Source organism: Hakea prostrata, chromosome 9, assembly GCF_041222555.1.
Source record: "Hakea prostrata isolate BN-2017 chromosome 9, UWA_Hpros_2, whole genome shotgun sequence".
Lineage (NCBI taxonomy): Eukaryota > Viridiplantae > Streptophyta > Magnoliopsida > Proteales > Proteaceae > Hakea > Hakea prostrata.
This window is the reverse complement of record NC_142608.1, coordinates 11,018,935-11,150,743: the sequence shown is the minus strand read 5'-3', so window position 1 is coordinate 11,150,743 and position 131,809 is coordinate 11,018,935. Positions and strand designations below refer to the sequence as shown.

General features: G+C 38.7%; 3 protein-coding genes across 3 annotated transcripts; 1 reads left to right on the top strand and 2 right to left on the bottom strand.

The window, feature by feature from the left end:
• Window positions 1-3,464: 3,464 nt before the first annotated feature.
• On the top strand, window positions 3,465-4,866 carry LOC149004631 (stem-specific protein TSJT1-like). The gene is made up of 4 exons (XM_089168679.1): window positions 3,465-3,816; window positions 3,902-4,142; window positions 4,252-4,372; window positions 4,477-4,866. Exons 1-4 carry the CDS (start codon window positions 3,602-3,604, stop codon window positions 4,659-4,661), a joined length of 762 nt encoding a protein of 253 aa, XP_089024805.1. The 5' UTR covers window positions 3,465-3,601; the 3' UTR covers window positions 4,662-4,866.
• Window positions 4,867-10,478: 5,612 nt separating this feature from the next.
• On the bottom strand, window positions 10,479-31,728 carry LOC149004630 (trafficking protein particle complex subunit-like protein). The gene is made up of 12 exons (XM_089168003.1): window positions 31,241-31,728; window positions 31,064-31,148; window positions 29,793-29,923; window positions 29,576-29,678; window positions 29,163-29,177; window positions 24,477-24,622; window positions 23,946-24,132; window positions 17,627-17,701; window positions 11,963-12,079; window positions 11,737-11,781; window positions 11,445-11,543; window positions 10,479-11,338 (listed from the first exon to the last, which is right to left on the bottom strand). The coding sequence occupies exons 1-12, from the start codon at window positions 31,525-31,527 to the stop codon at window positions 11,318-11,320; spliced, it is 1,311 nt and encodes a 436-aa protein (XP_089024129.1). The 5' UTR covers window positions 31,528-31,728; the 3' UTR covers window positions 10,479-11,317.
• Window positions 31,729-45,688: 13,960 nt separating this feature from the next.
• On the bottom strand, window positions 45,689-118,418 carry SFR6 (sensitive to freezing 6). Its single transcript, XM_089168727.1, has 17 exons — window positions 117,386-118,418; window positions 116,823-116,891; window positions 116,397-116,485; window positions 104,120-104,232; window positions 90,945-91,046; window positions 83,921-84,011; window positions 77,942-78,538; window positions 76,865-77,486; window positions 76,701-76,780; window positions 74,122-74,204; window positions 64,640-64,876; window positions 62,758-62,935; window positions 52,910-53,394; window positions 52,496-52,672; window positions 51,627-52,004; window positions 47,001-47,176; window positions 45,689-46,567 (listed from the first exon to the last, which is right to left on the bottom strand). The coding sequence occupies exons 1-16, from the start codon at window positions 117,625-117,627 to the stop codon at window positions 47,030-47,032; spliced, it is 3,690 nt and encodes a 1,229-aa protein (XP_089024853.1). The 5' UTR covers window positions 117,628-118,418; the 3' UTR covers window positions 45,689-46,567; window positions 47,001-47,029.
• Between the last annotated feature and the right edge of the window lie 13,391 nt (window positions 118,419-131,809).

The following is a 131,809-nucleotide window of genomic DNA, read 5'->3' as shown; positions in this document are numbered from 1 at the left end:
TCACTTGATACAATCAAATTGGATACGAAATTTTTGGCCAAATAGAAAATATTCAGGTGAATTGGAATAAAAAAGAAGAAGCACAACTCAATAGGGTTAGCTATTGAGCTTCTATGGCTTCTCCTTCGCCAACTTCCTTCCCCAACTTCTTCAATTTTATGCACCTCTGGCCCCAACCTCCCCTTTAAGATTTGGCTTTGGGGTGATCTAGATGGGAAAGTTTCAACCCTGCGGCCTCAATCTCAATTCAATTCCAAACCGGAATGGTGTCTCATCTGTTCCAGGGGCTTCTACAGCTTTGACATAAGCTTGTCTAAGTATATGCATCATATCCAACCGTTAAGACTCAAAATTTGATGAACCTGAACCCTCTCCTGCTGCCTTTGGAGGCAGCCCTTCCCCATTCATCACCAACTCCCAGTGTCTCCCTATTGAGGTCCATGTTGGACTGATGACAAAGATATTGATGATCTTTTGTTTTTTCTGCTTGTTCCCTGTCCTCCTCTAATTGGAAATGAGCCCTTGCAAAATGTTGCCCATGGATAGCATGATTCTCACCATTCAGCTTGGATTTTTGGGTAATATATCCTTGCCTTGCTTTGTGTAATTTTGTTTTTTCCTTTCCATTTCTTGGTTCGACTTGAATTTTTTTATATGGTTTATAGTTGTTGTGCCCAAATCTGACCCCTTCGCATGAAACGTGGTTGATCCCACTAGTTGGCTATAGAACCTGTTCAGAAAGAGAGAGTGAGTGTGGGCCAGCTCTCAAGTTGCTCAACCACCTCCAAAGCTTGAGTTAGATTTAGGATCAACACCGCCCCAAGCCTGGGACTTGGAAAACTAAGAAGATGATGAACAGTAAATGCTCAAGGAATAAAATGCACATTACCAGATACTCTGGTAGATGAGGGGTATTTTTGTGGAACCTAGCGCTTCGTGGTGTTTGGATCATCCAATGTGTTGTAGATCTCCTCTGGGGAGCACACATAGCATTTAGGGATGTCTCCATCATGACAGGCATAGGCCTGACACTAACCAGGCAATTAATGCTGATATTGACAAGACTTTATATGCTCTCCTGACAAACAACTTGGAACGACACCCCAGACAGATTGAGTTAGGTCAACGTGTCTCTTGACATACATGGAATGTCAAAGCTTCAAGTGGGTGAGTGCAAGCCGCATTACAAATCCTGGGATTGGAGGCCGGGTTCTCAATCTCATCCAATCTCCTGCCATGAGGATGGGTACATCTCGAGACGTCCATGCCAAAAGTCTCCTAGCAATGGAGCAACCCGGCCTAGGGGCCTCATCACGAAAGGGGTTGATGAACTAGAATTGACAACCATGAGCCTGGCCTAGACCTTGGTCTACTTAGGGTTCAAGACTTTGCCAAAATTTGCATAACACGAGCCCCCCATTCTACCAAGTGGTCATCTCATGGTCGAGTCAGTGGAATGCTTCATTGAGTCTTTGAATTTGGCCATGAATGGCAAATAAATGTCTTGACCAAAAGGTCTGTATGAGCTAGAATCTTACTTAGGCATAAGCATTGTGGTTTCCCATCAGAGGTGGTCAATTTACTTGGATAAAAAAGTTCAAAAAAAGTAATCAAACCTACTCATAGAAGTAGTTATCAGTACCTACCTTTAAATCTTGTTAATAATTCATTCCTAAAATTTAGCTATTACTTTTAATGTATTTTTTTCAGGGGAATTTACTTTATAGAATGGTCATAAGATGAAAATGAATGGACAATTTTACTCTAAGAAACAAATAAAATTATGCAATTTTAAATAATTATATGTAAAGCCTTTTTATACAGAGAAATATGATAATTTAGTTCAATGAATAATTTGCGGCGAACTAAAATAAGTACTTTTATATAATAATATGATAATATCATATGCTAATATAATTTAATATTTTAATATCATTAATAAGTTAACGAACCACTAGGGTGTCAAATTGCAGTCCGAACAGTAAAACCGAACCGTCGCTGGTCTGTTATAGCTCGAACCGTCTCAGATCGAACCTTAATGGGCTATGTTTGGATTGAGGGATGGCGAACCCGCACCAACCCGAACCCAAATTGCAACACATTATAAACCGTTTTAATACCCGTTTTATAGTTTTACATTAAATATTGTTTGAATCATCATATTACCACTAGGTAGTTGGTATAAACTATCAAAAAAATCGAGGATGAATTCAAAGATCAAATAGTCTTCTACTACTTGTAAAAGACAATTATAAGGATTAAATATGAATGCTCAATTGAATGTACCAAGTTTGTTTAAATTAAGTAAATATTTATTTAATCTAGAAGTATGCCATTGCATATCAAGTTAAATTAATTAATGTGGAATGATTTTTTATTTTTTTAATGGGAATTAATCAATAACAATTTTGCTTTTCATAGAATTTTGGCTCTTGTTACAACATGCTCAACTATTTCTTTTTGTTCTTTTTCTTGCATATCATAAATTGTTAGCCCAAACCGTTAGTCATCCCGAGTATAGATTGCTAGCCTAAACCGTTAGTTAGCCGAATCCAAACTGCACCACATTTAGGCTCTTTTCGGTAACAATTCTCATTCTCTATTATGCCTATTTAAAATAAATAAGTACAAGAATCATTATTGGTCAAGAATGAAAATGGTTTGGTGAATTTACGAAAATAAATATAAAATGGAAAATAAGTTGGGCAAGATAAAAATTATTAAAAATGAAGTAAACAAGTGAGAAAAGAAGGAAAAGTAGGTGTATAAAAGAAGTGTATGACTATTTTACCCTCATCTTACTTATAGAATTTTAAGAAACTTACACAAAGAAGATAATGAAATTCATCATAACCATAATGGACAAAAAGTTCAAGGATTTTGGAGGTTTTTCTATTATTTTAAATAAAATAAATTCGAATAGATGCCAAACAATTTAAAATAATGAAAATTTCTCATAATTGACAATGATAATTGATACCAAAAAGGGCCTTAAACCGGCCGAAAACTATTATTTTGCTAATGTGCCGTATTTGGGTTAGTTGTATTTAAGTCCGAAACCATTAAGCCCAACCCAAAACTGCTCCAAACAGCACCGTTGACATCCTTACAAACCACACATGGTTGATCCGAACCAACCCAAACCATTTGCCATTTGGGCTTTACCCCTCCAGTCAAATACAACAACCCATTTAAATTCGATTTGGACATTCGTTTCATTTTTAATAGTTATAAATTATAATTACAAATCGATACCCATCCGGAAGCGTCAAGGTCGCTGACCCGGACTCAATTCTAACGGCTGACCTGCTACCTTTTTAAAATCTTATCCATTTACCTTGCACGAAGATCTAAGTTTTTGGATAATATCTGACATGTCACTGCGTCACCAACTTTTTTTAATTTCTGGCAAAAGCTAAAATCTACTCACCTTATCCATCTATAAATACATTAGACATATCTCCTCCTCCTTCATCTCATCGATCCTTGTTTTGTTTTCCTTAAATTTCAGAGTTACTGTTTCCAGTTTTAGTTTAGTTTCATAGACTTCAATTCGATTGTTCCAATTCAAGCCCTACCTAGAAATCAAAGATATTCAAAGATGTTGGCGATCTTCAACAAGGCGGTTGCACATCCACCAGAGGAGCTGAACTGCCCTGTTTCATCTAAGAGGGCTAAAAGATCCAATTTGCCCCAGGAAATTCTCAACGATTTCATCTCTTCACATCCAGATAATGCCTTCTCCATGTCCTTCAACAACGATGCGGTTCTAGCTTACGTTCGTCCTGACCGAATCTACTCGCTCACTAACCAAAGGTGTTAATTCATTCATTAATTTTGTTTGATTTCTTTCTTCGAGTTCGCATTTGAAAAAGAAAAGCTTATTGAATCAAAATTGCAGGTTGTTCTGCGGATATGATGAGATATATTGTGTGTTTCTTGGGAGCTTGAACAACCTTTGCAGTCTGATCAAGCAGTATGGATTGTCTAAGAATGCTAACGAGGCGATGCTTGTGATTGAGGCCTACCGAACTCTCCGAGACAGGGGACCTTACCCTGCTGATCAAGTCGTCAAGGAACTCGATGGAAGTTTTGGTTTTGTCGTGTTTGATCGCAAGGAAGGCACTGTGTTTGCTGCTCTGGTGTGTTCAATCTTCTTCCAATCTCTCTCACTCTCTCTAAATCTGAATCTTATAAAGTAAATAACATGACAGAGAACATACCTGTTTAATTGTTTGTGTTTCTGAGCAGAGCTCGGATGGAAGAGTAAAGTTGCACTGGGGCATTGCAGAAGATGATTCGGTTGTGGTTTCTGACGATCTGGAGGTCATCAAAACAAGCTGCGGCAAATCCTTCGCACCTTTTCCGACTGGTATGTTAGAGAACACATCAGAAATTTGAGGGATTTTGGTTCCGATTTCCTTTTAACCTAATAATTAATGGGTTTTTGCCTTTTTGGGTTCGTGGTTGTTCCAGGTTGCATGTTTCACAGTGGAGGAGGGTTGACGAGCTTCGAGCATCCGATGAACAAGCTGAAGGCAATGCCGAGGGTAGACAGTGAAGGTGCCATGTGTGGGGCCATCTTTAAGGTTGATGCTTTTTCCAGGAACACTTGCATGCCTCGTGTTGGCAGTGCAGCCAATTGGGCTGCCTGGAACTAACATTACTTAGCTTAGCAGCCGCTGCCCACCACCACCAATAAAACTTGTACATCACTTATCTGTTTGGTTTTTTGTTCCCCACACCCTTAACCCCCATTAATGGCTTATCTAGTGAATAGGTGTTGAAAATTAGAATGTTAGTCGTAGGGTTTGTGTATTGTTTGAAACATGAATAGAACAGAAATGCTTGTGCTTCTTTCCTCTCTGTGTGGTCTCAAGTCTCAATTAGAACAGATTACCCAAAATAAAAGAAAAAAAGAAAAGTCTCCATTAGAACACCAATAGCTTTTGCTTCCATGGGTGCTTCTATTACCTTTGAAATGGGAGGAGATGGGATGGTTGGCTCTATCTACCCCTTGGACTATGGTTTATTTTTGAACTATTTGTGTTTACTAGTGAAGGATTATAGCCACATTTTTTTACTACCGTTACTCTAATTCCCTTGAAGAGATGCCAAAGACAATCAAATGAGACTATGTCAGGCAGGGGCGGACCCACTAAGGGGCCGGGGCCGGGGGCCATGGCCCGTCCGGATTTTTAAATTTTTTTATTATTTGTTTAAGTTTTTTATTTTTTATATTAATTTTTTTTCATTTTTTCAGCTATTTCTCTTCTCACATGTGAAATATCACTATTTCCCCTCCTCCCTTAATTTGAAAATAATTTTTAAATGTAAAATAATGGGTATAAATGTCATTTCTATTTAAAAAATAAATCTTCAATCCTTATTTATTCTCCTATCTCTTCTCTCTCACATCTTTTCTTCCTATTTATTCTCCTTCTATAAACGTGGGCTAAGGTAAATTTTTCAAAAAAAATTATTATTTAGTATTCAAAATGCCATTTCTAATGGAAACCAACTCCTCAATTTCAATTAGTTCTCTCTGCTCTTCTCTCTCACATCTTTTCTTCCTATATATTCTCTTTCTATAAACGTGTGTTAAGGAAAATTTTTGAAAAAAAAGATATTATTAAATATTCAAAATGTCATTCTTAATGGAAATTAACTCCTCAATCTCTATTTATTCTCTCATTCTTTTCTTTTCTTCTTATTTATTCTATAAGTGCAGATTAAGGAAATTTTGGGATTTTTTTTTTTTTTTGGTACTGGTGCTTTTTTTAATACTGGAAATGTAATGCCATCCGCAAGGGTCGAACCCAAGACCTCCCAATGAGAAGTATGGATCTTTACCACTCAACCAACCCTCATTCGTAAACATCTTCTGCACAATTAGGTTCTCTCTCTCTCTTTCAATTTATTTATATTTTCTCTTTTATTTATTTTTATGTTATTTTTTATTTGATTTTATATTCTTTGTTTTTGTATTTCTTTTGCAATTTTTATTATTTGATTTTATATTGTAAATAAAATGTCTATAATTGTAATTTAACTAACTAACCATTGGTTTGCATCTCTTATTAATTTTTTTTTATTTTTGCAAATTTTTTAGGGTTAAAGTCACGTGTATTTTTTATTTTAATTGATGCTTTAATTTACCTATATCTTGTTGAAAAAAATATCATTATTAATAATTTATCTATTTTTGTCAAATATATGTGGGCCCCACAAAATATATGTAGGTGTGCTTCCCCAATTTGAACTTTTATTATTTGGCCCCTCCCCACTATTGAATTCTGGTTCCGCCCCTGATGTCAGGGTTTGCTCTTTCTTTATAGGTATTTATGCCATTCATGCAAATATTGTTACTTAAAGATATATTAACAAACAAGCAAACCCGGCTGTCCCCTTCCCCAACAAAAAAGAAAGAAAAGGAAAACTCCAATAAAAGAAAGTAAAAGAATCAAAATTTAAAATGATAAAAAATTCAAGAACATGACCAGACTTTTGGAGTTGGCGAATTTTCATTTTAATGCTGTTTCCATTTTTATAGATCTTAACATCGTAAATCATCACTGTTAAAAAAATTGAAGTGTAATAAATATTGAATTGTTTTGATGTCGAAGAAAACCATTAACGATTAGAGCGATTTTCACAGCAATCACACGCACCAAATTAAGTTTTGATGGGAAAACATGAATATATATATATATATATATAATATATATATATATATATATATATATATATATATATATATATATATATATATATATATATATATATATATATATATATATATATATATATATATATATATATATATATATATATATAAGGGAAGGTGGTAGTTGAAGGATTAGTCATGGGAATGACTTAAGATCAACCTCCTATCAAAGGGAATAGAAGGCACTAGAAGGAATAAAAGAGAGAATAGATCAATTTCGTTTGGTAAAGAGGTAAATTTTTACCAAACGAAACTAGACAATTCATACGACAGAGAATAAATCAAACAATGCATATGGTATGTATGCATTTGGCACAGCAGCAAGGTTAGGGTTAGGTGGGATTTCACAATCTCACCCCTTAAAAAGCATAGCTGGGCTTCCAACAAGATGGGGAAACTTCTTCAGGGGTGTGATTCTTCCACCGAATCTTTACCAAGGGGATGGAAGGTACAACGAAAAACAGATCTAATAGGTACAGAACACTAGACTCTTGGCTGACTTCTTAAACGGCTGAGAGGAACTCAAACAAGCAAATGGTAAGAATGCAAGAGATGCACAGGTAACAAATCGAATGAAGGTAGGAACAAAGGCTACGAATAACGAACCTGAAGAAATTTTTTCTAGGCTTCCCAAAGGGTTCTAGGGTTTCAAAGGTCTTTCCCAAGAACAACACACATCACACAAGTAGAAATTATTCAAGGATAAGGAGGCAACAATCCAAACTTCACATGAGATTTAGGCTCAGGATGCAGATGATGATGAGGACGATGAGGATACTAAGGATGAGGATGAGGATGAGGATGAGGTTCAAGCTCAAGATGATGATGATGATGATCAGGAGTTTTAGGAAGATGAGGAGGAAACTATTCCAGCTTGACATTTTGAGGTTGGAGGTATATCACATTCAACTTCCGAGGCATCGGGTGTGGTTTCTCAGTTGTCAGCGATAACTTCCACACAAGAGATGATAGAGACACACCTATACATTATAGAAGATTGACTGACACTACTAGAGGAGGAATCTCGAGCTATGAGAGATCAGCTCGATTCTCATAAACAATTACCTAAATAGATAGTTTCTAAGAATTTTCCTTTTATGTCATCACAAATGTAGTTACTTTCAGCTATGTAAACCTAAGTGATTAGTCAAATTTCAATTTGTATCACTTGTATTATTGTACATTATGCTTTTATTTCTGTTGCATTAGTAATTGTTCAATGTTTGGCTTATGACTCATACTTGATCTAGGCCGGATCTTTGCATTGTAGTATGTTGTTGTCCTTTGTTGATATTCTATATTTCAATATAACAAAATTTCTCTGACTACATGTATGAACTCCAAATTTGCTTTAGACCCTCTTCATTCATTACTGGATCGAATTCTTCTGATCATTTTAATAGTGAGTTGAGTGGTGATTGACTATTTCAAAATGAATTAGTCTGCCAGTTGAGTCCACTCTTTGATTCGGCTACTACCTTCACTGGGGCCAAAGCTTCAAATCCATACGTTAGCTTAAAAGGTGTCTCTCCTATTGGAGTCTGAGCAGTAGTTTTGTATACCCAAAGCACATATGACAATTCTTCTACCCATTGAGCATTTGCCTTATCCAGCCGTCTCGCAATCCCTTAAAGAAGAGTTATTTATTTATTTATTTATTATTATTATTTTATTTCAATCTATTTGTTACTGTGGATAAGCAAAAGAGGAATTTCTATACTTTATGTGGTAATGTGTGCAAAACTCTTTAAATCTTTCGTTATCGAACTGCTTACCATGATTTGTGAGTAGAATTTTAGGCAAACCAAATCTAAATCGGACCTTATTTTAGAAGAATTTCTCTATCTGATTATTAGTTATGGTCACTAAAGCCTCAGCTTCTATCCACTTGGTAAAATAATCAATCACTGCCACAACGAATTTTCTTCCTCCTGAAGCTATGGGGAATGGACCAAAGATATCCATTCTCCACATAGCAAAAGGTATTGGGCTGAGAATAGAAATCAGTTAATTGTCAGGTTGCCTCTGTATTGAAGTGTGGATCTAACACTGATGACATTTCTTTACATAATTCATCGCGTCATGCTGCATTCGTGACCAATTGAATCCTTGTCTTAAGATCTTATAAGTTCAAGCTCTCGCACCTATATGACTTCCACAAATCCCTTCGTAAACTTCTGTTGAAGTGTATTGAGCGTTTGAGGATCCCAAACACTTTAGCAATGGACCAGTAATGGTACTTTTGTAGAGTAGTCCATTTTTCAAAACAAATTTTGTTGATCTTCTCTTTAAGGTTCAAGCCTTTTCCTTATCTTCAGGTAGGACATCATCTCTGAGATAATCCATTATTGGATTCATCCAGGATGGCTCATTATCAATTTCCATTATTTCCTATTCCGAATAAGCCAGTGAGCTCAAGTCTTCGATGTACATTGCTTGTGGAAGAGAGGAGAATTTTGCTAAAGCCATTTTAGCTAGGGAATTTGCCATTGTGTTATGCTTCCTTGGTATCCTCGGTATTTGGACTATGGTTGATTTTTGAACCTTTGGTGTTTACTAATGAAGGATGACTACTACCTTTACCCTAATTCTCTTGGGCTCTTTGAGGACTTACTGTAGAAATATTCAGTGGTTTGGCAATTTATCACCTCTACTTTTAAGCATGGAAGGAAATTTCGGCGAATTTCGCCCCCTGGCGAAATGAAACATGGGGGCGAAACGAACTTTACCGATTTCTCGCCAAAATGGCCATTTTACCACTGGACTAGCGATTTTTCGAGCTATTTCCGACGATAACACATGGCACCACCACCGTCACAACACCACCGTCCATGGGTTTCAGAAGAGCAAACGTCCTCGCTGATACTCTGGTTTTTGGAAGCACAAACTCGGCTTGCAGAGTTTTAGGCGAGGGAGGAGGGAGATGAACAGTGCATTTACATTTGAGCCATTGCATTTGAGCCACGTGTGTGGCTCATGTAAACCCATGAAATTATTAAAAGAAGAAAAAAAATGACTTAACGTATTCATCGGTTCATCCCTTACATGACTTGACTAAAATGGAGTCATGATTTGACTCATTTCTATTAAGTATTATATTTTTATTTTTTTAAAAACTTCATGACAGCTGATAGCCTGACACAAAGTCACAAACGTTTGAAAAGATAATGTTTGAAAATCAAAAAATGATTATATTATATATATTTTAAAACCTTGCCTTTTCATTTGATTATATTATATGTATTTTAAACTGCATGAAGCGAATTGCGGTTTTGAATTCTCGGTGAGATCTCGCCGAGATTTTGCCGGTTCGCCGGGTTCGTCAGGTAGCGAACCGGCGACTTCCGGCGAAATGTCGTTCCATGCTTTTAAGTACATTAGGTCATCAATATTCTCCAAAGCAAACATCAACTCAAACAGTTTGAAGATGTCAAATCTTCATTTCAACGTCAACCCAAATCTTCCTTGAACCAGGTGGATGTCAATATTAATCTGGGTAACTAAAATTACTGTGTTTTATTATGATATTCTTTTGAGAATGATGGTCTGTAGATCTTGATTGTGTGAGCAGATATCCTCCTAAATTGTTGACTTTTAATTTAGATGATTAAAAGAAATAATTTTAAAAAATGTATTTATTTTGCTGGTGAGTTTAAGAAAATGTGTACCACTAGAAACATTCTCAATAGTCTTTCCTTCAACTCTGCCCACCCCCCCCCCCCCCCAAAAAAAAAAAAAAAAGTCTCCCCTTTAAGATTTGGCTTCAGGGAAATCCGAATGGGAAAATCTCAACCCTGCTGCCCAAGCTTATTCAATTCCAAAACCAGAATGGTGTCTCATCTGTTCCAGGGGTTTCTACAGCTTTGACATAAGCTTTCCTAGCATAAGCACCACATCCACCGTTACAACCAACAATTTGAAGGCAGTCCTTCCCTATCCATCGCCAACTCCCCGTCTCCCTTGAAGCCCATGTTGGAATGTTGACGAAGATATTGATCAATTTATTCTGGCTGGTTCCCTATTGGAAATGGGCCCTTGGCCTTGCAAGGCCCATGAATAGCATGATTTTCTCACCTTTTAGCTAGGATGAATTTGGGTAGTTATGTCCTTGCCTTGCTTTGTGTAACTTTGTGTTTCCCTTCCAGTTTCTTGGGGTACCTAGAATTCTTCTTTTGTATGGTGGTGAAATATTTATTCACACATGGGAATAAAAATTCCTAAAAGAGATTTCCAAGGTCAACCATCAAATTGAATTATTTAACAAATAAAATAGAATGAAACCTGAGATTACAACAAATAATGCTGCAGCAAGGTTCTGAAGGAGTAAGGGATCATCAGTAGGAAGATCCAAGAGTCTGGGGCAAATGCTCTCCAGCTTCAAGAGAGACGTGGTCACTGGTCATCAAGTCAGATCTCCATTGTGCAATTGTGTTACCTGAATGATCAAATGGATCTTCCTGAACAAAATATTGTGGGCTTTTGATATGTTTGGTATGATAAATAGGACCAATCCCAAGCTCCAAGAATGAGCATAGATAATCAGCTTTTGCAGACTGGTACTCCATGAATGTTTCAAACCCCATGAACAAATCAATCTACATCAACAAATACCTGCAACAAAATTCCCTTAGCAAAGGACATGTCATAAAACAACAAGAGAACAAGGCTTAAACACTATACTTTCTGTAGGTACACATTCAATGCTAGTTTAACTAACCTCCAAATCTAGCATGGGGTTGTATGTTTTCTTCTCTCTGGTGTCATACACAGTAATTCCAGTAATTTTCTGAACCCCACATCTAGTAGCGATCAGGTTCTGCAGAAGCAGAGGGAATGAATAACTTCATAAAGAGGAAACCATCAAACTAGGAGGGGAAAAGAAACAACAACAATTCTGTTGAAGAGGTTATGTAACGATCCAACTGCTTCAAGGTTCAAGCATAAAAAAGAACAGATCGAACTTCCAAGATCACTAACTTAGCAAGTCAACATCAAGGTATTATTCTCACCAGTTTGAAATCCGTCGAGCCAAGTGCCTCTACCTGTGGCAAAACCTGCACCAGGATGCCAGGATGTATCGTCAATGTCTTTTAAGTTCTAGATACTGCAAGTTGATGCAGTTCAAAATTATAAATACTATAAAAAGTTAGGTAGGAGTGGCAACCAAAAACATTCAAATTCACATTGATTACACAAAAACATAGACTGAGAGTTACTTCCATGCAAATGCCTTACCAGTTTCTGAACACCATCAACAAAAATAGCTCTCTCTTCAGATGGCTCATCTTGTGATAGCCAAACTTCGAAGGGCCCCCTATTCCTCTCAGTTTGGTTCTTGAGGTCCAAATGTAACTGCCAAAAACAAGTTCACTCAGCAATCAAGGTATCCAAGTCATTTGGAGAGAAAATAATAATAATAATAATAATAATAATAATAATAAAGACAACCCTCAAGGGGGCAACTGAGTGGACGAGTTATTACCAAAGCAATCTTATCACCAGGTTCTAAGTTCTAACCATCTAATCCATGGTTAACATACGTAGTTACCTTGTGATAGGAACATCAGAAAGAGTATCAGCAACCAAACTGGAGTATGTCAAATTTGATCTCTGATCTTCTATTTGAAAAAGGAGCAGAAAAGCCTCTTAAGTCTTAACCAATGACACTTTTAACCCAACGAAGCTAAATGAAAAACATAAACAACCAACTCCTCCGCACACCACCCCAAACAAACCCCCCCCCCCCCCCCAAAAAAAAAAATTGTCAAGAAAGTGAAAAAAAATCAAAGTAATATAATGGATCCAAAACTTAATTGTTGGAAATCAATAAAACTATAAGTTAGATGTGGAGTATGTGGCTGCTCGCGTATATTTCTATATACATGCCCAAGAGACCTCTTCCCTATATCCTAGTTTTGCAATTTAAACTACTCAGTGCTATATCATGTCACTTTGAAAAATGTATTCTTGGACTAAAAGAATTACTTTTTTTTTTGGGTTGGATGAATGGATAATATAATAAAATCAAACTGTGAACGAACATACAAGGAAGAAACCGGGGGGGGGGGGGGCACAGCTCAGGGGGCTAACAAAACAGAGTGGTCCAGGCCCCAGGTAACAACAATAATCTGTTCTTTGGGGGTATCTACAAGGGGTTTGGGGAAGGGGAAGTACGACATCCCTGGAGATGGTCCTCCAATTCCCGCTCTTCTAATCAAATTTGGATGGTGGTTAGAATACTTGCTAATAGGGCTATTGGTAATATGTGGAATATTGCCCTGTGCAAAAATATACAAGTCTGTAAGGGTATAGTTGGCACTTTACTTTAAATGTATTTGCTGGAGATAGATCAATAGTTGTCTCTAGAATTCTTTCACAAATATTTTCTTACTGAAAAATATGTCAGTATGAGAGTTGTGAAGTTGAGGAAGGAGCTTAGACAAAGGAAGCTGGGGAAACTGGAGAAGGTGATGTAACCATGGATAGGGGTAAAACTGTAATTTCCTAGAATATGGCCGCCCAGGAAATTCCAGCAAAGGATAAAGGGGTTTTTTAAGGTTATCCCAACAATCCAAGCCTGATTTACAGATCTGAATTCTATTGAACCTTGAAACTGAGATCTGAAATTTGAATTTTAGGGCAAACTAGGGTTTTGGCTGGAGTTGGGAGAGGGCTAGGCTTGCTGGTTTTACAGATCAGAACTGTCTTCTACTGTTGTTCCTTCAACTAGAATGAAATCCAACTGAGAGAACTTAATAAAATTCAGATTTCTGGAATTCTGAAATTTCTACAAAGACTCAAGGAAGAAGATGAAGTGCAGGTATTTAAACTTAGGGGAATAGGACTGTTTTTGAAGAAACTAAGAGTAGGAATTGGTTCTAGAGGCCTCTGCGATTCTAATGGGGAAAGAATGGGTTAAAATAAAGCAGGGAATAGGGGAATCCTAACGGGGTTGGGATGTGGAAGCCATGGGAAGAAGGAAGAAGGGGAAGGGTCTCTAGGGTTTGAGGGAGGGACTGGGGTTGCAGGAGATTGAAGGGGAAGGGGCAGGTGAGTTGCAATGGGGTTGGGGGTGGTGGCCTAGGTGAGACAAGGGGGAAGGGGATGGGGAAGGTTGCGCAAGGCAGGGAAGGTGAAGGAGGGGCTTGCGTGGGTAGGAGGGAGGTAGGGGAATGGCTGTGACTTACTTGGGACTGCTGGAAGGTTGAAGAATGCTACTGGACTTAATGATTGAGCTTCAAAACTTGAATGCAAGCTTTGCTTGAATGCTAGGATTATCTTAGGAGCTCTCACAATGACAACCAAAGGGTCTCCCTCTTAGGAACCCTGCCAACACTAAGGCAATTAAACACTCAAATTGTTAATTCATCAAATATGAAAATAACCTACATGAAACGGCTATTTATAGCCACAAAATAAGACTCTAACTCAAACTGGGATCTCCTAACTGATAGGGTCTCATTAAATATAGAACTGGACTCTTTATCAACATTTAAGAAAAAGAATTAAATTATTATGAGATTTCAACCTTTAGATTGGAATCTCACTAACATACTTTAAGCACATGCTAATTAGATAACTTAGGACTAAAGCAAACAACTCAACTCAACTCAACTCAAAATAAAATACCCAAGACATTTACCTAACCAGACTCATAACTGACTTAACAAAATTCTGAAATAAATTTTAAATTAAATTCAGGAGTAAATTAAGGGCTAAAATTCCCAAAATACCCCTCCTATAAGGTTCGGCCACTTTATGGAGGCTTCTTAGATCCTTCCTGGGGGTCCCACTTAGAGTTTTGGCCGGGGGGTTTTTTGTATTCATATTAGAGGTATAAAGAAAGGATTTATTGTTAAAAAAGGGAGACAGAGACTTGCCAACAAACTTCCTCTGCCCATAGTCCATTTTTTCTTGGTAAACATGTTGTCCTATCCTTGAGACTTGTATCTTCATATTGTTTTTGTAAGAAAAAAAGATCATGCACTAATCCTATGGTAAAGTTTATCCTGTAAGATTCTATCTTATAAGTTATACCTCTATTCCCAAGAATATAGCTGAAGCCATGACTAATCCAAAATGGAGAGAATCCACATGAAAGGGACTAGTCTTGAGAAGAACTGTATCTAGAAGGTTAATAATCTTCGATTTCATGTTAGCTGTAGATGGTTATTCATAATCAAACACTATTCTGATGGCCATATTTTAAGATGTAAGGTTTGGTTGGTGGCTGAAAGATTCAGTCAGGAGTATGGAGTATCAAGAAAATTTTGCACCATTGGCTGAACTTAATTGGATTTCATTTATCCTTGGCAATGGATTGAACCAAACTAGTCGGACATAAATAATGATTTCTTTCATGATGACTTGCAAGAGGAAGTGTCTACGCAAATTTCGCCTAGGTTCAACTTCTCATAGATGAAGTGAAGGTATGCAAACTGAAAAGGGAAATTTCCAGCGCCAAACCCTGAATTACCCCCTAAGATTAATGGCACCCTCTAAGTTATTCAAATTATCAATCAGACCCCCTATAGGGTGAACATATATCAAAGACACCCCCTGCCGTTAAGAAAGTTAAATATTTCAACCTTGAACAAAAAATCGTAGGCTCAGCTTGTTTCTTCATCTCCCTTTACCGTCTCCCGTCGGTGACTCCTTCCTCTCCTAATCATAAATCCTCATGAAGTCTATGAGATATGGTTCATGGATAGTTCTATTAAACTAAGGATGCGGGGGTAATATTCAAAATGGATAAATAAAAACCCAGATGTGGCATTAATAGGGGGGTCTGACTGATAAATAGGGTAACTCAGGGGTGGCATTAATATTAAGGGGGTAATAGGGGGGTCTGACTGATAAATAGGGTAACTCAGGGGTGGCATTAATATTAAGGGGGTAACCAAGGGGGTGCATCTGAAAGCTTCTAACTGAAAAAGAGAAGCTCTCCATGGCCTAAAACATTTTCTGAAGGCTTGATTGAGATTTTAGACAAGCCGATAATTCAAAGCCAAGCTGGCCTTGTTAGAAGGCAGGCCTTGGGGCAACAGTGAGTTGCTCCATTGCAACCTCATGTACTATTTTCTTGAGTTGAGAAATATAACCACTCCACAAACCGGAGTGTTTTTTTTTTTTTTTTTTTTTTTTTTTTTTTTTTTTTTTTTTTTTTGGGGGGGGGGATATGGCTGTAAACATTATGAGTTTATGACCATACCAGATCCGCAGGAGGGGGGGGGCTTGAGGAGCCCCTTAATCCTAAACTGGTAGAGTGTTTGGTGCTTGGGGTGGAACAAGAAATGATTAAAAGGAAACAAAGAGAGTGAAAAGTTAACTTGACAGTATGAGATTATACATCTTATAGCAAGGTAGTTTGAAGAATTTCTAGGTAATCAAAGTGCCAAGATCAAAGAAGGGAGTTCACATCTGTCAGAGGAAGTATGCTTAGACTTCTTGAAAGAGACCATAGACAGAGAACTCAATGAGATCTCTGTAGTATCTCATTTAGGGGGATTCTGGGACAAGACAGCATAACAAGTTTGTATATCAGACATCTCAGTACTATCTCGGTGAGATCTCACTATATCTTGGTTAATGTAATCTTAGGCTTCCCACTCAAACTTGATTTTGTCTTTAACCAAAACAAAATGCACAATTCAGCAAGATCTTGGTCCAACTCTTTGGACAACCAAGTTGGGTTAACCCTGTAGAGTGTCTCATCGACCAAAATCCAAATCTTGGTGATGAAAGTGGCCATTTACTAATTGATGCAGGGAAGTATATAAGACTGGTTGAAAAGCCAAATTGTTAAGAGTAGCAATCCAGGTTACAGTTTGAGTAATACCCAGATTGACCATATTATGTTGTATAGGTGTTTAAAATAGAACCAAGAAAGAGGTTGTTGTATAATAAATATAATCCCTCGAAGTTCATGCCCTACTACTGTAGAGTGGGCAAGGTCTATAAAAGGCAGGAGATCTAAATCAGGTTACTGTATGTTCTTGGAGGAGTAAAAAGCAACACTGCGTTGCTAGATCAGGTGGACAGACAGAGTTTCGGGCAATAGCACATGGGCTTTGCAAACTTTTACAGATGAAGAAGTTGGTTCATGAACTGGGTTTTGATATTGATGGCTCCATAAAGTATTGCAACAATGGCGCTGCTATTAGCATAGCTCATAATCCTAAGCATAATGATCTTACAGAGCACACTGAGGTTGACAAGCACTTCATAGAAGACAAATCGACTCTGGGAGTATTTGCACACCCTAGTGAAGACAAGAGATCAGTTGGCAGATGTGCTGATAACAGAAAAAGCTTCCCCATTGTTTGGCACTCCATTAAGCAAGCTAGGCATGTCTTAACCACTTATGTAGTTTCTCCACCCACAAACTGTGGGTATGCATGTGTTGTAATCTGTTTAGTTACTTTATGTTTTCCCCTCCTATCCATAGAATAGTTAACAAAGGCTAGTTGCTTTACCATTATTCTCTTTGCTCCTTCATATTTAACACAATAGGTAGTTTCTAATTACCTAAGGCTGTGATCTCATTGTAATCTATAGAGAGAGTAGAGAGAGAGGGAGAGAGAAACCGCACAACGCTGTTCCTCTCTCAGCAGTCTCTCCTTATAAAATTCAAATTCTTCTTTTCTCTAATTTATTATTCATTTCCTTCTCACAGCATGCATTATATCTATTCACCCACCTTGATGGAGCATGGCAGATGTTTGTAGTAGGCATATTTTTGGACTGTCAAATTAAATGGTAAGCACATTTTGGCATTTTTGCCAAAAAGTGCTAGAAATTATGAATATAATTAATTATAGACATCATTGGGAAACTTCTGTTAGTTGCAATACATACTTCAAGCAGATCAACAAATTCAAGTTATAGTAAGATAATCACCAAAAAGGGTTTCTCCAATACTGTCAATGATGGAATATCCAAAACATGCAATTCGATATCTTGTCGTGCAATGGGCTGCAAGATAAACATACTCAGTCAACTTAATAGTTCAGATTTTTAGAACGGCACAGAATAGAACTCAATCAAAATATATGTATATACTGATAATGACAACTGTAGATGAATTCAGGAAAATAAATAATCTGCAGAGGTAGAATTCCAGTTGCAAGTTGAAACAACATAAACATATTTAAAAAAGAGGGGGGGGGGGGGGGGAGGGTTGCAGATTTTAAGAAACCAAAGGAGTGAACAAAGACAAAACTGTTAAAGAAAATTGGAGGAGATACAACTGATATTATCTTCTTCTGCCATTTTCCCCCTCCAATTAAATGAACATTAGTGCACAATGTTTCATGATACTGCAAGAAGGGGGTTGGAGATTTTAAGAAGCCAAAGGAGTGAAGAAAGACAAACTGTTAAAGAAAATTGGAGGAAAAAACAACTGATATTATCTTCTTCTGCCATCCCCCCCCCCCCCCAAAAGGAATAAATAAATAAATAAAAATTAAATGAACAGTAGTGAATAATGTTTCATGATACTGCTGCACCAATATGCCTCCACTCCCTTTAATTGTTTTCTCCACACACCCTAGTTAGTATGCACATTCTATGAAGCAAGGGCTGAAAAGTAGTAGTGATGTAACCAGGGTCGGCACACAAGGACTAGCTCGAATTTTGAGCCCAAAACAGACACCAAACCACGTGACGACCTGAGCTGGCTGAATGCCCTACAGGGTATATTGGTCATTTTACACCCCTTGCCGTTTCATTGGTCCAATTAGTTTCCCTGTGTTGACAGGAGTTAAGATCTACTTTTAATTTTAAACTTGGCTATGCCTTGGTCTAGTTATTAAAGAGTTCTTGTCCATGTGGAAGTCCCAGTTGGAATCAATTTTAGAGTAGGATTCCTTATGAATAATTGCTTTTTCATTTTAATTATTCTTGAGGTCTTTAGAATACCCTCTCTAAGTTGTTAATTAGTTGCTGAGTTGTAAATGAAATCCCAGTCCAAATTGGATCCCCTAGTGAGTCCAAGTTTGTTTCTTAATTAGTGTCCAAGTGTCAACCCCTCAAGTGTAAGGCAATTTAAAGCCCCCACCTCTTTGTAGACAAATCAATGCAGCATCAATAAAGTTTGGAGACTTGGGAGTCCTGGGAACATGGTTATCAAAGCGTCCGCCTAGGCGGCAAAGCGGTTTTTGCACCGCTTAACTAACGGGCTGATTTCTTGCCGCTTTTTTGCTTTGCCATACTGCTTTGCCGCCTTTTGCGCCATATAGCCGCCTAGATGCTAAAGCAACCGCTTTTTTTACATTTTGTAAGTTGTGCATATTATTTTTTCTTTTTTTTTAATCATAATTTATTCTACAATGCCGTATATAAATTTAAATATGTGAGCCATTTCGGAATCGAGGCCCAATTTGCAAATGAACTCCGATGCCCAAAGTGCATGTCAGCAACAGAATGTGAAGCATAAGCCATATTCAACATTGATAATCAATAAATCATTAAATAAACAATGACTTGGAAATCGGAATAATGAGATCTATTAATTTATCATGTTGGCACTGTTTGGTTAGAAAAAGGGAAAATTTGACACATCAATTCTGATTCCAATTCGAATATTATTCATATATATTTAACAAAAAAGTCATGTTAAAAATAATTTGTGAAATAATTTCAGTAAACTATATATGAATAATATTGTTATTCATAATTGTGATTCTTGAATGTTTTTTATTTTTATTTTTGTGAATGTGATTGTTGAATGTTTGTTTAGTACTTTAGTTTATTATAAAAAATATTTGTATTAAAAAGTAGTTTAAAATTAGTTATATTAAAAATACCGACTAAACCGCTTTGGTCGCTTTATTGCCGCCTAAACGCCGCTTAGTCGCCTAATCGCCAAGACAGAACCCCAATCGCTTTGGTCGCTTTGCCGCTTTAATAACCATGCCGGGAAAGCTAAGTCAGGTGGCTAAAACCTGTTTGAATCTGGTGCCTACAACCAATCTTTCGGCTTCTTGGTCAATGTACGTTCTTCTACCTGTGACCTTTAAATGCCGAAAATATGGGCTTTGATTCAAGTATGGCCTTTTAAGCTAGGTTTTGATCTTTAGAAAGAACAAGAAAACAGAATGCAGTAAAACAACAGAGAAAAAGGCGAATATAAAACGCGATTTGTAGGAGAGTTGCAATAAGCCCACGACCTGGGTTGAGGGTTTGATAAATTCTGCAGTTACTCTTCTTCTTCTTTACCTCCTACTGGCCTGAAGCAGCCTTGAAGCTTCACCAACAGCACCTCAACTTCCCTCCTAACAAGTACAACCCCAAGAGCCCTTTCCAACCCAATCCCCCCCCCCCCCAAAAAAAAAAATCGTGAGCCCCCTCCCCCTCTTCTTTCCCTTGCAGCAGCAGCACCCCACCCTTCCCCTTCTCTCTCACCCACAAGCCTCCTTCACTCCAACCCAAATTCCAGCATCCCTCCCCCACCGCAGACCTTCCCCAATCCCTCCCCCTCCTCTTTCCTTGTCTCTAGCTAGCGGCAGCCAAGAAACACAAGAGCAGAATTTCTAGAAAGAAAAGAAAGCAAGAATTTCAAGAAAGGCAAGAGAAGAGAGAAAGAAATTCAAGAATCAACAAAAAACCTTAGGACCATCCCTAATCTTCATTCCATTCATCCCTAAACCTTCCTAAGATCCAACTGCAAGTCCCAAGAGCTGCTTCCCTTTGCCTTAAGACCCTTTGCCCTTCCCTTTCCTTGCCGCAAAACCCTAGCTACCCCATCGCCAAGCCTAGTTAGATCCCATTCCCCTATACTACCTTCTCAAGTACACCTGTCCAATATTGGATAATGTTAGGTGGTTAAAACCCTAAATTTCCCAATTCCATTCCACACAATCCTCAAACTACTACTGTACGTCATAATAATTGACACAGGCTTCCCATGCATTGATTATTTGATTGCTGGTTCACAAGGAGTGGATCCTCGAGTGCAGCCAACCTTAGGCTTTGATATCAAAATCCCTAAACCCTCGAACCTGGGTTACATCAAGTAGACAAGCAAAGGTTACCTACACTCACATGGGTTACTAATACCTTTGTAACAAACTAAGTGTTTTTACACCAGAAATGTTCCTGGTGGAGGTTCAGTAACTCATCTGCAGCCACTGAGTGACGTAGAATCAGAATGGGGAGTCTTCCCTACAAGATCAAACTGGATGTAATTCAGATTGTTGAGGCCTAAAAGTGGTAGAAGATGGCTTTTGAAGATGTGAATGGTGGTGGGTCATGGAACTAAATTTAAAATCCACAAGTAACATAGACAAAATGTCAATTCAACTTTTAAAATCTCATGTTCCAACCCAACTCAATATGTTTGACATGTTTTAGTCACATTTTGCTAGTTTCAACATGAAAACCTATGTAAGTGTCAAGTGTCTCCATCCAAAATCCAAATTGAGGAAACCAGGCTGAAGACTAGGAGACTCACCGTATAAGTGTCACTTACACCTACAGACACTTATTTATGCCAAATACCTTTTATGCAAACATTTCTAATATGATATTATTCATAAATCAGCAAATCCTGCTTACCCCCCCCCCCCCCCTGCCCTCTCCAAAAAAAAACTCTTAAAAATATCTAAAATGGTAAAAACTCAAGAACAAAAACCAGACTTTTAGAAGTAGCAGGAATTTTCAATTTTCTAATGCTGCTTTTTCTTTTAAATAAAATTTCATAAATCTTAATATGGGTAAATCACTGCTAAAAAAACCAAAAACATATTAACAATTAGAGCGATTTCATTGCAATCAGACACTAAATTAAGTTTTGAGGGAAACACAACTCCTTCATATAAGTATATATGCATCTTTGATTTGTTGGAAAGCTTACAACTTCTTCAATACTAAATCAGATTTAAGCAATCTTGGATTCCTAAAATGATATTTGGGATAAATAATTGCATACTGTGGTTTTCAGCCAACGCCCAAGAACAATATACACCATATACACTATCAAACTGGGGTCAAAGTTTTGAGTTTTGTGTGTGCGCATGCAAATAGGTGATGTATCGAGTTTGAAAGTTTAAAAAAGTAGGTAGCGTGGAAAAATTAAGAGAAACAAAAACCATTTCTAGACCTCAAAAAGTACTTCAACAAGTAGGCTGGAAAAATTCTCTGGTTTTGACCAGATTTGACCATATTTCGGTTTTCAGGCTGGCCAAAACTGAGTTAATGATGTGAAGATGGTAATTTAGTAATGGGTAAATACATAAGAGATAGACTTGGCAGCCCAAAACCCTTCTAGTTGCTCACCTTAAGAATCCACCAAGGCAAACTGATGTAACCAGGGTTGGGCCCAAAAACCAGACCTTAAAGTCACATAAAGCCAGCTGAATACCCCAGGGGATTTTGGTAATTTTATCCTGCCCTTTTAGGGCTGCATATGGGTCTAGTTTTACTTCCCTTGATCTCAGGGTCAGGGATTTAATTTTGCATTTTTATTTTCATTAGTCAATTTTGAGTTATTTAAGAGTTTCAGTTGAGTTGGAGTTGGTTAGTTGTGATAAGCTTTGTTAGTAGGTTGTGATAGGATTCCTTATCCAAAGGGATCTTACCTTAGAGTTGTTTTCTGTCTTGTAGTCAGTTATTTGAGTCCTTATTCAGTAAGTCTTGTTAACTAATAGCCCAAGTAATAAGGTTGTAGGATCCCCATTAGTTAGGGAATCCTAGGTTCAGTCAATTATGTTTTTGAAGGTTATAAATAGCCTAGTCGATCAATGTAATTTTCAGCTAGTTGATGAATAAAATTATGATTTGAGAATTGGCTTTGAGAGAGTCGTGGGATCCCTTGGAGTGACCTGCGGGTGGGTATTTGTTATTATTTTCTGCAATTCTAGTTCTTCATCTTCAAGAATTCAAGCATCCAATCTCAGCAATCAAGTCTACAGCAGTCTTCAAGCTTTCAACAGCAGCCTTCACCCCTTCTCAGCAACCTCAAGTAGGTACAGATTTTCCCCCACCCATTCCCTCACCCATCCAACCTTCCCCAACCCCCTGTCCCTGCTGCCACATCAATTCAGCAGGCCCCACACCCCCACAGGCCTTAGAAGCCCTTCACCTTGCTGTTTCAGACCCTTAAGCACCCTCCCCACTTTCCTGCGTCTCTACCAACCCCTTTCCCAAACCTGTCCAGTCCCTACAAGTTCCCCTAGAGCCTCCCCACCCCATTTGGATCTCTGTTTAACAGAAAATAGGAAACCAGAAACCTTTTTTGAAGTTCCTGCACTTAGTAGAAGACTACTAGGTTCTGAAACCCTATACTCTACCACCATTGAAACCCAATTTGTGCTGGTTCTTATCTAAGAAGATGCTGAAGATCTAACCCAGACCCTGGGTTACATTACAAACGAAGAAGTTCACCTCGGTACAGCTGGGACCCACAGCTACAATGTCCCAACGAGAGCTTCATTTTCTGAAATGTTATCATACCTCACCAGCAATCAAAAACCTTACTTAGAAGAGGCTCTAATACATGCCTTTGTCCCTTGGCATTCCTCAAAAATTGGTTAGATTAACGAACTTGGAATACTAAGATGCTAAGAATACCAAATTAACACTTGAGACTGGACTAAGAAAATATCCGCATAAAATAAACTCAGCAGGGCCAGTGTGTGCTTCCGACCATGTGGAACAATTCTATCTGCTGCTCTTGCGGATACTCTTCCAACTCTATATCTAAGACCTTTCCCCTAACACAACCTTCTCCCACTGTGATAGCTGAATTCCTGGTAACCCCCTGAGGATTTGATCACAAACCAATGGAAGAGGTCTATTTTTCTCTCAGGTCCTGCCCAGCTTACCTGAAAGGTCTGGGCATGGTTTGATGTTTGTCTTGGACCAACATGTAGACCAGATTCTGGAAAAGAACCCAGTGAGCTAATTCCTCCCTGCTCCACTGAGGTCCTAAATTACCAAATGGATTGACAGATATACATTGGGTTTGGACAGGGGCATTACTGGATGTAAGAAGTCATTCCCAGGACTTTGAAATGGTGAAATACTAGCTCACAAAACTGTAATTTAAAAGTCATTTAAATTTAAGGATAGAAATGAAATGCAACTCTGCAATTATAGTAGCTCAAAGGCACTAATTTGTAAGGGAAAATCTTTGGAAACCAAAAAATTTACCTGTAAACCATGACAGAAACTTCAAGAGAAATTTTTAATCAGCTTTCTCAAGGAATGAAAATCTTACACTTCCAAGGATCTGTTGTGTCTGCAGGCGACCAGGTTCACCCAAATTTGTGCGCCATGTTATTTGAAGTTTACCAAGGACGTTGCTTCCATCAACTCTCATATGTGAAGAGGACAGTCTTAACTGATAGAGATAATTATGAATTCCTCCTCCAGCTCTAATGAGAATTGGCGGATTAAATATCTCTCTGTCAATTAGCATGAGTAGAAGACATTAAGATAATAAGACCCCAAACTAAAAAACAAGAATCTAGAAGTAATAAATGTGCATACAGATTAATATCAGGACTGGTCATGGTTTCTTTAAGCAACAAGTTTATGTCCAGATTTTCATATTCTGTTGGGGGTGATGAGCCTTTACCCAATTAAAAGGTTTAACTATCTTGGAAGGTCTATAAAGTTTCATCCCTTCGCACAGGATGAAAAATCAGCAATAGATCCAAATGAAACCAACAAGGAAAAGACATTTAAACCCAATTTTAGCCACCTTTCACTTATAATATAAAAGTTTATAGCAGATTATGTGTACTACCTAGTTCGACAACTAATTTCCGAACTGTGCTCATCGGCTTTCAATACTGTGATGTTCCAATGCTGAGCTGGCTCAAACTCAACTTGGTCCATAAACAGATTTGACTTTGTATGATTTTCAATGCAGGCCTCCAAAAATGTGCTTTCCTGTGAGATAAAAAGGATCCAGCAATGATAATGAAGATGAACATTTAAGAGTCTTAGGATTAATATATGACCGTCAAACTTGACTCACAGAAATATGATGCATCATTCAGCAATAAATGTAAAGTCTGCAGGAACAAATTTTTGAAGTAAATATAGAAATTTTATAATCATTTGTGCCAAAAGTAAACGAATTGGACACTGCAATCTTGTATCAACAATTGAAGAAAAATGCTCCCCCATGGACATCTCAGCATACTCAAGCAGTCCAGCAGTTGAAGCAGCTTGCGCAGACTCTTCCTCCCCTACAGATCCCCTCCTCAGGCAATCGAATTCTCCAAACAGATGCTAGCTCTCAGTATTGGTCAGCAGCTCTCCTTGAAGATCTCAATGGCACAAGAAAGATTTGTGGTTACAAAAGCGGCTCTTTCACTCCAGCAGAACAAAACTATCACAGTACTTTCAAAGAAATCTTGGCAGTCAAACGTGGCATTGAAAAGTTTCAATTTCATCTCGTTGGCTACCATTTTCAGATTGAAATGGACATGTCTTCCTTTCCAAAAATGATACAATTGAAGCCCAAGATACTCCCAGACCCTCAGCTTCTCAGATGGGCACAGTGGTTTAGTAGATGGTCCTTCACAGTCAAACACATCAAAGGCAAACAGAATGTATTGGCAGACTTCCTCTCCAGGCCTCTTCATTCCTTACCCCTTTCACAAGCCATCCTTCCTCTTTGCTTTCCCATCAACCCTCCTCCAGACAACCCTGATGATAATTCTGATGATGACCTCCAGCCACATCTTAACAATCTTCCTCCATCCATATATCAAGATGTTTCCATCAGAACAATCACAGCCCGATGCATATCTTTTTACAAAGATACTCTTGCGGTAATCATACATAAACACGGTATGCATTCCTCATGGTACCGATGCCATCCTTCCTACCCGTACCTTACTCTTTTTAATATAGTACAAACTATGTTTTTTCCTAAAGAATACCCTGTATTCTTCAAAAACCTCCTAGTCCCCTACAAGATAGCCCTCTCTTTCCCTTGTTTCACAACCTCGGCCTATCTATACCATTATCTTAACTCTCCATATCCCAAAACCTCTCTAGCTTCATTCCTCAGTGAATTTCAGTCCCTATCTCGGTGGTATACTTTCTTTTCTGACTACAGTTCAGACCATACTAATCAAGCCATCATCCTTTTCCACCGTGAACCAGATCATCTTCACCCTCAGTTTGTTGACCCTCAACCTTCCAGCAACTCTCATCTCTTTGCCTATTCTCCCACTTTTTCCATCTATGCTGTCAATAATTATGACCTTTATTCAAGGCGTAATGTTCTGTTTGACGAATGGCACCAATTTCAACTGGATGTGTGTGAAATGAACCATATTGATATAGCTACTATTCCCCGCCAATTAATTGGCACTATTGAAGATGCATGGGAATTAAATAGCCAGCTCTAGGACCCTGATATTAGCCATCTTCAGCAAGTTTGGGCAAATTACCAAGTGGATCACTATGAAGACTTTGTTGACAGTCAGCCTCCAGATGACAGCGACTATTATAGCTCAGATTAGTACTATGTTGTATTCTAGAGTATAAGTATTGTATTTGGGTATTTTACTAAAAAAAAAAAGGTCAACATCACTACAGTGATTGTTGCATTTGTATTTCATTTCAGTTTACTTTTGCATTTGGATTTCATTTGAGTTTGGTTGTAATTTGCATTTCATTTTGAGTTCTCCTTTCTATATAAGGGGCTCTCTTCTTTGTACTCGGGGCGTTCGGTTTTCAAAAATAAAAAGCTCCTTTGTGTATCTTCTCTTATCATCTATTATTCTAGTTTCTTCGGTTGTTTTGATCTAGTTCTAAACGATCTTTAGTTCTAGTTCTTTATTAGACTGGACAAAAACGTATCACAATAAGAAACTTTCGCTATGCCATGTGCCTTCCTGGACTCATTGAGTTGAAAGAAGAACAGAATATGGACAGTTTTCTTTAACCTCCATGAGCAGTTAAAATTAGCAAGTCATTAAGAAATTCCAAGTTTCAAGGTAGCATTAACCATGTAAATCAACCCAGCGCTTGTGCTCACTGCTCAACTAATCCAATGCTTCTTTCATCACACTCGTATTACTTTTAAATATACAGATTCTCATTCCATTTCAGGCAGCTTAGGAAATCTTAGAAGTCATCTATTATGTAACAGGCCAGTTCTCTACCTTAAGTTCTCTGTAGGAACAAGGGTCAAATACTTTCTAAATAGAAGAGCAAGATGCACCCATAAACAAACAGCAGATATATTTCCTGCCGGTAATGCTTTCGTTGATCCAAACTTCAAATCATGAAACTGAGTGTCTCCTAGTATATCATTAAATCCCTCAGTCACTATCCAAGTAATTCTCCCCAAAAAAAAGAAGAGAGAGAAAGAAAAGCTATTTTACAGATGCAAGAATGCATTAATGTGTCATAACACTTCTCATACAGACAAATGAAAACACAGAGGAGCAAAGATTTAGGCAGTCTTTGGTGCAGTTTTTCTTTTTGAATTTTACCCATATAAATATAAATGACAGTGTTTGGTGTAATTTATACCGCCCCTTCAATTTAAAAAAGGTTGAAAAATACAAAAACCAAAAACAAGTTGACACCCGTTTTTTTTTTTTTCATTGAAAATCAATTTCATTTGTTTTTTGCAGTGTTTTTAAAAGACATGTGCTACTAATGTGTATAGGTAGGGTTAAAAAAATAAATTACACTCTTTTATAAAAACCTTCTTCTTTCCATCCTTATATTTCTCCGTGAACTCTTTAACCTCACACGAATCATTTCATACAAAACCAGCTCTCTTTATTTCTCTGCTACTCTATTAACTCTGTGATTCCTATTATCACTCGATTAAACAAACCAAATTCTATCTCCTTTAATCTATTCCAGTCTAAGTGCATAAATCAGCCTATATAAAGGCATGAAATCGATATTTGCAGGAAAAAGCATTACATCTTTCTCATTTTATATACTCTGTTTCTAGTTGTGATTGGAACAAAATCCAAGCAGAGATTGTTGGATTTTATGATGTTTTCCTGTAATGGATCCATAGGTGCCAGATCAGAAACAGTAGTTACCCTCCTCCATTGCTAAAAGCCTAAAAGACCTTAAGACAATAACACTAGATCATTCGTCCGTCTTCCATTTCGGATTCTGGTTTTATAGGAAAATTTAGGGTTTTATGTTTCTGTTACATTTATTTGTTTCCAACCATAGGTAGCATATGAATTATTTTCAAAAGAAATACAAAAGAGAATCACAAATCAAGGATGAAAAAATCGAAGGAGAATCAAAATTCCAATGCGGACAGGGCAATTAAAGGGAGATATTCTGTGCGAGCAAAGAGGAATTGGAAATGGGTTTTCCTCAAATTGATTTTAGTTCAAATAGGTGATTTCAGATGCTGGGTTTTATTTTATTTTTTATTTCACGAGGAACTGATGTTGCGTTTGTCGGATTAGGGTTAGTGATCAAGTATGCTGAACTGCCAAAGAAGATGAGAGACTTCTACATCTTTGTTCAAAGAACTGCTGGAGAAGACGAGTTTTTTCCATCTTCCCTTGTATTTTACCTATTCAGAGAGATTCTTCTGTTTCTAGTTTCCTTAGATTCAAATAGAGCAATGCGCTTTACCTCCATGGTTTGACATGCAGGGGAAGCGTAAGGCACTTCACCCACCTTCGAGGAAACTACGATTCTAATTCAGTGTTCAGCAGTACTAATAAGATCCCATGGACTAACCAAGCGTTCTTTGGCTTTTCTGAATTACCCTGCCAAGCTCATGTCTAAATACACAAAGGTTTGCCATTCTAAAAACTCAGATCAACCTTTCTGCTTGTTCTGATTATTTGAATCCTTTTTGTGTGTACGGCTGTTGGAGTAGAGGTGTTGCAGCTGATGGTAATGGGTGCATTTGTTTGAGGTCTGAGACGGAAGGATTGATAATCGGTTGATATATTCTGAGTAATGTAGTAATTGTTTTCTTACTATTACTTGGTATGTTTAGTATTAAATTTGTCAAAGACCATTATGAATGACCTAGCATATATCATAGGAGAGGATTTATAAACTTCTTTTCCAATACAAGTTTTAGAACCTATAAAATATCATTTTTTAAAAAGACATGCCATAAATTTTTTTTAATATGAAATGTATTTCACCTTATTAGTTTCCCAACGATTTTTGCATTTTGATCCAAAATGATTTTTTGCATTGATTTTTAAAAAATAGGTAAAAATAAAAAATGAATACCATGCCAAAGAGAGCTTCAATGTAGATAGAATCATGGAAATACCAAAAAGATCACTGACAGTCCACACAAGTGAGCTGTGTGGTTGTTCCATGACTTCCATCAGTTCCAGTTTGAAGAAAAAGATTAAATATGGCAGCAATAACATATGCTACCTCAAAATCCAGCAGATAAGAAACACAAAACTAAAATTATCCATGAGAACTTAACTCACCAAACCAAGAAACCCACCTTGACAGAGCGAACCTGCACGAAGAAGAATCATTAAGTACTAAACTCGACAATGTATGCTAATTAAATATCACTTAGATAATTAGAAGACATTTGCAGGAAGTAATCTTTGGTTGAAGTTACTTGATCCATGAATCATAGGTCGTCTAAAGATCAGGACCCACCACATTACAGGTGCTAGTGAAAATAGGCTCGACAAACATTTGCAGTTGGATCATGGTCTTTTCTTACTTCTTTTCTCCTAGAAATTTTTTTAGATGGGACACATTCTATGGCGTCCCAATCCTTTGAACATGAAATACTTGGCAAATCATGGGCATCCTAGACCACCTCTATGTGTCCTATGACTCCACGCCCAAGCAGTTCCTTTTGACCATTTGATTGAAATTTGTAAGACACAGAACAGATGATACCTTTGTTCTGACTGACAGGGGGTTTGCAACAACGAACTTGAAAAATTGCGGAAGATGTTTTCGCTCACCATCACCATCATTATACAAAGCAGTACAGACAAGCCTGACAATTTTTTTGGAAGGAAAACACAATCAGCACTTTAGCATGAACATGTGATCAATAAAATGGAGATATGAGGAAAAGAAAATTTGTCAAAGAAAACTAAAGCTGCCTTACGTGTGTGCTCCAAGTTCCTTCACATCATGTTCTACGATAAAATCATATCTACCACCTGAACGTATTGATTCAACAGGAGATTTTGTAGTATCTAAGAGTAGTAACCGCTGCCGCTCTCTTTGGATTTCCGCCTGCATTCAGTCACTGCTTCTTAATGTCTGAAATGAGAGCTGCTGGATGATGTTCTAACCAAATGATATGTAAAGATAAGCTACATTATTTTTAGTAGTATGGTGCAATTTAAATGAAATATCAGCTTGCAGGAGCACCTTTTCCCATCAAGCAACTGCTAGTTCAGAAGAAAATATATAACATAAGCTAGCGAATTAAATGATTCCTAAAACCTGCAACTGATCATTCAACAAGGTGCCACTTTTCAGGTTCCCCAGTGACGGTTCTGGTTGTTCCACATTATCAAATCTACAACTTTACTTGATTGTTTAATCATGCAAGACTCAAGGAATTGTTCTGTGTCCGATCAAGTTTTGCTTTTTATGAATTCTTCTTCTGGATCAACTCCATACGAGATGATCTACCTATGACCCCATCACAGTACTTCAACAAGGCTAAGTGCCTTGGGACACACGGAACTAACCAACCATCATGATTTACCCTCAACCCTCTCGAAGGAATGACAACATTGAAGATGTCTGCAAGATTAATAGATTCCCTCGAATTCCATTTCCTCAAGCTCTCAAATGTATCCATGATTTTCTGTCAAAGTATTTTCCAACAAAACATTCCATTTCTATCTCAAAGTTTAAACCGTATGTCAATTGATATAGTCGATTGATATATCCACAACCATTAGAAAGATCAATTGATATATCCATAAACATTGGAAAAATAAGGACAATGTGCGATAACAGTATCGTTGTTGGAGACAGTTAAAATCGTACACACAAAAATTAGAAGGAAAAAGGGAGGTGGGTAAGTGAACGAGGAGATGACATGAAAAGAAAATTGACCCTGAAAGTGGATTGAAAGATTCCACGGGAAGGGTTGGACTGGAACTCTATCATTGAATCCAGCTGGCTTCACACAAATGTACTTGAGGAATACTCCTTACACAACAATCAACTCTTCAAAGCCTCGTAGCTCTTATCGAAGAGAAAACCCTCTTAGTCGTTTTTCAGTGTCATCATCCTTACTTTGAATTTTCACTTTATAATTCATGTTAGAAAGCATTGCTTTGGTTCACCATATGATGTTAGAGAGGATAATTATCAGATTCTTCATCCAAAGGAAAAGCACGTTACTAATAAACATACCTTGATTATAATGTCCCTAACTTCGAAATCAGAGCTGTTGTTGATGCTAATATATGTGCAGAAGGTCTCGCCGAGGTAAATTGCTCTGCGTTTCATAATTCAGAGACAATAAGTATCACGGTGCAATAGATTGATCAGAATACATTGAAAGACAGATATTTAGTCAGAGAATGAGACCCAAAGGCTTGGGGTAGGATGAGAAGGCCAGAGAGACCCATGGAATCAGTTGGACTTTGAAGCTCAAATCGATTGCGATAGGTTAGATCTGACTCGCCGGGTTTATTGTTGCCGCTTTGAGGGAAGAGCCGCGGAAGCTGAGACGCAGCGACAGGGTCGTCAAAGAGGTCCTCGCCTGTGAACATATCGATCGGGTCGACTCGGAGAGGGTTGTCCACATGAAATGATGGCTTGCACAGCCGCATCACCCTGAAGGCCAAAGAGTGCTGTCCAGGCGTCGAGCTCATCTCTCTCTCTTTCGCTTCTCTTCTCTTCTGTTAAATTGAAGTCTCAACTCGATCAGAGAGAGATATAATTAGTTTCTCAACTGTTTGCGCTCATGTCGCTTCGTTTTCAGACGAAGACTTTCTTACTCTTTTTAAGTGTTTGTTCTTCACTTCTCCCTCTTTGGGTTTCAGGCTGTAAATCCCGTCGATTGAAAGAGAAAGTAGTCAGAGTCGTCAAGACCCGGATTCCATATGGTCCAGCTTACTGACCCGGCCAAACCCTAGACCCAGATCCATCTCCAAGGGTAAGGGCTAGGCTCTCCCATTTGCATCATCAAAGAAAATGTATGTACTACATTTCTCCACTACACAATTAGGATGGGATCCATCATCTCTGAGTACTACAAAATAAATTGAAGATGGGACTCCCAATGGATCCGACCCTTATTATAGGGTTGAAGAAGTGTCAAGAGAGAACACATCCCTCTCCCCTAACTGGGAGGTGATCCAAACTCCATCAAGGTAGGTAAAATAGAGCTTTTGTTTGCCACTTGAGGCCCTTAGATCAACTATGCGGAGTTCTAGAAATATAATAATTATAATCTCGAGTTCGAATCCTTTACGTGGGTAGATATTTGTGCTTTCCTCACACTTCTCTATCACACATAAGGAGAGAAGCTCAATGGGGGTCTGCCTCTAATTTTTCTTTTTAGAATTCAGCGTTAGGCCCCTCCTAATTTGTTGTGAAGTATGAGAGCAGTGCAATCCTCTACCTCAATAGATAAATATCCCAACTCTATAATCTCTTCCATTGTTACAGTCATAGCTAGTGGTCGTGACATCGGTTCGACAACTAAAGTCATTAGTCAAAACCTCTTAGGACTATAAAAACTTTAGATGAATGATTACTCTTGTACAAGGCACTAGTTGCCATTTTATGTGCAATGTGCAATCAAAAGTCATATCTTCAAATATTCATCACTAAGGATAGTATTGAACTTACATAAGAGATTCTTGGTATGAACCATACCTTCATAAATCATAGAGTTTTTACATGAGCCCCCTCCATTTCAATTGAAAACTCAGCGCACCCCCTTCAAAATTGAAACCTTACAAAGCCCTCCCCCTCTTGTAACACCGTCAAGTTTCCTTTTGTTTCAAATTTGCTTTTACAATTTTACTCTCAGTTTATAAATTATTTGAAATCCTAAATAATATTTGTAAGAATTTTTTTACATGAGCCCCCTTCATTTCCATTGGAAACATGGCGCACCCCCTCCAAAATCAAAACCTTACAAGGCACCTTCACACTTCACACCATTAGTGAAGGTACACACCGTAAACTGATTAAAGTGAAATTAATTTGTTTATATGACCACATTGGCCGTAGAGTGATAAAATGATTATGCAATAGTTTTCTTAATTTGAGGAAAATTTCAATCATATAATTTGGGGTAATATGGTGACATCAAAATATTGTTTAAGATTCTAAAATGAATATTAAAAATATTATTTATGATTTTATATAAACTTATTAAGTGGGGGTGAAAAATAAAATCATATCACGGTTAAAAGAAAACAAATTGTGTGAAGTGTGGACGGGCTTTGTAAGATTTTGATTTTAAAGTCTAGCTAATTTTGTATTTCGAGATCGGAAAAAAGATTAGCTGATGGTTGCTGGATTGAAGTCATCGGCACCTAGTGGGGCTTCTAGGGAGCGTTGCTTTCCTTCCAATGAGGTTGATGACCCTTACAGTACATAGGCGAGTTTATTTAATAGGAGTCAGGCGACTGAAGATGATGAGGATGACTCACTCTACTATATCCCTCCAGTAGTTGAAAATGGAGTACCAAAAGTAGTGTGTAAAATGGCAAACTTAGAAGAAGAGTGCCACACTCCACTCATCGGGATCCGGACTCACCAAAATACCCGTGGGGGTGATAACTCTACAAGATCAAGTTCATAGTCAATCCATAACAATATAATACCACAAAACATAATCTAAGAGTAAAAAGAGAAATAAGGTGTCAAATATCAAGGTATCAAAAGTTATTACAGTTATCCTCAAATCATATCTCAAAGTTTGTCAAAATTATAATCAAAGTTTAAAAGAAGTGATTGTTCAATAAGGGAAGTCTAAATGTTATTGAGGAGAACTCAAGGATCTAAGTAACGCCCCTGCCTAATGAATAAATAAAGAACAAAAGTAGTGGCAACTAAGGCGGCTACTTTCTCCCATGATATCTCCACACTCTCAAAAGGGCTGGACTCCCTCGGCACAATCCAAATAAGAACATGACTCTCCATGTATCTTTGTGTCCTCTTCTGCCGGTCTCTCGTAAGACTCAGTTGACGGCGGATCCTCCAGGTAAAAGGAGTTCTCTAACCTACAGTAGAATCTAAAAGAAAATACATATAAAGGATGAGTTCCAAAGAACTCAATGAGGTCAACATATACAATATAATTATATGAAATAATGAGTGATGACGATGCAAGTATGATCTTAGACTCTCACGAATGTAATCTCTATGGTAGACATGCATTAAGTAACAACATCAGCCTCCTCTGGGCGATCTTGTCACTTTCCCTTATGGCACTCAAGCACATTTTTTTGGTTCTCCACGACAATTGGGTCAAGTCACATTTAGGTCACCACCCTCTGACCAACCATTGGTCTGAGAATTGGCATGTGTTAGGGATGAGTCTAGCCCATATGCAAATTCAATGACATCTTCAGCTACATGTGTTCCAAATACCTTCCCTCATGCCTAGTGTCTTTTTGGTCCGCGTATCCTTCCCACCTAAGAATGTTATTCCTCAAGCCACTCAAGCCGTCTTTTGGATTACAATTCCTTAACCCTATGGTAATCCACATATATTAGGGCGGATGACTCTCATGTCTCCTCATGACACTCAAGTTGTCTCTTGGATGCCTGTGAGCTTAACTCTAACATATGTAACCCGACCACTACATGATAACAGTGGGCCTACATGATGCTCACAAAACCCAATCATAGCCATCACCACGAGTCACTCGGCTTCAATACCCATGCCAAAAGGGTAATAGCACTCAATCGCATTTACTAGCCAAACATGTGTAGAACACCGACCATGCATCTAGTGAGCCTATGTGGGTGAGGGGTAATGGGTGAACCCACAACCCCAAGTTGGTGTATGTATATATATAGGTAGCAATCTACCACCAAATTCCAACACATCACATTCACAAAATCATTTGAATGAATTGAAATAGTAACATGAACATAAATTCTAATTAACCATTGGGTGGACAATCCGGATTTTATGCATTTAGTGTATAGAGTTTGGAGCTCATGGTGGAAGGCTCCCCTATACACAATTTGCTTACCAAATTAAAATTATTAAATGGTGAACTCAAGGAATGGAGCAAGATGAAATTTCACCATCTTGATCAAAGGATTGTGAATCCTGAGCAGGAGGTGGATCTTCTTCAAAAGGGAATCGATCGGGGTCACTTGGATGACCATCTTTGTCTCAGTGAAGGGGTGGCAGCTGATGAGTTGAGACATCTACTTCAAGTTTGGGAATCAGAGCTTAGGCAGCAAGCCAAGGTCTGATGGGTGACAAGTGCTGATGCTAATTCAAAAATTTTCCATTATTCTAATAGAAGTAAGCATAATGCCAACTGTGTTGGCTTTATCCAAGACTCCAATGGTAATTGGATTTCTGATGGGGTTGAAATTAGAAAGGAAGCTGCCCACCATTTTTAGCATTACTTTGTGGGATCCCCTCACATTTTGTGCTCAGTTTTGGATCTTCCATTAATAGAGCAATCAGTGATGTGGAGAAATTTTCTTTGATTAGATTGATTCCTATAGAGGAAATTAAATCTGTGGCGTTTAAGGCTAAAGATAAGAGCTCCCTTGGTGCTGACGGTTTTAGCGCTCTTTTCTATGAGAGGTGTTGGGATTTGATGGGGGTTGACTTTTGCAATGCAATTTGGGTTTTATTCCAAAATCCCTAGTTTCTTGATCAAGTGAAGATGGCGAGAATCGCTTGTCCCAAAAGGGGAAGTGTAGAATAATTTCCACAATTTTAAACCTATTTTGGTATGCTCTATGCTCTATAGATTTATTGCTAAAATTATGGCAAATTGTTTTTTAAAGGAGGTAGTAAGTAATGTGGTTGACTTAAACCAAACTACCTTTATTGAAGGGAGGCGTATCACTAACAACATTCTCCTTTGTCAAGAATTGATGCGAGGCTATCATTTGAATAATGGGGAGGCACAATTTGCTGCCAAAATTAACCTAAGGAAGGCGTATGACTCCGTCCAATGGAGCTTCTTGTTCATGCTCCTTTCGAGGCTCAATTTTCACCCTGCCTTCATTCATTGGGTGGTTCGATGTGTCATTAGGCTCTATTTTGTGGTGGCTATAGATGGTGTTCATTCTCCAAGATTTTTTGGTAATCGAGGCCTTTGGTGGGGTTGTCCTATGTCTTCGGTTCATTTTAACTTGGTGCTCCAGGTTTTTATGGACTCTCTTACGGTGGCGGCGAGGTCATTTGATTATCACTCGCGGTGTAAAGATGGCAAGATCACCTCTGTTTGTCTTACGAACGATTTATTTGTATTTGGGAAGGCTACTAAAGAAAATGCAAACACTCTTCGCCCCCTTTTTCTCAATTTCACTAACCAATCAAGGTTAGAGGTTAACCAGGGTAAGTCAACCATCTTTTTTTGGGAACACTCCAACTGAGGTGCAACATTACTTTCAAAATGTCTCGGGTTTGCAATGGGTAATTTCCATGTGTGTTACCTAGGCGTTCCTTAACCTCCAAAAGACATGTGACTTCCAACTTTGCCGGCCTCATTGCCAAAGCAGATTCTAAGCTTAATTCGTGGAGGGCCAAGACTTTGTCTTATGTAGGGCGCTTAACTCTCTTGAAGTCGGTGGTTGGCTATTAGATCAGTGTTTTTAGACTACCGAGTAGAGTTTGTAGCGTCTAGATGGCTTAATGGATAAATTTATTTGGTTTGGGCCTATTGAGCATGGTTCCTACAAGGTTGCATGGAAGGTGGTCTGTTTGCCAAAAGAAGAGGGTGGCCTAGGGCTAAACAATATCAACGACCGAAATAGTGATGCTTTGATGCACAATTTTTCGGTTCTCACCTCTGGAAAGAAGACTTGGTGGACTGAGTTTATAAAGCAAAGATTGCTGAAGAGACATTCAGATTTGTAAAATCCCCCGGATTTATGACCCTTTAACCCATGGTTTCAAGACCATGAACCAGAAACTTGAGTAGGCGACAACTATGGACCATTAGAGTCGAGCCCAGAGGTTCGAAAATAAACACCATGGTGGTGGATGACCCTATAGATGACTCGACCACTCTCTTAGGATTAAAAAGGAGAGAGAAGGTCAGCCATGAAGGCTTTAAGAGGAGATTTTGGCACGTCCGAAAATCGATGGAGGAAGACTCAAATGTCAAGGTGAGTATACCCAAGTGTGAAATCCAGCCCAAACCTAACCAGGACACCCTATCTGTTTTGGGTGAAGAAGGGCTTGTTTAATGTTTGTCCTTGAAGTTGGACCTTAAGTACAGTGTTGTTACCCTTGGAAGGACCTAGGAAGTCAAGTCAGACCTCTCCCTTAGTGTAGATCCAAAGACCCAAAATGAAGGAAGAAGTCTCTATGGGCCATCTCAGTAGAAGACATGGTGTTTGATCTAGAACCCATGGATATTGATGATGGTGCTTCCTTATTGAAACCTTACTTGATTTGGAGTTGGACTACTCATTTGTGAAGAAGAACTTGGTTGATGGGCCTAAAGCCTAGTTGGACCTGGTTTGAAGACATCCCTCCATGCTAGGTAAGTGATTAGATGTGTTGTGAGAAGCCCATCCAAAAATTTTGAAGTTTCGAGCTTGAAATCCCTATTTTTGGGCAAGCTGCCTAGGCAGGGGCAGTTTGGTAAAACTCTATTTTTTTTAGGGTTTCTAAAGCTTTATTTATTGGAATTTTGTGGTAAACAAACCCATTATGTTTCTAAGCCTCTAGAGAACATGGCAAGGACCTTAGAACCTCCTCTTCGACAACCAATCAACCAACAGGGGTAGTTTGGTGAAATCCTTGTATTTTTTGGACTTTTTATGCTATTTAAAGGGGGGGAACTCCATGTTTTTCACTCATAATCAGTTCTACGCCTCTGGAGAACGTGAGAAGAACCCTAGAACCTCTCCTCCAAAGCCAAGGAAGATCCCCAAGCATCCGTTCGAGTTTCTTCATTGGTTCTTCTTCTAAAATGTTAGTAATCGATTCGTTTCTTCTTTGTCTTATTCTTTCTTCTATACTTCTAATCTTCTGATTATGAGAATGGTATTACACTACTGTAATGACCTCTTCTTTGATTCTTTTAGCCCTAGAGTGAATCCCCTATTCACTCTATGTTTCTTGAAACCTTATGGTGATATTTTATGTCTATGATCTTACCTGAGATCTTGATGACTCTTTCCATGATTTTCCTACCTATCTTTATGATTGTGGGGAAGGTCTCATACCATTACTATGACCTTCCCTTGTGTCCTCATGATTGAGGATTGATCCCTAATGTTCATTGGGCAATTGGAAACCTAAAATAGGGTGATTGTGGGAGGAAACCCTTGGGTAACCCCCATGAGAGAATGACCAATTTGGTAATGTTTTTGTTAATTTGATAGACCCTTCCCAATGCCATTCTTGATTTTGAAATACTAATGCTATGTTTCCCTTATTTATCTTGGGTTATTTTGTGAGAGTTGATTTTGGGTAACTCTCATGAGAGGTTTCCTAATGAGAGTTAACCAAATTAGGAAACCGTAATCTTTTATTAATTGTTAGACCCTACATGTAACAACCCCCGTATTTCTAACCCAGGATCAGTATTGCAGGTCTAAGAACCCGAAGGTCTAGTCAGGTAAATTTGTCGAGTGTCTGGATAGAAGTCCATGATCCATACCCTATACCCATGGATTTGGATTCTCTTGATGAAGAGCCTACCTTGCTTGGTAGTTGGATTTCTGGAAGGCAAGTGATGTTTGGAGATGTCCGGAATGAAGGAAAGACTTCCCCCATGTGTTCATTAGGGTTAGGTTGTACTTGGACATCAACCCCCTGAGCAAAGTACCCTTGTATAGCAATATATTAGGGGGCGGTTGCCAATGGTGGTTGATTAGACCAAGCGACTGCCTGGTCCTGGTTGCGGGGTTTTGCCCTATTTTGTCCCCCAAACTTCTATAAATAGCAACCCTCGTCTATTTTACGAATATTATATTCGGGATTGCTGTTCTTGGTGGTTAGGCAGCTGTGGAGACGTGCTGGAAGGAGATCTGAGGTGCTGTTAGTGTCTTGGAAGCTCTTTTGTCTTTCTCTAGCTGATCTGGTTGAGGTAAGTGATTCCCTATTCACTCATACTATGCCTTTGGCTATGATTAAAGTAGATTTGTTTTTCTCTTTGGTTGTTCATGATCCTTCTATTACAGTATCTACCTTTTAAATGATCTTGATGAGATCAGGTCCGAAAATGAAACCTGCTTTCGTGAAAAGGATTGATCTAATCAAGAGGAGGATTCTGAGTAACCAATTTGGTGTCAATTGTTAGGTTTAGTATCACCCTTGGTTGTGGGAGTGATAGATTTGAAATTCGGACTATGATCATCCAAAAATTGGATTGAAATCGGATGATCAGAAGCCAGAGTTTCAGATTGAAACTCATTGTTTTTGGGGCGGTCACTAGTAGCGGTCGCTCAGCCTAAGCAACCGGCCCAAGCGACCGGCTAGTTTCTAGTGAGCATGCAACTTTTGGATTTTGTCTGATGTGATTCATTCTACTTACATATTATTGTAACCCTGTTTATAGGTGTCCTCTGTTTCAAGTAAAAGTCTTATAATTGTTTCTGGTTTGCAATCTAGAGGATTTATACTAATTTACAGGTAAGGACATACAATCCTGTCTTTATGTAATGACTTGAACATGCTAGTCCTGTCACATCCACCCAGCCGGTACCCTACCTGGCATACCAAGGTATGTGATCCACAGTCCAAGGATCAAGCATCGAGGGACCATGCCTCCCACATACGCGATAACATAATCATGAACGATAATAATCAAGGTAAAAGCAAATAATAAAAGAAATCATGGATATGACAAGAACAGATAATCAAAGTACGGAAATAAATATGATATCAAATGTGTAATCAAAAGAAGGAAGTGAGAGGGGAATTCACTCCTTCATAACCACAGCAGAAAGTAGCCAAGTCAAAGTTAGGTTACAACCCAAATAGCACTTTACTTATGTTTTCTTTTTCATTATTCAAGCTTATATGAAATGCTTATTCCTGCATGATGTTTAATGATTGGATTATGCTTTTACATTCTCTTTTGTATGATGAGGTGTTGATTGTGTATGTCATGACCGATCTGAGAATGTGATTGATTAGGTATGGTTTGGGATTGGGAAGTGTCCTTTTGACACTTCTGTCCTTGGACATCGGAGGGAATAGTATGGGATGTTCTCCGAAGATGCCTATCGATGCTTTCCCGAATCATTGGTTGTCATACCTAGGGTTGTCTAGCAGTGTTTGGCTAGGATGTCCCTGTTATATCAGACCCGATTCGGAAGGGTATTGAAATCGAATGACCTGTGGTAGCAATGGGGATTCACGGGCGCTTAAGACTGGTAACCAACCCGTGAGAGGACGGGAATCACATTGTGGGGGGCCATTTATGGGTAGGGTTGCATATGGATAAACTTGGGCTCATGGGCGCTCAAGACCGGTAACTAACCTGTGAGAGGACATGAGAACTTCCCGTTTACTATATGTGGATGACCTATAGGGTTGATGAGTTCGTAGTCCGAGATGGTGGCTGTTTACCACGAAGAAAGATACGTTGACTCTAGTGTGAAGGATACCGGAAAGGATCCAAGATATCTTAAATGGTTGAGGAGGAATGGAAGTATCTGGAACTAAGTTGATATAACTAAGCAGAAGACTTGCATTGGGCTAGGCTTAACCTTGCCATGCGCTAGTACTTAGACCAATGGTGATGTGAGAGAGCGGTGACCTAACCCCAGCCATGGTTTGTCCCGAGGGATGAAGGACCCACTACCAACCGGCGTTGTGAGATGAGACCTACCCAAAGAAGTACGGTGCTATGACTTAAAGCATGTTTTCCAATAGAGACCAGCATATATAGAATTTAGATGCATACATACATTATCTGTTTCATATTGCATTGCATCTTGTTATGTTCTGTAGCACGTTATTTATGTTGCTATGATTTAACTTGCCTTGCTGAGTTCATTCGAACTCACTCCTTTTGTGTAACCTTTTTGTTAGATTATTCTACAGGTACTGATTACTATGAAGGACAGTATGATGAAGTGCAAGCTGAAGAAGCGTACTACACGCAAGGTGTTGGCAACAATGAAGATCACACTGATGATCCCACGAGCGATCACGTTGCTTACTACGATTAGACCTAACGTAGAATGGGAACGTCTGTGTTGGATTGATGAAGTCCACTATTTTGAAGACGTTATCTATAGAATAGAAAACTCGTAGTTTAGTTTGACTTTCTTTCTTTACTTTCCTTTAGAAACAGTTGTAATTCTTTTTAGACTTACGTGCTACATTCCGCTGTAATTGTGGAGTGAGATTCTGCCTCACTCTACCTCTTTTTGATGTGTTTACATCTGGTATCATTTTTCCGCACTCTGATTATACTGTTCATTTCCTGATTTGGATCTTTTGTTTATAATATTAAAATTTTGATTATTTCCTGTTCATGATCATGTTATTGTATATGTGGGAGGATGATTTCCTCGATACTTGATCTTCGGGGCTGTGGATCACACACTCGGGTGTGCCAGATAGGGTACCGGCTGGGTCGATGTGACATGTCCAATATGGAGTAAAATTGGAAACCCTATTTTATGTTTCCACTCCTCATAAAATGCATTCTTTATGTTAGAGAGGTGTTGTGGACCTAGGAGAGGAGAAACCCAAGAAAGTTTGGTGATTCCTTCACGTGTGGTGACTCATCGAATCTCGAATCATTGCAATAACGCTTAGAAAGGTGAGTGTTCTTGAAAAACCCTCTTCTCTAACCTAGTTTTAATGGTATTTATTATCAATGAATGCTTGGTTCTAGTTGTTGGAGTTATTGGGTTGTATCGAATGCTCCCCCTTGTTTCTCTTTGTGTCTCCAAATGTTTTTGAGAGTTGGTTATGTGAATCATTGCATTTAAAACCGATTTGAACCTCTTTGAGACGCTCACAAGCAGACACAAAGAACCAAATTTGGGGCTTTTCGTTTGAGGCCTAGTTGGAATGATTGGATATGGCACTTTGGGGACCCTAGTATTGTTAATTTGAAGACCCCAAAGTCTCACTTTGATTTGATTTCGAATCGGAGCCGAAATATGAATTTTTGCTCATAACCAGTTTGGTGGGAGGTTGATTGGCCGTTCAACTGGCCATGTAAACATATGCAACTGGCTGTTCAACCGGCCATATTTGGGCCCTCTTTCGAACCCCAATTGATTCTCACTTGTTACTTACTCATTTTCTTATGTAACTAGGGTTATTTTGGGTCTAATTACACACTCTTTGATGAACTATTTGGGACTTTGGAGAGCTTTTTTAACTTGAAAATGTGAGGAATATACTTAACCATATCTTGTATGAATGATGAGTTATTTAAATCTTCAATAGATTGATATCTTGTATTATTTTATCTTTTGCGTTCTATTATAAATTGTGGACTTTGTGTGAATATAGGGTAATGTAAATTATATCTGTTTCTATTTTCAAATTTCCTGAATTGTTATATGAGAATGGTATGAATGTGTGGTCTTGATTTTGGGACTTTGTCCTCTCATACTTATATGCCAACTAGGGTTGTGGGTTCGCCCATTACCCTAGTGACCCTATATATTTATACACTTAGACCTAAATACATGAATGCTAGGTGTCTAGATGTGTTGGCTAGGTAAACCCATGAGTACTAGTAGGGGTATTGAAGCCAGTTAACCAGTGATGTTAGTGACTGAGTCCTGTAACCATCAAGCAGGCTCACTGTTATCATAAGATGGTAGGGTTGTATATGTATAGAGTTTGGGCTCGTGTCACTTTCAGCGCAATGTGCGATTTCAGTGGGGAAGCCACAAGAGCGTCCGCCTATATATATATGTGGATTACCATAGGGTTGAGTAATGGAGTCCAACAGATGCCTCCCGTTGAGGGTCCCATTGCTAAGTGGATAAGGATATCAGACTAATAGATGCTTTCCGTTGATGAATGATATCCGGATCATATGTAGTATGAGACCTTATGACTATGCATTGGGCCTAGAGTTGTCCTTGACGCGTGCCAATTTTCATACCAAATGATGATGTGAGACAGTGATGACTTATTCCGTAGCCACAGATTAATGTGATTTGACCTAATAACCGCAGAGAACCCAATAGACGTCTCTTGTTGAGGGTGAGTGACCGGCCAGAGGATGCTGTTGTATGACTTAATGAGTGTCTACCATAGAGACTTCATGATAGAGTTAGAAGTATAATCGCATATTCATTTAATTATTCTTATTATCATTATGAATCGCATATGTTTGATGTGAGAAATTGTGAATGGATGCTTGATATGTAGTTGAGTTGACATCACTGAATTCTGTTGAATCACTCCTTTATGTATATATTCTTTTAGATCTTGCTATAGATTATGAGGATTCCATTCAAATGGAGGATTCGTCGTCGGCAGAATATTTTGAGGGAGCAACTTATGAGGAGGTGGACTCGTGTGGAGCTTCTTGCTTGTGCCTGGGTTGCTCTTGCGGAGCTGGGTACTAGTGGAGAGTCGGCGATATCTTTGGAGTCAATAATGTCCCTCGTAGCGTTATGTTATATTTTCACTCTTATACCTTTAGAGAGGGGGGATGTTGCCTTCCATCCTTTGGAAGTGTGATTGACGGACAGGTGTCCTTCATCTAGAGGGAAGTGGAGGGTCCATTTCCTTGTCAAAAATGGACCCGATAAAATTCCGAGGAGGAGGAGGTTTTATATGTTTCTACTCACTTTCCTGCAGACTCGGTCACAAGCACAATTAAATGCTTCTCCTCCTCTCTGGTAATGTATTAGGCGGTTGGTTAAAGATAGATTTGAAGATGAGCATGTGAAGGTGGAAGACAAAGTGGCATCTTTGCACCATTGGCTGAGCCCTCCAGAGGGCTAGATCTTTGTGAGTACCAATGGTTCAGTAGAGGAGGGAAGATCTGGTTACGGTGCCACTGGAAGGGTGAGAAGCCAGCAAATGTTGTTTGTTGTTGCCGGGAGAACCACAGAAAATGACATCCTCTCGTGTGAGCTTAAGGGCATCAGATGTGGTCTTTGCAAAGCAAGGAAAAATGGGATGTAGCAGGTGGAGATTAGAAGCGACTCTCTCAACGCTATTCAAGCAATCTTGGGCGTGGCCATGGCTCCCTGGTATGTTGTAGAGGTGATGGAGGATATTATTCTGCAATTGGAGGGCTTTGAACAGTATCGTGTTTTTCACAATGTGAGAGAGACCAACCGGTGTGCAGATTAGCTTGCGGGCTTGATGCTGGCGGTTGGCGAACTAAATCTGGATGTCGAGTCTCTCCTTGCTGAGCTTCTTGCTCTAGTTCGGGAGGGAGAAGTTTAGTGCGTGTTTCTTAAGAGTGTGATCCTTCTGTAAATTTATTCTCTAAATTAAGAAAATATGAAGCTCGCCTTTGGTCTAATTTTTTTTTGTTTTTCCAATAATCAAAACTGTGAGGCTACAATTTACTCATTTAAAATTTACATTTCATTTAGATGGTTGGGTGACTTGGACCAAGGTTTAAAATATCAGTATTGAGTATCGTATCAGTCAGATGATTTTAAGAGACGTATCGTCCTGTATCGAGTCTTATATTGCTTTGGCTAATGTATTTTAGTATAATTCAATAGAGAGACATATCGAGATATATCGTATCGGTTGAGACAAATATGGATATGTATCGGCTAGTATCGTATGGTATCGCGGGATACTTTAAACCTTGACTTGGACAGCTTCTCCATATGCATCCAGTTTCACATTAAGACATGATTTGTTTATCCGTTATATACACATTTTATGGGGCTAAAATCCCATAAATACACAGACAAGCTCGGTGCAGGAACTCTTGCAAATGGATCTTCTGAACGGAAGATAGAGTCTTAGTAATGATTGTCGTCCTCTATCCTCGTTATATTTAAATTCAATTTCTATCTGTCAGAAATTTGTTCCCAAATTCTAGAAACAATTTGTAGGAAGCTTGATCCCTTTCAATGTTAGTCCGGTAGAAACCATGTTGCAGGAAACCCTTCAGAATCAGATTTGGCATGCTTTTCAAGAAATTCCATCTCTTTTGGGCGTGGAATTACCTAAAACAACACATTTAGTTAGTTGGGTTTCCCAATAAACTCGTGCTTCAGAGGTTTGTTGTGACTCATCCTCCCGCATGTCAATCCAATTGAAATCACTTAAATGCAAGGTTTAAAGTACCCCACAATACCATACGACACATCTCGATACGTCTCTCCATTGAATTACACTAAAATACATTAGTCAGAACTATACAATATTCAATTCAAGGCGATACATCTCTTAAAATCATCTTATCGATACGATACTCGATACCGATACTTTAAACCTTACTTAGATGGTCATATGCAAGGTTTAAAGTATCCCACGATACCCTACCATACTAGCCGATACGTATCCATATTTGACCCAATCGATACGATACATTTCGATACTTCTCTCCATTAAATTACACTAAAATACATTGGCCAGAGCAACACAATACTCGATACAGGACGATATGTCTCTTAAAATCACCTGACCGATACGATACTCGATACCGATACTTTAAACCTTGGTCATATGGCAACGTTTTCAGACTTCTCGGGGAGTGGATTGTACCTTATTCATATGCTCTGATGAAAATCAAACCTTTGATTCATGAGATGATATGGTTTTTTAGCAACATCTGTTTACCAGGAACCAACCCCCCCCCCCCCCCCCACAAAAAAAAAAAAAAAAAAAAGAAGAAGAAAGAAACAAAAGCAAAAACCGAAAAAAAATTGAGAAAGTTACCCAAGATCGAGCTACGACCTGCAGATTTTAACTCTTCTGAGTTCCTTCTAGCTTATTTTTCTTTCATCAACACTTCTTCGATGGACAATTGTTAAGGCAAAGAAGGCAAACCAAGGTGGGTGGATGTGAGAGATTAGTATGGTTATACGCATTGCAGTATAATATATTACGCTAGCAAACTCATTATGCTAGCATATTCATTGAAGAACAAAGAAATAAACATAAATGATAAATCAGAATTAACCCAACCAATGCCACAAGACTAACTGTCGCCTAGGATGCCTAAATGACGCCTTATCAACTTATGTACATGGAGCCACCAAAGAAGACATGAAAATCCCTAAAGTACATGGATTTGAGCAGTGACAAATATGTACAGTGGACAGGTTGAAAAAGAAAACGATGCAAGGATCAGACAGGCAACAACTACCAAGAGGCTCACAGGCTAATGCAAGCAGGATTCGCCGATGTAAAACCTGGGGAAACATTTCTGTTCGAGCAAATTCTTGTAATTGATCTCCCCACACGTCTAAATGTTCTCCCTCATTGTATATAGATCACCATAATTGGGAATACACTGCCATAGTCTAGCCTTCATGGTTTCTGAGAACATCATCACCTCCAGCTTATTTTACTAGGTGCCACTTGCCAGGATTATCAAAGAAACTCTCCCCGAGCATCCTAGCTGTTCCTAAACCACCCTGTGGTCAAGCAGGTTTCTAACCACCCCTGTAGTGTACTTTCATTTTTCCAGCACGAAAAAACCCAGGATTTTATGTAACTTGGATCAGCAACCAGCAAGAAGGTAACCAGCATGAACCATTCCCAGGACATTCTCATGCAAACAGCAAATGGAGAGTTGATCTGCCAATCAGATAACAGAATGTAGCAGCCTAGCAATGAAAAAGCAAAAAAGGAATTCAGTACACCACAGGTTATGAAAGGCATTATCGGCTAAAATCTCTACACATGCAATTTGGTAATATGGGTCTCTCCATTATTTGTTAGAAAGAGAACTAGAAAATGATTGGAAAATAATATTAACAAACCAATCCATTTTGGCACTAAAATATCCATGACAGCCAACTCAGTTATTATTAGGGTAAAAATGACAAGATGGATCAAAATAGAATCTGGTTAGGCAAACCCATGGATGGCCCCCGCATGGAATGTTTCCCTATCATCAAACCCTGATCAATTTCCATGAGGGAAGATTAACACCTTATGTCCTCTACATGAGCAAAAGCAAGCTCATCTTTGGTTATAACATGGTCTGACTAAGACCTTTTGCTTAGATGCAAAGTGGAAATAGTTTTAGATATTCACCTAATAGTTGAAACAGTGGATATAGTCGTTTATACAACTCGAATCCATGTTCCACCGCACATCGGGCAACCATGAGACCAGCGGCTTATCCACCATGCCTCTCGATCGTTCTGGTTAGGAGGATTGCTGTTGCCAGGTGAAGCAAACGCTGAAGTTTGCCGCAGACATCTTATGCACTGCATCACAGAATCATTTATAAATATTTGTGAATACACGAAAATAAAACAAGAAGATAATGCATAGGCAACAAAAACAATGCCCTAATAAAGTCATCCAACATAATACATCACCGGGCACATGGTTTCATTATTCAATGAAGATCTCAATTACTTTTAGCGGCTCTCTAATTAGACCAAAAACAAAATGCAGGTAATTGGATTGTCATAGTAAAAGGTATCCTACAACAACAATCCAGTAGAGGACCTAGAAGTCTCCCAAGATTGTGCTAGCAAGCCATGACATCTCATTGACATCTCATCATGGGTCAAATACCCACAACCTTGCTTCAAGAGTTACCATCTCAAGCCATGGCAAGGGTTTGTGTTGGATTCTATTAGGAGTTCAATTAGAGTTTGTATAGGAGTTAAATTAGAGTTTGTATTCATGTAAAATTCTATTCCTTGTAATAGTGTACTTTCCACTTAAGTATAAATAGAGGGCTTGAGATCATTGATCCATAAGCCATTCACCACAATCGTTTCTTTCAACATGGTATCAAAGCCTAAATTCGATTATGATTTTTTTTTTTCTTCTTCTCTTCTTTCTTTTTTTTCTCTCTTTCAAACCCATCGCAAACCATCACAATTGGGTCACCATCGTTCTTTTCTGTTGCAAACCTCAAAGACCAGAAAAAAGAAGAAAAAAAAAGGAAGAAGAGAAGAAGAACCATCACCGTTGTAATTATACCGAAGACTCTGCTTGCTTCTTCCAGCGAGGCTCAGATTTGATTCTTCCATCGAACCACCGCCATCCCCTCCGCCATCACCATCGACATCAATTTGCTTCTTCCATCGAACCACCGCCATCACCCAGGTAAACTTTCTGAAATCGATTTGCTCTGGTTTTCTTCCATTCTCGATTTGGGACGATGCTTCAACAATCCTGAAATCCCATTAAGTTCATCGCCGCTGCCCGCCTCTGGTTTTTCTTCCATTCTCGATTTGGGACGATGCTTATGCAATCCCATTAAACCTATCACCTGGACTAAACCAAACCAGACCTCCTTTGGTCGAACCATATTTTTCTTTTCTTTCTCCATCACTTTCTTTGTCTAAAGTTTTACATGTTCCCTCTTTCTCTACTAACTTGCTCTTTATGGAAATCCCACATAGTTTCTCCGATGACAATACTACAGGGAAAGTTTGTCGATTGAAGAGGTCAGTTTATGGGTTAAAACAGTCTCCTAGATGCTGATTTGGACACCTCCTGAAGGCAATGACTTCTATTGGATACAAACAAAGTAATGCTGATCATACACTATTTGTCAAGAAGTCAAGTACTAACATCACACTTCTCATTGTCTATGTAGACGATATTGTCATCACAGGGAATGATGATGAAGAAATTCAAAAGTTGAAGGACTTTCTTAGCAGAGAGTTTGAAATTAAAAATCTAGGGAAGTTACAGTATTTCTTAGGGATTGAGGTGGCTCAATCAAAGAAAGGTATATTCCTATCCCAAAGAAAGTATGTCCTAGATCTATTATCAGAAGTGGGAATGTTGGGTTGTAAAGCAGTTGATACCCCTATTGAAGCTGGAGCTAAACTTAAAGAAAAAGAGGGAGAACCAGTGGACAAAGGAAGATACCAAAGGCAGGTAGGGAAGCTTATTTACTTGTCCCACACCAGGCCAGACATTGCTTATGCTGTAAGTATAGTGAGCCAATTCATGCATGATCCATATTTAGCTCATATGAAGGCTGTTATCAGAATACTACAGTATTTGAAGGGAACTCCTGGAAAATGAATACTTTTGTCCAAGGAAGAAAATTCGACCGAAACAGGAATTTCGACCTTGCAAAAGGCCAAAATTTCGAAGTTTCGGTCGAAATTTCGATCGAAACTGGACACTTTTTCTGAAAATTGGAACTTCAATTTCGGGCCTCATATGGACTCAAAATGATTTGGATTCTTGAATACTACCTATTTCAGGCATAATAAACACAATGGAAATAGTATTTTGTACAAAACAAAACTATTGAAAATTTATCATTCAAGTATACTAACAAATGATTGGTTTCGACAAGTGCAAACTGTATTGCATACATGCATAGAATCAACAACATACATGAATTGTTTGGTAGAATGGTTACATATACAACAAGTCAACAAAATAAAATGACCGACTAGATCAAGTGATGGTGTCTCAAATATATTAAGCTAAAGCCTATATATCATATATACATAAAATAAAAATACATAATTTTAGAAAATAATTATTAAAATAAAAAAATGAAAAAATGGTAGCAAATAATAAAAAGATAAGTTTAACAAAACACAATTATAGATCATAGTCCTAGGCTAAACATATATTAATTTCAAGGCAATACAAGATCATTTAAGGCATGAACAAAACAAAAATAAAAAAAGGGGAAGTTTGGAACTGTTGGGTGTGGCTCATGCTTCATATTCTATTGTTGCTGGAGTTTCCTTTGTAGCTGTTGTGACTTAGGAGGTGTTTGGAGGCAAAAAATCAGCAAAAGTGGTGTTTGAAGGCAAAGGAGTAGTGAAAATTAGGTGAAAATGGGATAGAAATCAACAAAAGCTAAGGAAAAACAAGTTGGAATGCTGATATGTCGAAATTTTGGTCGAAATGCTCGAAATTTCGGTCGATACGAAACGATATGGATACATTTCGTGCCTACTACTACATTTCGTTTCGATTTGGATTTTTGCAGGCATTTCGGTCGAAATTTCGACCATTTCGATCGAATTTTCTTCCATGCTTTTGTCACCCACTGATAATCTAAAAGTATAAGCATACACTGATGCAGACTGGGTTGGATCTCCAGACAGGAAGTCAATTTCAGGTTACTGTACCTTTGTTGGAGGTAATCTAGTTACTTGGAGAAATAAGAAACAGAATGTGGTAGCTTTATCTAGTACCGAAGCTGAATATAGAGCTATGGTTCTTGGAGTTTGTGAGTTACTATGGTTGAAAGGCTTGCTGCAAGATATTGGAGTCCAAGTTCCAAACCCTATGATGTTATATTGTGACAACAAGGCTACTATTAGTATTGCTAATAATCCGGTGAAACATGATCGAACTAAGCACATTGAAATTGACAGGTTTTTTGTCAAAGGAAAGTTGGAACAAGGGCTTATCTGCATGCCTTTTGTAAGATCTGGAGACCAAGTAGCAAATGTTTTCACTAAGGGTTTGAAAGAAAGAGATTTCCTTCCTATTGTAGGCAAGTTGAGCATGACTAATATATATGCCTCAACTTGAGGGGAAGTGTTGGATTCTATTAGGAGTTCAATTAGAGTTTGTATAGGAGTAAAATTAGAGTTTGTATTCATGTAAAATTCTATTCCTTGTAATAGTGTACTTTCCACTTAATTATAAATAGAGGGCTTGAGATCATTGATCCATAAGCCATTCACCACAATCGTTTCTTTCAACAGTTTGAACCAAATAGGACAGACCCTGCTGGATAATGGTCCACATCAAAGTCCATCTACTAGGTATAATGATAGGATCATTTATCTGCATGAGAATTTTAGAACTTGTTCTCAGGGAATTCCCTAGCGTAGCCTGTTGTACAGTGTCAAACTCAGGCCATCTGTACGATTGAATCAGAAACTCATGCCTCCCAACAAGAAGGCATACCCAAATTCTAAAGTCCACTCAGCATCCAAGCTTCTTCCTCGATATGCAGTTACAATGTGTCATGTATAAGCAATTATTACCTGGTGTAAGAGACTACTGGAATCAGAAACTAAAGCACATTTACATGATCTGAAGGAATAATCAACATACAATGAGCCTCCAATATACAACTTTCTTTTCAAAAGTGCTCATCAAAGCTCATTATATGCAAAAGAATTTGGAATACTGAATTCATTTGTAGCCCCTAAAAATTAGAGAGCTCCTGGCTTGAAAACTCTCAAGATCCAACATGTAATTTTTTCAACACTTTCACACCTCCACAGCACGACATAAGATTTTCCCATTAATCTAACTTTCTTTGTTACATGACTACATCCCATTAATCTACTTTTACTTTGGAAAATTTTTAATAAGTGAAGTTTGTGTTTTAAACCTCTAAGAAATTGAAAGATATACAGTCTACATCAAAGGAACTAATTTGAAGGACCTTCATCCCCAATAGGAAGAAAGAACTAAAGATGACTTGAAAGGGGAGATATATGGACACTGATTGATATTTATACTGTATTGTTCCTCCACAAGCAAGGGATTTGAAGGCACAAATAGGAAGTACTTGAGCAGAAATAGGTAGAGAACCTTGAGCACATGAGATCTAATTTGTACCTACATTCCGAAAATAAGTCAAAGTCACAGGTACACTTAACCACATATATCTCATCAACTATACTGTTAACATATTGTTACTGTGGGTATCGAATTTTAAACTTGAAAACAAGAAAAATAGAGCTTGGATCAAACCTTGTACCAAACACCTTCAAGACCAGCTTTCCAAACAGCCGTGACAACATCTCTTCGTGACCCCATAATTCCAAGATATCTTCCCAGACCAACAGAAGTCTTTAAGCCAAAAGCTGCATCTCTTTCTGATAGTCTGCGCTTCCTAGGCCACAAACCATGGGATCCATAATAACTATCACAATCTTCTGATGTGCTAAACTCGAACAGATCAGAAGAATTGCTCAGCTTGCAAGTATCATCCACAGCACCCAGATCCTCAGGATCAGACCAGGGGCCACCAAACATATTACGTCTATGCCACTCTTCAGCTGGAGGGTGCAGTTCTAATTCACGAAGTAACAAACCAGCAGCATCCGCACCCCGAGGACGAGGCATATTCTGCATGATGAGAACTCCATGAAAACTAAATAGATGCCTCAAGAAAATAATTTTAAATAATTTTACTCATCATGTTAAATGTAACATTAGGCCACTGAGTCAAAACTGGACTACAGGGAAAATTGTCTTCCCACCTGTGTGACACACCTGCAAGGGTACGTTGAACACCATGATACTGCTATGATAGTGACAAACACCCACCACAACACCTACCCCCCCCCCCCCAAAAAAAAAAAAAACCCAAAAAGAAGATTATTTTCAGCAAATACAACAGCCCCTTTATCCCCCCCCCCCCAACCCCCAGGGATGTCAGCCACCTGCATGATACAGCGAAGATATATGCATCCTTGTCTTATTAGCATCCAAAAGGTCTGAGGTACTTATCCCCAGTGGAGCTTTTCCCAAAGAAACAAACCAAACCCAGGTTAAGACCATAGATGACATATTCATCTCTAGAGTGCCAAACTTCAGAACCAGCCAAGTGAAAATACCTGCATATGTGGGCCAAGGGATGCTTCTACAACTTCTGGTAAGACGGTGTAGTTCCCATCAATGTAATGTAAACGGATCTGGATATTGCTACCACCAACCTGAGAAACTGGCAGTGGGTGCCCCAAGCCAGCTGTTCGCCGACAGAGATCCATCAATATGAGGAATAGGACTTTTACCTGCAAGATGGTAACACAGACACTGAGCTGTCATCTCCACTGTTCACTCTTCAATAAAAAAACTAACCATAATGATCCCATTTGTCTAGGCGTCAATGGCTGTCTAAATACAGTTTATGTAGACATTTCAGAAAGTGAAAACCAAAATTGCACAAAGTTCAAATAACCAAACTAGAAATCAGTCTGCTTCTTTCTTTTTCATTAGTAAATTGATAAGTGGAAATGTCAATTGTTTACCTCCTCAAATGTGTATCCCTGACCAGCATTTCCAGAACCTATTCTTTGTGTCCGGCTTGCTTGACCTTCTTCTGCTCCTTTTACTCCAGAAGCAATTTGTCCACTTGACACTGGTCTAGTTGCAACAGTGTTCATTTCCTCTGCTTTACCAGGAACAGTAGGCTGAAGTTTCTGTGGGTTAGAGTCGGGGTTTCTTTGTGCACCACCACCATAGCGAAGCTGTCGTCGCCGGAAGAAAAAACAGAAAAGCAACAGTTGGCATAATCTATGCAGGAAATGGCAGTCCCCAATTAGCCTGACAGCAGGTGTACCTGGAAAAGTTCCAGTATTAATACTAATTGGTGTAAATGGAGATGGACCAGTAATAGGATTTGGTGTTGAATAGGAAACTCCATCAGCAGTGCTACTAATTTTAGCAATAGCACCTTGCACCCAAGCTTGCATCTGGGAGCTGCCAGTGGAATTTGCTGTTCCACTTTGACCACCTGGAAACAGAATTGCAGTAACATCATTGAACAACAAAGAATATAAAATATGACTTGCTCAGCACTATATGCTATATAGACAAGTACAGAAGTACCACAACAAGAATTTTGGTCTCTATTGAACATTAACATTAACAGTCTTGAACTAAAGCAGTTTTGGTCCTCAACCTCTAGATGGGGCAAATGTATGACAACAACATGGGAGACCAATGTATCCCAGACACAATCAAGGGCCTACACTACAGGATAAGCTCCGATGGACAAAGAAGAACCCCTCCATGGTTACAGTGAATAAGTAGGCTACAAGCCTTCCATAAATAGAAGCCCAACTAAAATAGAGAACAACTAAAGCTACTGCTTAAAAGGGAAACTACCAAGGTGATCCCACATACAATTAAAATACTCTAATTCTAATCCCAGCCCTTCCTAGACCAGAAAACTTATTCAGTACCCATCCTTGGTCTGGATTTCCAAAGTTAATCATAACGGCCTAGCCAGGTTATGGCAACTTGATGCAGATTCGTCACCAAATTGGGTCTCTTTCCTTTGGAGTAGTCTAGGATAGAATCACATATGTATTTAGCCTTGATTCCATGAGTTTAATTCGTCATCGGTCACAACTTGATCGACCTAAAATATGGGCAGAGAGTAGGAAAACAGGATTTATTTCATTATATTCGTAAAATTCCTATTTTAAGTCTATATCCTTTATTATTTCAGTTTACATTAACTAATAGGTTAAGGATTGGATTAGGCCTTTTCTTTTTAGCATTGGAGTCTACTTTGGAGCTGGTTTTCTAATTTTGAGTTCTAGTTTGAGTCTCAAACTATGCCACCAACGAGGCTATAAGTATTGATGGATTAGGCCTTTTCTTTTTAGCATTGGAGTCTATTTTGGAGTTGGTTTCTAATTTTGAGTCTCAAACTATGCCACCAACGAGGCTTATAAGTATAGATGTGGTTACTCGGTTAAGCCATCGCCTGATGAATTGAATTTTGAATTTCGTTTGTAGCTAACGATGACATACAATAAGTCAATAACAAAGCATCTGCTCTTATGCAATTTCTTCTCCATCTTATTACTGGAATTTTCTACAAGACTTCAAGCATTCCACCTGCTGTTTTTCAACTCAGCAGTAAGTTGAATCACTCCATCCCCGAGATTCTTCTTCTAATTTTTTTCTATTTTCATTTTCCTTAAAACCCATCTCCATTCTCCAGCCTGAACTAACCTTTAGAATCCAATGGAAATCCATCCCACAGCCTACACAGATCAAGTATCCATAAAAATACCCCCCAAATTCCTTTTTTTTCTTTCTTTTTTCGTACGCCCCAAAAAGAATCAAAATTTGAAACTCAGATCCAGAGCAATCTAGTGCAATCTAACCATCACAACTGCCCGAACTTTAAGGCCATATATCATCATCACCTAAATTCTCTTTAAAGTCTCATCCCCATTCAACCACTATAGTCCATGTTTTTGTGTACCCAATAAACTACCCCAAAATCCTGAAAACCATAACCTTTTGAATGGGATCCTCCTCTTAATCTAGGGCTACATCCCTACTGCATCAGAGATCCTCCTCTTAATCTAGGGCTACTGCATCAGAGATCCTCCTCTTAATCTAAGGCTACATCACTACTGCATCAGACTCCTTGACAATGTGAATCCCAGGAGGTTTCAAATAAGGCTTTTAAGTTCTGATAGCTCTCTTTCAACATTCAAAATTCAAGTTCAAGAATCATTCTTGTTCAAGAACTGCTACCCAGGCAATCCTACAAGTTAAACCCGTCCCCAAATCAACACCCAAGCATCTCTTTAATCCATCCAAACCAAAACAATCATCTTTGAAACCTCAAACACCTGATCTAGATCATCTCAAACATCTCTTACCAAAACCTTCACAGATCCATCAAACGTTGCCACCTTCTGAACACAAACTCTGCAATAATCTCTAGAAAGCATCTCCAAGATCCAAATCTCCCATGCACCAACCAATCACCAAAACTACACCCCCAACTTTAATCCAATCTCACTTTCCCTACTAGGAAAAGTCGGTCACAATCCTTGGCCTTGTCTCATATCCTCATCCTAGCATCAACAAAAAGCCCCAAGAACATCACCCAAAACAATTCCATCATTACTTCTGTCCCATACCAGGTCAAAACCTTCATTATAACCCTTCTAACACTCAAACCAAACCCTGAAATCTCCATTGATCCCTTTTCAAGAAACCCAGATCCTAACCCCAAATTGTTCACTTAATCTCCGCTAAGGGTGTCAAGTTATACCATATGTACCATTCACAAAAACTGAAACAGTACCACTTATAGCATACCATGCTGTACCGAATAAATGTGTTACTATATCAGTGCAACATATATACACAATTCGGTATATGGTACAGTGACAGTATTGCTAAAAATGCTACAAATGAACCATCCCATACCAAATAGCAGTAACATTTTGTACCTGAATAAATGGATCACGGTGATAGTATGATATACCTGTATGGTTTAGTATTTGTACAATATCGGTCTGAGGCAAATGTATTCGGTACAATACTGAATACTGCTACCATATCGAATTGACACCCTTCATTTCAACAAGTTTTAACCATCAAAACTTCATCAAATATTTACCGAATAGCTGCCTAGCATAACCAACAGCTCAAACCCTAACCCTACTTTTTATCTGTACTCCACATCTGACCCTATCAAGCTGCTTGTTCAAGATAAGATCCTGGTTTATTGGCTCCAAATTGATATCCTATCAGTCCAGATCACTGGGAATTCTGATCAACTACACATACATGATACTTTAGGGTCCAACAGCAAGGGTTAAACATCCATTCTGATCATTGTAGATACATTACCCTAACAATCCTGGCGTTCTCAATTGCAACTTCGAAACTATACCATACAGGAAATTTTTGCAATTGGAACCTGACAAGGCGTCAAATGATTTGTAAACTTACTTTCTTGCCCTTGTAGTATAGCATACTAATGAAGACAAATAATGTGATATCACAAGTATACTCAACAAATGCGCAGGGCAATGACAGCATTTGAAATTGATATTGATGCGTTGCTTTCAAATTACTTTGAAAGGAATTTTGGGAATAAGACAGACAGAAATTAAATGAAGTATCAAGTTCTAGAGACAGCTACAGGGGGCTCATTTAGACAATTCCATCAATAAATACATCTGTTTCAACCATAAGCCAGACTGTGACCACCAAAAAGAAATATGTTAATTATGTTCCCTCATATATCATTTAACACCCCACCAATATCACCTGGACCCAGTTTCCAACAGAGTTGCCATCAAATTTGAGTTGAAGACACTAGGAGGAACCCAATATGCTGAAATAGTGCACAGACAACCTCCTAGAAGGGAGGATTTTATTGAGATATACTTTGATGAAGATATAATCACATGACTGTTGTAGTGTTGTACAACCGATGTATAGGCTAAATGTTGTGCAGTTACAAAGCATCATGTTGATTAGCTCTGTGTAGCATAAATAGAATGTTAAGATGGAAATGCAGAAAAATAGAAAGGATAACGGAAAGAATGAGCGTATTAGAGTTGACTGGGACATTGCCCCAAACAATAAAAAGTTCCAAGAGAGTCAATTGAAGTGGTTAGGTCATGCCCAGTGGAGGCCTAGGGACAACCCAACAAGGAGGATTGACATAATCCCAATTTAAGGAGCTGAAAGAGCCATGGCAGGCAGAAATTACAAAGGAAGAAGCTTTAGCCTTTAAGGAACGCATGCATGGTGTAGGCCTCCTACCAATTATGATCTTGGTAGAGCCGTTGGAGGACAAGAATCTATGCTGAACACCATTTAGCAGATATTCTCCCAAATTACCGGCACTGTGCATCTGTTCTCCTTTTCTTTTCCATATTTCTTTTCCCATTTTCAGTGCCCCAAAAGGACATGTGCTCCCTTTTTGACCTCTCCAGTTTCTCTATTTTGGTTTGTTTGTATCGCTGACTCCATTATATTGGGATAGTGCTGAGTTTGTTCTCTGTGGTTGTATACTCAGATGATTTGGAATATTGGGGGGCATACAAAAATGAAACCAAGGTAGATCCATAACAAGTGTGAAACTTGGGTGAGAGATTCATATTGAATTGAATTTTGAATATTGTTGTCACATTTCATTTGTCATGGTAAATGAGGATGTGAGGCCTAAGTAGATCAGATCCAGTTTTTGCCGGGCAGGTACACAAGTATTCCTTCCCTGACAGTTATCAAACAAAAAATGGATGAGGATACTCCCATCCTGGTTCAGCAGGTATTTATGGCATATTTCAGGACCATGAGTAGTCAATTTTTTTGTCCTACATAGGGCTTATAGTGTGTCTTAACACTTTGATAAAAGAACAGCCCAAAGTTTACTAGGCCTTGGCTTGGCATCTAATCTCCATTATAAGCAGTTGATCACTGAGAGGGAGACTGCATGATGCACATGAAAGAAAAGAATAATTTCCAGATTTGGGTTTGGTTCAGTTTTCTGGGACAGCCCAAAGCTTAAATCGGTATGTCCAAATTTGAGTTCCCAATGGCTTTATATGGGTCATGGGCTGAGCAGCTTCGAGTTTTCAATCCTCATGGGCCTAACCTATAAGCTCAATTAGGAGGGACTTAAGCCTTACATGAAAATAGGGACTAATTTACTAGTTTCTCATTGCAGAAGTCCCCTCCCCTATATTTATGGTGTTTCTTTTATTTACTTTAGTTTTCTGTTGCAAGTGATACAAGCACCTAGATTGTAAGAGCCAGTGTGCCTATACCTACAATTTTGAAGAAAAAAAGGTGATGTAACCCTAAAAGATGAGGACCACTTAACCAGGATCCAATAAAGGAAAATCAGCTGGTCAGTAGCATTTCTAGAACACTCTGGCAAGGGTTTCTAGGGTTTTGTAGAAAGAGTAGATAGGGTTTGTTAGGGCTCATGAGCTTAGGAATATTGAAAACCTAAATCTAAACCTAGTTGTTTTGGTTTCATATTCAACTTCAGAGGTCTAGGGTTTGGGGAATTAGGGTTACAATTTTTTGACGGTTCTAGGGGTAGTTAGGAACTTAGGGCCACTATGTGGGATCAAGTTCAACGGCAAGTTAGGGGATGATGATCCTAAAAGGGGAGGCATTTCTATGGTGGGGATTGGGAGTTATAAAAATTAGAGTTTTGAGGAAAAGGAGGGATTTCAGGTTTTTAGGGTTTCTAAAGGGGCAACGGGGCTAGGGATCAAATGGTAAGGAAGGGGATGGGTGAGGATTCCAAAAGGGGTGGGTGATGTAACCCAAATTCTAGGGCATAGGGATTTTGATATCAAACCTTAAAATTGGGTTCGCTCGCTCCAAAATCCTCTCTCTGAGAACCAACAATCTCATGGGATTCTATTCGAAGAAATTAGGGTTTTATTACAACCCAAGACGGGATGGGCTTGTGAGAAAAGGGGATAAATTTTAGATCAAATAATATAACCCATAGTACTAGTTAAGGGATTTTGGGATAAATTTCTTGAGAAGGAAGCTTTAGGTTATAAGTGTCAGAATGGGCCGAACTTGGAAGGAACGTAAGGTATTAATATAGAAGACAATTCCCAAAGTTTGGTGTGTGTGGGGGGGGGGGGGGGGTTTGGATGGCTAAATTGAAAGATGTTGAGGTTCTTGCTTTTAGGGTCTTAGGAAGTAAAAAAATTCAAGAAGTTAATTACATCTTGAAATTGAACGGTCAAAATGGTGTTGAATTGGGATGTAAGGTCACTAGGGTTGGGGGGGGATGAGGCTCCTAAAGTTTGAGATGAATCAAACGATTAGATTGGTTTAGATCTGACTTTGAAATTTGGGTCAGAAAAGTCCAAAAATTCAAGAAAATAAAAAGAAGGGTGCAATGGATGGGGGAAGATGATGGAAGGCTATGGTTGGATTCAGGGATGATGTTCACTTACTTGGAGATGGCTAAGAGCTGCTGTGGTTGTTGAATTGCTGTTGAAGCTTCAAGAACAAATGCTGGAAATTGAAGAAGACGATCTAATAATTCTGCCGTGACCCTCCCAAGAAGACTAGGACCTGGATTTCCTCCAAACTCAGATTTGTATTCAATTCAACTTGAAAATTTCATAGCTGTTGAGCTGGAGAGCACAGCCTCTAATAAGAAATAGAAAAGGACTCTAAGCTGGAAAACCAACTAGAACTCTAATTGACCAATCCAACCAACTCAACTACTAGTCAACCACTTTGACATATAAAATAAATAAATCTATAACTAACTCTAGAGAACTCTAATCCAAATTCTAAGAGTAGATAACAGAGTCCTAAAAATAAAGGGATTAGTGAACTCAAATTGTGGGATCCCAACCTAACTTGGAATCTCACCTAAACAAGGACTCCCAAATATATTGCAAAATAGTAATCACAAAATTAAAAGAAAATATAGATCTAGGGTCCAGACAACACACTAGACTCAACGGTATACATACCTAAGACAACCGAAATTTGTCCAAATGACCAAAATACCCTTGGGAAGGTTTGGCCAGCCGCCAGCCCTTGGGTGCACCAATTGGCCTTGGTTCCTGAGCCAACTTTTGCTTGGAGGGCTGGGCCTGGTTACATTAGAGGGATTTCGTGGAGTGGATTGAGAAATCCAGATATTTGGGTTGGGAAAGGAAGAAAGGGTAGAGCCGCAGGCAGGGAGAGAGGGAGAAAGGGAGGGAATGATGGAGTTGGAAGGTGGGAAAGGGTAGGGCTGAGTTCTTATCAACTGTAGTAGGCTAGGGATGGAATTCGAACTGAAGAAAACAATCCACCAGTGCTGCCACACAGATTTTCCAAGGTTAGAACCACCATCAAACCTCCTCTCTATAGTATCTCCCTTTGCAATCTTTGAATTCATCCAAAACTGATTTATTACAAGCGTAGGCTATGTATTTATAACAGCCATCAGACAACTCCTGATAGGACTCAAACAAGGAATTTTGTTCTAAAGAGAACTCCTAATTAAATAAGACTAAAAGGATTTCTGTTTTAAATACAGCTCTTAACTAGACTAGGACTGTTACTTAACTTATGACTAAAATAACAAAATAAAAGTAGGACTATCTCCTAATAAAAACTATAATTCTAACTAGACCATACTAGGAGATCTCGCCAGATCTCACTTTTCTAGCACACCAAGACAAGACCAAGATCGAGACATCGTTTTTACCCCAACTTGACAGAGATCTCAGTCAAGTTTAGATCTCAGTTTGACCAGAGATGTTGGTCGAAACCAAGGCTTGTTTACTTCCTCTTGCTTGAGTCAAGACAAGATCCCAGTATCGACTTAACTCTCTCTCGTTCCTCAGACCTCATATCTTGACAGCACACTTGAAGAGTGATTTTGGCAGGATTTTTTGCTTGAATCTCTCTGGATCTTCAGCTGCAACACCCCTAAGGACTCTTTTAGCACATCTAAATCAACAAAACAACATCAATCAAGGCCATTTGAAGGTATTCTTTGAGCAAGGTGAAACTTCCCCCCAACTTTGATTTTTTTCCAAATACAATGAGAGTAGGTGTTTGAATGTGGATGGAATTTTGAATAATTTAAGTTATTTAATGTACCTTATCGGTTGGGTTTTCCTTTATATCAATTAATGGTTTCATATTTAGTGTCTTATAACATTGTATGTTCATTCCTGTAGCATTTCAATTTCAATCTTAGGGTTGAGTTGGAACTCATACATAGGGTTGTTTTTTCACAAATATAAGGTCAACATTGTATTAAGAAGGCCTAAAATAGGCTAAATACCAAGTTTCAGCCAACCGGACCCTTAAAACCTCCGGAGATGGGCCTTTGAGTTCACTCAAGTTGAGCCCTTGAGACTTACAATATCTAGAGCCGAGATCTCGGTTTCTTTGAAGGGCAAGATTGTCCTCAAAAGCGAGATCTCCAACCTCAAACTAGACCCAAAAGGACTCATTTAGGGCAGCCATAAAATGATCAAATTGCCCTTATTTGGATCGATCTGCAGCGCCGCAGGGTGCTGGGCACAACCCAAGGCAATCTTGTAGCTCTTGGGATCCCTTCTAGGGAGGTCGTGGGACCTTACATTAATAAGATATTGGTGTTACGCAATAAACTGTGAAAAACAGTAGACTTTTAACTGAAAACCTACATTAGTGAGGAACCGAATGGCAAAAGGTTAAAGGCCTTGGTCATATCCCCAGCCATTTTCTCCTTTTCCCTCTCTCCTATCCAGCAACTTCAGAGTGTGTCAGCATTAATCTCCCCATTTATCATAGCAGCTTACCTTAGAAGGGAAGATTCCACTATTACATCAACAGTGCTAACATTGGAGGTACACTACCTAGGGCACCTTGGTTCTGCCGTACTTCTATGCCTTGAATTGTAATCTTGTGGTCATCCAGTGTTACATCCTCAGGTACAAAGTCGCCAACTTTGAGTTCCTAGGACAGCTCAGGTTCAACCATTGAAGACATGAGAAAGGGCTGGATGTTTAGTGTGTTGTGCACAACAAGGAACCTCAGTTTTCAATGTGTCGTCAAGGCATTTTCTGGGCTCCAAGACAATTGCCCACTTCTTGTACATGCTAAATAACTCACATTTTATTGCCTAGGAGACGCCTTGTGCACCATATTCACGTCTTATGGGCAAAGCAGTTGATATTTTGACATTTTGTACTTAAATTTCTTCATTTTTTTGGGTTTTTTTGAACCATCAAATTTATTCCATGAAACCAAATATGATTGGTTGTGTACATTACAATAGCTTGCAGAGAGAAGCATGGGATCATATAGAAATCAAGGGGTAAAAAATAAATAAAAATATAAAAAAGAAAACCTACTCCTAAATTCCTGATAGATGAAACACACCAAATAGTCTTACACTAAAGAAGGACTTCTTCACGGCAACCCTATCTGGTTGACCTTAAGTCCGCAACATCTGGCTGAAATTTCGGCGACCTCAATCGAAACCAGGTACTTTTGCCTGGAAGTTTCGGTTGTTCGTTTCACCCCTATTTTGGTAGTTTTTTGACCTAGGTTTTTTGTACACACCCTATTTAAAGCATAAGTAACACAATGAAAGAGGTATTTTGCATTTAAGAAAAAAAATGAAGAGTACTCATTCATATTCTACTAATTAGGAGACATGTAATATGTTCTGACAAATACAAAGAATTGTAATCTAATGGACGTAAATGATTAATATGATCAATGTTCCATGACAAACAAGATGATGTATAAATTAAATTGAATGTCATCCATCATGTACATAGTATATTTTTTCAATTAATTTTTTAAACCAGAAATTTAAAATTAAAAAAAAAATACTAATACTTACTTTGACTTGCTGATGGGGAAGCCGAATTATGTGTTGGACTAGTAACAATACCCCGGTTGTTGCTTGCACCAGCAGATGCACCAACAGCATGACTTGCCAATGTACGACAAAAACTTGCATAACGTCGTAAGCGCGTGATGAAGTGTGAAGCAAGATCTAATACAGCATCAACATATGCCTGCAACATCAGGCAACATTTTAAAATTTTACCTGTTATCTCAGGTTACTATGATTGTAACAATGTATTATAGTCTTTTGAGTTTTGAACATTAATGTATTAAAATATGTTTATGTTCAATAAGAATTCACGAATGCAGTCAATCAATAGGTTTTACACATGTGCTTCTTCGGTGTAGGAGTTTTAAAACTTAGTGTCAAAACAGAACACAAACATGCAGTATTTTTTCATCAATCTAGAGCCAATATTATGCATTGGGAATGCCTAAAAAAGCCTGGACAGCAAGTCTTAGCCCCAAAAGACCCTTATAAGCCACTGACTTGGGCCATCACGTTGGGAGGAAAAAATTCCCCAAACACGCCAAGATCTTGCGAGATGGCTAGCGAGAGCGAGTTATCAAACCATGATCCAAGTCCAAGGTTGTCAAGGCAACCAAAGCAGTTGGGACATCACCTAAGCACTTGGGCGATAAACCGGTGCCTAAGCAGCAATACAGCAACCAAAGCATTTGTGGCACATTTTTTTTTTATTACAATTATTTCATGTTGCCCAAATGATATACTAAAAACTAATATAATTTTACTATAAGCTAAACAAATTTTAGAGAATCATAATTATGAAAGATAATTAAAAAAACATAAGTTCATCTCATCATAATACAAATATACAACAGCAATTAGTAACAATATATAATACCATTATAACATATGATTATGAACTATATAAAATTATAAACAAGAAGATGAAAAAAACAGGGAAAAAAATTGCATGATTTGACCTACAATATATCCAATTATTAGCTTGTTGCTTAACTTACACATCCAATTTTTTTATCAAAATTTTTCTAACTAAACGAATAATTCTCAAATCCAAATGGGAATTTAGTTTGTTCAGTTTTACTACTTTTTTTATAGGACCAATAAATTAATAGATCACATTCTTCTGAATAGGTCTTCATCTAATGATTCTTGAATCCGAAATGAATAACTATTATATTTATATATGGTTGTAGAATAAAATTTGATGTTTTAAAAAATCCAAAGAAAAAGTTAAGGTACAAAAATGTCAACTTTAGCAACTAACGCAGCAATACGGCATACAAGGCAACAAAGCAGCAATGCCTAGGGGATAAAGCGGATGAAAGCTTGCATGTCAAAAAAGCAGCTCATCGCCTAGGTGGTCAAAAAACAGCCAAGGAAGATGCCTTGATAACAGTGTCCTAGTCAATCTTGCCTAATGTTACCAGAACAGTACATTATACTCGAACAAGTCTAAGACAGAGCACTCCTAGTAGGATTCTTTTACTAGGTGTTGATAAGTGTCGACCATCCAAATACAGAATAGTGAGGTACACACATTTACAGCATGCATAAGTTGCATACAATCAAGAACATGCTGCCAAACTAACAGATAAATGCAGCTCCTCATCCCAGCTCTCCTAAAAATGAAAATTGAATACTGTGTATATCATGATGAAGCCTTACAGCGCCTTGTAACCTCACAGAAAACTTCTACTTAAAGTCAACCCTAAACTAGGCACAGATTAAAGGCTCTTGTTAGCATCCAAGTAGTGAGAAATTCAAAGTCAAACCCCGCCAATCAGCTGTCATAACTCTCTAGAAATACAGGACTTCAACAAAAGAAGGGGGGGGGGGGGGGGGGCAGGCACTCAAGGAGAAGTCAATAGAAGAATCAAAACACAACCTGTGTGCTTGAAACAAGTGCTGGTTCAACAGTCATTGCTTCAGGATCAATCCCAGATAGTGTCTCCCCAGATGCATTCCAAGGATCATTTATTAGACTTTCAGGATTTATAAGAGCTGACTCGATTCCTTTACCCAGCATATCCAGCAACAATCTTGCTTGCATATCCAGAACCAATGCCCTAACCTCTTGAGCATTTGTACCTTCCAATAGCCTGCACTTTATCCTATCTAGAGACTGCATGAAACAACAGAGTTCAGTACAATGCATGGAAAAGCAGCAAGCAAAAATGGATGTCCAATTATGAATTACCAAACTTATAAAGAAGGGAAAATTTCAGAGACACCCCAAGATAAATGGGAAAAAACACAAACACCCCAGGAGTATGCCAAAATGGCATAGACACTCCCAAATGTCACCTTCAATTGCACAGTAGTATACTCCATTAACATTTTCTGCTATTTTATGATTTCTAAAGATACCCTTAACCATGTTGACATTACCCCATCCTCACTTACCCTAATAGTTAAAATCCTAAACTACCACTCATAGAGGTGGGTGAAGGAATTCCATGTTCACCTATCTTCCTTTCTTCACTCATGGGAGTATTTTCATCACAACTAAAAAGGATCAACCATGTACATCCATTTAGCTGACTTTCTATCGTCTTAACTAGTCAATGGCAAGAGTTTGGAAATTACTGACTGCTGCAATGAAGCAGTGGATCCAGCAGCAACTCTTTTCTGGGTGAAGTCTAAGATCTGTAGAGCTATCAAGGTTGAAGGATCCCATACACCTATGTCTGCTCCTACCATTTTGCCGGGTCTTCCTGAATAACTTGGGACAAAATGACAGATGCTTGCTGCAGTTCCTTGAAGAGACAGAGACAGCGGATGAAAGGATATGCAATTACCAAAGGTAACACAGCACCATCTGTTTGATAGATTTCATGTCCGTCATTCATTCTTCTGAATTTAAAATTTTACCTCCCAAACACAGCAATTGTTGTAAAGGAGGAAGGCATTGGTAGCTAAGCACTCATGCGGCTTACACCATTAGAGCAGTTGATAAGGAAGATATAGGTGTTTCTTAGTGTTTTCTAATTTCTTCCCTGTATGGTTTGAGGACATCATCTGGATCATTAAGATTAGAAGAGGTTAGTTTTGTGAGACCTCGAGACAAAACCCCAAACAAAACCTGGAGAACAAGAACTCTCTGAGATCCGGTTAGACTGAGGATTCAGTCCAACCAGGCCTTAGAAATACAGCATCTTGTCAAGTCGAGTTAAGATATCTCAATCTGAACACAACAGTCTTGTCTCGACCACTGATGCTCTCGCTGGTTTTCACCTTTTGGTCGGATTTTATTTTTGCCGGAAAGGTGCTCGGATCTCACTTTGGGCGGCATTGACACTCCATCTAACTCATGTCCAACAACTAATCAACAAGGATATGGTGATTTTGAAGCCATAGATCAAGCAAGGAGAGTGCTCTTTCCAAATTTCATTTTTCTCAAAAACTATATTCTACACTAGGTGTTTGGATGTGGATAGATATAAGTCCTTGCCCGATCTACACTTTCATGGAAACAATAATATTTTTTCCTTTATTAATTTATTTTTTGAATTCTTTGAACTAAAAATATATCTGGTAAGAAATTAGAATTAAAACATCATGAAAAATACCATGCCTTTAAAAGAGTTGTAATAATCTTGCAGAGACTTGTCAGTTTGCTAAAATTTAAATATCTTTTTATAAATATTATAAATCCGAGTCATATTTCTAGCTTGGGAATAGGTCTCTTGCAGGTCATTGCATATTCCCTCGGCAGTCTTGTAGAACATAACATTGGTTGCAATATCAGGTTCCATTCTACTCCACATCCAAATTTTGATGATTGCATCATCTTGGATCCAATTAGAATAGGATTTGTCAGTATCAACTAGAAGTTCTCCCTCAATAAGCTTAAGCTTACCTTTTGCAAGTATGTAAACACAAATAGATTGTGACCAAAGCAAATAATTGGAACTACCTTTGAGTTTAATGGAGGTAATCTGAACATTCACCGGATCAGCTTATGATCCCTTGGAATCAGCAGTGCTATTAGTTAAATCACCAGTAATTGAATACATGATTTGTAGAAGTGGAGGTCACACAATCGATCACAATCCAGCAGCCCAAAACTTGAAGATAAGTGATTAAAAAAAATCTGCAGTATGTAAACTGCAGTGTAGAATCGAGCCTGTAATTTTAGACTAGAAAATCAGAGTAAAAATTCTGCAGAGTGCAGAAAAATAACATTGGGAAAAAATCCATCAAGTTCTGGGATATTAGGAATTAAAAAGTATAAAAGATCAACTTAGATTATCATCTGATCAAACTGTAGATTAAGTGAAGCAGTAGGTGGCTGTGCGCCAAAGAAAGGAGCATTGAAACAGAACTTCAGAAGAGAACACTGAAAACAGCACTATTTTGTTCAAAAAAGCTTTGATGTCATGTTAGAAAACAAGCTTTAAACAATCAAAACAGTAGCTGAACTTGGAAAGAAAATAGAGAAGAGAAGTAAAGAACCAGCAGCAATGTCCTGCGATTCTAGCTAAAGAACCTAGAATTGCAAGGTGTATCTATTTATAGCTTTAAAGAGTGCAAATACAACTCAAGAGACAAGAAAACTGTCCCCTAGAAAGGAAATTAAAAAATACAACTTAAGGACAGAACTTACAAATTTCCTAACTCCTAAAATCTGTCCAAAATAGGAAGTGTTCTGAAAATAGTAACTAGCAGAAAAATAGGAGCATTGAAAGAGAACTTCAGAAGAGAACACTGAGATAAGCACTGTTTTGATTCAAAAAAGCTTTGATGTCATGTTAGAAAACAAGCTTTAAACAATCAAAACAGTAGCTGAACTTGGAAAGAAACTAGAGAAGAGAAGTAAAGAACCAGCAGCAATATCCTGCGGTTCTAGCTAACAAACCTAGAATTGTAAGGTGTATCTATTTATAGCTTTAAAGAGTGCAAATACAAGAAAACTGTCCTCTAGAAAGGAAATTAAAAAATACAAGGACAGAACTTACAAATTTTTTAACTCCTAAAATCTGTCCAAAATAGTAACTAGAAGAAAAATAGGAAGTATTCACTCTGACTCTCCTAAGCCTTGAGTACCAAGATTCCTTCAACAAAAGATAGAAAGGCAGCAACAAAATAGAAGGTAAAGTAAAAAGGAAACTGCTGCCAAGGCTTGCGCACCAAGGCAGCAGCCTTGGAGTCTCTGTGCAACCTTCAACAAAGCACATACTTAAGGATATAGAAGACATCTCTTCTCGAGAACCAATTAAGTTGATAGATGTTTTTTTGTGAAGCAGAGGATGAGGAGCATGTGATATACCGGTGGGTACAAGATTGAGCTGCACCAGCCGATGTAACCAGAAGGACTGTCCCTCAAGAGAGGCCCCAAGATCCAAAAGGAAGGAGAGAATTGCAGCCCAAAACCATGCATCCTTATAGGAAGGCCAAACCATATGGAGGGCAATTCAGTCATTTTGACACCCTCATTTTAGTCCCAATTGGTGTGGTTAGATGCAAACAATTTTAAAAGTCCAAATCTACTTCTACTTTGATATTTAAGTCCAAGCTTGTTAAGTTACGAAAGAGTACTAGTCTAGTTAAGAGTCCTAATTAGAGAAGGATTCCTTTTGTTGAGTCCAGAAGTTCAGTGGGATCCTAAATCTAATTTTATTTTTGAGTTTGGATTTGTCCTTGTCAAGTTATTGAAGGGTCCCAGTTAAAGTAGGAATCCCAATTATAGAGGGATTCCCTTAGTGACAATCCACTTCTTAAAAGGAGTCTAGATCTAATCATATTTTGTAATATGGATTGCTCTAGGTTGAGCAATGATAGAATCCTTGTTGGAATGAGAGTCCTTAGTCCAATTAGAGTCGTAGTTAGGATCACCTTCTAGTTTGAGTCCTAGTGTGAGTTCATGTAAGGCTATAAATAAAACCTCTGTTGTAGTAAAAGACAGACTGACTGATTAATAACAATTGCAATTGGAAGATGCAAAAGAGGAGTTGTGGAGTTTTCCCCAGGAGGGAAAATTTGTGGCTCTTGTGTGATGGAGATTTCTGCAGTTTTGAAGGTCTTCTAATCCCCATTCTCTCATTCAAGTACAAACTCCGGCCCCAGCCCTACCTTGTCCCTTCTTTTCTCTCATTCGCAGATTTTGTTCTTCCGATTCCCTAGCCTGCGGAAACAGCCACTCCACGTCTCCACACCCAACATCTCCCAAACCCCGAACCCCAATCCCCTCTCCTACATCCCAATTCCTTTATGAAATATTCACCCCTCCCTTCCCTAACACTCGAACCCTAGAAGCAGCGCTAATCATCCCCCAAAATCCTAAACCACAACCTTATTCCCCTACCACCCTCATTTTTGTTTTCAGAAATTTTCAGACTTTTTCTAAGACCTAAAATTCAAGGTCAAATCTACTTCAATATAACTGTTAGATCAGTCCCAAACTTTAGGAACCTCATTGCCCAACATAGTGACCTATCTTTTCAATTTCAGCCCAATCAGACCAACCAAACCCTAGTCTAAACCCTAATTCCCTTGCTGCCAAAAACCTAGAAACTCTAGCCTTCTTTTACTTAGATCTCTCAAACCCTTCAACCAAAACCTAGTCCCTTTTAGGATTATCATCCCCTACTTCACCATTACCTTTGACCCTAACCCTAACCACACCTCTCAGGCCTAAATAATAAGAAACCCAAATTACCATCAAACCTTTAATTTCTTGAACACTAAAATCAGACTTCAATTCTGATTTAATATACAGCAAGATTCAGATTTGGGATTCGTCAAATCCTAGCTTCTAAAACATAACCAGCTCTTGTTTACCCTATTCCCAACCCTAGAATCAATCGAAGGCAGCCCTACACCATAACTGCAGGGTTAGTAGAACCCTCATTTACTGCTGGTTCACTTGGATTGATCGTGAGGAGTAAACCTCAATTTGCGGGATACATCACCAGTGCTAATGCAAATGCAGCTGCCATGGACCTGTTGGGTTTGGGTGTCTTGTATTATGTGGGTCCATACAACTATTAGTTGGTTACCTTGTAATCGGAACAGGGTTTTGGGTCAATTACTTGTACAGGAGTAAAATTGTAATTATATGGGGATTAGGGTTTTAGGCTTTTCTATAAATACACTCTTTGGGATAACCTATAATGTATCCACCCTTGGAAGGGAGGGGGGCCAAGCAACGGGGTAGCACTTTGTGAGCTGTAAAAGTGGTGAGGTTTCCAAGAATAATGAAATCATTTTATCTCTAGTGGATGTAGGCAATCTTGCGGAACCATGTTAAAACCCTCGTGTGTTTTGCTTGTGTTCTTCTACGGGGATGTGCATCCATCCCCAACAAGTGGTATTGGAGCAAGGTTCGGTGGATCATTACAAGAAGTGTGCGAAGATCCAAGAAGGAGAGGAACAGTGCAAGGAGAAAGAGGAAGGCTTCGATTGATTAAACAAAGGTACGATTCCCTAGTAGAGTAGAGATTATGAAGGTTTTTCACTTATTTTTATTTTTTAGGTGATCGTTCTATAGGAGTTAGGGTTGTTGAAGGAAAAGGGGGGGGGGAAGGGAGAGGGAAAGAACAGCTCGGGGTTGGATCATGAACGTGCCAAAGAAAATAACATTGGGCAGTAGGCAAACAAAAACCTCATGGTAGAGAGCAAGGGAGGCGAAAAGTTGTAATGATTACTTTTTAAAGTAATTAAAACAATTTGAAGTTAAGATTTGAGTGCACTAGGACATGGAACAAAAAGAAGGGGGGAAAATAGGGGGGAAAGTTTTGCTTTTATTATCGGATGGACTTCATACGGGTTGTTTCCACAGGATTTTGTATGAATGTTTTTTGTACAAGGTTGGTTCCTAAGGTTTTTAGGCATTTTGGACTTGGTGGAAGTGACGGATTGAAGAGATTTCACTCCGTTGGTATTGATCTTGTGGGTTTGTACAGAGATCAAGGGTCAGGTTATTTAGGTTGATGATGGGTAAGAAGAGCATAGATCAGGTAAATTATATAGGCTTGCAGGGAGTGTTAAAACAGGTGAAGCTCCAGTTGGCATTCGATTAGGTGAACAAAATTTGTAGGTTGTTCAGGCGCCAAACAAGGGAAAATTCGGAAAGAAAAGGGTGACTTTTGCTTCGGATTTGGTGAGTGACAGTGATCTCTCGGAGTAGGCTATAGCAATAGGAGAGGTGGAGCCATGTCACATCATATGGCGATGATGTGATCTACAGGACACCCCAGGTGGGGGGTGCGCCATGCTAGATTAGGTGATGGCGATCAGAAAGGCATCCCTATAGGGGATGTGGGTCATACAGTAAGATGTGGCGGATACATAGAGACGGGTGATTGTAGAGAGACAACAACAACGATTTCTTCAAGGTGATCGGTTTACAATTATTCAAACCAAGGGGAGATTGTTGGGTTTTGGTGTCTTGTGTTCTATAGGTCCACACATTCTTGTAGTTCAAGAGTGAATAAGGAAGTGCAAGGCTAATTGGTAGTTGTCTAATGAGTTTATCGCTCTTTACAGCCATTTGTCTATAAGCTTTAGGCCAGTTAAAAATAGTTGATAGGCAGATGGAAGCGAGAAAACACCTACTTATATATAAGTCAGGGACACTAGCGCACCAAGCAAGATTTGGCTTTGGCTTGAAGACTGAATTAGTGGTCAGCCTAGGTTTTTCAAACAGCATTCCAAGAAGCAACTTCCAATGGTATGGGATGGTCCCTTAGCGATTGTATAGGCACAACTAAAGGTTTAGCAAGATCACTCACTTCAGATGTGCAGGGGTGGTTCCCACTACGAGCTGACGCCAGTTTAGTTGTATTTGTAATTGCAACAAGGTTTTGGGTCAATTACTTGTACAAGGTAAAATTGTAAATATATGGGAGTTAGGGATTTAGGTTTCCTTATGAATAGTTTTTGTAAGATAACCTAAAATGTACCCACCCCTGGAGGGAATGGGCCGCAAGCAAAAATGTAGCACTTTGTGAGGTGTGAGAGTAATGAGGTTTTCAAGAATAGTGGAAATCTTTTTCTCTCTGGTGGATGTAGGCAATCTTGCCGAACCACATTAAATACCTCGTGTGTGTTTTGCTTGTGTTCTTCTTCATAGTTGTGCATCCGTTCCCAACAGGACCCAACTAGGGTGGATGCCCCCATGCCTTCAGAGCGCGGTACAATGCATACACGAGCAGCTACACAACCAGATGTACCATTTGCGGAGCCACCTGGTCAGCCTACTTCAGTAAAGAGCTCTAGGGGATACTCTTAAAGGGAGATGATGATGAGTCCCCGACACAATTAGAGTTATAGAGGTAGCGATGGTGGTCCAGGAGGTAGTCGTGCAAGTGGAGGTGCAGAGAGCCAGCATGGTAGAAGCCAAAGGGTCACTAATCAAATTCACTAGCGAGAGCAGTATACTCATGCTACAGATGTTTGACCATGGTGCCCAGCCCACTATTCACAGGAGGTGTAGCCATCCCTCATAGTCACATATGCACATGTCGCTGATTGATATGAGCATGCATGATCTGGTAGAGAGCATGGGAATAATGAGCATTAACACCAGTGTTAGTCACTATCAACCTTCAAAATCCTCCGAGTATGCATATACTAATCAAACTACAGCTTCTGGTTATAGTGCCTACTCTCAGTATATAGGGCACCAACACTATCCACCTTCAAAATCCTCAGAGTATGCATACACTGATCACACTACAGGTTATGATTATAGTGCCTACTCTCAATATATAGGGCACCAAATTACTCAGGACACCAACCCTGGCAAGTATTATCATGGAAGTGACAGTGGATTATTGAGTGACTACTACAAAAAGCGATACCCACCTGTTGAGCAGCCACCAGATTATGGCTTTCAATCGCCCACCATTGAAGGTTACTCCAGGTAGTGCCACCTTTAGTATGCAGATTATCAAACATATGCTAAATTGCTAACTATATACACATACAAGAGGTTATACAATGGATTAGTAAACTTGGGAAGCCTTCGTGATACCCAATCAGAACCAGATTTGAAATCAAATTGGGTGATACTCACCAAGCACCACCTCACATTTCAGCGTAGGATTTGAACTTTAAACACAACAAACACTTTGATAGTTTGATTAACATACTACAAGTATCCTAGCTTCAATTTGGCATGGCTTATTATGGTTGCTAATTCAGTTTATATGTTGCTAAACAATGGCAGATGAGGATATTGCTTGGCAACATGGAGTCCCCATGGATGTAAGAAGATAGAGGATAATGTGTAACTATTGTGATAGAGTCATCCAAGGAGTTTAATTAAGGTTCAAGCAATACTTGTTTGAGCACCATCCCTCCTGAGGTGAGGGACCCTATTCTTGACAACTTGGTTGAATTGGCTGAACGATGTGAGCTGCAACACCTGAGACTGGTGGAGCTAGTGGAGCAAGTGTTAGAGGAGCTGCTTAGTAACTTGGTCATTTGATTTTATGCGTGCACTCTCATGGTATAACTTAATAAGTACACTGATGTTGTAATTTGAAATTTCTGAACAAATGAACATGTTTAATGCATAATTTGACTTTAAACCTTCATATTTTCATTTAAATCAAGTAATAATTGTGCATTTCATATTTTGTGTCTAGTTCATTCCTTCAGCATATCAATTTCAAAATTTCGGGTCAAGTCAGCACTCATACGGTCATATGTACACTTGTTTTCTCAAAAATCTAAGGCCATCACTATGTTTAGAAGGCCTAAAACAGGCTAAATACCAAATTCCAGCCAAAATTGATCCCTAAAACCCACTAGGATGGGCCCTCGAGTTCACTCAAGTCGAGCCACAAAAATAAATAAAAAACAGATCTTAGTTTTTTGGCTGGCCTAGATCTCAAACCATGCTTCAAAGTTCTAATGGGTCAGCAGAAAATATAGTGATTCTTTTTGGAAAACCCTAAACAAAATCGCCATGTCTAAGGTTTCATCTTGTCCGATTCATAGCAGAACCTCACAGAATGACATCTTTAACAAAGGCAAGTAGGGGGCAAAGATGTCTTTTTTCCTAAGGTAGGGTAAGAAGGATAAATTGGTCTTTTCCGGTTGAACTAAAGTTGGTTTATAATATAAAATAGTCATATTCGTTTTTTGCACTAACCAACTCATGGTTCTAACAAAAAAGGGGGTGATTGCCAATTTGGCATACTTTTGGGGTGTCTATGCTTTTTGCCATATATGTTGGAATGTTTTCGAAAACTTCCCTTGCAAGAAAGGGTCTCATGCAGTCATGCTAGCATATTCAGTTGATATTAATCATAATTACAAAGCCAACTGTATTATAACTTATAAGGAGCTATTTTTTCAATACAAGCTACTCTAGGATGAATAAAAAGAGCAAAATACTAAAAGCCAGCAGAATCATACAGGACCATGCTGTTGCCTATGCTGAGGAGTAGGGAGAGAATGGAAATCCGCATCCAACACTGCAATCACACTGTTCAGTGACACTGAAAAAAAATATATATAGTGTCATCAAAATGAATCCGCTAATCAACGCCATAAGAAAAAATCAGAGGAACAAAAGTAAGCATCCCATATGACACCATAACGAACCAGAGACTCACAAAGTCACTGTGCTGTCACTAGCCAATCACATGCTTGTTCATTCATTTTATGAAAGCATTTTCAAATTAAAATTTAGAATTCCAAAAGCTTATATCACTAGGTGATGCAACCCAGGGTTTATGGTTGGATATCCAAACCCTCTTTCATAAGCGCGAGCACAGATTAGGGTTTCTAGGTGTTTCGGCCAAGGTTTTAGTGCAAATTAAGGTTTCACTAGGGTGGGAAGGAGGGCTAGGGCTGCTGGTTCTTCTTTTCAAAATTGATGAATTCTAATGTAATCCTTCAACTAGAATGGATTCTAATTGTTGGAACTTAATAAAACTTCAACTCTGATATTTCAAAAATTCTGCAGAAATCCCGAGGTTGAAGAAGACTTGCAAAAATTTCAGATTAGCTTAAAATAGGTTGAATAGGGTAATGATCTTAGGGGTTATGTTCTGGGGTTAGCTGAGATCTTAGGAGGGAAAGAAAAGGGTCAAGAGGGACTGAGGTGGTAGGTCTAATAAGGAGAGTAGGCTGCTGCTATCGCAGAAACTAGGAGGAGAAGGGGAGGCTCACGGATGCTAGGGGAGGGAGAGGAGGGGTAGAAGCTGCTGGACCAGAAGGGGAAGGGGAAGGAGAAAGGGTGACTTATGATGGGGAGGGGGCAGTTTTAAAGGTCTGAGATTGAGGATGAAGATCTTGAGTGCTTGAATGCTGGACTGAATGCTAGGAAGCTTGAAGATGAAGAAGAAAACTAAGAATTGTCGAAGGCAAAGCTCTCTAACCCAGCCGCAGGGTCCCAAGGGGATGCCCACAACTTTGCAAGTCAAAATTTCACAATCAATAATCAATTCATTAATCATCAAAAACTGAAGTTTACAATACTGGACTAGGCTATTTATAGCCTCTCCAACTGAATTGGACTAAAATAAGGATTTCCTACCCATTTGGGAATCCAAACACTTACTAAAGGGAACTCAAATCTGAAATAACTAACTCTAAAAGACTCTAATACTGACTTCTAAATATGAACAAACTCAGAAAGGAAAGATCTCATTTCTAAATAAGGAAACTTATCCATACCTTAAAAGGTTTATAACTCTTGACTGACTGACCCAAGGTCCCAAACAGGAAAATAAAGATAGATCCCTGACCCTTGGATCGAGGGAATTCTTTCAAGATCTCTATTCAGACCCAAAATGGGCTTGAAAATGACCAAAATACCCCTGGGGCAACCAGCCAGCTTTGAATGCCTTGCTGGATCTGGTTTTTTGGCCCAATTTCAGAAGGCCCAACCCAGGATACATCACTAGGGATGAATGATCATAAGTTATTTAGGCCAATAAACCTTATAGATACCCTAATCAATTAGGCAATCTCATGGATGAACAACGAGTGTTTTCATAAGGTAAAAGAATCTAGGCGATAAGTGGGCCTTTGGGTCCCCTTTTCTTTTATTTTATTTTATTTTATTTTATTTTTTTTTGGGGGGGGGGGGGGGGCAATGCTGGTTACATCACAAGCACTAGCCTCGTGCTTGGTGGAGGATTGTGAATTACAGCTCATTCCAGAGGAGCTGCTGACTATCCGTTTATCATCACAAGAAATGTTGGAAGTAATGATCAGATGGACAGGGCTGCCTTACTGTGAAAACATTTCTGAGGACTATGACGAGCTGCATCACCAATTTCCAGATTTCCACCTTGAGGACAAGGTGAAAATGTTATTGGGAAGTGTTGATGGGCCTGTAATAGTGCAGATTTATACCTGCAAAATAAAAGGGGAAGCAGGTGATCACGGGAGAAGCAATAAAAAGGGAACCAGATCTGGGATAGAGACTTGGACCAACTTAATTGAAAAGAAAGGATCTGGGAAGGAGGGAAAATTCCTAGGAAAGGAACTGTTATAATGGAGTCAGAGAGGAGGGAGGCTCTGATTATTGTTAGGAAATTGCAAGGTAGGCCTTGCTGAGGGAGAGCTGATGCTCTCGGGTACTGGTAGTAGTATAGAAGATTGGTATTGCTAAATAAAACTAATTATATTTACTGAGCTAACTTTGCATTGTTAGATTCTGGAATGCTTGATCAATAAAAGTTATTTTCATTATCTAAAGCCCTGTTTTTCCTGTGTGTCTTGCAAGTGATTGGGAGTAGGGTGAGGGAGAGAAGCCACTGCTAAGCCAAAATCAGGGGATTTACACTGTCCTATTTTTGTTAAAGCTGATTTTCCTGTTAAAAGGTGCCAGCAGAGAACAAACAGCAAGTACAAAATTCAAACACAGGACAAGCACTCCCATAAGTATTCCTCAAGAGACACAAAATAAAACATAAAAATTTGCAACACCCACTTGCTGGTAAGTTGTCACCTCTTACAGCCAAGAACTAAACATTTCTTACCAATGCCATCCTCCGCAGCACTTTGGGTACAGCCAACAGCATCCCACCAATCAACTCCCACCAAAAGACTCCACCAAAACCTGCATCACAAGAGCCATCATCCACTTAGCACATATATGCGGTACACAAAAACAAAACCATGATATTTATTATTTCTTTTGTACCTGTCTGCAATAGCACGTTCCCATGTTGCTTTTACTTTTACCTGACTACCAGAAACAGCAGGATGAAGAACACGCATGATCTTCAGGATAGTGTGATCCTTGCTGTTTTCATGCCAAACAGAAGCCAAGCAGCAGCTAGTTGAAGAAAAAGCAGGTGCAGGAATGGCTGAGCCAACATTAACAATAAAGCTATCAACTTCAACTTGTGCAAAAGTTTCACCAGAAAATATGTGGACGCCACCCCGAAGAAAGGCAACAGCAACCTCTCCACCATGAGGAGAATAAACAATACGAGCAAGAGTTCTAACATCACTTGGAAGATTGAAGGGATCAAAACTGACTCTGCTTTCTTTTTCGCCACTTGGATCAGATGCATTCCTCTGATCAGACAATGGACCTACTGCAGCTGCCGACGAAGTTTTGAAGTCACTTGTTGGCGGGATGCTTATATTGACCCTACTCAACCAAACTGTCTGCATTGGTGCTTGCCCACCAAAACTAGACGTAGGGTTTCCAAATATAGGATGGAGGACAACAGGTTGAAGAGATGATTCCCAACATTGCACTCTCCATCCTGTGATTGATGGACCCTCATCAGGATCATAAGGGGACATGTATTGCCCTGTTAAAATAAAACATGATTGTTATTTCCTATCATCACACAAAATATACAAGAGCAGATGAAGGATCATCTATAACTAAAAGGACCACAAACATGAATTTCCAGTTTTGCCATTTTTACGAATCGAAACAGCCTCTTAGCAAAAAATTGCTAGCCTAAGGCTGCATACGAAAACTGCCCCCCATGGACTCTGCTAGCGTGGAAGCCTTCATCCCCATGTTTGCCCTTATTTTTAGGGGTGGTGGATGCGGTGGTTGGACTTGGGGTTAGTATGAAGAACCCCCACCACCAACCTAAGAGAGAAAGACCCTAACTATCACAATTCCGTCTAGCAATAAAAAGTACTAAGAAACAATTAAAGTAAAACAACTGAGATTAGGAAGAAGTAGCACTCTATATTCAACAAGAAACCAGAAATAAAATTTTCCTCCAACTCCTAATCGGAAGCAAAATACCTTCAACAATTACGACAACAATAACAGAACCAGCCCGCGATGGATCAAATGCAACTGCAGTTACTCCAGAACCCCACGTCGTAGTGGTAGCTGATTGAGCTGCTGCTTCAGGACTCACATATGCAGAAAAATTTGATACTGGTGAACAATGGAGTGACACAGTCTCATTTGACTCTTGACCCGCCTGCTTATTTCCTTGCTTTGCCTCTGATGCCAAAAACTCTTGCCAACTGAATAAATATGCAGCCAGAGGGGCAAAACCAGCCCAGCTAGGAGGGTTCAGCGAAGGAGGGACAACATTACTAGTACTTGTCTTTGCAGTTGCCTGAAATCCATTGCCCGGACCAGGCGTGACTTCCCAAACTACTACTGTAGATGGATTTACAATTGGAACACCAGCAATGTGCATTGAGCCTGCTTCAGTTATGATAGCATCGGCAGCCATTATACCACTAGGCCCTGCTCCCAATAGCCCTTTGCTTGTAGAAAACCACTTTGACTGTTCGCCACTCTGGGAGGGGGGCCACTGTGACCAGTGGAGTTGGATAGATCCCGATGAGAAAACAGAACAAACACACAGAAAATTTGGCCATCTAGCTGAGACAAACCCCAAAAAGCACATCAGATCCATGGATAAACAGATTTTACATAACATTCAACTGGAAACTATGCATCAATAAGATGGATTGACCAACAAAGCAGAGGTTAATCACCAGAAATACACAGTATCACAAATGTAAGTAGCTATTGTTTACATGCAATACAGTTTAACTAACATTTTCAACCCAATAAATAAGTGCTAAAAAAAGGTTAGTGGAGATTTAAGAAATTTGATTTGAGAGCAGACGTATTAGAACTACAAAGGCAAGAATCACTCTGATCTCCCCTATAACTACCACAACTTTATAATATACCCAGCACAGCACGTACATGGTTGGAGATCTCACACTTCAAAAAAACCGAGATCTTGCTCGAGTTGGAGAGGTCTCAGTTAAGATATTGTATCTCGGGGGCTCAACTCAAGTGAACTCTAGGGTCCATTCTCGGAGGGTTTTTAAGGGTCAGGTTGGGTGAAACTTGGTATTTAACTTATTTTGGGCCTTCTAAATACACTGGTAGCCTTAGATTTGTCAGAAACAACCATTTGTATGAGTTCCAACTCGACCCTAAGTTTGAAACCGAAATGCTACAAGAATGAACATGCAATGTTGTAAAACGTGAAAAATAAAACCATTAATTGATATAAATGAAAACCATGTGGTAAGATACATCAAATAACTTAAATTGCCCAAAATTCCATCCATATGAGTATTGAGTACAATACAACATCATCATTCTCAACTTTCAAGAATACAATAGTACAACCATCATAAGTTCATAAATCATAACTTCATAACAGAACAAGGGGAGATGAAATCAATCAAGGCCCACTTATAATCCAGTAATCCACACTCAAAGACCTACTCTACAACATAATATATGGAAGGAACCAAACATGGAGAAAATTTTCACCTTGCTTGAAGAACACACTCAAATGACCTTGATTATTGATGTTTTGTTGATGTAGATGTGCTAGAGAATCCTTATGAGTGTTGCAGGTAAAGATCTGGTGAGATTCAAGCAAAACATCCGACCAAAATCCAAGTTTTCTGTTGTGGTCAAGATATGAAGCAATAGGAACGAGAGCGAGCTGAGACCAATATCTCGTCTCAGTTCAAGCAAGAGGGGGTAATATTGGGGTGGATTCGGCCGAGATCTCGACTTGACTAAGATCTCGGTTGAGTTGGGGTAAAATCCAGGTATTGACCCTGGTCTTGTTTCGAGGGGCTGGAAAAGTGAGACTTCGCAAGATCTTCTACCATAAGTGCATAGCAGCATCAATTGGAAGTTTGAAAAATATCCCAATCTCAGAATCATTAGACATCCATTTGGTTTCATACAAAAAAACTCCAGACAGCAACACAACAATCTCATCCAACGGAACTATTCCCCACAGGGGATTTCCAGGGAACTTTGTTGACAACATGGACACCTTATATTCTCTCTTAGATTTGGGAAAATTCTTTAATTCCATTAACAGTTCTGCTAAAAAATTACAGAAACACCAAGGGGAAGTTCGTATTCCTGCTTCAAGTGTAACGTCTAAAATCTTTAGTTTGGAATCCAATTTTTAAGTAGTGATTTCAGTTATGGATGTAGTTACCTCCTAAGTCTAGTCCTGCTTTCAAAATCTTAACTCGCCAATGATTTCGAAGTTTCCTTCCTGGTATGATTCTTTAAAGTATTCAATTCCGGTTTTTGATTTCTGATTTCAGTTACTAATTTTAGAACGGTAGTGCTCATGCTGATTTCCTACTATTACTTATTAATTACTCATGTCATTTTCCATTGCTCATATGAAACCTAAGAATACAGCCATTGGTTTCTGGTTCTTCAGTTATCCAATTACCAGTAGGAATACTCAATGGCCAGTTGCAAAGGATTGCCCTAATACCATACTATCTTGATCTTCCAACACCAGACACACCTAAACATTCTGTTGTGGTCTTATATTGAAAGGATCAACTAGGGGCCAAATACACTAGATAATGTAGTACTGTATTTGATTGATCAAAACAGTAGCCAAATAGGACCTTTCACAGAGAATAAAGTTCAGATTTAATAAACTTAAGATGAAACAGAAGTTAGATGTAAAAGAGGGCTGAAACTAGAGTGGTATTATAAGGATAATAACATAACAATACAAGCTGAATAGATCTTCAAAACAGGGGCAGAACTATGATGAAGAAATTGAAAGGACAATATGAGGAAATTGAGAATAACAATGTAACACCCGGGCTTCACACCGCAAGGTGGATCGATTGGATCAAACACCAACCTACCTTGATCAAACACAAGGAGTCTCTATAGAGAAAGAATGCTAACAAAGCAAATTAATTTCAATAGATGAGTTGTGTCTTCACCTCTTCCATAAGTCTCTTAATATAGCATTCTAAACAGACATAAACATTAATGGTAACATCCAACCACTAGCTAACACCACCTACCTATTAATAACTCAATTACTACCTAACTCTTTGACAAAGGAAAACTCCTTTAACAATGAGTTCTTTTATTTTCAAACCTCAGCCCCTTTTATTGACTTTTCAAAACTAGACTTGGGCTTAGGTATAGACTATGAAGCTCAACATATGTGGGCTACGTTTAACCCACTAAAACAATCTTAACCCATGAAAGCCATGGGCTGATTCATGTGATAGCTTTAGGCCTTTGATGGGCGTAATCCAATGGGCCTTTTCTTTCTTAAATATGTCTTCAATTCTGCATCACTAGATCTTGAATAAACCAGGTGTTAAAACTAGGCACAGTCTAGGTCACAGTTTGCGTCGAGGATATGGACGTGACCAGAAGGCTATGACGAGTATCAAAGAAGTTTTGGGGTTTCACAGAAGAGATTTGAATGCTGAATTTGAAATTCCAGCAAGCAAGGCTTTGGTTTATGGTTATGGGTTTTGAAAAGGGACAATAGGTGAAGGTTATGCAATCCAGATACAGACTTAAACTGATAGATGGATTATAAGATCTGAAAATTGGGTCTTCCAGTAAAAATTTGTAAGTCGGAATTCAGGGTTCAAAAGTCAAACGGGAAAGACACTTGGACTGAGCAACAAGTTTGTCTAGTGATATGTGGTTCAAATATGGATGGGTTCTCACGGTCAAGTGTCAAGTAATTGAAAAATTACAGAAATAGACACTTAAGGATGAATTAAACTTCGAATGCGTTTGTTCAACGGATAAGGGGTGGGAAACTTATGGTGGTGGATACATGCAAGGTGCTAAATCTCGACAAATCTCGCCGGTTTGCTGGTTTCCGAAACCAGCGAAATGGCGAGATTTCAATAAGATTTCACCGAATTTTAACTTTGATTTCGTTTGATTTTGTCCCAACTCCCAAATTATAAATTTATAATAATATTTCAGACACATGATACTGCTACGTGGGAGACATGAATGATGGGAAAGGATAAGTGTCAGCTGTGAAAAGTTAAAACTCTTTGAATTCCCATTAATAATAATTCACGTAAGGCAGTAAGTAAGGCAACCCATCATCCTTTATTAAATGCTTTACCAGGTTTCTTTACCACGTGTGTGGTCAAAAAACCTCATCGTAAGTGATAAGTTTTTTTTTCTTAAATGTTAAAACCTAAAACTCATTCGGACTTTCAGAGTCTCATTGTTACTCACTGTTTTTGTTTCTTCTCATTTTTTCTCTAAGAGTTGCAGTTCCTTTTTCCAACGATCAACGTCAAAAGGCTTGAAGCCATCGCATGATGACCACCATTTCCAGCGACTGTAAACTCACCGAGCTTTCCTCAATCTCTCCTCTCACTTCTTTCTCCTAAGATGATGTATTCTTTGTCTATTACAATTTTTTCTCCATCACTCTCTCTACAGAGAGGTAAATGTTTGGTTTGATTCGAGGATTCAAACAAAAGCAAAAGATACCGGCGACTTCTTGGGCAATTTTTGGTGTATACGATTTTCCGGCGAATTATCGGCGATATTTTGAAATTTCATTTTCACCAACTATTTCGGTTCGCCATTCACTGAAATTCGGCGAAATTTCGCCGAAAGGTAGAACACTGGATACATGTGTTGTGGGCAGTGTGCGACATTTCGGCGAATTTCACCGGTTCGCCAAGGTGCAAACCGGCAAAATTTGCCGATTTTTCGCCAACTTTTCAAGTGATTTTTCGCCTCTGTGATAACCCAACCCACGACCACCGCCGAAGAGACAGAAGTCAGAAGGAGAAGAAGAGGATTAGGCAGCAGTAGATTTGGTGATTCCAACGAAGATACCAGTGACATATCTCAAATTCTGTGAGGCCAAGCATGTATTTCGCCAGTTGGCCGGAAAATCAACAATCATTGATTTTCCAGCGACTTTTGCATTTTTTTGGCGATATTTGAATATATCGGATTTCGGTTCAAAAACAGTTTGGACCTCAGCCGAACCGGCCGATATTCAGCAAAATGCGTACCGTGGTTGTGGGTTGGGTTGGCAAGGAAACGGAAGGAAATGAGAATTGGAATATGCACTTTGTAGTGGAGAAGGATTTAGTGGGAGAGTTGGTAAAAGTAGACAGGGTGGAATTTTATGGAAAAGTGAAGAAATGGGAGAAGAGAGAAACTCAAAAGTAACCTTTGCAAAGACCCACCAAATTTGGCTGGACTTCGAAAATGAATTGAGTAGGAAAAAGTAATGGACCACTTCAGCCAACAAGTATAAACGCATTAAATTAGGTTGTCAAGAAGTTTCCCACACCATCTCACTAAACAATTAAATTTGTGGAAATTTGCAGCAAACAAGTATCAAGTTTTCTGCCACCTTTTACCTTTTCCACTCTTTTCCTTCAATCTAACACACTCTTAGGGTTTTCTATGGTTGGACAGGGCAGCAAGGGGGATCGACTGCAGGCAAGTGTGGGCTGGATGTGGGGGTCCTAAGGACCAAATTCGAAGGTCTTCTAATGGTGAAATTTGGCTGCAGGAAGGTTTTTGATAAACTAAGGCTTCCAAAACAAAAGTACAGAAAATTGGTTCTCGACTTTCAGATTTAGAAATAGAGATTAGGGATGGGGGATCAATACTTAATATAGGTTAGTGCAAGCATGGACAGTAGGTAAGCACAGGTTTAGATTGCTTGCAATCGAATCTGAACTTGAACAGTGGTTGTTCTTTCAAAATAATGAAAAAAAGGCTTGATTAAGGACCCCCCCAGGCTTCACACCATTGAAAAGCTAGCTGGCCATACACATCAATGACACCAGAGTTTAGTTTGACGCTAAACTAAGCTCATATGAAGAAGAAAGGCAGCAGCAGCTTGTAAAATGAAATTCAAAAATGTGAGTGTATCCTCATTTCCCAAGATGAAACCTTGTCCAAATTATTAGAAGGAAAAACTGAAGATTAACAAACCTGATGCTTGAGACTGCTGAGAAAGAAACTTCTCCTCAAAAGCTGTTTTGGAGTTCCCAGTACTACTGGAGTTTGTTGAAACCCACCTGTACTGTAATTGAAAGAAAAATAAACCAAACCAGACGCATCAGATTCTATACCTGGGAGACAGAATTAGTGACGGCTTATGCATCAATGTTGAAAGTAGAACTAGAATTTGGAGCCATGTCAGTACAATTCACCCTTTCCACAAAGACAGTATACCAATGTAAAACATTAAGTATATGACATGACAAGGCTTAAGAACTAAGACAAGAAATGAACATCATTTGGTTCACAAGCATCAAAGATCAATGCTCAATATAGCAAAACAAAATATAATCCACAGAGGTGATTCATCTAGCTTGCCCAAAGCATGGTGCTATATACACTCTGAAAGCAAGCAGTAGAATGCCAAGGGATAGTGGGGATCATGACACCAAAATTATACTTCATCCCCCCAGCTTAAGAAATCAAATGTAGAAGTGCAAGAACAAGGATGAAACACAATAATTATAAATTTATACCAACATACAAAAACTTTCAGATGAACAACTCCCTAAATTTCAACCAATATATACAAAAACTTTCAAATCAATTAATCACCCATTTCCAGCCACCTAATTAAGAATCCAGGATTAGACTTTCAGACGCACAACTAGTACAGATTGAATAAGTCAGATTAATACCACTGGTAGTTCATGTGCTTTTTGCCGGTTTTCTTTTTCTTCTTCACTAAACGGTAACAAATATTTATTTATTAACATACAAAAAAAAAAGGATAAGCAATCTAGAATTAGCATTTCCATAATAAATCTAGAGCTACATAACAGGTAATGAAATTGATGTAGGAAAAACCCTAGAAACTAGGGGACCTACAAAGTGGGCTACTAGACTCTTCGAAGGAAACACCTATTCTTGACAAATAGTAAAGAAAAGGAATTGCAGCACTTGAATTCTGATTACTCATGCATATAGGACAGCAAAAGTAGAGAAAGAAACACAATAAGGCCTAATTGATAAGCACAACTAAACAAGAATCCATAGGGAAACAAGGGGATGGGGATCTTAGCACCATAACACTAAATTGAATGCAAGGGGATTAAGAAACTTAAAGAAAATAGAGCTGTCCTAATTAATATCAGATTTCTAACAAGGAATTCAGCAATTAACAATGTAAAGGGAGTCTTAGGAAGTTTTGTTTTAAAGTAAACTACTATCAAAGAATAAATGAGAAATATTTAGGGAGAGATAATGTTACCTGCTGATCCTAGCTGCAAAACAGGGGTTGAAAAACATCTAGGAACAGAAATAAGAGAAAAAATAAATATTTTGAAGTAATAGTGAATCCTAGGAAAGGAGAGTAGGGTTAGAATGGAGAAGCACAGCAAGACTGCTGTACTAGAGGTGATAGAAGAGAAGGAGAGAAAGAAAAGAAGAAATAAAAAAAAGAAGTTACGACAGAGAGAAAAGAAGAATTATGCAGAGAAAAAAAAAGAAGAGAGGAAACTGATCCACGTAAGAGAGGAAAGGTAGAAGAGGAGAAGAAGAAGAACTTACTAGAAATCCACGCCAAGAAAGAGAGTTGCACAAGAGAGAGGAATCTTTTATTTTTTGCATTCATTCATTCATTGCCAAAAACGAATTCCATACAAGGTTTAAATAAAAAAAAATTGATCCCTCTTAATCCTACATGTTTAATTCGCAAAATAACCCCAACTTAAGTTGTAAATAAAACCCAAACCCAAAATAATTCAAAATTGGGCCAAAATAGACTCTAGACCCAGCCCATAAAGACTCAAACATAAAATTAAAATATTTCAATAGTAAACTATTACCCAACCCACTAAGACTAAGGAAAATAACATGGCAAACTGCCTGTAAGCAGTGTTTCTCATCGAATCATAGGATCCTAGCAATCCGATAACCTCCGAACTCATCATCCATCCACATAAATGTTGTCGTGGGATGATCTCTACGTCAGCGTCGCCGGTAAACTCGAAACTGCTCATTGATGTCCTCATCCAGAAATACATCTACATCTCTTATGATTCTGATACCCCCCCCCCCCCCAAAGGGAATCTACACTTGTCCTTAATCCCTAGACAATATTTTGAGCATTAACAGACACTCCAGTAAAGATAGGCAACATAGGCCTAAGTGCAGTCTTCAGTCTTCAAGACTAACCAGATGCTTGCAGGCAGCATAGATTAATCCACATCAAAAATACCTCAACTTTAGGAGTGCATTCTGGCAAGGTGACCCAACAGTCCGCAATATTCTAGTGGGTTGTTTTCTACTGTCTTCTACTTATTACAACCAACTACACAAATCTTAAATCTCATCAATCACAAAATATTGACGAAGATAACTCCATGTACCTCCACTAACACAGTAAAAATCACCATTGATGTCAATGCAGGATTGGTTGAGTGGTAAAGATCCATACTTCTCAGTGGAGAGGTCATGGGTTCAACCCTTGCGGACGGCATTAAATTTCCAGTATTAAAAAGCACCAGTACCAAAAAAAAAAAATCACCATTGATATAACCACAGAAAGTTATAAAATTTTGGAAATTTCAACCCCCACTAAAACAAGAGGTAGTGTTGAAATGGGATTGACTAAAATATTGACCAAAATCTTGAGATTTCGGTCTTATTGCAATATTCACCAATTTTGAAGGGGCTAAGCGCACGCAAGCATGAGAGAAAGCACAACCAAGCCTCATTGAATTCTCGACCGAGCCTCAGTTTCTACTTGGTTTAGACCCGGAAAAAAAAAAAAAAAAAAAAAAAAAAACACAGCTACCCAGTTTCCCCATTTTGAGCAGACAATACCTCAAATCAAGGGTAAAACTCACCAAACCCTTTTTTGGGGATGAGTGAAGATAATCATTAATCAAAACTTTAAATAGGGAGAAGAGAGTGTACAAGGGAAAGGGGGGAGGGGGAAATTACAACCTACCAGTCAGGCCAAAAAAAAAAGATACAACACTCCTATTCCTGGGGGTACCCAAAACAGGAGGGTGGGGAGAAGATTGCAATCTAGCAAAAACATCGAAGTAGATGGCTCTCCAAATCATGTCAAGGGATCTACTTTGAAATCTCAATCTCAACAAGGATTCCAGTCAAAAAACTAAGCTCTCATAATATCTCGGCCAAGTAAAAATTCTCAGTCAACTCAACCCAACTCAAGGGGCCATCTCGATGGGTATTAGGGCCCAGTTGGGCTAGAATTTGGTATTTATCCTATTTTGGGCCTCCCAAACATAGTGGTGGCCTTAGATTTGTGAGGAAACAAGTGTATATATGAGTTCCAACTCGATACTAACGTTGAAACCAATGTGCCCAAGGAGTGAACATGCCTAGGCAAAAGAATAAAGGCATCGTCACTCAACCCGTGAAGACTTGCCATTTTATGAGCTTGTAAGGCCCGTTGAAGTCCCAGGAGAATTTGAATCATAGATTCTCGTTTTATGGCTCGTTCTTTCTACTCACTCGCAAGCTAATACACAACCATTATTTGATATAAATGAAAACATAAAGGTTTAAAAAGTCAAATAATGCATTAAACATGTCCAATTGTTCACATTTCACAATTTCACATTACAACATTGGTGTACTTGTAAGTTACACTTACACCACAAGAGTACAAGCATATAATCATTGATTAAGAAGCTCCTCCAATTGTGCTCCACCAGCACCAACACCAATGTAGAACATAGTTTTGAAAAAAATGAAGTTTGGGAAGAACACTCACCTTACTTCAAAATTGGCTTTAAAATCAATAAATCTTTGTTGCAAATGGGCTAAATAGCTTGTTGATACAGCCCAAGTAGAGATCTAACCAACTTTCTGGCCAAAAAATCAGAACAAAACACCAAAACTAGCAAAGGCAAGAGTCTCTAAACAGGTCGAGATCTCGCCCGAGACGTGGTATTTTTTAAAATTGTGTTGAATTGAGACCTCAGGAGATACGAGATCTCAAGTTGACTGAGATCTTGTATTTTTCTGGGATCATCTTTGATTCACATGAGATCTTGTCTCAAGGTTTCAAACAAAAAGATCTCGGTGACATCTCACGAGACCTCAAACCATGTCCGCTCCCACCACAAGTGAGTGATTGAAGCAATGAACACTAATCTACAAACCAAATCACAAATAGAAGTGCTTGTGAAGCGTCTCGAAAACCAAACCCGATCCATAGAGAACCCAAGGGAGCATATGGAGCTAGGCCAAATGGTGGTAATGGCTCTCACCCACAAGCAGCAAGAGAAGGGCAGGAGAAGAAGAGGTGGTCTAAATCTTCAAAGCCTTTCATACACAAGAAGCAATTAGGGTTGACATTCAATGCCGGTGGATGGGGAAAGACTAAGTAGGTAGATAGAGGTTAAAGAAGAAAAGGCATGGTAGTGGACATGACCCTTGAACCCAAGCAAGGGGTACCAAGCAACTAGGGAGGGAAAGCAGCTAAGATTCCATGCAAAGGTGATGGTGAAGGAGCCAGTAGGGGAGGATAATCAAGTGGTGCAATCCCGAGTAATGGGGTAGAGTAGGGAAGGTTGGACCAAATTTGAGTGAGACTTAAGGTAAAGGGGGAATCCAAGTGTTATCAAATATGAAATATTATAAAAGGGTGAGTTTAGGGGTTTGAGAAGCATGAACCTGGCAGGGCCTATGAGAGGGCATAGGATACCCGAAGGATGCCAAGGGTAAAGCCAAAAGTAAGTGGAGGCTCAACAATTTGGGTGATGAAAGGGAAAGCAAGGGGTCTAAGGAGGAGAAGCTTCCGCCAGACCCAAAATGGGTTAGAGGGGAGGGAGGCAATCCAAATGTAGTCATCCCTAAACAAATGGGAATACAAGTGTCATGCTTACTGGAGATCTTCCAAATGGAGTCATCCCTCAATAAATGCTCATTGGGTTTGGCAGAAACCTACCCTCAGTTTTGGGCTAGCAGATAGAGGATTAGCTGATGGGAAGAAGGAACCCAGAGGTTTCTTAAACTTTCCAAAGAAACACGTAAAAAAGGGTACCATGGCGTGAATTGCAGCTTTGAGGATACAGAAGATACCACACCAATAAAGGTAAAAGGATCGGACGACCGACCTAAGGAGGACCATTCTACTAGTAAACGAGGAGTCTACCCTTCTAGAGTTGGAATGTCTTCCAAATCTAGTCAAGCATGGGGGAGCAATGGTCATTAGTTAGATGGCCCAAAATGAGGGGAAGACCAAGGTAGGAGACAGGGAAGGAGCCAATAGGTTGAGTACGATTATTGGTTGGGTGTGGCTCTCCAACACCTAGAAGGGGATTCCTTAGATTGGGTTTACCAAAGAAAATGACCGGAGTACAATTGGCCAAGCTTCAAGAAAGCCCTTTCTCATGATTTCAGTAATGGGAAGGCCAACGACGTGGATTTGCCGGCACCAAATGCGGTAAGGCAAGTTGAACCTCAAGCTACTTCCCAAGACTTTCCACCAATTACAGATGAAGCAAATTGTGGTTCAAGAAGCAATTCGCAATGGTGGTTGAGAAGGAAATCCAGATGGCGGAAGGATTGTCTAGAGGATCCTAAAACGAGTAAAGGAATCGCTGTGAATTTTGTTCCAAGGTCCAAAGATACTCCTTGCAAAAACCTCCCAATCAAAGGAATTCTTTCAGAGTGCCCGAATAAGGAGTTTAACAAGATCGATTTTACACCAGAGTCTCACCCAATTGTTGGGTATCGCTGGCTCGAGGAGTATAAGGTTGAAGACAAAATGCCAAAACAACCAAAAGAGGAAGAGAAAATGTGAATAGAAGAAAGGGGTCAAAGGTAGCAAGCCTTGGTTGTTGGGCAAGGAAAAGGAATTTTGAGTAATATCAATTTTGTTTGATTGTAGACTTGGAGTCGATGAACTGGAAAATCGTAACTAGGAGAGGCATAGCTAGTATAAAGTGGAGGTCAATTAGGTGGCACAACCACCGGCAAATCCTCCTTGGTTGAAGGCAGCGGCAACAGTGGGATGTGGTGGTTGATGGCAGTACCGACAAGGGTTGCAACCGATGGCAATGTGGAGGCAGTTACACAAAAAAGTCCGACTCCATTTTGCCCACGCACAAGATGGAGTGGTCACATCCAGATCAGCAGTGAAAAATAGGGAAAGCAGTTAGGTTCTCATTGCAAGAGAAGAGACAAAGGAGAACATGGACAAATTGCCGGTTTAACTGCTGGGACTGGTCTTGTCAAGCCAGTTAGCCCAAGGAATTAACTCTGCAAAATGGGCATTAAATGGCACAAATACAAGCCACCTTCAGCGGCCCACTTACATGACTTATAGGCTACCTAAAAACAATTTAGGTCATGGGCCTATTACAAGTTTTATTTTTTGGGCCAACCTAGTAGATGGGTTATTTATTTGGCAAATCACGGCCCAAGAAGCATATAATCCATTAACTAGGGAAAACAACCAAGGGCATTTTGGGGAAGCTAATATTTCCCTTTCTTCTACCTCTAGCCCGACAACAGTGGGGGCGCATACTGAAGCAATGATGGAAGACAGGGAAGAAATACCAGAGAAAGCCCGCGATCAGTGCTACACTGTCGTTTTGCTGCAAACGCCGACACTAGGGAAGAAGAGGGATCCTGCATTTTGGCTTAAGTTCTACCAAAATAACAATTTCAAAATTTTCACTAAAACAGAACAAACTTTGAAAGGAATGTTGCCCATTTCACCAAACACTATAGGTTTCACCTAAATGACCAGAAAATTCAAATTCAACACCATGATATCAGCTATATCATCCAATCAGCGGGCACTTCAAAAGACAGTAGAAATCAGAATTAGGGGAGAAATAATGGAATTAAAATCATCACTGACCCCAAGGGATAACTGGAATTCACCCTTCTTTTTAGTTTATAATATTATGTATTTCATGTTATATTGAATTAATAAAGAATTAGTTTATGCATCAAATAAAAGCTGTCAAAAGCAAAGTGACCAAATAGAACATCAATAACATACCGAAGACGTTCCAGATAACCATTTTGTAATAACTGCAATATCCTGATGCCACTGAGTCTCACAATGCCAGCAACTAGCATCTTTCACTAAATTAGCAGGCCCCTGAGTAAGTTCAAAGACATTAGAAAAGGAAAAACAGCATGAATGCATAAGAGAACCATGGTATCAGGATATTTAAAAAATGATTCTTAAAAGAACATAAGTACTAAATGCATGCCAGAGGTATCGTCCAACAAAAAATTTAAAAAACATCAAAAAAAGGGAAAGGGTTCTCTCCTAGCAGCATGGCCACTGCGTCAGGAGTGGGGCCAATCACAGCACACACGGGAGAATCAACAGAAGCAGGATTTCCTACATCCATAGGGGCTGGGGTAGTCAGTTCACTTTCCATGTGTGTGGGCACAAGCACCACATTGCCAGCCAGAGTTATTATTTCCTAAGGAAAATAGAGAGTTACTATCAAAGACACCCCAAAAACTTTTCCCTACAGCATAAACAACGCATGAAAATGCAAAAATGGCAGACATCCTCTACTTTGTTAGAACCATTACATTTTTTCCCTTCTTGGTAAAAAGAACTATTAAATTTAGGTCTAAACATGAAAATACCCTTCTACCCTATACTTATTTCCCATTATTTTCCCCCTTCCCTTTCCCCAATCACTTTTACACATTTCTACCAAGAAAAAAAGCAGTCACATTTAAGCATTATATTTTCCTTTCCTTTCTCTCCTTCTCACTGATGGGAAAGCTACAAAGTCACTTCCACTTAAACATCTGAAATCAAAATCAGAAATCAACAAAACTGAGATTTCCCTCCAAAGCCTATTTGGATCTAGTTTTGCCCTTTGGGTTCTCATCTCTCAATCAGTTAGATTTCAGTTCTGGAAACATATTCAGAAATGGAGAGCAGCAAACCACAAAAGGCAGATAGAAGCAGACAAGGTGGAGATAGAAAGAAGACAGTTTTGAAGTCCATTAAAGCTGGACTGCAGTTTCCGGTGGGTCATTCTACACTTTTCTTGAAGAAAGGTCGCTATGCACAAAGGGTTGGAACAGGTGCTCCCATCTACCTCACTGTCATACTCAATTATCTCGCTAATGAGGTATAAATATGATTTCATTGTAAAATGAGACCGCTGAGTTCCGGATTGAATTATTTGTTCTCATTAGATTCATATGCTTTTAGGTTCTGGCACTGGCTGGGAATGCAATAAAAGATATCAAGAAGACTAGGATAAACCCAAGGCATACTGCTTTCTGTGAGCAACAACAAGCAGCGCGGGAAACCATTGCTAGTGGTGATGTTCTTTGTTAGGACCCTAGGAAGAGGCCAGGTGGAGGAGAGAGAGAGAGAATGAGGGTTAGTTGAGATAATAAATAGAGGGAGAAGAGTGAGGAGAGGGCATCGAATGTTTGGAGAGTCTTGTGGACAGCCGTAGGCTGAGGGAACACTGTGAGGTACCAGATGATGAAACCCTACTAATACCTCCCAAAATCAATACAAGAATGCAAGAAATTAACAAGATAACTATGGTTTCTATGGTGCCAGTCACCCCCCACACCTCACGGTGTTCCATCAGCCTACGGCTGCCCACGAGACTCTCCAAACATTCGATGCCCTCTCCTCACTCTTCTCCCTCTATTTATTATCTCAACTAACCCTCATTTGCTCTCTCTCTCTCTCTCCTCCACCTGGCCTCTTCCTAGGGTCCTGACAACTACCGGCCTCTCGAAAATCACCTTGTCCTCAAGGTGATGGAAAATTTGAGGTTGAGTCTTCTCGTGTGCCAGCCATCTCGGTAACCTGCACATTCTGCCAGACCCAACAGCAGACCCATCTCCAAAGATGCAATTCTAGCCAAGGCCACACTTACAATGTGGTTCGCCCTCCCAATGATCGGAGAGGTTGGTGTCTTGCAACTGCCCGTGAGTCGAGTAAGTGCGAAATTAAAATACCCCCCAAAAAGACCATCAAAAGGAATCTAATGTCGAATGAAAAATGCTAAGAATTGTGGAACCACTGAAGAGTAACCCTCCTCAAAAGTATGAGTCTTCGCAAGCAGTACCAAGTTGGCTCCAGGATCTCCCTTCTCTGCAACTGACGAACAAAACCTGAAGAGGATGACGAGAGAATAGCAGCGATCACTCTAGCATCAACCACACTTCCAAAGTTTTCGAAATGAGACCTGTCGGGGAGAGAACTTCTACAGGTTTTGGTCTAAAAACGCCAACGGAGGATCTCAGATTAGTTGCCCGAGAACAGTCGAAGACTGCGCTATTGAGCATCGCAGTCCTGGCATCCTATCCCTTTGTGAACAAAATCAACCTTGTGGGAAGCATCAGGTCCTTGCGCTTCCGCCTGGAAATTTTTGTCGCCAGCCACAAGATCAACCCCCATCGCACCGCTGCAATTCTCACGGAGCCTGCGTGCCGTCTCGATTTTGGGAGGTGGAAGACGATGAGTTCCCCATTCGGTGGTTCGATCAGGCCCTGGTTCGGTAAGTGGTTGGTTCAGTCTGGTTTGGGTTTTTGACTGTGTGAGATTTATCTAGGCCCAAAGTGGTAATGAAAGTGAATGGCTTTTGGATCTTTTGTTGTAACAAAATGTGCCAGGCCCATGGTGGATCTATTGAAGTGGTTGGGCTTAAGCATGTAAACCCATGGGACGAATAGTATAGGCTGGGTATCTGATAAAAGGACTGGGCTGGGCTTTTTAATAAAGTGGGCTAAGCCGATAGTGTTAATTTTGGATCGATTAAACCTAACTGCTTATGTCCATGGGTTAGAAGTATGGGCCGGAGATTAGGCTAATGAGATAGGATGGGCTTGGGGTTAAAGAAATAGGTTGGAGGTTTCTTTGGGGGTCTAGTGGCCCAGTCTTTGTAATTGGTCCACCAGGGTTTAAGAGGTTTTCGGTTTTTTGAGCTCGAACCGAACCAGTGAACCAGTTTGAGGTGAACCATACTAACCCTAAACACCCGAAAACTCCATCGCCTTCTCCCTTCTCTGTGAGTAGAAAGCTTCGCCGCCGCCTACCGTTTCTCGCCAGATGCTTCCGACCCTTTTCCACTCCCCTTCTGACCCTCGTTTTTCATTTTACCGCTAAGATCAATAGCCTCCGCAACCTTCAACCCTCTATTTGGCATTTTTCTCATGGTTCAGTGAGAAATTGCTGCTACAACTAATCGATCACAACCATCGGCCACTTCCTGCGCATTTACCTGCGCTTGATCAATGTGGTGTTGCCATTCCTCCTCACCAAAAACCGATGCAGATTCGATATGAAGAAATTTTTCATCCTTCCAGTTACCGAAGTCGAAAACCAACGCCTGTGACTATTTTTCATCCTTCCAATTACCGAAGTCAATAACCAGCGACTCCTTGAAGTTTGTCCAGGTAAACTCCAACCAAGCTCTTTCGTATACCCAATCTAATGCGTCTCCTTCCAAGTGTTGGAGAGCTATGCCCAACCACTGCTCTTCTTCGATCTAGTTCTCCCAACAGAACAGAAGAATCTCTACAATCCATATCTGAACTTCTCCTTCATCAGAAAACGAAGGCAGTGCCATTACCTCCCTGGGATCGTGTCGGCTCTGATCAGATGATGAAACCCTACTAATACCTCCCAAAATCAATACAAGAATGCAAGAAATTAACAAGATAACTCTGGTTTCTATGGTGCTAGTCACCCCCCACACCTCATGGTGTTCCCTCAGGCCTACGGCTGCCCACAAGACTCTCCAAACATTTGATGCCCTCTCCTCACTCTTCTCCCTCTATTTATTATCTCAACTAAGCCTCATTCTCTCTCTCTCCTCCACCTGGCCTCTTCCTAGGGTCCTAACATTCTTCCTAACGTCCACACTGTTTCGTTGCCCAAGAAGACTGAGAATAGTGAAAAGAGTGACAAGGTTTCCTGATCCAAATCTCCAAAAAAGGTCACTGCAGAAGGCTTAGAAAGCTTAACCCAGCAGAACTTATACACTATGGTCTGTAATTAGAAATGTTTTTCTTTTGTTAACAGAAAATCGGATCATATCAGTTCCAAATTTTTTTCATTTTTCATTTTTCATTTTAAGTCTCTTCTTCTACAGTTGGTTATTCCATAGCATTTTTGCGCCTGAATATGCATCAAGTATTCTATTGTGTATCTGTGTGCACATCTGGATGCCCTTACTCAGTTTTCGTTTTGTTTTAACAAATTCATTTATGAACTGTTTCCAGTGCTTTAGATCATACTCACCCACAACCACAACAGATCACGAGTAAGCTTGATACAGTGACATGAAATTCCACGAAGACTCCCAAGGGCTGAAATAGAGCCTAGGTTTGCCGCCCATCCCAGACGCACAGGATATTTTTCATTTACAAGGGCATTTTGGTCATCTTGACAACCCTAGTCCAGTCCAAGTTGGTCTTGTCAGATGCAGAATCTTATTAGGAGTCTAGTCCTATTTTTACTTTGTTATTTAAGTCAGTCCTTATTGAGTAAAGAAAGAATCCTAGTCTAGTTAGGAGTGGCTAAGCTGGAGTCATATCTTAAAAAGGATTCCTTCATAGAATGGAAGTCCTTTTGGTTTTGCAATTTCATTTAGTTAGGAGTTCTCCTTCAACAGAATTCCTTGTTTATTTTGCTTTCTGAGTTGAATCCGAATAGGAGTCCTTAAATGCAGGCTATAAATACAGCATACCTCATGTAACCAAGCCAGATTGTGTTAAGTTGACTGAGAGAGAGTTTCCAGCAAGGAGGAGAATTTGAATAGAGTGTTTTGGGTTTCCAAGTGTAGGAAACCTGTGGCAGCATTGATTTTGCATTCTCTTCAGTAATTTCTGCATTCTTAATCTCCCAACAACAGTGAGTCCTCATCCCCAAAAGCCCCCAAAACCTCTTGAAGCTTGAATTTGAACTTAGAAATAACAACATCAGATTTAGGTTTCAATAGTTCCAAGCTCATAAACCCTAAAGTAATCTTGTCTGCCATTCCTACAAACCCTAGTTTACCTAAAACAGCCCTAAAACTCTAACAGCAGAGTTTGAGAAACCCTATATGCCTGCTGGTTTCCTTTACTAGAACCTGGTTATTGGCCCCATTCTTTGGGGTTATATCATACAGTGATCAATCTAAATTACTTAAAAAAGTTTACATGCAATTGCTTGTGTACATATAGAATTTGATTTCATGCTTTATGTTAAAATACAACCAGTGTTTCAAAAGTTGGTGAATTAGACCGGATTACGCTTGAAGAGATTCTTATTTCATTTTGATATTTGATTGGAATGTTAACCTTTCAGAATACAGATTCCTCGAATTCTGCACTCAGGCTAATTTTTGGGGTTTTGTATCAATTATGATTCTAATCTTATTTAAGTATTTGACTGGAATGTTCACCTTTCAAGTTCCTCGACTTCTCTACTTTCAGGACCATTCTTGGGTTTATTGTACCAATTCTGATCTGATCCAAATGAAGAATCCCATGGGCCAATTTGGTCGATTTTGAGTTTTAAAACCTTTAGTACTCAGTTATATAAGGTTTGTACTATGCACTTGCCTCTGAAACTGTACTGTATTTTGAGGAGATGTGATGTAAACCACAAATCTAAGGTTAAGGGTAAAAGTGTAAGTTCCCTAGAATGTGGCTGCCCAGGAGTTTCCAGCAAAGGTATGGTGGGTATTCTGGGGTTTCTTCAACTGTCTGGGTCTGTTGAATATCAGACTCAGGTCTGAACTTCGTTAAAAGATGAAATTCAGATTTTATCTCCAAGTCCTAGTGCAACTAGGATTAGGTTAGGGTGTGGGGGAATGGCCTTTTTACGGTTTTGGCTAGGGTTGGAAGAAGGGTTAAGTCGCTGGTTCTGTCTCACAAAACGAATTTCTATCACCGTCCTCTCAACAGATAACAAGATCAGATTTATGGAAAATTAAAAATTCTGCAGAGATTTTCAGATTCGGGTAAAGTAGGTTGAATAGATCAATTGGCTTACGGTTTATGTTCTAGGGTCGGGTGTGATTCTAGGCAAAGGAGAAAGGAGTGAAGAGGGGCTGGGAAACTGGGGTTTACCAAAGGACAGGCTGCTGTTTGCGCAGAAACAGGGGAAGAAGGGGAAGATTTGCGGCAGCTAGGAGAAGGGTAGGAGGGGCTGAACCAGAAGGGGAAGGGGGAAGGATTAATTGCGATAGGGATGGGGATAATTTTAGGGCAAGACTAGGGGAGGGGCTGCGGATGCTACGGTGGCAGGGGGAGAGTTTCTAGGGTTTGTCCAAGGAAGGGGATAGGGGTAGAGAAGCTTACGGACAGAAGAGAGGGGATGGGATTGATGGGGGAAGGGGCTGTACTTACTTGAAAGTGGGAATGCTTGCTCGATTGTTTGCTTGGATGCTTGAAACTCTTTATTGAGTGTGCTGTTCGATTGAAGAAGACAAGAAAACAGGAAAGCTTTTGACACCCGCCAAGGTCCACCCACACCCTGACTCAAACACACAATAATCCTTGTTCATCCAAAACGTGGAAAATATCCACAAAATTTGGAAACGAAACAAAACTCCAAGAATTTCCCTAAAGTTCAAAGTTTCAACCGAAATTTCGGAATTTTGACCATTTCGCAAGTTTCGACAGAAATTTCGCAGGTTTTGACACTAAAACTTGTTTTTCCTTGGTTTTAGTTAATTTCTATCCCATTTTCACCTAATTTCCACAACTGCTTTACCTTCAAACACCTCTTTTGCTCCTTTTATGCCTTCAAACACCTTTTAAGCCACAAAAGTTATTCATGGGCCTAACCCCAAACTACAAAAGGAACTCGTCGACAACAGAATGCGAAGCATAAGCCATACCCAACAATTCCAAACCTCCATTTTTTCATTTTTGCTTTCTTCAAGTCTTAAATGATCTTGTATTGCTTTGAAATTAATTCAGTTTTAATCTAGGACTATTGATCTATAATTGTGTTGTTAAACTTATTTTTGATTATTGCAACTATTTTTATTTTTTTTATTTATCTTAAAAACTATTTTCTAAATATCACAATACATATGCATACATGATACATGGGCTTGAACTTAATACATGTGAGAATTGAGACACCATCACTTGATCTAGTTGGTCATTGTATTTTGTTGACTTATTGTATATGTAACCATTCTATCAAACAATTCATGTATGCTGATAATTCTATGCATGTATGTAATACAGTTTGTACTAGTCGGAATCAATCATTAGTTAGTATACTTGAATGATAATTTTTGAGTGGTCTTTTTGGGGCAAAATACTAGTTCCATTGTGTTTATTATGCTTCAAATAGGTAGAAGGCAAGAAATCAGATGAAATGGAGGTCATATAAGGCCCGAAGCATAAGGTCAAAAAAAAAAAAAAATTTAAAGTACTTGATTTCCACCAAAATTTTGGTCGAAACCTAAAAGTTTCAGTTTTTTGCTGGACCGAAACTTAGGCTTCAACCGAAATTTTCTCCATGATCCAAAAAGTAAGAAATAATATTACAAAGAGGTTATTTATAACCTAACAAAACCGACTCTGACTCAACTTAGGAGATCTTTATCATATAAGGATTCCTTTACAACTCAAATTGGTCTCTTTAAACATTTATCTAATGGAAGCAAATTACTACGCAATCTCAACCCTTGGATCTAAGATCTCACACTTTATCTTCTCCATGATCCAAAAAGTAAGAAATAATATTACAAAGAGGTTATTTATAACCTAACAAAACGGACTCTGACTCAACTTAGGAGATCTTTATCATATAAGGATTCCTTTACAACTCAAATTGGTCTCTTTAAACATTTATCTAATGGAAGCAAATTACTACGCAATCTCAACCCTTGGATCTAAGATCTCACACTTTATCTTTAATTGCATACGCTAATTAGATAACTTAAGACTCAACAACCAGCTTAACACCAAACTAGACTTCTTCAAAACATGACTTTGACTCACAATAGAAGACTTAAACAAATCCAACTTTGACTCAGACTGACTTAATGAAATTCTGAAAATAAATCCTAAATTAAATTCAGGAGTAAATTGTGGGCTAAAATGCCCAAAATACCCCTGCAAGGTTCGGCTAGCCTATGGAGGCTTCTTGGATCCATCCCTGTGTTCACATCAATACTCCCCTTTTTGAAAACATTCATCTCCTAATGAATGTGCTACTCTAGTGCTCCGGATCAATGCCTTGGAAGTCCTTGATGTGAACTCTTCTTAGCATCTTGCGATGGGGAGGAAGTAGAAAGTACAAGGCCACCAATACTGCTCCTGGACTGAACTCTAAAAAGATGTATGCTACCATACTTGAGGTATGTGGTCTTCAAGTCTAGGAGTCTCTCTATCAACAAACCACAAGGGCACAAGGTAGTGGCTGATGAAGCTTCTAGAGTCCTTTTTCAACACCTCTGCGAGTAGCATGACCATGCGTCGATGCTCCTTAAAGCGTCCCTCCCAAGAAGAAGTGTGGGACTCAAGGGAGGGCCTGTCTCACAAGAAACCGGGGCTATGCATGGGGGCAGCATCTTCTCCATGGTGCTAGGAACATATGGGGTCCTCAGTCGTATAAGTACCTCTTTAACTCTGACTGGTGCTCCTGGTTTGCTCGTGCTACCATACTCTGTGAGGACATCATTGTCAATCAACATGTGCTGGACTTCAAGGGCTTTGACTCTCCTTCTGGTCCTACGCTGTCCTAGCTTTAGGGTCACCATTGAATCCTTCTATAGTGGCTGGATTATCATAACCAGCAGCTGTCTCTTGTGTCAAGTCACTAGGATCATGGTACTGAGCCAAAAGTGCTGCCTTACCAATAGGGTCGTGTAGGGCTGCCTCTAGTGGTGGCCACAGAGTCTCAGTGTCAGGAATTGGGTAGCGCATGTGGCGGATAGCAGCTCCCCTTCTTTGAGGCAACTTCCTGTCTAAGTGCTCTTCTACTCCAATGCTGATTTTGTCAATTTCTCCAGCACTTCTCCTAGAGGAAGCTTCTGAATAGGTGGAAGGGACCTTCTATCTGATTTGGCCTGATCCATAGAGTCACTCAAAAGTGTTGCCCTCTATTGATGGAACCTCTTGGGTTGGTTCTTCTGGCTTTAGCTCTTCATGTCCTAGAGGGGACTTGACTTCTTCACTCTGAGGTGCAGGACTAAGACTATGCTGATGTGCTTGGCTGGCTCGTGTCTTCTTGATCTCTATTGGAAGGTTTGGTAGTAATAGGACAATTACATGACCATTGCGCCTAAACTGATAGATATTTCTCTTCCCCTAATGGTGACATCATTGTCATACAACCAAATATACCAAAAATACAATGTCACTCACGCTCACAGGAATTACATCACACCAAATTTCATCATAATAAACATGAAGACTGATAGGGACTAAACATCTCTAAGAACTTCTAGCTTATCATCATTCAAAAGGGAGACATGGTAGGGGTGGGGATGCTCTTCTCATTTCAGATTGGGCCTTTTTCACAAAATCAGACACCAAGTTGACACCATTACCACTATCAATAAGTACCTTGTTTGTATGTTTACCAGCTTTGACTTGTGTAGAAGGGACAATTCATTTTCCAATCTTCATCTTCGGCTTTAGATTCAATAGTAAATTCTTTAGAAAGGGAATCCACCATTAGCCCTTACTTGAAGTATCCTTCAATACAAAGTTGTCTGTCAATTCTTCAATGGTTCTGGCTACTGTGGATGCATCAAGGATGGTACTAGGCTGCTGGAAACCTTTGCTCTGACACCAATTGATGTAACCCACAGAACTAGGGTCAAGGGTAAAAATCTAATTTCCCTAGAATGTGGCTGCCCAGGAGTTTCCAGCAAAGGTATGTAGGTATTCTGGGGTTTCTTCAACTGTCTGGGTCTGCTGAATATAAAACTCAGATCTGAACTTTGTTGAAAGACAAAACTCAGATTTTATCTCCAAGTCCTAGGGCAACTGGGATTAGGTTAGGGTTTGGGCGAGCGGCTTTTTAAGGTTTCGGCTATGGTTAGAAGAAGGGTTAGGTTGCTGTTTCTGTCTTACAGAAATGACTTCTATCACTGTCCTCTCAACTAGAATGGATCTAATTGATTAGAAACTAACAAAATCAGATTTCTGGAAAATTAAAAAAATTCTGCAGAATTCCAAGGTTGAAGAAGACTTGCAGAAATTTTCAGATTAGACTAAAGTAGGTTGAATAAGTCAATTGTCTTAGGGGTTATGTTCTAGGGTTGGGTGTGATTCTAGGCAAGAGAGGAAGGAGTGAAGAGGGGCTGGGAAAGTGGGCTTTACAAAAGCATGGTGCTGCTGTTTGCGCAGAAGCAGGCAAAGAAGGGGAAGACTTGCGGCAGCTAGGAGAAGGGGTAGGAGGGGCTGAACCAGAAGGGGAAGGGGGAAGTGTTAACTGCGATAGGAATGGGTGCAATTTTAGGGCAAGACAAAAGGGGAGTGGCTGCGGATGCTACAGTGGAAAGGGGGAGAGTTTCTAGGGTTTGTGCAAGGAAAGGGATAGGGGTTGGGAGGCTTAAGGACAGAAGAGAGGGGATGGGATTGATGCAGGAAGGGGCTATACTTACTTGGAAGTGGGAATGCTTGCTGGATTGATTGCTTGGACGCTTGAAACTCTCTTGAGTGCTGTTGGATTGAAGAAAACAAGAAAACTTGAAAGCATTTGACACCCGCCAAGGTCCACCCACACCCTGACTCAAACACTGAATAATCTTTATTCATCCAAAAACTGAGAAATAACATTACAAAGAGGCTATTTATAGCCTAACATAACAAACTTTGAGTCAACTTAGGAGATCCTTATCAGATAAGGATTCCTTTACAACTCCAATTGGACTCTCTGAACACTTATCTAATGGAATCAAATTACTACACGATCTCAACCATTGGATCTAAGATCTCACACTTTATCTTTAATATCACATGCTATTTAGACAACTTAAGACTCAAGCAACCATCTTAACATCAAACTGGACTTCTTCAAAACACAACTCTGACTCACAAATCCAACTTTGACTCAGACTGACTTCTGAAAAATAAATCCTAAATTAAATTCAGGAGTAAATTGAGGGCTAGAATGCCCAAAATAACCCTCTTGCAGGGTTCGGCCAGCCTATAGAAACTTCTTGGATCCATCCTGGGGGGGCCCACTTAAGGTTTTGGACGGGGTCCCTGTGTCCACATCAATTTGAGCACAGGAATGAGATCGCCTAAAGCACTTCAATCTAGCCAAGCGATTCCCATTAGAAAGTTTCCATATTCCTGGTTGAAGTTCCTCAGAGAATCATACTCAAGAAATTGGCAAAAAGAATTTGACACTCAACACTGCCAACAATTCATATACATGCTTGGTTGGCTCTTTCAACTCTATTGTACTATAATCCTACAACCCAATTTTTTCCAACTGTCCTTTCATTGGAAAGAAGGTTGCTGCAAAGAGTCTAGAAAGTTTAAACCACCATGGCTCAGTTATTATGGTCTCTAATAAACGAATTAAAGAAAAAAGCTTCCCTTTTGACAATGGAAAATCTGATCATTTTAGTCATCTTCAATTTGTAGCATACTCCCCATTTAGTTACGAGCTAATGAGCCATTTGCATGCAATGTATAGTTATGGCACTTCAGCAGTTGGTATTAAATCCACCTTCCATCTCTCTTGAAACAGTCAATAGAGTACCCAACGTTCATCCTTCTAACTATAAATTTTCAACACTAAATTGATTGGATTTGGAGATGTTTAATTGCCTGTCTTTTTTCTGAGCCATGCTTAGTTTTTCTGGTTAACACACTTAAGATTTCATTTTCCTCTATTTACTGAAGCATTTGCCATTAAAGGCAAATCTCTTTTAGTGTTGAATGTTCCCAATGGCTATTATAATCTCTAAGGGACTAAAGCTTTTATGTCTCTATCTAATGAATGCCCCATGCATTACCATGTATTTTGACGGAATATAATTGTGCAGCAGAAAGGATTGCTTGAAAACGTTTCAGCCTATAAAATTGTTCATAGGGTGTTCTATGGTTGGCACTACTGCCTCAACGCATTCAATTTACCAATTTCTTTTACTCTTAGTGTCACTTCCATTTGAAAATTTAAGCATCAGTCGGCCATTTCAAGGCTTCTTAAAAGAGAACAATAGTCAATCGAACTAGAATATCATGCAATGTAGATCCTGAACACACTTCAAGAACATGACCAGACCATCAATTAAGTTGCTTAAAGGTTTTTGTCCACAAAAAATTGTTGAGCATTTTATTTCACTGCCTGCAAAAAATTACAGGTTACTTCAGGTACGGATTTTGATGGTTTATCAGTTACAGCAATGTAAAAGGGATTCATCCTCTTTCTCAGTAAGGGGTATAAAATTTCATCCTAACGTCTACTCAGCACTCCATATGAAGCGTAAGCTATTTTTTAATGTGATTCAGGTCAGGTTCACAGGTTTTAAAGTTAGCTCATCAAGCTCAGCCAATTCCTTTCAAAAATCAAGTTTTAGGGAAGTAATAAGAGGAGGTCGAGTGCAGTGAGAAGAAAGGAGGCATGACATACTGATGAAGGGTGGAAGAAGGAGCAGACACAGAAGATTGGAGAGTGACAACAAGAACATACGATAGAAGAATGGAAGAATCTGGTCTTCTATGTTGGAACAGAACAAGAGAGGGAAGATGAATGAGATTGGTAGAAAAGGAGAGGAGGATTTCGTAGATATTTTGGGTTGGGATTGAATTAGAAACTGTCATAGAATCTGGTCTTTTTTGTTGGAACAGAACAAGAGATGGAAGATGAATGAGGTTGGAGGAAAACGACAGGAGGATTTTGCAGATATTTTGGGTTGGGATGGAATTTGAAACTGTCTTTGATATTATGATTCATCCAAGGTAGCTTAAGGAAGAGACTATGAACTATGGATTAATTATTTTGAAGGATTTTTGTAAACGGAAATAATGTAATGTCATACTGGTCCAAGGATACTTTTCGAAAACAAAATAAAAAAGAATGACTTAACAGAAAAATGAACAGAATGGAAAAATGTGTAATTCAAGCATACATTTATGGGGTATTATGCCATTTTTGCATTTTCAAGGGGTGTCAATGTTTCAGGCAAAGTTTTCGGGATGTCACTGATATTAACTCTAACGTAGTCGAAGCAGTTATGACCACAGGCAACTTACTTGAGATGGTTGAGTCCAGATAGTTATCCTCCCATAAAAATTAGCTATCAGTAAAGCACGAGCACATGAAGTGGGGGACCATTCAATAAACTGAACCGAGTCACGTGGAGAATCTGTCACAAATAAATGATGCAACTGATCACTAGATCTGAATAGGTGATAAAAGCAATAACAACAAAAATACGCCAAAGTATTGACACATATGAAGATATAGCCATACGGAGTCTACAGATCATTGACCTACTAAATCTCTATGCTTCTATGCCAAACTATAGACACCTGTGAAGATATACGGGCACACAATCTACAGACCATTAATTATTAACTTACTAAATGTCTAAGCTCCTATAAACAAAACAAGCACTACAATGGCCAATGCAGATAAGACTGATGTTATTGAAACCTATACTAGGAATTTAAAATTCCTCCTTAACAACTAACATGCAAAGGGACCTTGGGATCAGACTATATTGTCAATGAGAAATTGATCATGTCTAAGGATCTGTGGTTTTAAACAAAAGCCTGCCATATCTAAAATCTAACTGCAACACGCTGCATAAATGAACTTGCGTAAAACTAAGTGGCCAGACCAACAACCTAGCTTCAGAAGAAGGCACCAAGGTACCAAGAACGGAATAAACTGGCAAGCTACATAATAAGACTGAATCCAGAAAATACAGAATCCATAGTCTCATCAAGCTTAGCCAGTATAACCTGGAAAGCTATTATTGACACTATCAGACAATGCATGATTGAAAACCTATGATACAAATTTCTCTGCCCAACTGGAAGCAGCACAAGGTACATCTTGACTCATGAATCATGATTAACCACCAAACACAATTATGAGAATTGCTCTCTGTATTTCTTTCTTTTAATGACAATTTCTCTCTCTGTATTCACAGTTCCTTTACTAAAAACTAGCTTGCCATAATCATTAGTAAAAGTAGATCCAGTGCTTAATTTGGACAACGGAACCAAATGTAACAACCACTCATGCTTACCCTTACCTTGCATTTAACTCCTCCTAGGAATCTAAGCTTCATAATGGGGAAGGTAAGAGATTCAAAGGGGATATGAGTTATTGGCTGTTACTTACTCTAATACTGATCCCCGTAGTACCACTAATACACTTTATCTCTGCGCAACCCATTAAGAGTGAAAACCCTGCATGAGTAATGATAAATGGGTCATTATTTTATTTACACACCACCAGTACCAAGGTTGATCTTCTGTTGACAATAGCTCTGTGAATATCTTTCCAGCACTCCATCCCAGTTCGAGGTGATTTTAATGAAATTCATTAGGCCTCTGAGAAATTAGGAGAGATCATTTTCCACCCTCACCCTGCCGCTGCAAAAATTTTCCAGATAAATTGACTACTTCTCACCAATGGCTATCCTGGCTCCAAATTTAGTTTGTGTAACAGGCAAAAAGCCTCCTACCAAATCAAGGAATGCCGAACTTTGGTCTCCACTAACTGGCTTCTTTGTCATTCTACTGCTTCAGTCAAAAATTATCTGCTAGTGGTTTAGACCACAACCCCCTTCCCCTGCTAACCCATTTGCAAGGACCCTCACAACTTATAATTATAATACTATTCCAAAAAAAAATACTCTTCCATATTAAACATGCCTAGTTTACACCCTGATTTCTTCAACTTTTGTTCAAACATATGGAATTCTCTCTTGAACATGACCTTTCCTCCCTCCCAAGTTGTCCTCGGACTTGGAACAAATTGGTTTTTGAGAAACATTGAACATGTCAAAAATGAACTTTGGGAGCAATCCTACTTTTTAACCATATCCACAACCTCTCCACTGAATTTCAGATGCTGAAGGAACCTTCTGGTACAAAAATCTAAACACATAACAGAAATACAACATACTACCATTCTGTGGCAAAGATCAACCAAAGGAGAACAATGAAATTTCTATACAAGTTACAACAAAGAAGGAATTGAGGTGAATAATCCGAAAGATACTGTCTTTTGTCAAACCACAATCTGCTTTCTCCACTTCTAACTCGTCGGCCTCCAGGTCTGTGAGCTGCCAGTTCAACCCTACAATCTCAAGTTCACTAGCCCAATCCATCTGTTCTCTCCCATCTAGGAAACTAAGAAAACTGTTTTCTGCTGAACCCTAGTAAGGCACCTGATATTGATGTGTCTTGTTCCTCTTTCAATCCCCAAGAGAATAAGGGAACTCATTCAACTTGATATTGTCGACTTCATCCATGACTTCATTGAAAGGAGCCCTTTACCCTTCAGTATTAATCATACTTTGATCTACCACATCCCAAAACTGAAGCTCACCTAGTGTCTGATTATCGACCAATTTGCAGTGCATCCTACAATATCTTAGCCAAGTTTCGTCATTCTGTCATTTCCCGATACCAAGCTAGCCTTCATTCTGGGGAGACATGTTTCCAACATCTTCATTTCAAAAGAAATATTCCAACACATGAAGCAAAGAAGAGAAGAAAAGGAAAGGTAGGTTTTGTTGCCTTGAAATTGGACACAAAAAGAACATATGATAAGATGGAATGTGGGTTAATCACCTTGGTTTTCAAATTTCTAGGGCTTAATTCTGGCTGTTGTAACCTGGTTTCAGACTTATTTCTACAACCAGCTTCTCAGTCAAAATAGATGAATAGACCTTCGGACTTCTTTAAGACCTCTAAAGGTCAAGACAGGGTGCCCTACGATCTTACCTTTAATTATAGTGTTGAGAAACACGATATCTGTAGAATGGCTCAATTGATCCGTGTGATCACAAACCCTTTATTTATAATAACTTGGAAATAACACTATTACATACATACCCCTACTTGGGTAATAGAAATTTACACAAACAAAAACTCTAATAGAGTTGAACTCATACTAGGACTGAACTCTTAGTAGGACTCAACCCACACTCCCCCTCAAGTTGAAGCATAGATATTAGTCATGCTCAACTTGCCTACAATAGGAAGGAAATCTACTTCCTTCAAACCCTTAGTGAAGATATCTGCCACGTGGTCTCCAGACCTCACAAAAGGCATGCAGATGAGCCATTGTTCCAGCTTTCCTTTGACAAAAAACCTGTCAATTTTAATGTGCTTAGTTCAATCATGTTGCACAGGATTATTAGCAATACTAATAGCAGCCTTGTTGTCACAATATAGCATCATAGGGTTTGGTACTTGGAGTATGATATCTTCTAGCAAGCCTTTCAACCATAGTAGCTCACAAACTCCTCAAACCATAGCTCTATATTCAGCTTCTGTACTGGATAAAGCTACCACATTCCGTTTCTTACTTCTCCACGTAACTAGATTACCTCCAACAAAGGTACAGTAACCTGAAATTGACTTCCTATCAGGAGATCTAGCCCAGTCTGCATCAATGTATGCTTCTACTCTTAGATTATCAGTGGATGACAAATGTATTCCTTTTTTAGGAGTTCCCTTCAAACATTGCAATATTCTCGTAACAGCCTTCATATGAGCTAAATATGGATCATGCATGAACTGGCTTACTATCCCCACGGCATAAGCAATGTCTAGCCTAGTGTAGGACAAGTAAATAAACTTCCCTACCAGCCTTTGGTATCTTCCTTTGTCCACTGGTTCTCCCTCTTTTTCCTTAAGTTTAGCTCTAGCTTCAATAGGGGTATCAACTGCTTTACACCCCAACATTCCCACTTCTGATAATAAATCTAAGACATACTTTCTTTGGGATAGGAATATACCCTTCTTTGATCGAGCCACCTCAATCCCTAAAAAGTACTATAACTTCCCTAAATCTTTAATATCAAACTCTCTCTGTCAAGAAAGTCTTTTAGCCTATGAATTTCTTCACCATCATTCCATGTGATGACAATATCGTCCACATAAACAATAAGGATTGTGATGTTAGTACTTGACTTCTTGACAAATAGTGTATGATCAGCAATAGTTTGTTTGTATCCAATAGAAGTCATTGCCTTCAGGAGGCGTCCAAACCAACATCTAGGAGACTGTTTTAACCCATATATTGATTTTTTCAACCGACAAACTTTCCCTGCAGTATTGTCATCGGAGAAACCATGTGGGATTTTCATATAGACTTCTTTCTCTAACTCCCCATGTAAGAAGGCATTCTTTACGTCTAGTTGATGCAAGTTCCAATCTTTGTTCACAGCTACAAGACAAAAGAACTCGACAATGTTCAGTTTTGCAACAGGGGCAAAAGTCTCCTGATAATCAATCCCATAGGTCTGGGTAAACCCCTTTGCAACTAGCCTACCTTCAACCTATTGACCGATCCATCCATATTTTGTTTAACCACAAACACCCATTTGCAGCCTACGGGTTTTTTTCCCTGCAGAAGTGTAACCAGCTCCCAAGTATCATTTTTCTTCATTGTTTGCATTTCCTCTACCATAGCTGCCTTCCATCTCTTATTAGCATAGGCTTCCTGCCAACTTTTAAGAATAGATATAAATGATAAAGAGGATATAAAAGCACGGTAAGAGTCAGACAAAGAGTTATAAGAGACATATTTAGCTATGGGATGTTGAGTACAAGATCTGATTCCTTTTCTCACAACAATAGGAAGATCAAAAGAAGATACCTCAAGGGGAATAGTAGAATATGATTCTGGAGCAAGAGACTGAAGTGGTAACGTGTCACCTTTCTTCACCTGCTTTAGCCGGTTGTAATTTTTCTCTGATAAGTCTACACCTCCTTATTCTGGTCAATCTGGTTTTGAAAGACTTCAACAGTGTGCCTCACAAGAGTGATCTCCCCCTAGCTAGGTTCTTCACATGGTTCAGAAAACGAAGGGGGAGGATTAGAGTCCTCAGGTATACTGGCCGAAGTCTCCCCCCCTGGTCAAGAAACTCTTCTTCAACTTTTAAGTTGTATTGGTGTGTGATAGGAAGATCTAGAGTTGGAAAGAACACCTCTCCTCTAGGACTCTCCCCCTGGAGAGGTGTATAGTAAGGGCAAGACTCATTAAAAATTACATCAATAGATACAATGGTTTTCCTGGAAGGAGGGTGATAACATTTGTACCATTTTTGAGTAGCAGAATACCCCCAAAAATATGCAGCGTAAGCCACGAGGAGCCACAGCTTACTCGGTGGGTGTGATTCTAGCATAACACACATCCAAAAATCTTTGGGGGAATAACAAAAGAGGAGGCTCCCTGGAGAATCTCATTAGGACATTTAAAATCAAGTATCCTACTAGGCATCGAATTCATAAGGTAAGAAGTAGTGAGTCATAATTGAACAGGCTATCTCTAAAAGATGTCGATTCTTCCCTTCACCATTTTAGGCAGCAGTATCAACACAACTGGTCTGGTGTATTATGTCAGAGTCGGAGAGATATTTCTAAAATTCACCATCAATATACTCTGTGCCATTGTCACTACGAAGGATCTTCACAGTGGCATTGAACTAAGTTTGAATCATATTATGAAAATCACGAAAACATCGGAAAACTTCATTTTTTTTGTTTTAAAAGATAAATCCATAACGAGAATGACGATCAATAAAAGTAACAAAATACCTATGGCCAGTAATAGACAGTCGTCGGCAGGGGCCCACACATCAGTATGAATTAGCACAAAAGGAATAGATTTTCTATTATGAAGAGACGGTAAATAAGTATAATGAGTCTGCTTTGCAAAAATGCAGGCTTCACAAAAAAAATCATCCGTTTTACAAAAAAAAACTAAATCAGGAAATATTTTCTTAAGAGTTCCTAAAGAGGGGTGACTGAGTCTACGGTGCCATTGATGAAGGTCTAATATGAGTCATATAACCAAATGGACCTAATTAAGAGATGCAGTCAGAGCATAAGTAGATCCTCCAATCAGCTCGAGCAAATAAAGTCCATTGTCTAGTTTACCATATCCAATCTCCTTCCCCGTGACCAAATCCTGGAAGACACAATAAGATGGGGAAAAAATCACTTTACAATTCAAATCATGTATAAAACTACTGATAAAGAGCAAGTTAGTAGAGAAAGAGGGAACATGTAAAACTTTAGACAAAGAAAGTGATGGAGAATGCTGAATGGTCCCTTTTCCAGCAATGGAAGAATAAGAGCCATTAGCAATTCGAACTTTATCCTTTCCAGAAGTTGGAGAATATTGTTAAAAAAAGGAGGATAAACTTGTCATATGATCTGTGGCTCCTGTATCAATGATCCAAGAAGTAGAAACTAAAGAAACTTGGAAACCTGTAAAAGTTTTACCTGAAGTAGCAAGGTAGGAGATGGTATGGGTAGTAGAGGAAGCAATGGTAGAGGCTGTGCCGGTAGTAGAAGATTGCAGAATACGTCGCAGAGTAGCTAACTCCTCCTATGAAAAAATCAATGTCTGTAGAGGTTGTTGTGGAAACTGTCTCTGAAAAATTAGCATTTGGTTTTCCCCTTCTTTGTGCTCTTTTTGGCTCAAAATCAACAGGTTTCCCATGGAGCTTCCAACAACTGGCCTTGGTATGATATGGTTTGTGACAGTGTGCACATTTTATAATCTCCTTAGCAGAATCAATTTAGTGCTAATAGATTGTAAGGCTGATTTCTCCACAATAGAAGCATGAAGCATGGTTAAACAATAGCTTTCCTCACACTGAACAAGACTGTTCTAGTGTAGGAAAGGGAGAAAACGACTTAATACTTGCACTCTGATCTGATCGTACTCCACGTTCAAACCTGCCAAAAAGTCATATACTCGAATCTTATCAATGTGCTTCCTATAAGTAGCCACATCATCTAGATTAGGGGGTGATAATCCCCATAATGATCCAACTCCTACCAAAGAGATCGCAACTCAGCATAATAATGGGCCACAGTCAGTTCCTTTTGGGTAGTCTCATGAAACTTTTTTTGGAGCTCATAAATTCGGGCATCATTCCCCAATTGTCCATATGTTTCAATAGCAGCCTTCCAGATTTGGGTTGCAATATCAAGTAATAGATATCCACGGGCAATATTTGGATTCATGGAATTCAAAAGAAATGACATAATAAGAAAGTCATTCGATATCCATTTATCCTGTAAAACACCTATGGTAGTAGGTTTGATAGTGGCGCCTGTAATGTGTCCTACAAGTCCTCTTCCGACTATAGTCAGGTAAGCAGATCGAGACAAAATCAAATAATTTGTCCAATCAAATCTCACTGAAAGAGGATGAAGAGTGGGGAAAAGTTCGGAGCCAATGGGAGCAGGAGTACCATCAATAGTTGGTTGTCATGTTGACAAAATTATCTGCAGTTCTTCAGTCTTCACCCTTTCAAAGTAACAGAAACGTCGCAGAATGCAATAGCCGAACAACCCAACCAATTCTAAGTAATGATATAAGCCTTTTTTTTTCCTCCTTTTTTTTTGGCTAACAGAACAGTGGATTTGGAGAAAGAAAAAAAACAATAATATGGTTTGGTTTGGTCTAAATTTAGAACGAACCAAATATATGGTTCGGCCAAAGAGCAATAGGTTTAATGGGATTTTAGAAGTCATATTTCAGAGGGATTAGAAGTACTGCATCTTCGTGTTTCAGAGGGTTACCTAGCTTCGATGGCGATGGCGATGATGGGTGAAGCCAATGGCTGAAGATGACGATGGCGGCGATGGCGGAAGACGATGGTAGGGATGGTGAAAGAGAGAAGGCGAAAAAATTAAAAACCCTTCTTAGTATGCTCTCTCGTCTTCCCTCTTTTACTCTCTTCAACAGTCGCTAACACCAGAACTGAGGTCGCAACCGATACAAGGTTGCCGTCGATGCAGATGAAGGCAGGAGAAGGAGCTAGAAGCAAAGTCGGAAGACGATGGCGATGTATAGTTCGATGGTGAAGAAAAAGAAAAAAAGCGATGGCTTCTAGAGAGACGTCTCGGCGATGGAGGTAGGTTTCCCTCAGCGAGAATTTTGTTTTTCTTTTCTTCCCTAATCAAACTTAGGCTCTGATGCCATTTTGAGAAACACGACATCTGTAGAATGGCTCAATTGATCCGTGTGATCACAAGCCATTTATTTACAATAACTTGGAAATAACACTATTACATACATACCCCTACTTGGGTAATAGAAATTTACATAAACAAAAACTCTAATATGGTTGAACTCATAGTAGGACTGAACTCTTAGTAGGACTCAACCCACATATAGCATGAAACTGCTGTCTAGACTTCTTGTTGAGCATACGAATCTGAACCTCTTTATAGGTTCAAACTTCAAAGTGGCTCAGTCTGCACCCGATATATCACACTTTTTGTGTGCAAACACGTGTATACCTTTTGCAACAACACAGTACCTAACTGGCATTGAAGTCGTGCATGTCCCACATATGCTAATTTTTTTTCCAGTAAAAATGCCTCAGCTGTAAGAAGTTGCCTGACTTCTTTGATGAGAATTAGGGAAATGCACTCTGAAGCTACTACCTGTTAACCAAGCTCTTCCACCGTCAGTCCAAAATAAGATTATTTTCTTCCTTCCAATGTCAGTCCAGAATCAAAGATCATTTCCAAAAAAATTCTTCCTCTTCCATTGTAAACCCAATTTTAAGGAATATATCTTGAAGACGAGCATTATCTTCTTCGAATCCAACAATCTTTCTTTAGCAGAAAGAAAAATTCTTATCCAATCGGTTCTCAAAGCAATTCCTACACACTTTTTATCCCTCATAAATTCAGTAGGCTGATTGACTCTCTGTCTTAACTTTTGGAATGGAAATTAGGACCCTAATAACAAGAAACTTTGTCTTATCAGCTGGATTAAGGTTCAAGATCCCCCCATCCTCGCCAAAGTTCTAGGTTCAGAAAACACTAAAACCCCATAATAAAGCTCTCCTCTTAATCAACGCTGGAAACTTAAAACAATCCAAAATCTTTTGGGCTAGGGTTCTTACTGCTAGGTATTTTTTTAAAAGATCCTGACAAGAACCCAAAAACTAATGGGTCTTGGTGTAGGAACAGCTTTAAGGCTATCCACAGTTGGATATCTTGCTCTCGAGGGCAATCTCGCCCTTCAAAAAAACACAAGAACTTGCTTGAGTTGGCGAGATCTCAATCAATATATTGTAAATCTCAGGGGTCCAACTTGAGGACCTATCTCTGGGGGTTTTAGGGGTTAGGTTAGACTGAAACTTCGCAATTAGCCTATTATAGCCTTCTAAACACATTGGTGGCCTTAGATTTGTGAGAAGACGATCATGTGTATGAGTTCCAACTCGACCCTAAGTTTGAAACTAAAATGTTATATGAATGAACATGCAATGTTATAAAATGCAAAATATAGAACCATTAATTGATATAAATGAAAACCAAGTGATAAGATACATCAAATAACTTAAATTGTTCAGAATTCCATCCATATCATTCTCGACTCTCGAGAATAAAATAGTACAAGCATCATAAATTCATAAATAATAACTTCATAACAGAACAAGGTGAGATAAAATCAATCAAATCCCACTCATAATCCATACACAAAGACACTCTAGAACATGTATTTGGGAAAAAAATTCACCTTGCTTGAAGAACACATACAAATGGCCTTGATTAATGTTGTTTTGTTGATGTAGATGTGCTAAAGAGTCCTTAGGAGTGTTGCAGGTGAAGAACCAGCGAAATTCAAGCAAATCATCCGGCCAAAATCCAAGTTTTCTTGTTGTTGAGATATGAGGCGAGAGAAGTGAAACAGAGGCGAGAAAAGTGAGAGAGAGTCAAGACGATACTAGAATCTTGTCTCGACTTGAGTGAGAAGGGGTAATATTGGGGTGGGTTCGACCGAGATCTCTCGTTAAATCAAGATCTCGGTTAAGTTGGGGTAAAATCCGGGTCTTGGACCGTGGTCTCGCCTCGAGGGGCTGGAAAAGCGAGATCTTGGGAGATCTCCTACCATAAGGCTATCTTAGTTAGCTTGACAAAGATGGTTTCAATTCTGTCGCCAATGAGTCTACCTTTTCCTAGACCAACCACTGGAGTCATCAAATCCAATTAATTGTTAACTCCCATCTTCAACCTCAGGCAATAGGATGATCTTAGGGTTTCTCTATTTGCCATAAAATATTCTTGGAATTTTGCCAACTACCTACCTTTTCATCTCTTTGTTATCGAACCCACATTAATTATGTTCATCTACTTCTTTCAGTATTCATCTACTTCTTCCACTGAAAGTTCTTCAACTAAAATTGCTGCTTAAGAGATAACTAAAGCTCTAGTTACTAAAGATTCATACAAATTTTCTACCTGGTGGAAATTTATATGGAAACTTCATATGCATCCAAATTTTAAAATATATTTCTGGCATGTCTGAAATGCAAGATTAACCACTAAGGCAACCTCGTCAAAATGCATTCTGATTGATCCTCTACTGTGTTATGTGGACACTCTGATAAGTCCATCTGGCACATTTTTCTTTCCCATGAATGATGCAAGTGCATTTGCGTTGCTCAGCCTTTGGGATTGAGAACTGCAGTTCTGTCCCACAGCTAGATGCTTCACTTTTGCATTGGCATCTCCGCAGCTTCTAGCATAAATTATGGGACACAAAGCTTCAAGCTTGGCTCTTCTCAATGTTTATTGTTCCATTTTTTCAATTTGGCATCTTATAACAAATGTCTGCATAAGTCTCCAAAACATCGTCTACTGTTGGTCAATTATCATATCCATAAATGCTTAATCAGAACTCACATTTCCCAGCCCACCTACTTACCACCTGAAGTAATGAACCAGATAGGGAGTCCTGACCTTCTCATGTTTTCTACCGTAAACCTCCCAAAATTTCTCCTTCCCCATATTAATTTACAGAGGAACTTTTACGTCTAAAATGAAAAAAGAAAGTTGGATGGATGTACAGTCTTCTGTTGAATGGTTTATTGGTGTCACAGCTACATAAATTTTGGGGAATTTGGTTGGTGGAACCATGCATTTCAAGTATTGCCAAAGTTTAGATCCAACGGCCTAAAGCTGAAAATCAAAGAAATTTAGCAATATTCTTGATCTACTGCCTAAACGGCTAAACCTAGCTATAGTTCTGGCGTTGGAAGCTGGTTCCAACTGTTTTGAACTCAGTACAACAAATGAATGTATCTTCTTTATCTAATATCAGTGATCCTAAACTCCAAACTCCAACAATTGTCCTCTGACCTGGTTAACCAACTTTTGTCACAATGAACTGCAGATATCTTCAATAACTGTAACTAATGAAACTCCTTTGAAGTAATATATTTCTTTATTCCCACTAAATAAATAAATAAATAAAAGAGAAATGTGGTTGCAATTTAAATTGTGCCTACAGTATAAATCACAACCTTCATTGCACTATTGATTCATTCCCATTAACTCTTCAAGGATATTGGATTTCCTATGGATATCCAGCATATCCAACTACATCATCACCAAACAAATCCAGTGATCATGCACGCCCATTTCAGTCAAGAAATTATCAACACATGTTCTAAAAGCAATTCATTCAGAATTTGAGAGAAAACCATCTCAAAGACCATATAGCCCGGTACCCGCTCATTAAATTATTTAAAGCAAATTCAGTTTGCATCAAGCTCAACTATTGGTGCCTAAATAATATATGATCTTCAGAAAAGAGTGAGTTAAATCTTTAATGTGATATCAAAAAATGTAAAACATGTTAGCACTATATTAAGTATTGACCGATTCTTCCCTACATTAATTAGGAACAATTGATCAGTCAACTATTGGATACTCAAATGGACTGGTAAATACTACGATGCAATCTACGTCCCAATCCTTAAATCCTTGACATCTTGGGGACAAAAGACTCCAAACAGATATCCAATTTGCCAATGAGAACTCCAGTACCCGTCGGAAATAGTGAGAACAAAGCCTCCCAAGAATACCATTTCACTTGACTCACAGTCCACTAAATGTTAAGAAAGATGCAAAATAATTGGGCTCATCCCTTGCTTGTGTTGTAGTAGGGCCTGAGAATTAAAGGAAGTCCATAACTGAAAGACCTAACCCAACCTAGATCTCGTCTTGCTTGCTGGGAAAGAGGAAGCTTCCGGACCACCTTTTCCAGCCAGATAGTGAGCGATCACTCAGCACTCACCCAGCAGAAATAAAATTTCGAGTGAACGACTATGTGGTAGAAAAGGTGAGCCCATCAATCACAAAGAAATCAATAAAAAATATTCACATTTGGTTAATGTAAAGTTGATTATGTCAAGCTTGATATCAACTTTCCTCAGACAGAACAAAGAATAACCATAATAATAATAAGAATAATAATAAGCAATGATATAGAACCAGAACACACTGGCCGCATCAGTACCTGCTACGACATTGAACACTGCACATTCAGTTGGTCGTTCTGGATTCACAATATGTATGGGGATCCAAAATGGTGGATTTGCATTGGAACTACAACAGCACAAAAACAGGGGTCAGGGAGAGAGTAACTGCAATCAGTTGTTTGAACTAAAAATTGTCAGAACGGCTAAGAATCGCATGTTCTTTAATTACGGATATTTGATTTGCATCCAAATCAGTGTGGTCTTTGAACACAAGCCCACAGCGAAAGTTCTTTTTAAAATATCGCCATAAATAAGTCATCTAATATAGTTTAAAACATTTTAGACAAAGGGAGGGGGGTTGGCCGGGGAGAACGTGTAAACATAACCCTACCAACAATTAGCAAATGCTATCAAAATATTCCGTCCTTTCTCAAGAAACTAATTCAAGCTAACAACTTCCATACCTTGGAATTCTTGCACAAGTCTCTGATGCACATGCTATAGCATTCAGTTTACCGCACCAGGCAACTGAGCTGCCAAACAAAGATGAGGGGTAATAACCAGGTTAGCACCATAAACATTGACTCTCATCTATTTTTATTTTTTTTTGGTAAACACATTGACTCTTATCTAAGTAGAGAGGAAAACCATCCGGATAACAATCACTATCACCAAACCCAATCACCCTGCAACTGAAAAGCACTGAAAGGCTACCAAACAAAACTATCAGCTTCCCATTATCTATCAATGGTTGAGAAGGAATCTTGCACTAAGGAAGTCTTCAATTTAAAGTTTTCTTTCATTACATCAATTGCCAAAATCCCATAAAAGCCATAAGAGAAGGGGTCCTATTGAATTACAACCACAATGTGAAAAACAAGAAAGTACTCAGACAGAGCTCCAGCAAATTAAACTCCATAACTGACCGAAATTCATCATTTCAAATTCTAGTTCAGCCGAAACCAAGACATTCCCAATATTCGAAATTCCCAGAGCCAAAATTAAAAACTAAAAATAAAAAACCAACCTGAACTTCCGGCAGAGCTCGGGGACACTCATCTTATGCCGCAAATTCGAGCGAGGCTGCTTGAGTCTGATACGAAAAACAGTTGCCGGAGTTGCGGGCTCCTCTTCCATGTGATCTTCCTTCTTGTCAACAGTCTCAACTTCAACGTCGGCAGCTTCAACTCTCTCAGAAACCCTAGTAGCCTCGAGCCCGGTATCAGCGGGCCCGTCTTCAGAATCTTTTACACCAGAGACGGTACTCATTTCAACAGACGAAAACCCTAATTAATACTATGTGGGTGAGAGAGAGAGAGAGAGAGAGAAGGTGAAAGCGAGAGGTGCTGGAAAGTCGTAGTTGAATGCGACAGGTATCACAGGGGAGAGATCGATGGTGGGCTAGTGGGGTTAGTGTGCAATGGATTCTCCTAATTTCTGAGATTGAACTTTAGGGTTTGCGTGTTGGGCAGACCTGGAGACAAGAGTGAGATTCCATGTGTTGGGATTCTTAATTCCATTTGGAGATTTGCCTTTCAAAGCGTCAAACGTATGTTTTTTGGAGCTTCTAGAATTCCCTTTGAATCCAATTGGCTGGCTATCTAAAGGGAGACTTTTACAAAATCAAAAGCAGAGAAAAATACTAAAGAGAAAGACGTCAGCGCAGAAATCGTAGCCATGAGCTGAAGAGTTGAAGTTGAAGCTCCGTTGGAATTTGATAATGGTTGGTGACTTGGCGTTGAAGAAAGAAAACGAGTAGAAACTGGCAACCCAGGCAGAAAGTAGGAAGCATGTGGCGCCAGTGGCCTGTTGAGTTCCACTGTTCTGAGGATTTGCAGACAAACGAATAGAGAAAAATATTGTTTTCCTATTTTCTTATTTTTATCACAAAAAATTGAGAATTGAGAATGAAGCTCTTGATTTTATTTTACCCGAAAATAAAAGGCAAAAGCTAAGCGCTTGATACAGACGGTCATTTTCACGCTAACAAAAACAGGAACGCTACCTTGTAAGTTTGAAACCCAAAAAGATTTTCCTTTTCTAATCTCAAGAACATTGGATTTCAATTGGAAAACACCAACATCTTACGGTACAGGGTTAATTATCTTCCTTTATAAAAAAATAACCAGCTTCATTTCTACCAAAAAAAAAAAAAAAGTAACCAGCTTCAGAAAACGCACTACAGCTTGCTGCACCCACTGTCACACGGTGCGACAGTCACATCATTAGGGTGTAAATTTAGGAAATTGCTAAATGTACGGACTGTCAAGCCGAATTTCGAATAGTCGGATTCAAAATTTCGATCGAGATTTCGATATCGACTATTGAATATCAAGGATCGAGATCGATCAAGCGACCGAAATTGTTTTACTTGACAGTCCTACACATTAAATGCATAAGATTGAAGCAACGTCCATAAATTTGGTCTTCACCGCCCAAACCCGCCCAAGTCCATTAAAAGTTTAGGCTGGTTTTTTCAACCTTAAGAGTGGGTTAAGGTTCAAGGTGTGGCTGAGTTAGGGTCAAGGCCTTGGCCTAGCCTAAACTGACCTTGGCTCTAACCCGGAGCTGATTAATGATTTATGGTGAATGAGGTGGCTAATGCATCTTTTTTACATTAAACTTTTAACTTTGAGATATAATTGATTAGGTTGTATTTAATAGATGTTGATGTTTTGATTTTAATCATCTAGGTTGGTGAAAATTTTGGATGTTAAGGTTGTTACCTTTTACTTTTAAGGTTTCAAATCTTGAACTTTTGAAATGGTATATTTTCATTGTTCTTTTTAATGCAATGTTAACTAGGGTCAATCAAGGACAACACGGTTAATCAAGGCCAATCAAAGCCAACTCGATCCACCTGGTCAAGTTCACTTAGGGCGGGCATGGGTTAGGCTGAACCCTATAAGGTAGGGCATGGGTTGAAACTTTTTAATCTTGAATCACTGTTAGGATGGGCCTAGGCTTATCTAAAGGGTCTCAGGGTTGGGGTTGGGTTTGAGGAAAATTAGTCATATTTACCCCTAGCATCAAGGTTGCTCAAAATACAACCAAGCCTATAAAAGATGCTAGAATCCAATTGTCCCAATGGATCATTTCACACAACCTAATATTATTAACACCAGAATTCGCATATGGCATATAAGAAGGTATCATTCATATAACCCAAGGGGGTTCGCTCATTTGGTAAAAACCAATGCTTCATAGTATGACATCAAAAGTTCGAATCTTCTTGGGAATAGAGGTGAAGCCCCATATGTATATAGCTAGTTACCCCCCTTATTGGCATGTCTGATGGTCATTCAATCATGATAAACTTTAAGATCTCATATGGAGTTCTACTCCAATACATTCCATTGGTCTAACCCAATGTAAGATCTACATAAGTGGACGGCATTCCCTTATTCCATAACATAGTTATTTTATGAAATTAAGATGATCAATGTTGTCGTATTAAATACGTTTAAATTTACAAGGAGGACACATACTTAGGTGTGTAGATAACTCCAACTTATGAAAAATTGAACATTTCTATGTAATTTACAATACTTTATCATGATTGTTATGGTAATGACATCTCGTGTATCTATTATATTTTGACCCGAATTCTAGTACCTGACTTTGAAGATAGAACTGCACCAACATATTTTAGTAGACAACCAAAATGACCCAGTTGGAGAACTGAGAAGCCATTGAGCCATATGAGCGAAAGAAAAATGATGATGTTAAGCAAAAGGGGTTTATTGTGTGGTCATAGTACAAGAAAGATGGAGTGTTGTGAGCATTATGTGTTTGGGAGGCAGAAAATACTCACTTTCAATACTGCTATTCACAGGACTAGAGGAACTCTGGTCTACATCCATTCAAATATGTGGGGCCATCCAAGGTTCTTTCAAAGTGTACCAAGTGTCGGTATTTACTTACCCTTATTGGCGATTATTCTAGGAAGGTCTGCATCTACTTCTTAAAGCATACAAACAGAGTCTTTGTTACTTTCAAGTAATGGAAGATTTTGATTGAAAAGCAGACTTGAAAGCAAATTAGAAGATTAAGAATAGAGAACGGACTAAAATTATGTGAAAGATGATTCAATGAGTTTCGTGCGAATGAAGAAATTGCAAGACACCATCCATACAATTGTAAAGACACATAGGCATAAAAGAATTGCAAAGCATATGAACAAAACCTTGTTCAAGAATGCTAGGTGCATGTTATCAAATGCAGGAGTGGGCAAGGAGTTTTGAGTGGAAGTAGTAAACACAACAGCATTATTGGTGATAGGCCAACCTGCACAGTTATTCATGAGTGCAAAACTCCATTAGAGGTTTGGTTGGGCAAACCTACTAATTACAGTAATTAATTTAAAGATTTTTGGATGACGTGCTGATGCACATGTGAATGATGGAAAGTCGAAACATAGGGATAAGAAGTGTATTTTCATTGGGTATGGATTTGGAGTTAAGAGACTCACGTTATGGTGTTCTGAACTGAAAAATCCTAAGTTTATCATTAGTAGCATTGTAACTTTTGATGAGTCTGCTATGTTAAACCCTATAAAGGAAACCCATGTTCATAGTGATGAAAGTCAAAAAAAATATGGGGAGAGGTAGAGTTCGAAGTGGATGATCCATCTTTAAAAAAAGCACAATCAATTTCAGTTTAACCACCCACTCTCACTAAGGAAGAATGTGCTACAAGAAACCAAAAAGAAGAAGAGTACAACATTGCTAGGAGTAGATCAGGGAGGATCATTGTGTGACATAAAAAATATGGGCATGCTGAAATTGTTGCTTGCACGTTATTAGTTGCAAATAATTGACAGCGGTGAGCATGCAATATATTCATAAGCTAGCTTCTTCAACTGATTATTCAAATTGGCTATGAATGAGGAGGCTGAGTCTCTTCATAAAAAGTAGATACGGGAGATTGTTAAGCTCCCTATAGAGAAAAAAATTATTGGTTGCAAATGGATATACAAAAAGTAAGAATCCACCACACTTGTTGGAGATCCTAGATATAAAGCACAATTGATTGCAAAAAGCTACAATCAGGTATAGGGTGTTGACTTTAGTGATGTACTTCTAAATGTTATTAAGCATAGTTCCATTCGTTCATTGTTTGCTTTAGTTGATATGCATAATTTGGAGTTGATACTTCTAAATATTATTAAACATAGTTCTATTTGTTCATTGTTTGCTTTAGTTGATATGCATAATTTGGAGTTAAAGCATTTCGATATTAAAACTGCATTATTGCATGATGAACTAAAAGAAGAGACTTATATGCATCAACCTAAGGATTTTGTCGTAGAATGAAAAGAGGATCAAATTCGCTTGTTGAAAAATTCTTTGTGGTTTGAACCAATCTCTTAGGTAGTGGTTAAGAGGTTTAATACTGTTATGGCTACTTTGGGATACTATAAATTTTTTCACATGCAGATGCACGTGGTCCAAATGCGATTTAAGAAAAATATGTGTTATTTAGTAGTGCTAAATTTCATTGGTTTGGGTTGAGAAAGTGCTTCAGGTTATTAAGTCAAAGGAAGTTAGAAAATAGTTAGCATAAAGTAACATTAATGAAACATCATCTTCTATAAATTCCGACACGTGACTTTTATTTTATTTTGAATACATTAATTCGATTGTCAGCTCAAAGGAGCAAGGGTTAATGTAAACAAAAGTCAGCATGAATTCTATTTTATGGTTCATGCTATATTCTAGATGAGGCCAGCCTTCTTTTTAGCATATTGTTTAGACACAACTTTCCTAGTTGGTAGATCTTTCATATTAAGGAGCCTTATTCAACATTCCTACTTTGCTTTGGGGGCTTGTTGATGTGCTTCTTGCAGATTTTTCCTTGAATTTCCTATTTAACACATTGCCTACAAGTTCTGGTTCCTTCTTTTTTAATCCCACATGATAATGACAGAGTAATGAAAAGTGTGTGGTATTCAAATGGGGAGGAGTTTAGTATAAGTAGTTGCCTACCTGTAATGATGATATTGGATTGTCAATTAGGCCTCTTATTGTAACATGCTCTGCGTTTTTGAATTTGAGGTAGTGGCGATGCTGGGAGATGTAGCCTTCTGCTCATGTGATGTTTGACACATGTATGGTTTAAGGCAGTTAGATTCAGTGAGTTCGTAGCTTTTATGTATTTGTTGTTGTTTAGGGAATTCACCCCCATTGCTTTAAGTCCTTTCTCTCTTGGATGGAAGAGTCTATTTGGACGGTAGACATAGCTGTTTATGCTAATGAAAGAAAGTTAAGATTGGTTAATCACTTCCAACAAAAAATTTTAGAAGTGTGCATCGATGGTAACATGTTATTCATGTGGGTTTCTAGTTACCTTAAAAGGTTGACGGGATTACTGATGTGATTGCCACCACTAGCTTGTTTGGCAATATATCCAAATTGTTGGCCTATGTTGGTGGCGTAGTCTCCCAATAGCATCATAAGCTTAGGTTCTAAGCTGTTGAATAAAAAATGTGTAGATTTTACTACTAGTTGTTTAACCCCAAATAACTGAGAGTTTCCTAACATGCTGTTGAATTTGGTTCACACTTGAACTTGTCAATCTATTTTAAATGTGTTGCTCGAACTTGCATTTGTTTTTATTGTGACTTTGTTTGGCTCCCATAAGCAGCCCAATAACATCTGCCAAATAGATGTTAACTTTTAAATAATTTAGGAGAAGTTGTTGGGATTTCAGTGGTTTGGGCAATAGCTTGGAAGTATCATTTCTCATCGAACACCCTGTATTGCCCCATGGCATTGTTGATTTCATTCAAGTCAGTGAAAATGTAGTTGATGTTGTATGTGGGGTAGTTGCCTTTCTCTTTCTCAATGGTATTTTATTTGTTCAGAGCCAACTCATACTTCTCATGCACGTTCTTGTACTTCAGATTTATGCTCTTTACAACATCATTCGATATAGCCTATGTCTTCCCTTCTGTTAGTGTCATCGTGAACTTATCGACTAGTTCATTGAATAATATTGCCTATATTTTGATACCCTGTGATTGGCAACTTGATGTTCTTAGAGCTAGGAGTTTTAGGATGTAAAAGAATAGTAAATAGAAAAATGAATAGAAGTATATGATTGTTGATCATTTATGGGGGATGATAGGTTTTAGGAGTACTCACAAGTTGTATGGTCGTTAACCTAATGTACATACAATGAAAATGTTCTTTATGTTACCACTCAAAACTACGGATGGTACTAAGATGAGATTTATGTTTTGTGCTTATTCCTCTACCTATTGTAATACTAAAAACCAACTTTAAGAATAAGGAATAGAGGAGTAAATACTTTGCTAAATAGAAAATCCAAACAACCCAGATTTTGTAACTATTGGGTAATAATAGCAAGTAGCCAAATATGAACAAAGTTGGGAAAAATTATAATGTTTTCCCCATGAAGCTCTCTAGAAATAGAAACTTAGATTATAGTTTCTACATAATAGCACCTTGCATAAGAAACAAACTAATAAAGTGGAATCATAATTTAAGGGTAAGGGTAAGGGTGGATGGGGGGAGATATTAGCAACTAAAAAACTAGGGTGGAAAGTAGGTTTATAAAATAGGAACATGGACAAGTGATGTAGCCTTAAAATTGGGCGAATTATACAGACCCCCTAAATCTACAATCAATTAATGTAGCCTTAAAATTGGGCAAATTAAACAGACCCCCTTAATCTACAATCAATTAATTACATCTACTACCCCTGAAAATAAATCAATTACAAATACCCCCTTACCGTTAAGTAGTAAAGTTAAATGATGACATTAACAGTAAGGGGGTATTTGTAATTGATTTTTTTAAGGGCAAAAATGTAATTGATTGCAAATCTAATGTGATAACCTCACTCGTAAAATAGTGAAAGGCATCACAATTCAACAAGCATCTAGGCTGCATTAAATTTTCAGTTAACTCAATCATTGCATTCGTTCATGAAAGATCATTCAAGAACCAAAATTAATCAATATATATCATGCTGAATTCATTGACAAAAAGGTTGTATTGTAGTAAGACTAAAGAACACATGATAAGTACATCTCAAAATTCAAGTTTAGGTATTACTATCATCCAAACACAACACAAGTTTAGCCCATAATAGACATTAAAAACACAGCAGTAGTTATAGTTAACATTCAGGTAGAAGATGAGAAGATAAATTTATAAAAATGAAAAGAACTAAAGCTTCAATGCTTCCACAAGAGCTCCAGCCTTCTTCTTGCTTCAGATCAACTTCTCCAGCAGCCTTCCCTTGCTTCCGCAATGAGTCCAGCTCTGGTTCTTCCTCTCCTTGCTTTAGCCGTGTCCTCTATTCCCTTCCTTAGCCATGTGTTGCTATGTCCCTCTCTCCTCTTTCTCCTCCTTTCCTCCACGTTTTTGCCTCCTTTTCCTTTCTTTGTACCCTTCTTTTCCCCCAAAGTCCTAGGTTAAAATTGGCTCGTAGGATTAGAACCTTTTCTTTTGATATCAACGGCTGAGATCTTTCATGGAATGACAAGAAGAAAGTCCATTAAGTTGGCCCTTTTTGGTCATTTCCACTTGAACTGGATCTAAAAATATTCTGCTCCGTATTGCTGCAGTAAACTTCACAGCAAAGTTAGAGGACATCTTCTTCTCCTATTATGGCTCTTTACCTACATTTTTCAAGAGAAAGAGAAACAATCAAATTCATCCACAAATCTGAAGAAAAATTCATGTAAGAGTGACAATAGTGAACTAAACAAGATGCAACATGTTAAGACTAAATAAGACAACATCTAATAAATACTATCACTAAAACAAAAACAAAATACTCCTAAATCAAGCCATCTCAAGTATAAAGTTACCAATCTTAACTCTATTTCATAGAGTTATCACTATTATTCCGCACTTTGAGTATTTGAGTTATTTCTGCACACTTTTACTCTGATTATTTTGGTATCACTTCCGTACTCTGATATTGTTATGAGATCCTATTGAGATCCATACATTGATTATTTTTTTAATTACATAAATACAATGATTATTTATTGCTCATGATTGTATTATTGTGTTATGTGGGAGGAGGATTGTTGAGACTTGATTTTCGGAGCTGTGGATTACACCTCTAGGTATTGTAGTTAGAGTACCGACTGAGGGAATGTGACATTTTAGTAATCAGAATCTTGGGTTCAATTCAAAAACTTAGTGGAATGGCAAATTCATTGGGTTGCATTGCTGTTAGAGTGGTTTACGGTGGATTGTGATGTTTTTGTGATAGGCCACATTGGTGGGTATGGTGCAATTTGTCTAGATTCCTTTTTTTTTTTTTTGGGGGGGGGGGGGTTTGAATAGCTTTAGGTGGGATAATCTCTAGTGATGTGGTGGTAATGGTTTTGTCAGCCATTTAGAAAAGAATGTGGTGTGTTGTAGCGTTGGCTTTGAAGTGTGTTTTGGTGCGTTCAGATTTGCAGCTGGCAGTGCAAATTATCATAGGACTAATTGTTATAGCACAAGTACCAATGGGGCTAGTTTAAGACATGTTGGTGTTGCATGCTTCATATTCTTGTGTGTTTAGGCATCATAATAGGGGGCTAATTTTGCAGCAGATTACTTGGTGGATCTTTTATGTGGCTGAGGTGGGTTTTTTTGCCCAAGATCTCCCAAAGGATCTTCACGAATTAGAGCGAAAGGACTTTGAGGGAATTTATTATTATCATATTAAACCTTATTATATTTTACCAGTAATTAATATATCAACCATCCACACCCTTTTTTTGAAAGAAATAAATATGGACTTTTTTTTTGTTAGAAAATTTAAATCATTGCACTAATCAAAAGAGGAGGGGGGAAATCCCTCATACTATGAAGAGAAGGATTCAAAATGAAGGGTGGAGGGTTTTACAAGACCTTGGACGTCCTAAGCTTGGACGCCCCAACATCCAATAAATCTGCAAAAACATTCTCAGTCCTACTAACATGCCTAAACAACATAGAGAAAACCCCATTAGACGAGACCATAATATCCCTAACAACTTTCTTTGTCTCCCAATTTAGGGCTGCTGCTCAACCATGTAGTCTTAAAACTAGATTAAGCCAATTTGAATTAAGGACTAAGTTCTTAACATTTAATGCCATGGCCAACTGAATAGCATCACGACATGCTTCCGCCTCCGTTGCACTTGTTAAGAAACCATAGCACTGTTAGACCTTCTAGGGTTTTCCTCAAAACCCTAATCAATAATAAAATCATGCAAGAAGTAGAATATGATATTAAATTTATGAAGTATTGGACATACCTTACACCAGACATATATTGAAGAAGATTGATGCAAACTTTGAATGCCAAATCTGCAGAGTGACGAAGCCTTCTCCAATCTCCTCGTCTTTCTACCGTACCTCTTTATTGTGGAGAGATAAGAGAACAAAAGAACTTAAGGGATTGGAGGGACCCCATCATAGCTATTTATAATAGTAATCCCAAACCCTAGTCCACTTCCACTATGGATCGGTTTGGCCCATCTCAAACCTAATGACAGTGCATCGGCCTAATTTGTTGAGACCCCCATCAATTATTAACCCCAATAATTAATCCAAGCCCATATATTGTCTAGGATAAACCTAACAATCTCCCACTTGGGCTAGATTAATTACTCTGTTACGGTAAATTGATGTGGCCATGGAATCTCAATCACAAAAGTCTATAATTAATCCTTGATCCAGTTAACAAGTTCACTAATGTCGAACAATAGTAAAATATATGTCTCGTCATACGACATATGTTTTTCTATTAGTCACAACAGAAGTTTACTCACTAACTAAACCGAAATGAAATGAACAAGGAATATTCAACAATTGTGATCACATAAACGACGTTATTCATTGTCGATCTTTTGTCATATCCTTGAATATTGTCATATTCATGGGTTGCCTTGAACACCGTCACATTCAAGGCCAACACACATTTAGGCCCAAGGCCATAGTCAATAGTCAATCTATCAATTATGACTAAAGCCATACTTGGACAATGGTAAAATTACCATTTTCGATACATCATAACAACAAAGAACAATTAAATGCATCATGCATTAAAACATCCATAAGAAAAATAATTCGTTCATCATATATATATACATAATCATCAATGTCAATTCATTAACTCCCACTGAGTTCTCCCACTAAACAAGCATAAATTTAATCAAGAACAAATTATAAGATCAATCAACCTGCCAAATAACAATGACATGAGTGCATAAATTCAATGATCAAAATATAAGAACTACTGAGAGAAAAATGCTTTGTCCCATATATTATTCTTTCTTCCTATCCTTAGAGTCTTTCTTCTCGGGCTAAGATTTACGTGCATTACAGTATCTCTTAAAATGTCCTTTGATCATACCAGTAACACATAATATCACCATGGTTCTTCTTTTCCTTGTTATATGGATGATACTTGTCTTTCTTGAAATAAAATTGTTTGTTCTTATGAAACCCACTAGCAAATGTTTTATTGTCTTTAATCAGATTTATAGTCTCAAATCTTGTCATTTTGTTGTCACTTTCTTCTTGAACACATATGGAAATAAGGTCTTTCATGGTATTTTCCTTTGTCTGCACATTGAGTGAAGTTCTAAGCGTAACATATGACTCTGGAAGAGATTTGATACCTAGATGAACTAAAAATTCATCATCGATCGTTGTCCCAAGATCTTTTAATTTATTTGCAGTAGAAGACATCTCCAAAATATATTCTCTAACACTTTCTGTACCATCAAATGTAGATGAAGTCAGCTTGGACATCAATTATCATTTCTCACCCTTTTGTGATAACTCAAACATTGTTTTTATCTTTGCAAGATATTCTACTGTAGTGTCATTGATCTCTACACTGTCACACATGGACTCAAAGATGGATTTTTTTCATTATAATTAAACTTTTCTTGTTGGCTGTCACCCATTCTTTATGCTTTAGCTTCTCCTCAAGTGTACTTGCAGCGGAAAGATCAGCGGGCTTTGGCTCTTTAAGAGCCGCATTAAAATCAAGCAATCCAAGAATAGCATTTATTTAATCTACCCATCTTTTATAGTTTTCCTCGGAGAGAGCAGAGATGGAAGCCAAAGCATTTCCTTGAGTAGACATCTTAAGAGGAGTTCAAAAGAGCAACATAAGTGAGAGCAGACATTCAAACAATTATATGATGATTATATTATGAGAATCACACGTCACTCTCAGATATAAATGTATGAGAATCACACCATACCAAATGTGTTAAATACAAAAACTTTAGCCAACATGAGCCGACCAAGTAATATTTCAACATTTGGGTTAAAATATACAAGGTCTCATATGTAATTTTACAAATACCGTGGGATAGCAATGCCTTTCTAAAGCTCCTTCACCTTTGGGTGATAAGAAACTTATGAAAATCACACTATACCAAACATACTAAAGGCAGAAACCTTAGCCAACATGAGCCGACCAAGTAATATTTCAACCTTTTGGGTTAGAATATACAAGGTCTCACATGTAACTTGCAAATACCTTTGGACAACAATAACTTTCGAAAATTCATTTCTCCTTTGGGTGATAAGAACTTCTAAATTATGCTTCCCAAAACATCATAATGTATTAACCCACATTTAAAAATTGAATGCAACAATAATCCTCAAAAATCTCATTATCTTTGGGTAAATGAAATTCCTTAAATTATTATTCATTCCCACTTGAGTGCATTTATCAATGTTACTCAGATAATATCACCTTTGGACAAATGTCACCAAACTTTGACTACTATGGCAGACAATAAGAAGATGGGGGAAGATGCCACTTTGGTGGTTACATTCCTCCTCTTATTGTATCCATCCAAAATTTGTAGTAAAAAAGCAAAATATGCACAATATATTAATATAAAACACAACCAGCAATGGGTTAATACAAAATTAAATCTTTCTTTTCTTCATTTTCTCCTTTTTTTTTTTTAGGGTCCATGGCCAGACTAGGTGGGGTTTAACTGAGGCCACTCCCGCTTTGCACAAGACGGCGCTCCGTCTGGAAGAAGGAAATTTTTTTTCTCCAAAATGAACCCAAAACACCCACACAAGATAGGATTCAATATATCATTATCCTATATCATAAAAAACTTCACAAAAAAACCAAGATACAATAAGAATTAATGGATTCGCAATTCACGCAAAATATTACCATCCGCCCATTTGGATCCCAATAGAAAATCATATTAATAGAATCTAGTTCCATAATGATTTAGGGTTTTAATTAAACCCTAAATCCCCCCATTGGATCCAATCCAAAATCAAATTAATATAATTTAGGGTTTCAATTAAACCATGGATCATCCCATTGGATCCAATCCAAAATAAAATCAACATAATTTATGATCCAATCCAAAATCAAATCAACATAATTTATGGTTTTAATTAAACCATGGATCCTCCCATTGGATCTAATCAAATCAACATAATCTAGGGTTTCAATTAAACCATGGATCCTCCCATTGAGTTCAATCTAAAATTAAATAACATAATTGGATATCTCCTTTCTAAAAAAGAAAAAAAAATCCCTTTAAACTATATAATATGATCTATAAAAAATTATGACAAACAAACAATTGATTATAGTTTTGCAAGAAAGGCTCTGATGTCAATTGTTAGACCTTCTAGGTTTTCCTTAAAACCCTAATCAATAATAAAATCATGCAATAACTAGAATACGATATTAAATTTAGAAAGTATTGGACATATATTACACTAGACGTATATTGAAGAAGATTGATGCAAACTTTGAATGCCAAATTTACAGAGTGACAAAGCCTTCTCCAATCTCCTCGTCTTTCTACCGTACCTCTTTCTTGTGGAGAGAGAAGATAACAAAAGAACTTAAGGGATTGAAGGGACCCCATCATAGCTATTTATAATAGTAATCCCAAACCCTAGTCCACTTTCACAATGGACCGGTTTGGCCCATCTCAAACCTAATGATAGTGCATCGGCCCGATGTGTTGAGACCCCCATCAATTATTAACCCAAGTAATTAATCCAAGCCCACATATTGTCTAGGATAAACCTAACAAACACCACCTAATCTTAGCAAACCCAAAAAGGACATTCGGCCCCCAAAGGATGTTGCCCCTAGCCCCAACAACAATATCATTATTCCACGCACCATCAACAGACGCAACCGAATGATTAGGGAGAGTTGAAAATAATGCTATTTGTTGTGCTTCACGAGATGAGGTAGGGCTTGTTTCAGTATATGAAGAGCTCGCTTAAGCTAAGAAAATAAGAAAAGCTTCTATGGAAGATGAGGTTGGTATTCTAGTGCATGCCTTGTAGCACAAGGATATACTCAAATAGAGGGTAGACTACAATGTAGGCTACAAAGAGGCATTCTCCTTTATGGTGAGAATAAATTTTTTTTTGCCTCATGCAAGTCACAAAATTGGATTTGGCCGAAGTCTACCAAGCAATATCTTTTCCTCGGTGGAGAACTAGACGATGAGTCATTTAGGACTTAACCACTCGATATGTGGTCAATGAATAAGAGCACAAAGTTTGCTATCTCAAATATTCATTTTATGACTTTAAGCAATCGTCTAGGCGATGATACGTGAAATTTGACCATTGTATTACCTTTATTATGTAAATGGAGATTTCCTTATCCAAATATGTTGGAGATAATAGAGGGTTGGAATACGAAACTGACTATTGAAAAATTCGAATACCCTTCCTTGCTTTCTATGTGACTTCTCTTTACAAAGCAATAATCCTAAACCTCCATAAAGGGAACAAAAACGAGAGATCAAGAGAACGGAAATGCAAAGAGGCACCTCATTTTATCTAAATCCATCACAGTCAATATCACTAAGGTATATGATTTTGAACCCATCTTTGCAATTGTCACACCCCACCCAGCCGAATCCGGTCATATCCCAATATTTGTGGGGTGATACACTACAAGACCAAGGGTCATGGCTAAATCTATAACACCATACAATATAATATAATCAAAGATAACTAATAGATTAAGGTAATGAGATCAAAATTATAATGATCAAGTTATTACAGTCATCCAATATTTAATCCAAAATCAATATCTAAAGCTAACCAAGTTAATTTATCAAAGTCTAAGAAGAGTAATTCTATAGGCTCAATAAGAGGGACATAACAAAGGGCCATGAGGGAAGCTACAATCTCAAAAGGTATTGTTAGGCCCTCAATAGTACCCAACCCCATAGGAGCAATCCAAGCATGGGCACAAATCTCCATGCAAGCCCATCTCCTTGCTAGCCGATCCCTCAAAGCATTATGTCGGGTGGATTCTCCATCTAAATGGAGTCCTTGTATCTTGTTGTAAGATCTAATATATGTAGTGAGTTCAATAGAACTTAGTGAGGTCAACATAATCATGTATCACATGTCCATCACGATTTCAATAACAACAATGTATATATAATAATGA

What these genes read in the sequence shown, in the direction of transcription:
- LOC149004631 (XM_089168679.1), top strand. Translation starts at nt 3,602, where the DNA reads ATGTTGGCGATCTTCAACAAGGCGGTTGCACATCCACCAGAGGAGCTG. An exon ending in GCACTGTGTTTGCTGCTCTG is followed by an intron (nt 4,143 to 4,251) that starts GTGTGTTCAATC and finishes GTTTCTGAGCAG; the next exon opens with AGCTCGGATGGAAGAGTAAA. An exon ending in CTTCGCACCTTTTCCGACTG is followed by an intron (nt 4,373 to 4,476) that starts GTATGTTAGAGA and finishes TGGTTGTTCCAG; the next exon opens with GTTGCATGTTTCACAGTGGA.
- LOC149004630 (XM_089168003.1), bottom strand. Translation starts at nt 31,527, where the DNA reads ATGAGCTCGACGCCTGGACAGCACTCTTTGGCCTTCAGGGTGATGCGG. An exon ending in ATCCTACCCCAAGCCTTTGG is followed by an intron (nt 31,149 to 31,240) that starts GTCTCATTCTCT and finishes TATGAAACGCAG; the next exon opens with AGCAATTTACCTCGGCGAGA. An exon ending in CACAACAGATCCTTGGAAGT is followed by an intron (nt 17,702 to 23,945) that starts GTAAGATTTTCA and finishes TTTATCTTGCAG; the next exon opens with CCCATTGCACGACAAGATAT.
- SFR6 (XM_089168727.1), bottom strand. Translation starts at nt 117,627, where the DNA reads ATGAGTACCGTCTCTGGTGTAAAAGATTCTGAAGACGGGCCCGCTGAT. An exon ending in GGTTATCTGGAACGTCTTCG is followed by an intron (nt 84,012 to 90,944) that starts GTATGTTATTGA and finishes TTTCAATTACAG; the next exon opens with TACAGGTGGGTTTCAACAAA. An exon ending in AGGGATACACATTTGAGGAG is followed by an intron (nt 52,673 to 52,909) that starts GTAAACAATTGA and finishes ACCATCTTGCAG; the next exon opens with GTAAAAGTCCTATTCCTCAT.